Consider the following 121,896-nt stretch of genomic DNA (forward strand, 5'->3'; position numbering starts at 1 on the left):
CCACCAGATCCTCCTTCCTACTGAGCAGTTGTTGAAGCAGACTCAAGAGATTAAAAATTGCCCTCTAGAAATCCAAGCACTGATTTTCTCATCTCCTCAGATCCTCCCAGCTAACACCCCTGCAGGGCAACAACTTTGGGACAGAACAGCTGGGGGATAGTAATTGGTTCAGCCATCTCAGCTTAATCAGCTGCCTATACATATGCATCATCCCTATTCCGCAGTTGGTTGCACTTATCTAGAGCTTCTGAGCACTGAGAGGCTTGAGATGGGTCCTGCTTCACCACTGCCTATACGTGGCTCAGGATACAGAGTAGAACACCTTGCAGGGGACCCAAAAACTCATGGCTGTTACTAAAGAGCAAGATTAGCCTCTACAAATATCCATCCCTCTCTCAGAATTACCCACCACATCATGCAGAAAACACACTGATTCACTCTAGAGCTGGAGTCCCTATGAAAGAGTCTCTTTAAATACAAATTAAAAGCGTGCCATCTGTAAATAAAGCAACCTGCCCTGCGAAGCCAGGCATCTATCTACTCTAGGAAGAAAGAGCCTCAAGTAGAAGGCCATAAAATATCTCAGTAGGACTGATGAGGTTTAAATTCCCCCTTTGAAGTACCACACAGGGCTGTTATGTGTGCTAATGAAAGGCTCAGCATTCTGAGCCGAGTTAAGCGCTACGAGGAATTAGAGATGCCGTGTGCCAGCCGCTATTTTCTGTGCAGTCGCTGGTGATGCTTTCGCTGCAGTTTGACTCTCTGAGGCCTTAAAAGTGGCGTTGCTGAGACATTCCACGGAAGGAGGGAAGGAATAAAGAAGAAGCAGGTGTATTGTACAAAAACAAACAAAAGGGGCTTATTTCTGAGGAGTGCCGAGCACCAATACCTTGCCACAGTGTCAGCAGGAAGCGTCAGTGTTCAGCAGCACTCCAGATAAGCATGTGCAAATAAGGGTCAGAGACACAAACGTGTGGAAATAAAAGTCACCTACTCGCTAATTCCTCATACTCCTTTTGGTTATTTTCATTTGCAATAGACGAAGGTCAGAGAAAGCATTTACTGTGTACTGTAACCAACAATGAAATCAACTGCTTTTGAACAAAAATCCCCATCTCTCTCTGCTGTCTAAAAAAGCCTGCACAGGACATCTCTCACAGTAGATGTACAGTATTACCAGGTGGACCAAAGCCAGGAGTCAAAGCCAAGATAACAGCAGAGAGAAAATGACTGTGATAAGCTATTAACAGCAGCTCAGTGGCTTCTAAGCTTAGCCTCCCTTTTCCCAGCAGGCAAGGTTCTGGATGCTGCTCCATTGAACACACTGCCTTAAGCAACGTGGCCTCATTCATTTGAGCATCTGTTTCACCTGCTAAAGAGCAGCATATTTGGTCTTGCACGGGCTTGAAGTGACGTTAAACTGCACAGCAGCCTTGAGAACACTTCCAGGGAAATTTATGGTGAAGGGAGAACAGATGCTTTAAAAAAAATAAAATAAGTAAAGCCTCTCTGCTTTTGTTTGAGCTGTAGAAGTACTTCTATTTGTCCCTTAAACAAACCCTGACTTTCTATTCCTTGAGCTGAAATGTTGGTGCAGAGGCTCCAGGACATCTTGTGAAGCATCCTAACAAGCGTGGCAGCCTCAGTCAACACATGGTCCCTTGGACGTCAGTGGTGGAAGCATCCTGCTCAGCTTCTCGCTGAGGGAACCAAACTCAGCAGCAGATCCAGAGAAGCAGTCCTGCCCCAGTGCTCCTCCATTCCCCATTGCAGAGGATCATTAACCCTGCAGTAATATTGCACCGTGAAGTCTCGTTTTTACCCTGGAATCACTTAACACTAGGCAGGTCTCGGTAACAGCAGAGAAAGAATATTAACAGACAGCACTCTTTGGAAAAATAAATAAATAACCTCCACACACTTGTTTCTGCTTACACTTTGATCAGTTCCAAGAAGTCTGTTTTTCACCCAGCATGCTGCTGTCAGGATACACACAGTCTCACAGTTGACTCCTGTTTGCCATGGTTATTGTTTCCACCAAAAGAGCTCCTGCCTCAGGAATACACGTTATCTTTACATAGCCAAACTGTCAGCAGCCTGAGATACGGTGAACTAAACAGCTCACCATCACCCAAAGATGAAATTTGTTCCCCCTTTTCCCACTTCGTCTCTCCCTACACTTTCCTCATTATCTCTGTTGCCCAGTGGTACTGTCCATAAGCCAGAGGAAATGAAATCCAGCTCAGAATCCAGAGATTTCTGCCTCAGGCTTCCCCCAACCCCCTCCCAACAAGGCTTCTGGGCAAGACCCAACATAATGAGGGGTCACCTATTGAACAGAATGGCTAAACGCTCCCATCTCTTTTTAGAAAGCATCCAGTTTCTCTAGATGTAGGAAATGGCTGAGCCATTCTCTTCCTAGAAAATAAACACATCATAAGTATCTTAGCACCTAAAAGGTTAGCCTATAACGCTGCAGTGGTATTACACTAGGAGAACAGTCCTAGACCTTCTCTGAAAAATATGAGGAACATGTTTTTTTGTTTGTTTTTCCTGTGACTAGTTTTCACAGTTTCAGAAGTTACAAAAGATGGTTGTTATGTGAACTAGCATTTGGACTGCAATGTGTATAACAAGCCCCAGCAGCAGATGAAGTTTTTCCTTTGGCCACAGCCTCCACAGTTTTCCTCTCATTTGGATTCCCTAATACCTGAAACTTTGAGCACATGGCATGGGTGTTACCTATGGAGCCACAAATAAGATCCGTTACTCATCAACTACTTTCAGGGATCTTACAAGAACTGAGCACCTTTACAACAAGATCTGTGTCAAATAAAATTACGCTTGGTAAATAGATTTGGAAATTTCAGAGAGAAAACACAGACACTAAAAATAAAAAAGAAAAGATACAACAAATGTGCATGAGCTCAAATGCCCAGGCCTTGTTTCCTTAGAAACCAGGCTAAGGACAAGAAAATCTGCAGTGTCTGTAGCAGAGCATCAAGACTGAATTGTAAAGCCTTGTGCATATTTCTTACTGGATAAACTCAAACACAGAAATACTCCCTTTCCCCCCACATTATACAGCTGCAACACACAGGAGTAGATAGTAATTGCCTTGTGAGGCTCACACACTAGAATAAATAGCCACAAGTGCATGGCAGCACGCAGTACAGATGAGACTGTGATAAACATCATTGTTCCAGAGAATTTGCTGATGTACTATCAGTGCCCAGGGTAGAAAGAAAGGATGCCTGGGGAGATTATCTGCATTTATGATTCAGTGGAATCAAGTCCAAATTTCAAATAACTCCATCGAGATCTTGAACCATGAAAGGGATTTCATAAAGTAAAAGGGTTGGATAAAAAATTGTCCTCTGTCCATTTATTCCTGCTGGGGAATAAATGGAGAATGGCACAGCATTAGCATCTACTTTCCAAATTCTTTAACTCAAATCCTACACCAAAATTCACAGTGAACAGCATAAAGATTAGATGATTTTGGGGAGTGAGTGTACATGGCTTGTTTCATATACAGAGAATTACTAATGGAAGCAGTCCAAATGCATGTAGTTTTCAGACAAACAGCAGAAATTCATAGCTCAGATTTTGTGTGGCATAGAAAACTAGTGAGTTACAAGACAGATGACTCCAATAATACTGCTCCAGAGTACATCAGAGGAGACTTCTTCCTACAAGAACTCCAGAATAGTTTAGATGTAGACTTGTAAGTGGCAATGATGTGGCTGTATCAATGTGCAAAGCTGTAGAGTTGTGTTGAAGAACCTCAAAACATACAGAAGCAGAAAGCAATTTTTTTGATTGGGCACTGGACAGAGCAAACATGAAGTTGGTCTGGGTCAGAGATCTTCCCTAGCTTGTGGGGAAATCTATAAAAAAAAAAAAAAGAACAGAATGAAAAGTATTTCTGACCACATCAGTTGATAAGAGGTCTTGATCACAGGAGGACTGACTGTCCATTTCTAGCACTCTGTGTACAATCTCAGTCTCTTTGGGTAAAACCTCAATCTGTCTGTTGTGGAGAGCACACATATATATCTTTACAAATATTCGGTGTGGTTGGGCAGAAACAAGTTCTTCCATTACTATTTCTTTAACTGAAGAGAAGGTGCTTGGTTGTCCGGCACTGCGATCTTTGAGCCAGTGGAAACAGAAAAAAAAAAACATGAAACCTGTTCACAAGCTGATTATTATGCAGATCAGCAATCGTTATCCTTTCTCTCATTACCTCAAATGCTTTCTGCCATCTGTTGGTAACAAACCTGCATCTGGCAGATTACCAGAGGCGCCCTAATCAATGGGTAATTGGGGTAGAGGATTGTGGGGACAATCCTGGCAATGAAAGCACAGAAAAACTTAGAGCACAAGAAGAAAGTTTGCCTGTCACGAGCATGAGGTCTCACACCCAGCATTTCTCTACCATTCAGACAGAATTCCTTCTTCCTGGAAGAACATGGAGGGATAGACACAGATTTGTCACAGGCAATGGAACAAATTATACCAGCCCCTGTAATGATACCTTAAGCAAAAGTTTAATTTCCAACAAATTATGTCAGTGAGCGCTGCCAGGAGAGGCACGGAGCAGAGCAAGCACAAACACGCATGAGTTTGCATTGCCACGCTTACACCTTGGAACCATCTGTTAATGAGAAGTGGAGGATGCTGTGGGCTTCCAAGTAATGCCTCCTAGCCTAGTATCTTAGTGCCTTCTGATAAGAATTGCCCAAAATATGGCCCCTGCAGGTTTTCCTCCCCCAGCTGTGCATTCAGGGTCCTTCCCAGTCTTGATCAGAGCAGCTCAGATATAATATTCTTATTATCCCCCAAGAAAGCAAGCTTTTTTAAAATCATACTTACTGGTACTGAGCTCCCAATAGAGACATGTTGACAGATTTAATCTGAGTTTCAGAATAAGACAAAATTACCGGACTCCTGCAAGTTTTGAGGGAAAGAAGAGCTGAGTGGAGCACAGCAGCCCAGCCAGCACCTCCACCAAGGGAAAGCCCAAGGGAACTTGCTGCTTGCCTTCCCTTCATCAGCTGGCTGGTCAGTCAGCAAAATGCGTTGGGCTAGTCTGTACACATGGAGCTGTCAAGTAACTGACACAGCTGCTGTCCCTCCTCCACCTTAAGCACCTAGAGAGTAAGAGATGAAAGCTTAAGAAGTAAGTGTAAAGGCCTCTGGAAGAATCAGACCATCAGTTCATATTTCAAAGAACAAATCAATATAAAAACAGTACTGTACTGTTTGAAAGACCCAATCCATGCTATCTGCCCTTCCACCACTGTGTATAGATACAGAGAACAATTTCAACTGGAAAAATGTTTGGAGTGTTTGGCTATCTCTCATCACATTATAACAGTGCTCAAGATTTTAAGATATCCAGCAGTAATAAACCAGAAAGCCTATGTAATCTGCCAAACTAGACGGAAAGAGGCAGAAGAAGCAGCGATTCCTTTTTTACTGTGCTTTGCACGCCACTGCTGTGATACCCCCTGCTTGCAGTGCCCCCAGCCCCTGGGAGGGCACGCACATAACCTCTATTGCCCAGACACCACCCGGGGCGTGCCACATTCATTGCAGCGTGGAAGGAACAACAAATTCTTGTAGTAAGAAAGCAGCCCAAAGAAAAGAAGGAAGTAGAAATCCCTATAAATATCCAAATGCTGCCAGTGCCCACGCACACTGGGCTGGGATCCAAAGTAACTGTTTTGGGGTGATAAGAGTGCTTATTAAGCACCTGAGCATGGGAGAGGAGCACCAACACCCAAGCTATGATGTTACTGAGACTGAAAGAAACAACATCCTCCAGTGACCTAATACCCAGGCTGCTGTGACTAAAAAGTAAGAACATGAATCTTTCAAAGAGACCAAAATAAGAGAGGTTGCAACTGAAAGTTCATTTTAGAAGCATATTGCCAAGAGATACAGATCTTATCTCCTTCATGCTATTAAAAGGGGTGCCTTTGATATATATATATTGGATTTCACATTATGGTAGAACAACATCCCCACTTGTCCAAATCCGATTTTATTTAAATTCAGCATTCCAAGGAAGTTAGTGCAACCTCCATCTAACAGCTAGAGCCTGCAACATGCCGGTTCAGTTGCATTTATATCCCCACAGAGAGTGGGGATTCAGACACAGTAACTTTTTCTAGGCTACCAACTTGAACTGCTATCAAAAAACAAGGGTTCTGTATAGATTACAACCTGACTTCTAGGACTTTTAGGAAGATTTCTGAGAGGTAACAGAAAAAGGGCTGCAAAAGAGAGAGACTTGGCATGCTGCTTTTTGTTTGTTTGTATTTGTTTGAAGTAGGGATATTGTGTAGTCCAATCTTCAAATGTGGAAGGAGAACTCAGTCCCCCCTGTGCAAGATCAAATAGCTGTTTGTCAACAGAAGGATTACTTTCTCCTACCATCTTGAGCCTCCCATATTCATTAATTGGTATTAATCAGAAAGAAGGGGTAACAGTGAAAAGCCAAATCCTCTTTGGATGTCATTTGTGGCAATGGAAAAATCAGTGAGGAAATACAAAAATCCAAACTCAGCTTCTCAACATAACCATGCTACTGTGGGCAATCTCTTTAGATTTTCATCTCAAACTTTAAGATGACTATTGCTTCACTGCTTAGCTCTGAAAAGCCACGATGGGCAACAGAGAGGTGCCACTAATTCAAAGACACAATGCTTAATTGTCCTGATGACTCCTTAGTAGTTAGGTAGTAACTAGTGCCCTGGCACAGTTTTGGTCTGTCTTACATTTCATCCTTGTGAAACCTGGAAGCCAGCAGTCCTCGTTACCCTCTCATTTCAACTCCCTTCCTTTATTTGTCAAGATGTGTGCCAGGCTGCTGAGCTGCTGTCTGTCCCAGTGACAGAAGAATGAATAGAAAAGGCACAACATAGCAGACACCATGAAGAAAAGGCTTCATCATCACTGCTCATTCAAGGCCTCATAAGAAGGCAGTCAGCTCCAAAAGCATTCTGACTTGTGAAGAATAGGATAAGAAGAGAGTGCTTTGAACTTCTGCTCCTACCTACAGATTTTGTTTGACTTATGGAGAGCATCCAGAAAGCTTGCTCCAGCTTAGCATTACACAGATGTGCTGAAGAAAGATTGACAATAATACCTATGTTGTGTGAAGAATTTTTTCCTTGTTTCACCCTAAGTTCAGCCTGAACTTCCCAAGTGGTTGATTTTCTTCAGAGCATAACCCAGGGTGGGACAAGATGCCTGGCAGGCAAATAACCCACACCTTTACTTTTGGCTCAGGCGCCGCAGTGTCAGGTGAGCTGCTCCCTGTTAAGTCAAAGCTGCTGAAATGCAATAATGAATTCACTCAATCCATGAAGTTACCATCTTGCAGGTACCTCCTCCCTAAGAATACCCAGAATCCGTAAGAATACTCAAGATTCTTCTGAGAACTCCCCACTGCTTCTGAAGCACTTTTTAACTGTGCTGCAAAGATGACCAATTTTCAGGCCGCAGACTCTGACTTTAAACTAGCAAACTATTGCCAGAGTCCACCCTTGCCAACTGCTTACTACTGCTAATACACTGGCTTGCTTCACTAAGACTTGCTGTGTATAGAAATTAGGTAGCCCAAGGATCACATAACATTTCCAATCAACAGCCAACAAAATTAAAATAGATGCTACTTGTAAACAGCAAGCTGACATTAACCAATTTGCACCCACTTAAGCTCACAGAAGACATTTCTGTCTGTTCTCAGAGAAGGCTGAGCTGAAAAATAAAGTTACTTTGCAGTTTATTCTTACTTTCTTGCTAAGAATTTTCAACACAATGAAACTTTGGCTTGTTATGGAATGGGTTTCTGTATTTTCCACTTTCATTAGACATTTCCTGTGCATTTTTTTTCCTCTCTTTGGAAACTCTGCCACTGCAAGAGTTTGAAGCACATTCACATGATTATCATACGCAACCTTTCAGAGGAACATAGCAGAAGGATGACACAGTCCTAGTTATTCCAGACTCACTAACTGGGCAAGCAGGCAAGCATTGGAAACAGAACGTAGAACATAAGGAAGTGCTTTTCTCCCCAGAAAAAGGCTGCTCAGCAGAACATACCACTGCCGCACAAATGTAGATGTCACTCAGACGGTCATGCTGTGTAACAGATGCAAGTATTCGACAAAGAATTGGGACATCAAGGAGAGTAAGCCTTGACCCTCAGTTTCCTCCTCACCCAGTGACATTCTGTTCAGTTCTCCTAAACAGCACAAGCTGCTCTCAGTTAATGGCCCTGTTACCAGGGATGGCAACGGACTGTTCAGCTATACATGGAGGATCATTTTATTTTACCAACAGATCAGCTGTACATATTGAAGTTGTTTTGATGGCCACTACAAGAGAAATTGAACAAGTATTGCTAGACTCATGTTAGTTAGCCAAAGACCAAAAAATACTGACTACCCATACCTTCACAGGCCTTCACTGGCTCTTACCAGAACAACTTGTTCGCATGGCTGAAAAACAGCAACCATCAAGAACAGACAGAGCAGCTGCTAATAGTTGTCACAACCCTGTCTGAATGCAGAGAGAAGTCCTAAAAAAAAAAAAAAACAACAACCAAAACTAATACAGGAGCCTTCATATTCTTCTTCATCTGTAACACTCCTAATTCATCCAAAGGCACTGGCCCAATACCCACACATTTCCGTGTGAACAGAAGGAATGGAGCTGAAACACTAGAGAACAAAAAACACTAGATCTACTCCCAAAGAAAACCACATTGTGCACCTTGTCTTTCATAAAAGAAAAAAAACCTAGAGATATGAAAAACTTTCTTATGAGCCCAGCTCCATAGCAAACATTTATTTATTAGAAAATCTACTCGATATGTACAAGCAAAGAGATGAAAAAAGACAGTTGAACAGCTAACTGCAAAACACAGATGTCTGCTTAAGTGGAGTCCAACAGCCTTCAGGTTTGGGGTGTGATCCACAGAACTCGTCCCATGTCAAGTGACCAGCGCTTGGATTTCAACTGCACAAAGTGGAGGATACCTGCTTTTGGATACCAAACCAGTTATTTAATCCTTTTTGTATGAGCTGCCACCTACAGAGAACAATTCAATATGAAACATGAAACGAGAAGGCGGTGGATCATTTTCTCCCAAAAATAACTAAGAGAATTGCAGCCTTCAGGTGCAATGCTCTGTGCTACAGCAACCCTTGAAGTTGATCCTGAGTTTAGAACAGGGTGTGGATGATGCAGAGGCTGAGGCTGTATCATAAACAAATAAGGAACTTAGAGGAACCACAAGCAGTGTTCATCCTGCTCATTACAGGAACTATTCTCTTTTGTTTCCCTCTCACCCCACACTGGGGAAAGGAGGGTAGGATTCAAGGGACAGGTTGCAGAAAATCAGTAAGTGTATACAGCCACATCACTAAATATTCAAATCTGAAAGTATTGATGCTTCTTTGGTTTGCATTCACACTCCAATACCTGATAAAGTGAGGACCTGGCCCAGAACAAGAACTCCAAAATGCTATCTGAACACAAATAACATGCAAAAAGACTGGGATAAAAATCGTACATGCATTTGTCATTCTCAATACAGCACTTTACATATGTAATGAAGTTAGGTGCACTTGTAACCTTAGAGTGCTCCTGTAGCTCCCTTGCTCCTAGGTAACCAGTCTTCTTCAAACAAGCTGCCTCCAACACTTCTAGCCATTACAGGGAAGAAACACTCAGAGCCCCCTTTTCTCTCCATCCCAACCACTTTCAACAGGTAGATCTAAGATTTGTTTAATCTTTTTGCCCTTACTCCACCTGAAAGCAGTTGCATGGCAGGTTGCTTTCAAGCTCATACCCCACGGAAGCAGCCTGATGCCTTTCCATGAGATCTTGGGATGAGAAGAACCATACACTGAGTTGAGGCGGAAGCATCCAGAGTCTCCAAAATCACAGTAAGGGCATGAAGCTCAACTCCTAGAGAGCTCATGTGGTGTAAAGTCTGCACTGGGCACAATCAGAGACCTGAATCCAAACAAAACCCACTGCAAATTTAAGGTATTCCTGTAATGTTTCAATTAAATGTGCAAAGTAAATGTTCCAAGCTCTTCAATTTTACCAAAATGTTAATGCTCCTATTTCAAAGGAAATGAGCTTTTTCTTCAGCACCTCAGTATGAAAAGTACAGATCCATCAATACCACAGTTCCAATAGTAACGCTCCTCTGAAGTCAGACAGATATATGAAGTTATATTAGAGAAAAGACCATTCCCTCTCCTTACCAGGGCACCCCTTCCTGCCTTGTGTACAAGAGGCAGAACAGGAGATGCTGGCCAGCATCTCTGTGCTTTGAGGATGCCCTAAGATTCTCTCACAAACACTGGACATACTGCAGTGAATTGCATGGTACACCATCTATTCTGAAGAAAAAGATTTAGTCCATCTGAATAAAAATAAATAAATAAAATCCCCAAACACACAAACTCTGGATATTTCAAACCTCAAATTTCAGCTCACCACCCTTGTTGGAAGGAAGAAGCCCATTTCCAGTCTATCTTTCCACAGAGCAGTACAGGATTGTTGGATTACGTGATACAAGGACCTAATGGAAATACTTCCCATTAACTCCCACTAGAATCTAAGCATTTGCACTTGTAAACAGAGTCTATACACTGACAGTGTGCTTAACAGGAACTAGCCTTTTCAGGAACTAAATGCTAATGTTTGACTAAAGTCTGAGTCAAACGACATCATCTAATTTTAATGGAGTACTGGATGTTCCTACTACTACCTGCCCCACTGTTGGGATTATGACCCCGCAACTCAGAGGCAAAGACAAATGCACCAGCTTCTCTGGTCATGCAGGTCAGTGTCCAATATTATTATACACACCTGGCTTTAATGACACTTTTAACAAATATACCAGATGTAAAATCTGGCAACGAATGAGCTGGCTCACATTCATTCCACCGTCTCTGGGACAGGGTGAAAAGGAAGCAACAAAAATGGCCAGATCCAAGGCCACCAGGTGTTGTCACTTCGAGCCCAGAGATGGTCTCTCCACAGCTTACTGAATTTGTTAGGTCTGTAGAAGCTTACATTGGAATTCAGTTAAACAAGAGAGGACTTGTTTTTGTTGTTTTTAAAACAGTAAATCCAACTTTCGACACTCAAACCTGAAAAAACAGTGATTTGTGAAATAAAGTTTCCTTTTATTTAGAGACAATTCTCTTTAGCATCTCTACATCCAAAAAACTACCTTACAGGTCTGCCTCCACATCCTCACCACAAAAGAGGCTAGGAACCTGCTTCAGTTCCTGTTTTGTAGTATTTTCTGCTACAGAGCAGTTTCAGCTTCTCCACCGGAAACCTCAGTATTTAAGTGGACAGCAATGACACCTAGTGGCTTGTTAAGAATTTGCCTTACTTAATTTCCAGCACAGTCATTTATTTTTAGTAATGAGACAAAGTGCTCAGCTCCCAGCGTTTCAGTTACATGTTTCCAACTAAGTAGGCCAACAGCAAGAGCATCTGAAATTCTCTAGGAACACTTCCATAGTGCACACTCGCTGTTGTCTCCTCCATCTTGCAGCATTTCTCCAGTCGCTTGCTTGAAGCGGAGGTGAGGTAGCAGGTACAAGTTTACTTTAGGTCTTGCCCACAAAACTAAATTTCTTGAGCATAAACCTAGTTATAGCTATTTATTCTGGTTAAATAGGGCTTGGGCTTCCACCCACCTTTTTGGTTTTGTTCTCTACCTGCACTAAACCAAATGGTAGAGGTTATTTCCAGAAAGAAGTCCCAAGGCCACATCATTTCTAACAACTGGTACATAGCTCATTCACAACTTAAAATAAATACCAAGGACTTGAAAAAACAAAACAAAACATAACTGCACTGAAATTAAAGAGAAAAGAAAAATGCTGTTCTGAAAGTACAGAGGAAGAGATCTTGCAGACTGGACTTATGGGAGAACATTAAACACTTCACTTCTGTTCACTTGCCCAGAACCTACCCACTCTTACCTTTTTCAGTGAGTGATACTGCAAAATTGTCAAGAAGCACAGGTGATTAGTTATTGAAACTTCTGAAACACAGGACAATGTAAGGTAAGCTCAGAAGACATCTTCGTGTACCTTCCTGCGCTACCGACACCAGTCATTTAATCACTGCTGGAGTCTTTGCAGGGGGTAACATTCTCCATGGCCTCAGCAGCAAATAACCTAAAGATTTTCTGTCAACAATGGTGAGGAACCATGACATTTGTGGTATATGTACCTATTATACAAGCCCAGAGCCCTCTGATAATTAAAAATAAAAAACTAAAAAACCTAGTTTCAGTTTTGTTAACTGAGACATATTAATACCCAAGACTGAAATCAGTGGATTTTTGAGGTACTTTCCCCCATCAATCTATCTCACGCAAAGACTTACGTGTTTTAATTTACTTGCTATGCCCCAGTTTCCAGACACACACTTCTTCCAATATTGCAGACCAGCAAATCTCTCTGGAATGTTCTGTAAGCAAATATTTCTCCTTGTCAGAGCAAAACAGAAACATTTGTCTAATATTGTGACATTCTGTTGCACTAATAGGAAAATAATGGAGAACTACTAATTCTAACATACCAGGAAAGCACGCTATAAACACTAAAAAGTAAAGAGATGGAACAAGCATTAAGAATGCCCCAAGGAAAATAAACAACTTTACGTTACTCACTGCATCAGGATGAGCTGCTACTCATGTTTCTGTTAAAAGGCAGAAAAACAGCCACTTGCTTGCTTTTGACCAGGAAAAGGTTTGGGCACAGGGCTGCTGTTTCTTTATAATGGTATATCAACATTAAATATCATACTGCTTACATGAAAAGACAATGATTCAGGATTGGCCACTTACAACAGGTTTAATGCTGAACTTCAAAAGACATCACATTTAGTTCCACCACAAATTCTTCTGATAACAGCCATCAACTTATGAAAAGTAAAAGGCTATCCAGAGCCAAAGAAAACTACCGGATGGGGTTTCTGAACCACTGGTTTATGGAACCACTGAAACAGCAGTTTCTGATAAGCCAGCAACAAGCACTACGAGGCAATAATAACGAAACTGCTTATCCCACAGCTCTAGCAGTGAAAAGATTTCAAAACCTCAGATCTTCCTGCCAGCTCTGCTTTTTCTTACTCACTTTACACAAATAAAATTCATTCATTACAGGCTGAAGATCCCCCAAGAAAAGAATGGACGTTCTTCTGGAGTTATGAATGGTTATCAAAATTCTTAGGTCTGTTCCTTGCGGAAGGAAATTAGTATTCCCTTTTAATGATGTGAAGACCAATTTCTACATCCTATGAACAAAGTGACTTGCAGATTGAGACAGGTGCTCAAGACAAGAACAGACAGATATGTGAAATAACAAGAGTTTTTCAGAGGACGATTGTTTTCTCTTGCCTTAATTAAAAGTCATCATCTTCATCCCCTAACAGTAGAACTTGACTAAAATTTTAGTTTCTTTAGTAATAAAACAAGGAACCCAGGCTAAACTGCTAGAGATTTTTGTTGTTGTTTTTCCCTCACCCACAATGTAGTGATCACTGCCTTCTGGGAAGAATTTTCCAAGTCAGAGCACTAGACCTGCACTGACCTGCAGGCATCCCCAAAAAGCATCAGGTATTGTCAAGAAGGCAAAAAACTGCCTGATTACACAGTACTGACTTCAAATTGGAGAGCAAATTTGTCACCAGTTAGAGGTCTCCATAGTCCATCCTTGAGGGAATCTATGACTAAATCCCTATTCAAGTGCAGCTTGAAGAGGAACAGAGTATGGCAATACAAAAGGGTAGTGTTCCTACTTGTCTGGAGTATCAGTTGAAACCTTACTAGTGCATGTATCAATTTTGGTTTGGAGTGGAGATGAAAACAAAACCCACTATACAAAGGCAATTACAGAAGAAATGGGACGGCAGGGTAAACAGGCTAGAAAGCATTGCCAAAAAAAATGAAGAGTCCCTAGAGAAAATCCAAATATACGGACTGGCCCATAAGGCTCGTGGGAAAGAAGAATTATACCGCCTGAATTGCAGGCAAATGACTTACGTGTATTGTGAGACACCTGCTTGAAAATTATACACATTCCTGTATTACATTGTGTAGAAACATGTACTTGTGGGGCATGATGTTTACAAAATATATGTGCAAGAGCACTTCTCCTTTCATGTTCTCTCAGCGTATGTGGTTATAGCACTCATCAAAAAGGAAACCAAAGGCAATTCTAGCACTGGAAGTGATGAATAAGACTACACTGCTGAGTGTTCCTCACTGCCATCCCTTTAAGGTTGTCTTCACCAAAACAGATACCACACGACAGGGAAGAGAAACCACCCGCTGTTCCCAGTTCCCTCTGGGCAACAAGGCACTCCGTTAGCTTCACACTGAGAACCTCAGAACTGCAAGTAGCAAACATCTGCTAAAAAAAATCCAGTAGATTAGCTTTAATTATTTTTCAAGCTCTTAGCCATCACTACATCTCCTCATTTTTCAAGACTAGATCACTGTAATTCCAGTAACAAGACCCCACTACTCTTTCCTTAGAGTTCCACAGAAGCCACCGTGTTCCCACTTCTGGAGGTTATATTTCCACCACAGAAGAGTCCCAAGTTGTGAACACAACCACTCTAGTGTACTGACAGTTGCAGTTTTGGAGGAGAACTACAGCCAGCTTTGCATCTCCTCTTCATACTTTTGGGGATCAATAAAGGGCTTGTCAATGGACCGGATCATCAGTTCTCCACAGTACACACATTCAGCTGCCACAATATCATCAATGTCAGCTTTGATTTGTTCCCGGCTCTGCTGCCCCTTTCCCAAGCTAGCAGTATCTGCATCCTTGGAACGATGGTGGCCCTTGGAAGGCTGACTGGTAGCTGCCAGCTTCTTTTGAAGGTCTTCAAGCTTTGCCTGCTTATAGGCAGGAAGGTTTGGAAAAACTGCTTGAAGGAGACAGTCATAATGAAACATGTGACCACAAAGGAAAAGGTAAAATGGGCGGTTTAAAAGTGGAAAGTCACAAGCAGCACATTTTTCCTGAGGCTCAACAGAGCCGTACTTATTTCTCATTTCCTGGATGTCCTCTCGAATTCTCTTGGCACTCTGCGTGGCTTCCTCCATCTCCCTTTTCAACTCCTCAATGTGCTTGTTGTAGTCCTCCAGAGAGTTACAGATTGCTTCCTTGAAATGGTCAATAGTGACGAAGTCTGGAAAGAATGGCAGGACATCTTCAATCTTCAGCAGGGCGCAGCTGGAGAGGCAAGCCATTGCCTTCTTGACATCCTTCTCTTCTTGAACAACATGGCGAGCAATCTTCAACCAGAGCTTCTTCCGGAGTTCCTCATCATCTTCAGGGAGATCTGCACAGGACTTGGCGAGATCAACATCCACCTAGAAGTTGGATAGATGAGGAAACTGAGTTAAGCTTTCCTCTTTGTTTATCCACCATTCAATGTCAAAGCCTGCTGTCCATTATAGGAGGCATTTATAGAAAACCTCTTGCTATTTCATTGCCTAGGGCTTCACTCATTACTGGCCTGCTGCTTGTTTACATGGCAAACACCTTCTCTCCTCTCCACCACTATTGCTCCAGCTAGAAGATTTGCTTACTACCCAGCAGAGAACAATGCACAGCACTACAGTAAAGGCAAATCTATATTACACTATCTTTGCTGGCTACACGCTTCAGTGAAGACACAGCAGTGCCAGTAGAGAGAACTCAAACATCTTCCTGAAGGTCAGACTAAGCTGACAAAAGCATTACTCTGATAATTACCACAGCTAGGAATAGAAAGCAAGTAGAATCCTGAACACTAGCTTCAAAAGCCTTGCATAAATGCAGAATAAAAGTATTTTATGTTGGAGACTGAGCTTAAGACAGATAGTATTCCCCCTTGTATTCCTCATACACCCACCCTCAATTATGAGTTTTCCAAGTCAGCTGTCCACTTAAAACATCTGTGAAAGCACAGAAGTTAAGAGTCTTTCCTCCTAGACTTAGCTGCACAGTTCGTACACTGATGAGTCTGTCCACTTCCTCTCAGTTCTTGGTTATTCAAGATAACTTGAACTAGCTACATTTCCGTATGTCATAGCATGCATGCACAGACACACGTACCTGTAATGCAAGATCCACAGCTTCTTCATATAATTCCATCACTTTGTAAATATGGACACACGCATGGTGGTGCCCATGCTCTGCACACAGGCGCAGCGCGTACTTCAGGTCGTAGTGGATCCTGTTTGGGTTGGTTCCTGCTTGCTCCAGGTATGATAGCAGTGAATCTGGCCGACACAAAGCATAGAGAGACAACAAGTAGTTGTGAATAGCTTGCTGGGTTTCCTCCAACTGATAGACACAGAACTCCATGTATCTAATGGCTTCATTGATCTGCTGGGTGCTGGCACTCTGGCTATAGTTAACAAGGGCTGGAATGAGGTTCCTGGCATCAAGCCTGGAGCCCATAGAAATCCAAGCATCAACTACCTTCTTGGGAATATGCTGGATGAGGACTGGGGAGAACTTGTAGAACAGCTTCTCATCTCTGTGCCTAGACAGCACGTTTAGAGCTTCATCATACTCATCATGCTGGCAGTGGTGAGCTACTACTCGCTCATAGTCCTGCATGATGACTGCAAAGTAGACCATGTGCTCCGTGTCCCCATGGCTCGCCAACAGTTCATAAATAGACGCCCGATTATTAAACAGACAGTCTTTGTTTTTAGGGCTGCTCAAGAAGGTGCGAAACTTCTCCCGCGTATCCAAATAGAGATTTCGCTGTGAGGGATCTCCTTCCAAAATACCCAGCCAGTTCAGGTACAGCTCTGTTAACCATGTGGTCAGAAGAGTGGTCTGTGTCTTCTCAGAAGGCTTCAAGCTACTTAGCTTCTTAATCAGAAACTCCATCAGGGCCTCTTCTTGCTTGGCTTCAATGAACTTAAGGGCAATTTCCTCAAAGTAGTTCTGGGTCAGCGCGTAACATTTGGCACTGTCTAGATATCTCTTGTTTTGGAAGCAGTGCTCTGCCTCTTTTGCCAACACAATGTCTAGGCACTCCGGACGGTCTTTACAATATTCTTTAGCTAAATCAAATTTGTTCATATTCATATACATCTTCCACACATCTCTAGATTCCCGCTGGACGTGATAGCGGAACACTACTTTCTCCGTGTGAATCCATATCTGCTGGACTGTGGGATCCTTGATCATGCGTGTCAATGTGCCAAACTTCTCCAGGAACAGGTCTTGAAAAACAACCTGCTCATTCAGAGTGCATACAGCCTTCACCCGGTCAGGCAGCAGCAACAGAAAGTGAAACTGGGTAAGTACAATGGATATTGGCTTGTTCACAGTTATGTCAATATCAGAAGGATAAACCCAGACCCGTTCATCACTCAGAATTGAATCAGGACGGCTATAATCCAAATTACCATACAAAACACCATTTCCCATCATCCACGCAAAGGAGCGTGGGTTGGAACGCAGTTTTGGAGTGTAAAAGGCTATCTCGCTGAAACCGAAGCTGGCTGGAAACTCCCGGAAGCTGGGCAAATGGTCAGCATGCATAGCAAATATGGAGCTGAAGCCTTGCTGCTCTGTCCCTTCAGGCACTTTGCCAACAAACTGGAAGAGTCTCTTTCGAGTGGTGGCGATAATAAAAAATTTCCCTTCTATTCCTCGTTCAATCTCCAAACAGCAGACTGGTGCGGGTCCCGATTCCTCCTCCAGAGTGTAGACCTGTCGGAAGTACTGGTCAGGATTAGTGCTGAAGAGACTTCCCTCGCTGACAGATATTTCGGCTTCGTAGATTTGCCCCTGGGCTGTTCCCACCAGGATAGGCCCAGTGTTGGTCTCTGTACCAAGAAATTTGTTCCAGCCCACGCTTTCAATCAAGTGGCCTCTCCAGCGGGAGAGTGTCCGCGCTTTCTGAACACTTCTGTTCAGGTAAAGGCATTCACTGGTGTTCAGAGCAATCAGGAGATGAGAGCCTGCAGGGACACAGAAGGGCAGAAGGATAGAACAAATTTACACTGTTGCCTAAGCAAGTCAAATTCCTGAGGCTTCTCAGCCTCACATTAGATAAGCACTAGTATCAACATACTTAATCAACATACTTTTCCAGGCATTCATAAATATGCGGGGGATTTCCATACTGGATCAGAACAGCAGTTCATGTTGCAAACTAAAATTGCAAATCCCAGAATCTTCAGCAAAAAGGTATTCTTCTATTTTAACAAGCACTCTAAGAACAAACATTTCCCAGAGTTCTCTCCTGTCCCTGGCAGCTAATGAGCATCTCTTTCCAAAAATTTTGTTTGGTTTTAAATTAATCAAGGCTACAGCGAGCTGCAGATGTTTGACAGTTCTTTTTAAAAAATCTTACATATACACAAACAGTACAAGGCAACTGCAAGGATTTTCTTTGGTTTGTTTTAGCAGCCTTGTTCAGAACAGCCTCATTGCATCAGTGCTCATTTCAGACGGTTCAAAAGCAACAACATACACATGAACCAGTAGACAGAACCCCTGGGCAATAGAGTACAGCCCACAAGAACCAGCTGTTTGCTTTATTCACAGAACAGAGAAGAAAGAGGACTCCTTCCCCAGTACTTGCAATGCACATTCAATTGCCTCTGCTGCCAACCACTGTCCGTAAATATACATTGCCCATTGCCTCACCTGTGTGGTCCAAAAACATCTTGTAGACTCTGGCTTCATCTTTGCGTCCCAACTCTACCTGATTAGGTTCATCTGGCTTCCCAAGATCAATCCTGCAAAGAGAAACCATGAAAGCATACTGCCCACAAAAGTTCACATAGGCATAGTTTCTTACTATTTTCCACATATGTAGGCTCTTGGCTTCTTATCCCTTTTTTAATTACAAGTTCTCTATTAACTTAAAAAAAAAAAAGAAAAAGAAAAACACTCAGTAACTTCAGGTGACTGGCAGCATTACCTGAGAAGGGTGTCTTTGCCAAGGCTCATACAGAGCTGGTTAGAGGAGACCACTAAGCTGTTAATTTTCTCTGGAGGAGCAAAATCAATTCTTTGCTTGTTAAATATTGGTGTTTCCTTCTCCAGCCGTGCATTCACATACCCTGGAGAAAAAACATGAACACTTAAAAGACAAAGAAAACACAACAAGAATTACATACTACACCAGAATCTAATCTAGAAAGACAGAGGAACCACTGCCTGCTCTGGGTTTTACCAAAAAGGTACAGTGCTCTGTGAAGCATGAACACTGAGATCAGCACTCCCTTAAACACAAAACAGAAAAGTAGTAATGTGCTTTACTGTCTTGTTACAGAAATGCAAGCTTGTCACAAAGAATTCCAGGGCAAGATACAAAACCGTTACATAAACTGCATATAAAGCTGAAAATGGGAGCAGAATCAAAGACATTTTTTGGGGGGTGTGAGGGGTGGCAGTTTATGTGTTCAAGACAGAAAACAGCTGGTATTATGTAAGACACAAATAGCACTCTGGTTTGACACTCCCATACAAGCTACTCAGGAGACCACTGCAGTGTTAGCCGAAATATATTTCTTACTTTTTCCATATTGGAATTGAATAGGATACAATACTCGACATCCTTAGTTCATAAGGTGAAGTTATTTTTAAAACCATGTTAATGTTAATTTGTTTTTTGATGGTGAGAGTGTTATTTCTGTCTGTGTTTGTTGTTGTTTGGTTGTTGTTTTGTCATATGAAACTAAAACCAAGTCATAATAATCATCAGCAAAATCCTGGAACATCTGTACATCCACAAACAGATCGTATCACAAAGTTGCATCCATATCTGTCCCACGAGACAGGTTTTCCCATTGACTGAGTTTCCCATACGCACAAAGTATTACATAACCTTCTGGCAAAGAAGACAGCAGAGGATCGCAGTCTGACCACACTACCTCCAGCCAGAAAGCCAGACAGACGGGATATGTGGCTAGGTTAACTCATCTGCTTTGCTCCGTGAGCAAGTGAAGGATTTCTAAGGCACGTAGATCCAGGCAGCAGTTAGCCTGGACAGGAAGATTAAAAGCAAAACAGAGCTACTGCAAGTTAAGGCCATTCACCGCCAAAGCAGCTATCCAGCAAGATGTATACAATGAAAAATTTGTATCTTGGAGGAAACAGACTACTTCCATTCTGAAGAGCATTGGCCTAATAATCTCTAGGCTGGGACAAACAGCATCCCTCCAATGCATATTTCATACCTATAACCTCCTCCACATTATCCTGAAAAACTTTAACTGCAGCTCTGTTGTTGTTGAAAAAAATCAGCAGAGTAGTGGAAAGCAGGCTGCTGACACTATGATTCCTTTTATCGCCTGTTCTGCCAATGGCTTCTCCTTGCTTCTGCCTCAACACTAGGCCAGCTGTGGGATCTTTAAAGGATTGCTGTTTTAGAGGAGAGATGCGCACACGGGAACAGACAAAGCAACCACAGTCTGAGTAGGCAGATTTTTCCTCAGCATGAGTATTTTTCCTACGTGTTGATCCACAGCTTAAATTTTACCCACTCATGCAAATGTGCATTCCTTTATTTACACTTAAGCAAAACAGATGTTCTTCAGTTCAGATTGAGCTGCAATGCGAAGGCCTGAACTTGCTGTTATGAATGGTGGTTCAAAACATGCAGACAAAGCTCCCAAGGTAGAGATTCACATGATGTCACAGGTAACCAATATATATTTCCTTCATATACGCTTATATAAAGGAAAGATGACTCTAATGGAGAGAAGGGAAAAAAAAAAAAACAACACCCCAACAAGATCTCCAAGTCACATTCATTCAGAGAGTCTTGAATTTTTTTCAGATTGCCACCAGGCAAAAGGTGGACTGGGACAGCAAGAGGTAGGATGTTTGAGGGATTGTTTGTTTGTTTTTTATACAGTTCAAATCAGCACATTGTAGACTTTTTAAGACTGTATCCATTAGTTATAACAACTGTAGCAGCAGCAGCATTAACATGAGGATTTTAACTAGTGTCCGTAACATGACACGGATGCAGTTCTCCAGCTTACAATTCCCTGTACAAAGGAGATATGTATTTTATAACTCATATTCCTTTCAAACAGCCCCCTTCCTCCATCCTGACCCCAATGTCCTCTTTCTGTTCAGGTGAGATCCTATTTCAGTATTTCCCACCCTGATTTCTGTGCAAAACTATGTTCTTCCTTAGAGCTTTGAATCTGTTCAAGGATTTAGGTTCACCAACATCGATCGAGTCCACCAGGTCAAAGTAGGGCTTTTCAGGCTGGAACTGGAGAACTTGAAGTTTACACTGCAGCTGTACTTGAGCTCTGCAACAGAATCTACAACTCTGACAAACAGTACCTGTTCTGAAACGTTGGGAATGACTCACTGAAACAGAGAAATAAATTTTTAACATCTTCCAATATTTCCAACCTAACCTTAAGGACTGCTTTGAGGAAGTTGACTATTTACTTACACTTCTTTCAAAATCAATTTGCTTAAACTTCATTTTGCCCACAACTTATATCAGGCGAAGTTTTGTTCCAAAATGGCAATGCATTCTGATGTATGAATGACTGAAATCCCGATTAGACTGTGTCTTTGCAATTAAGCAGTTTCCTAAACCTCCTTTGCCAACATCATTTGTCACCAAACAGGTAGATTTCCCAACTGTAAGACAGCCATGACTGAAGACAGTGTTGCAGAAGTCAAGAAGAAAAGCTGAGTCCTTGGAAATGTATTTTCAGCTGGCAGCAGGTCCCAACACTGTTTTGTTCAACACCTATTCAGGACACTTACTCTTACATAAGATCATGCAACAAAATAACAATGTACATTAAAACAAACAGTAGGTATATATCTACTTAAGCATGTAGACATCAGAGTAATTTTGTGTGTTTATTCTTTATAATACATATATGAGTATGACAATACATATATGAGTATGACAATTCATCAGTACCACATATACAAGCATCACAACCTGTTTTCCCCAAAGACTAACAGTGGGCAACACTATATGAGGAAAAGACTTGAAATAACGTGTCCACGCATTTCCAAAAGTGTAACCCTCATATGCCAACTCTGCATAGCAGTGGTTACTACCTTGATGATACCAGGTAGCACAGAATCCTCTCTCAACCAACATTTCCTCCCCCAGTGATCAATATGATGCTGTGAGGCAGCATCCAGTGGGGAACGGTTATTAAACCTAAGGGTTTTGCCTTGTATTTATCAAGGAGCATGCTTGCCATTTGTTTGCTTTCTCGCATATGAAAGAAATGACTGACTGGTCACCACACCATTGCTTTACATTGACTGCACACCCCAAATCACCCCAAACAGTGAAGCTTTTAGAAAGCTGCCCCAGGATAGGAAACCGACCCCATGCTGGTACAACTGCCTTCACAGCCACTGTGGCTGTAGCAGTTGGGTTCCTTGACGAAGTCCAAACATAAAAAAAAAAGGGAAGCTGGCTAGGTGACCTCTGACAGCTCCCCCAGCCCCGACATAAGCCGTGCTGCAGCGCCGTGAGGCACACGCACCACACGCCGCCTCGGGGCACGCGGCCCTTCGGGGACACCCCTTGTCCTGAGGCACCCCGGAGCCCGACGTGCCACACTGCCCAACCCCGGGCACGACACCGGGGCCCGTCCGTTCGCGCAGCGCTGCCCCGGGCAGCAGAGAGGGGCTTATTACCGGAGTGCGGGATGCCCACGGCGGCGCGGCTCTGCTGCACGGCGGCGGAGCGGTGCAGGGAGTCCTCGTACTCGTCCAGGATGGACGCCATGGCGCCCAACGGCCGCACCAACCGCCGCCACCAACGGCCGCTTCCGCCAGCCTTCCCGTGAGCCGCGTCACGTGCCCGCCCGGCGCCGCTCCGCGCCTGCGCCGTGGCCGCCGTCCCCGCCGTCCCCGCCCCTCCTGGAGCGGGGGGTGTGCGCGATCCTCCTCCCTAAGATGGCGGCGGAGGGAGCCTGGCGGTGGGGTGGGTTTGTCCCCGCTGTGGTCGCAGCCGCCTGGCGAGCTTGTGGCCTTGGTGCGCAGGTGCTGCGTGTCAGTGTGGTGCTCACAGCTCCTTGGCAGTCTGTCGTGTGCAGGCTGGCTGCGTACTTTGTAAACCATCACATTAGTGCACCAGTATACTTAGCACAGCCACTGCTTAGTTGTGATGCTGCTGCACGCACATCTAGTGACTGCAAACGGCAGCTGGCTGCTTATGGACACATCCATACAAACCGACACGTCTTTTCTTTAGGACTGTTTGATCCAATCTTGGCTTTGTAGCTAAACAATGATTGCCACAAAGCATGTGGCAATCCAGCGTAAGGCTGACCTTGAATTGAGCTAGATTTACTCTGCATGTTTGTCCCATCTTTCTAGGCAAAGCTTACTAGGCCCAACTTCTGTATCAATAATACTTCAGACCTGGATTTTTGTTGTGTTTGGATTATGCCAACAGTTGTATTTACAGCTTTGCCCTCTAGTTTAAACTAGCCAACTTTGTATCTGGTGTTATAAAGTTAATCTTACGCAACACTTTTGGTCTTCATCTGAGTTATATTATTTTATAATGAGAACATGTATGTGTATGTACTGTATGTATACAAAATATATTATGTGTAAACTTCGTAACACCTTCTGGCAGAAGCAGAGAAATGTTTTCCCACGGAGTACAGGGCACTTTACGACACATTAAAGTCGGTCATCCCCATCTTTGCTTACACGTCAGCTGGCAGTGAGTGGCATCACCAGTAGCAGTGGCACATGTTTAGCTTTGCACAAACTAACACAGTTACATCTCCTTTTCCTCTGCCCTTCTTCTGCAAACCTCACCCCCATAAACATGGGTCCAAACCACAGCCCTGTGCCTCAGGCCTTCTCTCTGGTGCAGAGCCAGACATGCAGGTCCCACGCTGGCTGGGCTGCTGGAGGCTCCTGGAGCATGCCTCTGCAGGGTCACCTGTGTCTGCTTTGCTAAAAACACAAGGTGGCTTTTCCTGACTCAGCCTGTCTGCAAGCACTGGCAGGAGCCTAGACCCAGGTCCAGCCCCAGCTGTTTACCATCTCTGTGTGACAACTCTGAGCCATAACAACAAAACCACATTCCTTTGCTCTCCAATCATCCTTATCATCATAAACAGCAAGTGTTCTCATTTGGCTTCTCAAGAGGTACACACAAATTGCATTAGGTTTAGGAAAATTAGGTAGGGAGGGATTTACTGGACTATCAGATCCATTCTCCCACTCCAGGAGATACCACATCACATAGTCCTTTCTCCAATCCTATCAAGGTCTGTCTGAAAGCGTGGGTATTTTTCCCCAACTGCTCTAGCCCGCACCTGTCTCAGATGCTGATTGCTCTCATGATTTTGAGCTCTGATTTCCACTCTAATGTAAGCCAAGTCTAGTCTGAATCAATTTGTTCTTGTTCAAACACTGTCTTGCAGTGTAAATAGTCCTCCCATTCAGGCATTAACTTCCTTCACAAAAATGAAGTTAGAGCCTTCATTCTGATTTAAAACCCAAGATTTACAAGACCAAGATCTTTTCTTTCTTCTCTTAAAAAAAAAAAAAAGGAGACAGTTTCCTGGAACATACTAACATACTAGTATTTTCTGCAGCAGTTGCAGCTTCAGCTCATCTTCATGTAACATGAATTTAACCCCTCCTTTCAGATGAGGTCTCCCCTTTTGCCTTAAACAATGATGCTTATACTTTTGTATTTTTAGCAGTACGAGACTGAAAGGTTGTTTGGTTTGTGGAAAATAAGCCATCTCAAAATGTAACTGGAAATTAGGCTAAACTGAAATTTGTGCACAAATTTCTCAGTGTTCAGGTCCATGGAGTATTTCCATTCAAAGTCCACATCAGGACATATTTTTATAATCTTTTTCTTCTTGGTCAGGTCCAGAAATGGAAGAGATTTTCTTTCCCATTTTGGCAGATACCAACACCAGTTAGGACTGATACCTCACAAGAAAGCTTTGTCTGAGTTTAGTGTGGTTAAATTGCAAGCCAGATCCTCCCCTTATTTGGGAACGAAACATCAGCCTAAAGCTAACCCAGGCCCACAAGTCTGCTCCGTCCATCTGCACTATCATCTGCTGAGATTATTTAATTTACAAACATGTGCAATAATTATATCCCAGTGCTGCATTCACAGGTTTGATGTTCTGAAAAGAAGAGGGGAACAAGGGTTGCGGGCAAAGGATTTATCAGCTCTTTGATTCACCAAGAGTCCAAGAGTGTGTGGAGAATCAAGATGATTACATTTTGTGTGTAGTAGTAGTGTAAGTCTACAAGAGGGAGAGGTTTCTGTGATTCTCACATGGGAGAGATTTCTGTGAGCAATTTTGGTGATGTGTTTCAATTGGAAGCCTAAATTCTGTTCTTTTTTTTTTTTTTTTAATGGCTGTGCTCACCCTCACAGTAGTTTCAGCTTAAACAGTTAATGTTTTCTCCCAGCTATGGACACAGGTATCAACATCTAGTTGCTTTATAACATCTGATCTACTCAACTTCTGTCAGGAACAGATTGTAGACAACGGTGCGGACGAACACATACTGTATTGGAGGTCTGGATTCCCAGGAGATTGAGCTTGCCTAAATCTGGGCTTCCACAATGCCATCTCTGCCACTCCTGGCTGCCCTGCCCAGCCCGTTCTGTGTGCCAATATTAGCTCATGTGTGATTGAAGAGTGAGCCAGTGCAGCGCCACGCACCAGATGACTGTGATCCATGATCTAAACACAAGTGCTGGTGCAGAAGGGCGGGCGGGAAGATGTGGCTTTCAGAAGAGGTAAGGGCACAACAAAGGCAGTTCATATTTAAATTACATGAACTGCCCTGGAGATAACCTGGTAACCAAATTATAAGGTGAATTAAACCCTGGAATTCCTCACAGATTTTCTCTACAGTTGTGGTACTGGTCATCCCTCTGTCTCCCTGCCTGTAGGGTAGTCTTTCATTGTGATCAATACAAAAGTATCCCTCATTCATAAAAACCATAGGCAAACACATGTACTTCCCCAAAAGCAACAACCTCCGTAAGATACCAAGAAGGGTGTAATATATAGCCAGGTTCTCAGACACCCCTGTACCTGCTTTGAGGAAAATGCTGCAGATGCCTGTATCCCCCACCCAATCAAGAGACTTTCTCCCATTTGTGTCACTTCCCCAGTGAAGCAAATGGTGTTTCTGAGTGACCAGTTGTCTTATATGTACATATTTACTACAGGAAAAAGAAGGTCCCACAGTTGTCTAGACATGGGTATCATGGTTGCCTGTAAGAACCTCAGCTGGAACCTATGTAAGAATCTATAAAGCAATTATAATTAACATTGGAAAAAATCAAAGCTTGAAAGGAGTTTGCCAGAGCCCACCTCTTAAACATTAACCACTCTCCCATGCTTTCCAAGCTGATTGTCAGGAGCAAACATCCTGCAGACCAGTAAGCACTGCATGGAACCATATCACAGACCAACTTACTACAGCTTTTCTGACAAATCAGTAAATTTTCCCACTCCAGAGCATGCTGTCCTTCAGTTAACACACTGAATGCCCTAATGGAAACTATGAGTGTAACTTGTAAGTGCCAAAATGAGCATACAAACACAAGAGAGAAAGGACAGAAACATGTTTTTGCATTGAGAAAACCTTTTTCCCATGGCCAGCACACTCTGGCTAATCCCTCAGTTCTAAAACTATTAACTCTTCCGGAAAGTAAAAACCAGGGATGTGGCAGAGGCAGTGGTCTTACAGCATTTTATGGTTTTCCTAACTATGCATTTTCAGCCCAGCCCCTCACTGTTTAGTGTTAAGTTCCTGCCCTCCCCTGTTTCTCATGGACAATGCAACCTTATCACCTTATTTTGCTAATTCCCTCACCCTTTCCAGTTAAGTGTTAACTCCTCTTTTCACTTGAAGTGTCTAAAAGATTGACATAATTAAATTAGCCCCGGAGCATTGTCTCTCAAGTTACCCGTAGTCTGAGGTTTGCTGTTCCTTTTCAGATTTAAAGAAAGGGCTTCGAGTGCCTTAAACCTTGCCTGCTTTTTCACATTTATCACTTGGTTGAATAAAAGATACACTTTCTCCAGCAGGTGGCAACATACTTCTAAGTGATTTATAGAACATCAAAGAGGTAAAACTCATTCTGTGCAAGTCACATAAAAGATAATTTGTCTTTGAGAAAGGGGCTGAATACAATATAGGTGCTTAATCTTTCCTTGGAACAATTAAGAAAATACTTTTGAAGCTAGTGGCATTGTCATTTCTTATTAATTTATTATTCTACAATCTTAAAATCCATTATAATACTGTTGTTGTTATTTGCCTCCACATTTAACTAGTGTGGCAGTGAACAGATGAACCTGGCCCCGCTTTTAATTCCAAACAGGAAGAAAGATGTTCAGAGGCCAGGACAGAGGGAGCTGTTTTCTCCCACTGTTTCTCCATATTTATTTTTTTTTCCTTAATGGCATTTCAAAATCACATACCTCTGATGCGCAATAGTAACACCCATTAGCTGCTGTAAAATCGTAAGGTATTTTTATTGCTGTGGACTCAGAAACTAAGGAGTTCCTATCAGTCAAGAAATCTATATGGGAAAGCAAATGCTACGATCTTTCTTCCTTTGATTTCAGATGTGGTAATTTTTCTGTGAATAACAGAAGCCTGGTATTCCACTGGCTTGTGCTTTGTGGCTATTTATGCCTCTGCAAGGTTGTAAGAAAATGATATGGAAAAAGCATTTGACATCACTTCCTGCAGGCTGCAGTGACTAGACAAGGTACACCACAAGGGAAACCAGACACAGGCTCTCATCTTTACCTTTTTGTCTGTCACTTCTTTTAAGTGGTAATTACGCTTGATTTTTCCCAGGGAGGATATACACTCAGGTGCATGACAAAATGCCCTGTGACTCAGCATTAGCTGTCTCCCTGCCTGTGATTATGAAAGTGGCTTGCCAGGCAGCGGCTACGTTTGACTTCTTGAGCGTATCCCATGGCATCCTGTGATCCTGTTTGCTCTGGCACCTGTGCTCCACCACAGCCCCTCTCTTAACTGAGATCTCCACCCACCCTGCCCCACTGCATGTTGGCATTGCCTCCTCTTTTCATCACCCCCCTGCTTCTTACTCTTTTATACTTCCTTGCATGCAGCAGGGTGAAAGGATTCAGAAATGTACCCAAGCGCATCGTTTACAAAGGGAGTGTGTTGACATACACAGCCCACTTGTACAAAGGGAGGGGAAGCTGCAGGCCTGGTTTGCTCAGTACCCACAGGCCATGCCAAGAGTGGCCAATGCATCTTTCTCTCTCCCCTGGGAAGAAGAAAGCCCTGCTACTTTTAAAACTGAGGACGGCCATCTCCCACAACCTGCAGTGCTTTTTCTGAGGCAATCTGAATAGGGTGTGCAAAGGTCTGTGATAGCGGCTCCCAGCCTGTGACATCCAGGCAAATTGGTCTGTGGCCACACCTAATTATGAAGTTACAAATGAGATCAACAAAGGTGGAAGAATATGATGTCATCCAGGGTAACTGCTGCTCAGTGAAAGTCAAGAGCAGTAGCTACAAAAAAACTGAACATCGTAATGCTGCACTTCAGAGGGGAAATGTGGAATTGTTTGAGCTGACCCATAGGCTTGCCCCCCCTACAACAGACCAGCCCTAGTTTCCTATTCCCCTCCTCATCCACATCGACTCAGTGTTTTTAACTTAGTCCCTAACTGGGCATTTCCTGCCACAGCTCTAGTGGGAAAGGTGGCTATAATTAATAGAAATATGCAGAGAAGCAAGTGTCTTTCGCTAAATAACTGTTCTGTTGTTGTCGTTGTTGTTTTTAATAATGGGACTTTGTGCAGTTGTATAAAGATTGTTGGTGACAATCACGCACTGCCTAAATACATAAATTGAATTTCCACTTCAATTTGCTGTGCACTCAAACGGAGAAGCTTTTCTGTTTGATTGAAGCAGAAGCTACAGATGGTACTGGATCTCAACTGAACAAAGGTTGAACACTAACAGTACCTGAAATCTTGGTCTGCCTGAAAATAATTTGATCTTGTGCACTTTATTCCCAGTGGACAGGTATCCACATCATGAGGAATACTGCCATAATTGGTAGTAAATATAATTCCCAGGAGAGAGGCCAAATGCAGTCTTGGAGACTGAGTATTTAATACTCAGCCAAGAGCTGATCTGTCACAGCGTACCTGCTATGAGTGTGCAGCCAGTCTCCATGGCTGGCACTTCAACAGCTCTAGGAACGAGACAGACTTTCACTGCAAAACCAAAATTGTTCAAAAGCCTTGCAAAACCAAAATGTGTGACTCCTACCACCTGACTCCTTGCTGCATTGTGAAACCAAACCTGCCTCTTCTGTTAGACGTCAGGAGCAAGGCAGAACCTGAGAAAGGAACCCGTGGGAGCTGCTGTGTTTATTTGCTTAATCACTTAGTTTAAATATAGATTAAAAATCACTTAAGCTCATCCAGAAGTTAAGTGCGTGTCAACCAACAGCTGTCAGAAACTGCAAAGCAAAAAGAACACAGTCACAGAAGCCAGAGCTTTTAGGAAGGGAATGAGAGAAAAAAGGATTCAGTCGCTGGAGTGGGGCAATAAGTACGTCTTCCCAGTGGACGTCCTTTCCTAACAGAAAAGCAAATAGGAATCTAAAGCTGCCAGTTTCTTCTCATCTCTCCCCTCTGCTGCTGCCAACACTTGCTAACAGTGAATAACTTGGTGAATAATCCCTCATTTACATTCATTTCTTCCGATTGAATGGAAATGCCACAGTTCACAGAATGTCACCCTGTGCTTGAAACACACTGAGAAACTGCTGCGGGATGTCCCGTGCCGCGCTGCCTGCCCTGGCTGCGGTGCTGTGCGTCCTGTGCTGGTCCCACATGCGGTGCAGGCACACCTTGGGTGTTACGGAGGGTAAATCGCCTGCCCAGTGCCCTTCTGCAGAAGCTTACATATCCCCTGACTGTACTGACACTGAAGGGCTTGGCACTGGAAAAGGCTCTAATGCAAGCCTGTCACTTGAATTAGCAGCCACTCGCTGCAGCACAGCTATCTGGCATGTGTTTTAGCAGCAGCCTAGCTTGCAATACCGTCCCTGCTAACGTAGCTATAAAAAATCAAGGGTTTGCTGGTAAAAAAAAAAAATGCAGAAGAGGGAGATGAAAGGAAAGTGCTAGAGAAAACTGCAGAGAAAAAGCCTCCTTGCCCCAGGAGCCCTGTGGGCTGTCCCCAAGGAGCGCACACGCTTTGGAGCGTGGAATTAGTCAAAATTCTTGAACCCGAGGAGCTGCGGCGTGTGTGACCCTCAGTCAGCCATGGGAAATCGCATTTCAGACTGTGCCTGGCTTAAAGCTTCTTAAGCTTATACTAACACGGGCGAAGCACACCGGTTGCTCTCCCTGGGAGCACAAACTGCGGCTGGAGGCAGACGCGGGGAGGGCCGGGGCGGGCCGAAGGGAGCGGGGCCGGGCCGGGGCGGGCCTAGGGAACGGGGCCGGGCCGCGGAGCGGAGCCGGCGGCAGGTGCGGAGCTGAGGAGCAGGGCGAGAGGCGACAGACGTGAGGCCAGGGAGAGGCAGGCGGCCCCGCACGGCAGCGCGCAGCCTCCTCCCGGCCGGGCATGGCAGCGGCCCCGCCGCGCCGCTGAGCCCCCGGTGCGCCCGGTGCCCCCGGTGCCATGCCCCCTCAGGAGCTGCTGGACTACCCGCCCGCCCTGCGGAGACACAGCCGGCCCCGGGGCAGCGGCCCGGAGCTGGGCATCAAGTGCGTGCTGGTCGGCGATGGAGCCGTGGGCAAGACCAGCCTGGTGGTCAGCTACACCACCAACGGCTACCCCGACGAGTACCAGCCCACCGCCCTCGACACCTTCTCAGGTGAGGCGCCCACCCGCGCGTCTCCACTCGTGGCTGGGACACAGGGGGACATGGAGCCGGGAAAAACCCATGCTTGGACGTGGTTCCTCTGGGTCAGACCCAGGCCCACGTCGCGTGAAGTTCAGCAGCGGGAGCCCCGCTGTGAGGATGAGGTGTGCATGGTGGTGGCTGGGCACCTTCCTGGTCTGGGGGTGCTTCTGCGGGTAGGTGCAAGGGGCCTTCGTGGCATTTTAGCTTCAGAAACATCACAGCGTTGTGCTGTAGGGTTTCTGCCGTCAACCGGTGTTCAGCAGAAACTTGCTCTTCCCCATACGTCCAGTGAAGTGAGGCTGGAGCAGAGGTTGCCAAAAAATTGAGCAGCTTAATAAGGCTGCCTAAAATGCCTTCCTTCCCTGTCAGCTGAGGGGCTCTCGTTAGTTTCCACTTTTGCAAATGACATCTTTGTTCTTGTTCTCCACTCCTCTTCTTCTGGGCTTCAGCTTCTAGTATAAAACCCGGGACAATTAAAAGCCCTTTGAAAGATTGCTGATCTTCACCTGATCCAAAGAAACGTGCAGTACATGATAGCATAGATAGGTAGATTAGAGATGGGCTCAAGTCAGACAAGGAACTAGACTTGCAATGTGTCATAGTCTCATGGGCTCTCAGAGGGAACACTTTGTTTGTCTGAATGTCCTCCCAGTTGCTCACTCTTGCACCGGGAATTATTGATTGTTCCTTGACCCTCTCTAAGCTCTCCCGCTGTCGCTTAAAGGGAACAAACTGGGATCATGCTGGTGTTCAGGTTCCAGAAGCCTTTTGGGAAGAGATGTAAAGAGCCTTTGAGCCCTTCCGTGGGAAGGTTTCTGCTCTCTCTGCTTCCTTCATGCCCATGGAAGGGCTAAGAGAGGTTTGAAGTTACTGCAGCCATCAGCCTCCGTGTTTTCTGAAGGGCAAATTTATAGTAAAATGATCCAGAAAGGTGGAGGCAGTATGAGTTCAGAGATTTCCCTTCTAGCAGCAGGTGATTCAAGGATAGCTGCACACAGGGTTAGCCCCAATCTGAATGTCTCAGTACTGAGCCTGACTTCCAGAGGTGCATAGCATTTGCAACTGATAGAAATCAAAAACGTCATTAAAAATGGGTCTTCCAAAGTTCACTTTCTTCTTATTGGGAGGAGCAAAAAAATGGGAGAAGAGAGGAATTTTCTTTCCCACTCCTACTCTTAACGGGGATAAACTTGAAAAAAGCCCTTCCCTGGATTCACAAAGCACAGTTCAGGACCCATGTTGGAAATTTCAGCCCAACTCCCTCCTGTCTTGGGGAACACTTGCAATTGAAGCTGCCAGCAGAGGCGAGCTTCCCTGTTTACATCCCAACCCAAATTCTGGTCAATGGGATATAAGGTCAAAGGGCTATAAAGCCAGTACAAGGTAAAGAAGGCAATGAGGTAGGAGAAAGCATTGCGTTATCGGGAGCAGTGCCGGGACTGTGACCCAGCTGCATCCATCTGGGCACTGCCAGCAGGCTGAGTGTCACTGCCAGGCACAGCAGCCTTGAGTGAAACGCATACCTGGTGACCTTTCCCCACCAGGCTATCCTGTTCTGCCGGCCCCTACGCTATTGTACCGAAATCCAGCCTCATCCTCAGGGTGTGTACCTGGTGCGGGCGGTAGTCAGAGGCTTGTCGCAGAGTTGCTAGCGTAGCTTAGGCTAGCAGCAGGTACGAAAAAGCCTTGTGCAAGCACTGGAGCAGCAGGTAATATATGTGGTGCCTTTCTTCTGAAGACTGTAAAATGTTTCAGAGATGCTAATTCGTTCTCTCGGCACACTTGTGAGGCAGAAGAAACCAGATACTAGAAAGGCAAATGCCCAGTGCCTCGAAGATCAAGTCAGGATCTAGCAGGTTCTTTGATCAGGAACAGGTTTCTCTTCCTCCTCTGGGGCAAAGATATGGTAACAACCCAACCGTTTCCCAGTCCCAAGGAAGCAATGACTTTCAGCTACTCGGTGAGGAGTGGCACAGTGGTGTATGCACCCACCCCTTCATTTTTCCTTTGTTTGCTGTCTCCCACCAAATTTCAGTTCGTGCTTTGTCTGTGTCTCCCTCCTTCTCCACAGGCTTCCAGGGAGGAGAGCTCTCCTCCAAGAGTTTGTTTTAAACTCTCCAGGTCAGTTGGTTCTGTCACTTTTGTGACCTGGCTAATTACTTAAAGAATAAAAGATTGATCTAATTCTCTCTCTCTCTTTTTTTTTTTTTTTAAACAACACAAGAAGAAAAGGACAATAAACCTCATTCTGGGCACAGAGAAGCAGTTTAGCTAGCTAGTGTCAAATGCCAGCCATTGTCACCTTAGCACAGGATGTCTGCCTCTATTCAGCAGAGCACAGCCCCATCCACATTGTCAAGACTTTAAAGTGATTTCCAGTTCCCCCGATATCTTTCTCTCTTTTGCCTCAGTTCCTAGCCAGTCTCTGTGGTGTCAGTGCACTTAAACATCTAACAGTTTCATTCCAGATTTCCATCAGAGGTCCTGCCAGCCCTCAGTCTGAGTCAGCTGATACCACATGAAGGCTTACTGTGATTAGGGAGTGAAATGGAAGCAGACCTTACATCTGTAACTCAGCAGTTTTTCAGTGTGCAGATAGTCTCTGAAGGGGATTTCACTAATCACCATTTCCTTAATAGCTTCTTTATTTCAAAGATGGTTTTAGGTATTTGCTTTTCCTTAGCTGGGGCACTTCTGGAATTGCTTTCTTTTTAACAGATGAGAAAAACCTCCAATAACTCATTTAATTAAGACTGATTTGAGCATCTACCCTGGGCCAAAAAGCTAGGAGCAAGTTGCTGAAGTTCTGTTTGTGTTTATCCTTACTTGTTTTCTTGGGGTATGGAAGAACAACAAGTTGTTCTCAGGGCACTGTTCAGCTAAGGGCTTTTCTTCTCTCTAAAGAAACAGTAATACGGAATGATTCTTTGAAAATACTGGAAAACAACCCAAAACACCTGAGGTTTTCTGATAAAATCGGAAAGTCTGTGAGCTGGTCTCATAACATTTTCAGTGCAAACTTCAGCTGTTTCAGTGAGGTTTGTGAGGGAGGACAGACTGAAGTGACTTCAGGGGTCTCTTTAGCAGGATACAAAACGGAGTGCTCTGGGGAAAAATGTATGCGTGTGTGCTGGGCAGCTTCCTTAGACTCATCTGTATTCTCTTTCTGCTACAGTGCAGGTCCTGGTGGATGGAGCTCCAGTCCGGATCCAGCTGTGGGACACCGCTGGCCAGGTGAGTTCTCTCAAAGGAGCTGTCAGCTCTGATCCTGTGGGATGGGGACCGTCTGCAGGCTTTTGAGGAAGGCAGTGTTTAAGTGGGAAGAAAGGAGATGCGCCAGTACAGCATCAGCTGTTCACTGGTATGGCAGGCACAGACCGGTGAATGACAGACTGCCTCAGCTGAAGCATGGCATGGACACAAAGTCCGCATGATGCCTTTTGGGTGTTGCTGTCCTAGCTAATGTGTGAAAAAGTCTCTGCGGTATCACACTGTTAGAGTTCAGCCCAGTGAAGACTTGTTTTTTTCCCCTTTATTCTCTGCAGGAGGACTTTGACTGTTTGCGCTCGCTTTGTTACCCAGACACCGACGTCTTCCTTGTCTGCTTCAGTGTGGTAAATCCAAGCTCCTTCCAAAACATTACTGAGAAATGGATCCCTGAGATACGAACTCACAACCCCCGGGCCCCGGTGCTGCTAGTGGGGACACAGGCAGACTTGCGGGATGACGTCAATGTCCTTATCAGCCTGGATCGCTACCACGTGAAGCCCGTGCCCCGGCCTCAGGCAGAAGGTCTAGCAGATAAAATCCGCGCTGAAGCTTACCTGGAGTGCTCAGCACTGACCCAGAAGAACCTCAAAGAAGTGTTCGACATGGCCATTGTCAGCGGTGTTGAACACAAAGCACGGCAAGAAAAGAAGATGACAGCCAAAGGCATCAAAACTCTCTCCAAGTGCCGCTGGAAGAAGTTCTTCTGCTTTGTCTGAAGCTGCTTTAGGGGGGAAAAAAAGAAACGTGACGCCAGTATTGCTCTGCACCTTCTTGGAGTGACTGCTCCTGTGGTCCCAGCGAGGAGGATATGATAAGCTGCTGGGCTTGGAAACCTGGCTCTTGCTGGGTTGCTCTATGAGATGCCTGGGAGACATGAACTGGATTTCAGATGTACCAGGATGTGGAATTGCCCAGGCAGCTCTAAGTATCTGCTGGACACAGCTGTAGTGTCCCAGGCTAATGGGAGCCTTTAATACACCAAGACTCAGTACTGCAGAACAGGCAGGTACCTTGCATTGTTCAAAATGGCCATTTTTCTGTCTGAAACTAACACACTTTCAGAGTCCTGACAGAGTGAGTAGGGCAGGGGCAGTTATGGGCAACTGCAGTGGGGTCAAACACAGGCTGCTGAGTTTGTAAAGCCGGGTTTCCTCCCTGATTCTGCTTGTCAAAATAGGTAGAAGCCACTTGGCTGTGAAAAAGCAGCATTCTTTCTTAAAGGCCCTATACTGCGAGTGCCCTTGAGGTTTTTCCTAAATAAAGGCCGTTAGCTGGCTGATGAAGAAATGCACTGGGACCTGCATTGCTTCTTTAAGCAAAATGATCTCTGAAGAGGACTCTGGACTCCAGTGAGTGCCAGTGCTGTAGCACCATCTGAAGAGGCAGTCATGAGCTTGGGACCTGTTTTTAAAAATCTGTGTGTGGTGATCCGAGAGAACGAACAGGTGAAGAGCAGTGATGGGTGGCTCTGTCTGCCTAGAGGAGACCAAACTGTGTCAGTGAAGGGTTTGTAACACTGCCAAGAGGTGAAATGTAGATGGGGAGGTACTGCATGTAATGAAAGAGAGAGAGAAAAGGTAGAAAAGGAAGGGAATAAAAAGGAAAAAGAGATGGAAGGAAGAAAGATGGGGAAGGAAAGAAGAACGAACATTGTTGAATGACAGCTGTGATTCTACTTAGTTGAGGGATTCAGGGACTCTTCTAGGGACTGGGAGAATTTGCTAGTGATCTCAGTTTCACAGTAATAGTGTCCATACGTTAACTTTTGAATCAAAAGGAGGTGTTTGTAGGGAGATAATTCCTCTTGGTCAGTAAAATTCTCAGTTGCAGCTCTAGACAGGAGAGCAGAATTTACCTTGTGCTGTCCTTCCTGAAGTTGCAGAACAAGGAATGGAGGGCTCAGGGCTTCTTTCTCTTGAGCTTTCCTTTTGTAAAAATCACTGCTTGATCTGCTGAAACCAAAAGCAAGGGAAACCCATGAAGTTCCTGCCAGAGAAAGACATTTGACGTGTTTGCTCCATTGCCTGCTCCCCTGTTTCTCAGGGGATTCATTTCCCGGTGAGTCTACTCACACTTCATTGCAGAACTTGCATTGATTTCGAAAACTTCTCTCACAGAGACATTTCGTTCTGGCTTATGTAGCAGAGAGTATGACAGGTTTGGCAAGCAATGCTTTTAATACTCAGGGGGTTCTCTGCATCTGGCTATGGCCCATCACTTTGGGAACGCTCTGGAATAATGTGATGTATGGGGATTGTTTGCCGTGCACCAAAGTCATGCATACTTGGGACTGTACAAGAACAAGTACAAGTAATGCAGTGTGGCTCTGGATCCAAACAAAAGCCTGCAAACATCTCTCACAACTGTCTCTTTTTGTGACACAGCTCACGTAGTCCCTAGGATGTGACACAAGCCTGCTGTCTCCCTGGGTGGGCAAGTCTTTTTGCAGAGGGCTGAGGCCCACAGCTGTGGAGCTGCTTGTAGGGTAAGGCTCAGAGACCTGAACAGACCGGTGTGTCAAAATGAGCTGCGAGCTGACAGGACTCCCCCCACCTAAATGCCATCTGGGTCCAGCGAGGGGTCCTAAGATGGAGAGTGCGAAGGCGATAGCTAGAGCACCACAAATTCAGTTTGTCTGTTGGGTCTTTATGCATTTCTTGAACCTGAAGAGAACTTCTTCATTTCTTGAACCAGAGACCATGGGCTCTGGTGTGACCTGCTAAGGACTGTGCAAACCTTGTATGGAGCAAACCCACAGGTGCAAAGAACAGCAGCTTCCCCTCATGCTAGGGGGAGCAAGCGTTGTCCTGCAGTAACTTGGTATAAAACAGGGATTCTTTCATTCTGGAAAAGAAACTGTACTGAGAGCTGCTTTCTTCCTCTGTGATTGTGTCAAATATTTGTTCAAATAAATTTTTTTAACGTCTGCAATTTGCGTTTGTCATTTTGTCAGTGCAAAGTAAGCTGGGCCTACAGATGAAGGAGGAGATACTCCATTTTACTGACAACGGGGTAAGAGGGGAATTGTCCCACTTCTCATTCCTTGTCTAAACCTACACTGGCAAGGATTAAAATTCCCCCCATTGCTGAAACCCTCCGAGATCCTCCTGTCGCCTCACTTACTGTTCGTCTCCAGTAGCAAGTCTGCAAGGCTGTCAGTGCCTCTCCTCAGAAGCCACCATCCAGGGACCTGTCCGGAGGCCCCCAGAGCACTCACTGAGACAAGCCCATATGGGACTTGTATCGGGAGCCTTAATAACAGCACGCTGCTCTGTCATTAGCTGGTGGGTAATTTAGTCACCAGCCTCATTTAGCTTCTTAACTTGGTAGTTAAGCACTACTCAAATGCTGAAAAGTTTTGTTCCTGACACATACGACACAAAGGCTGCATCTAAGAAGCTCACAGGACTCATCCTTTCAGCTTTATCATCAGCTCCATAGGTATGTAAAAGCTAAGGAGGGCTTCTATCTGTCCACATCTAGGGCCCCAAATGGAAAAAAAAAAAACATAGTGGAGCACAGGCGATGAGCACATGAGATTCAGGAACTAGAAGGGAATAGGGAATTACTCCTGGTGAAAGATGATTTTTGATTTATTTTTTTTACCAAAGCCTGAGACTACTCCATCTTTCTGCAGTCTGCTGTGTGCAGGCGTAAAGCAACCTATGAGGATATTTGGAGCCAGCTCCCAGCTTCGCAGCTTCCCAGCATTCAAGCTTGCAGAAAGACCTGTGAATGGAAATAGCAGGAAAGTGTGAATTAACTTCACATGGAGTGAGTCATTCTGCTGAGCCATATCCTGTCATGTGCACAATAAGCACACTAAAACTCCCTGAAACCTGAAAACCCAGCCAGGCTCCTGGGAAGGGTGGGGGTGAAGCTATCTCACTCATTAAATGGAGTGTCCTCACAAAGCCACCCGAGGCTCCCTGAAGAGAGCCTTGCAGTACTGGACCTGTGCTGCTGCTTGGCTCGGGTACAGTTTGGGCTTGTTTCTGCGTTGCAGTGCTGGTTGACCAACCTGCGCTGTGAGATGGTGCTGAGAGCACAGGATTGTTCCTGGGAGACTGTTGCTAATACAAACCACCCCACCAGGCTGGATGAAGCCAGCCAAGCCCAGTGCTAGGCCAGCACGATTCCACCCAAGTGTCACTTACTTTAGACCAGAAGGGATCCTTATTTGATCTGGTTTGTCCAGTAGCACAATGATCAGCATCAGATGCCAAAAAATGTACGTGTAGGGTAGGGACTCTTGTACCTTCTTTTTGCTTAGGACTCTGACTCGGGTCCTGGTCAGCAGACTCCTGCACAATCCTCTATCCAGCAGAGTAACTCATTGGGGGGTTCCCACCAGTGTAAACAACACTGCAAGTCCTTCAGTGCAGGTAAGCACCATGTCGTGCTGTCAGTCAAGTCCTGCCTGAAGCTGGTGTGCTAGCTGCTGCTCTCAGCTGCCAGCTCCAAAGGAGCAATGCTCTGGTGCTCTGCTGTCAGCAATAGCACGGACGTGGTATGGAGGGGGCATTTTGTTTCCTTTCCCTGAACATAGCATATCCTAAATGGGTTTAGCTGTGCCAAGTAAGTTCCTAGCTAACAATGTTTTCCTGAGCTTCCACTAAAGGGAATTAATCCCCAAAATAATACCAAGTTTTGTCTGACTCAACACGTCCTTCTTCCAGAGCCTGAAGGGCAAGTCCTAAAGGTCCCTTCGGGAGAACTCTATGCCCTGCAGGTTATGTACTATTTACTGTGAAGGGACAGGCTGAATTCTTACCAGGTCAGGAGCAGACACGAGCCCAGCAGTGGGGACAAGCAGGGACTCCCTGAGCCCCACTGAAATGCAATTACCACATGCGTGGCACCCTCCCCCATTTCCTGAGAGGGGTAGGACTGATAAGGTTAACAGCCTTATCGCCTTCTTAACGCCCCCAAATTTAATCCTCAGGTGCTAACTAGCTTTTTCTTCAGATTGTCTCATGGATAAATATCATTAAACTTGGAGCAACCACTTCCAGCCTGGAAGCAGGGGGCAGGCTGACTTTTCCCAGCTGCAGTGGCAGCACAAGCAGCCTGCTTCAGCTTTGCTCCTGGTGCCCCTGCCCCATGCAGGATTAATCCCTCTTGTGTGGGCCTGGTGGCCCCATGGAAAGACACATGGGAGCCCCTGAAGCAGGCTCAGCAGCAAGTGGAGGCAATGCTCAGATAGGTGCCGGCGGCAGAAGAAATGTCAGTCCTCTTGTAGCCTACGCATTGGTGTGGCTGCTTCTCTTTCAACCCTGCTGAAGGTCATTTATGCCCAGGAGACACTTGGGCCTGCTTGGGCTGCTTAAAAATCTTGGCCCTCCTTTACATCGTTGCCTCTCTTGGAGCCATGCTAAATCATGTTTTAGTGCATCCAGAAGATAACGTGTTTACATGAAGAAACCACTTTAATTTTACAAGATAGCTCCAAGACTGACCCTCCTGTGCTGGAAGATGCTGGTCAAGACCCAGCTCAGAGCAGGCATCTGCTCCCAGGAGAGGAATCAAAGCGCTGGCCCAGCTGGCACCCGAGCCTCCTGGAAGCTGCTTACTCATGCATCTGCCAGAGTCCAGCCCTGGGCTCTCCGTTCCCACCGTATAAATACAGCATTGTACTTGCAAAGACCTATTGCACAAGACAGCAGGGTATGTTTCAACGTATCCCTGAGACAGGTTCCCTCGGCTGCGGCCCCACGTGATGCCTGTTCCCAGGGTGACACCGTGCCCTTTCCAGCTCGCGGACCCAGCCGCTCGGCACCCAAACTCGCCTGACTCGTTCTGGAGGAGCAGGAGGAGATGTGGGTCCCATCCTCCCCCTCCATCCCCTCACCCCCAGCGCTGCGCCCCGGGGCGGTGTTGTGAACTGAAATACACTGGTTTCTGCTCCTATGGAGGAACGTCAGGTGTGGGAAATTTGGCTCGGGGACAAGTTTCACCACGAGTCACTGAGCCAGGCTTTTCTTTCCCATGAGATAATCTTGGGCGGGGCAGACAATCTCTTAAAATTAAAATACAATGAAAATACACGGGCTTCCCAGGGTTTAGGGTAAATCTCCCTTTCCTTGTTTTCTCAGAAAGCGAGCCAGGCTCTGCTGAAACCTTCCCCAGGCCTGTGGCACAGAGGGCAGCGCTGCACCTAGGAGCCAGGCTGGGGTCTCTGGGCCAGGGTCTTGTGCCTGCTGCTCCCCACAGCCATCGGCTGTGGCAGGAGCCCTTCTGCAACACCATGGCAAGGGTGGCCAGCTTGGCCTCCTTCGGAGGCACCTCCACGGTCCTGCAGAGGAGGATGGATATGGCAAGTCAAGCTGAGCCCCCTTCCTGGAGCATCCCCCACGCAGGAGTTTCCTGCAGGCTGTGCAGCCCACAGCACGGCAGAGCTGCTCCTCCACCATGAGCAGGGCCAGGACAAGCTGAAAGAAGTCGTGGGCCGAGGACTACCTCCTCAGTGCTTCCAATGTGCCGCTGAGCCACTGAGCTCAGTGGCCATCGAGATGGAGGGAGTGCCAGCTGGAGGCTGCACTGCTTTGATAATCCCCCAGCCCTGGAGACTTTCGTTGCTTTCTCATCCGGAGGGGACAGTCAGCACCATGTGCTGCAGCAGGGCCCATCGTGAGAGGACTCGGCTCTCCCAGCAGAGGCTGGGTCCCTGCGGGGCTGTACGGGAGAGGGAGGCTGGGAAAATGCTGCCTGAGCAGCGCAGATGGGCTTGAGGCAGTATTGCCGAGCACGGGCTGTTCTCCTGCCGGGAGCCCCGGGTCCCCGCAGCAGGCTGGGAGGCAGGAGGAGCACCAGGGCATGGGCAGAGCTTCAGAAACTGCGCATTCATCTTCCCTGCCAGTAAGCCAGAAAGCGCCTGGGGTGGGATGATGACGCACCGCACACCTGAGATCATTTTCATGGGAATAGACCCGTGAGAGACAGCGAGAGGAAGAGTCAGGGAAACTCTCCCAGCACTTCAGCCGGTGTCAGCATTCACGGGGCAGATTTCACAAGATAAACAAAAGCCTTTAATAACCACGGTGGAGCGAGGCTTTGAAACACTGTACAATCTCTGCCAGGAAAGCAGAGCAGCAGAGTCCTCGCACGGCATGGGAGCTGCCGGCCAGCGAGAGTCGCAGCAGCTGAAGAGAAAAAAGCCTTGCAAAAACCAAAACGTACGGATCAGTGGGTACCCGAGCTGTACTCCCAGCTGTGGGTAGTAATATGCACAGTGCTATATATAGTGCCGATTAATATTCATGCCTCTGCTAAGGGGGTTTAATAAGACGGAGCAGATGAAAGATGTCAGCCACTCTGGAATATTATCTGGGCAGCAGTGCCTAATCTGAAGGGAGGATAGGTGAGGTTATGCTAGGCTGTGATATCTTCTGTAGGGTGATTGGTTTTGCTTCTTTTAAGCCAAGCAGATTTGTAGAATAACAAGAGTTATTAGCATATAACAGTAAAATCTTACATGTATGAGACTCCCATCAAAAGACTCTAAGCCTGAAATACAGGGATTATGTGCTACACAGGGAAATGCAGCTATACCCTGAGAGGAGTGTGACATCCTGAAACACCTGGTTAGCTGCCTTATGAGTACAAGTAGGAGCAGGGGAACAGCTTCCTGGTCCTGCCTTTCCATGCAGTGGATTTATTCATTGCCTCCAAACATGTCTTTTCCGATGATGAAGGCACTGCAGCAGGTGCTGGGAGAGAGGAAAAGTCTAAATATGGTTTTAGTCACCAGCAGCTTGGAAGTGCTAATTCAGGCTTTAACATCATTCCCCTATGTGGTCCTGGGTGAATGACTTTCCCTTTTCCATTTGAAAAAGGGAGATCCCTTCCCTCCGTGGGATGTAATACAGGTTTATTAAGGGGTCTTCACAGGGTGCCATGGCAGAGGAAGGGTTATTGCCAGGAACATCAGGGCATTTCTCCTCATGTTCCTCAAAATGGGACAAAAGCCATTTTGCCTCATGTTCCTCAAAATGGGACATAAACCCTGACGTGTCCAGACACCAGTCTTCATTACTGTTTAGTAGATCTGGGAGACCAAGCACTGTGATTATAGCTCCAGCTTTTGAGTTCAGATTATGGGAAAAATGCAATATTTATTTACATGGTACCTTCATCAAGTTCTCAGAGAAAAGTGAAGTGATGGACCCAAAACACAGAACATAGGACATCCATGTCAGGATCTGCTGATTCTGTAGCACAGGCAGGCAGGCCTACGTGGGCACAGCCACAGCCCAGATGGATGAAAAGCCACCATGCCAGAGGTCTGGGAGCCCAGCAGCAGCAGGAACTGATCCTGAACAAGATCAGAACTTGTGGGTGGAGAACAGCATCCCATCCTGAGTCTATCATCTTGTAGGATGGGGAGAGGAGAAGGAGATTCTGACTTTTGAGACACCTCTGCGTAGTTTAGGAGAGAAGATCAGCCAGATGAGAGCAGCACAAATTTGGGAGCAGATTTCTGTGTAAGCAGCTGATGGTTGAAGGCTTTGCTGCTGGGCTGCCATGCTATCTGCTGTGGCTAGGTCAAGCTAGCTCACAGCCAGCAAGCTCTGACCAGCGAAGGAGGTAACGGCACGATCTGGAGCCCAGCCTGCCTCGTGGTAAAGGGGCAGTTTGCTTCTGCTGAGTGCTGACTTCACCGATGCTGCCCTTCCATGTTTTGTTGGCACCTGCTGGAAATCTCTGGCCACATCTGTGGTCTAAATAATTACAGAAAGGTTGAGGGGCCAGCATGAATATTTAATTGTTACAAACAGAAGTCTACAGCAAGAATTAGCTGCCCTTCCCTAACCTCCTCTCTATGCTTGAAGGAGTGTAACAGAGTAGGAAGAGACCAAGTCCTGCTCTCCATCCTAGAGCATGGCTTTATTGGTAATTAAAAACTACATCTCAGCTTAATTTTCTTCCCACACTTGGCTGTACTCTATCTTACCCCATCTCAAAGAGGCATATCAGTCCTTTCATATCCTCGCTGGAGTTCACAGAGGTTTGCCAGCATTAATCAGATGCAATTACCTTTGCATCTTTAGGCAGGGATATCAGACCTGAGCCTAGGGTGATTCATTGCAAGATCGCTTCCCCCTGCAAGGTTCTTCCAGACATCTCCTTCGCCTGGAGACCTCAGCACCTTTGGTCATTCCACACTTGGGAAATTCTCCTGGCATGGAGCAAGCCCCAAGTACTTCACATCCCTGTCTTTTCACTTCGCCTGGTGGAACTGAAAACAGGGTTACAGGCTGGTTCTGGCCAGGAATTATCTAACTGGCATTTTCAGATTTCGATAGATTATCTTTTTCCGATGAATTTTCAGGTGAAACCGTCCTGTTTTGGTGAACATCCACTGCAACGCAGACAGGGCTGCTGGACCACAGACCCGTTCTTGGCAGCCAGTCTGGGTGCACCCTGGAGCAACCCAACCACACTGACCGCTCCTGACTTGGACAGCTCCTGGATTCCCATCTTCCCGCTGAGCAGAAATAAGCCGCACCTGCAGCCCTTGCAGCTCTGAACCTAGATGCCCTAAGAGGCCTGGCTGGAAGGAGGGCTTTCAAGATCCCTTGGCTTTGTGGGAAGGGATTCCCTGGCTCCTGACATGAAAACGATCCCTCAGAGGTGAACAGCACATGATGCTTATTTGGGAGAGAAGGGATTTATGGTTTCCTAGAGGGAATATTTTCTGTCTTAGAGAAATCCCAGGGAGCTGTGTGGGTCATAACAAAATTAGAAATATACATGCCAGAAAAGAAATGGAGAAATGCTCTAGCAGTTGAAAATAAAGCAAAATTCATTGTTATTACTATTAATGTTGTCATTACTTACTAGTAAACATTTTTGTTATTAAACTCATCCTGCCAACATGGACTTTGTAAGTGTTGACTGTAGGCATCACTCACTGAAACCTGTGTCAAACTTGTAGAGATGCCAGCTGTGCAAATAAACACTCAGGTGCCCGCAACCCACCTACCTGCACATCTCTCCAGTGCTCTAAGAAAGCTTTTGCAGGAGAGAGAAAGAAATCTGGCACTTCAAAGGGACACAGACTTTCAGCACAACCTCTCCAGCTGCTCAGGGAGAAGCCTGCCATGCTATGAATGAGGCTGGAGAAGTACAAGGGATGGGTGCCCACTGGGATGATGCCACGAGGACCACTCCCCCTCTGTTTCTTCTCTTCCCCTCCAAGCAGTCCACCAGCCAGGACAGATTTCTGTAATTTTGTGATAATTTGAATGTGTTGCGTGTAGATCTGGCATCGGGGTGCTGTTGTACAAATACACTGGGCTAGTATTCTGGGGTTGAGAAGGAAAAATGAATAGGGAGGGAAGCAATTGACTGAAAATAAACCATGTCTCAGCAAACACATGACAGTCATTAAGGGATAATCGAGTTCAAAAATTTTTACAGCCTCTCCAGGCCACCACAGTTGGAGTGATCACTGTCTCATCAGTGCTGACTGAGTGGGGCACAACTGACCTAAGCAAAGCACTTATCTGCAAAATAAATACCGCTCTGGCTCTGCACGGTCATAACGTTGATTGCTGACTGACAGGTTGCACAAGAAGCTGGATCTGAAGTCAGCAAGAGCGGCATGGTGAACACCCTGCCAAGGCCAGGCCTGGCCAGGCGGCAGGTCACGTCCCACAGGGTTGTCCACGTCCTGCTGAGCATAGAGAGGTTGCGAGTCTCAGTAGGGTGAGTAGGGAGGAAAAGCAAACAAATGAGGCAAAAACATCTGCATGCTCACTCAGGACAATGTGCTCAGCTGTTGGCACAGAGGGCAAAGTAAATGAGTTGTCACTTCCATCTCAGGGTCACTGCCAGTGACAGAGAAATCTTCTGATCACAGGGACAGATTTCCAACAAAGCAAACAGCCCTTCCTTTGACTGGCACTTTCCTTTTTGCTAAAACCTGTTTTTCATCTTCTTAGCCAGCTGCTGTTCTTAAAAGGTGGACAATAGCCTCCTTACTGGCAGGAATTACCTCTGTATTATAAAGAGGACAGTCACATGAAAAGTGGGCTTGTCTGACAGGGCAAACCTTTCCATCGCAGCAAAACACTGTGGTGCATAACACGCAGCAACACTGTTTTGGTGCCCATTGTTCCTTTGCATAGAAGTCTTTGAACTGGAGCTAGTAATTATGGGAGCCGCGCTGCAGACAGCTCCTCAGCCGCTGATATGTTTATCAGCGGAGCATCAATCTGACTTGCTTCCAGGAGGTGTAGATGGCACGGGGTCATGCTTGCGTCAGCTCATCAACCCCGCAGAGCTGGGATGATCTCTTTCTTCTGACTCTGTGAAGCAGACAGCATCAGTGGAGTCCCTGTCCCTGATTTAAATAGGTGCCTCAGTTCAGCAGTGACAACATGCAAGGCTTTAAAGCTTGGGGATTGAAGATGCATTGCCAAGGCACAGGAGTGCTTCCTGACACTTTCACGAGGCTGAAAGCAGAGAAGCTTTTAAACTAAATGAAGAAACAGACCTAGCTAGGTTAAAATACAGGTTGTCATGAAAACACAAAGGTTCACTTTCCTCTCACCTTGTCTGAACTTTGGCTGAGTGCTGCTGGCAGACAAGTGACTTAGAAACAGTCACTGGCCACAGCAGGATCCTTCTGGCATCTACGCTCAGGAGGGAGGAACAGGGATGCCCGGGCGGCAGGGCAGGCCTTCTGACTTAGCCTAGGGTGAATCAGCAAGCCTCAGCCTCCTTAGACACCCTAAGGATTTCTGAAATCTCTCTTCTTCTTTGAGATTTATAGCTAATCCTACAGGGCTAGAAGATTCAGTGCTCTAACCATCAGATATGTGAGTTGCTACAGTTTGGGATGATCTGCAAGGAGAGCTCAAGACATAGCTACTGGCTGTTTGTCACTGGATTCTGAACTTTCTCAAGCTGGGGGATAAAATTAACTTTTTAAGCAAAAGAACAATTTTTATGCAAATTAAATGGGTATGGAGTGGACACAATTTAGGGCAGGTTGGAAGCTAGAAGATGGTTTCTTGTTCACAGAGCCTGGAGGTTCTGGAAAGGTTTTCAGCTAGAATACCGTGACGACAAGCCCCTCCCCTTGAAGACCGAGCCAGTCTTGTTTATGAAAACTAATAGATGACAAAAGTTGTCAAAAATAGAAGATAAGTGGGCTTGAGTCAGGAGGCCCTTTCCAGCCCTGCATTCAGAAGCGTTTTCAAAGGATTGACATACCTTACAATTACCACCAGGTTGGGGACGGCTCCTGAGCTTTGCCCAGCTCCACAACACTCATCTCCATGAGAAATTTGGTCCGTACTATGTGCAACATGTATTGCTCCACTCTAATTGCAGCACCAACAAGCATGGACTTGGTCAGGAGCCGAACACGGTTTGTCTCGTTGCTGACTGCCAGTGGCCAGTTCTGAGAAGTACCTGCACATCGGCTCTTCCCTCCTAACTGGGTCTTCAGTAAGGACCTGGCCTCCCAACCATCACTTTTTCCTGGGAAAACTGGGCAGAGAGCTGATTTCCTTACTGCCAGGGCTGGGACAAGGACTCTGCCCACATCAGCCACCCACAGGTGGCTCACAAAAATCGACAGCAGACACTGGGGATTGGAGCACAGCACCACAGCAGACAGCTCCAAAGCCATATCATGGAGGCAGCAGTCATTTCTGGTCACAGGGAGGTGGCCAGTCAAGCTCTGAATGTATCGAGGCCAAGTTGTTTTGTTCTCTGCTCCAAGGAGATGAAAGGCACCTTGGAGGGGAGAGTTTGGTGTTTACGTGTGGCTCTGAGCAGCTGCAGCATGGAGAGGAAGCTGCAACAGCAGGCAGAAAGCAAGAGCCACGTAACGGCTTGGTGGATACCCACACTGCCCTCTTTTAATTCCCACGTTCAGGCTCAAGCTGAATCCCAGCTCAACGTGTAGATACAACAGGGCAACGTTTCGTTATCTTGAATTTTTCTGTAGGACACTTGGCTGAAGTTAGCTTTGCTGGAATTAGAAGGACCATTGTTTTACAGCCGAGGCACATTTTCATCCATTAAGGCTCCCATGGTGCTTTCTGCAGGATTTGCAAGTATCCCACACCGTGCTCTGCACGGTGCCAGAATCTCCTCAGTGGTTCAAAAATTTATTACTACTTCCTTTCCTGACACCGTTATGCCTTGCGCAGAAAGGGTCCCAGGGACATTCAGAGCAACATGCTTCCTGTGTGACCAGAGACAGATGCTATCTGATCACCTGGTGCTGTTATATTCAGATTGTGCCACACGGTCTGAGCGGTTCCAGATATCTTGCAATGCATATGACAAGTTCCACCTGCATCTGGAAAAAAAAAAAAAAAGACACAAAAGAAGGGAGTGCTGAGAGTCAAACAAAGGTAGAGTTTATGGGAAAGTGAAGGGGAGGGGGCAAACAGGAGGAATAGGAAGTCAGGCTTTGAACAAGCCCCGTCATGCCGCAGGGACCTGTTCTACCTGCCCGCTGTGTGACCACAGCTCCGCCTGCCCGGTGGCTGCGGTGGGAATGGGGACGCGCAGCAGCGCTGGAGGAAGGGGTTCGTTTGCTGGGGATGTTCCTGCGGGGTGGAGGGAGCCGATATACCCGGCAATGAGAGCATTAGTCAGCCGCAACCCTTGCCAAAAGCACGTGTATGAGCATCAGAGGTGGCTCTGGAGGGAAAACGGCTGTTTACATGTGACATCTCTCACAAGGCTTGTGAAGCTGGCTGTGGGATGGTGACAGAAGAGGATTCAGTGATCTCTGATTTAGATGTGCATACGGTTGCCAAAAGGAACCGGGCGTATTCACAAGTCATCGCAGCTTAGCCTCCTTTTCCCTCTTCACAGAAGAGAAACAATCCCCCTACCCAGAACATCTGCCTTTCTCCTGCCCTACACTGCACACGGATCTGGCCAAGCTTGGTGACAAGAGGCAACACTCAACTGAAAAAGAAAACACCTGGACACATCAGCCATTCTCCATGTAGAAACAGAAGCAGCAGACTCCAAAGGCAACTGCAAGCTGAGCTTAATTGTTCTGTGTTTCATTAGATATGTATCAATGAGGCCATCCCAGGAGGAATAGTCATTAGGAGCTATAGAGTAGAAAGGGCATTTGTTGGAAGGAGAGAGGTAGGACAGTTATCTCCAGGGAAGGACAAGCACGCTGTGCTCCCTGGCATCCTCTTTTCCCAGGTTACTTCTCTTGATTCAAGGTCCTGAGACAAGGACTGGGCATTTTGCACTTTGTTTCTGCTGAAAACAGTAATCAGGAGGAGGCCAGAGTACCCAACCTGCAGGTGGTCTGAGAGTGGAAAGCACCCCAACCACAAAGCCCTTCTGGAGGAGCTTCTCTGAAGTGCAGAGAGTGCAGCAGGGGACATAGGGCTTGGTTCCCTCCAGCCTAGAAACCCACGTAGCCCTTCAGAGCCACCCCTGCCCACCCCCCAGAAAAAGTGCTGCCACCGTTTTTCCCCCCAGAGAGGACTTCTGACTGAGCGGCCTCCTGTACCTGCTTTACGCATGACACAGTGACTGCGCAAATTAAATGGTGGTTGCCAGGGTGTGGACCCTGAGAGCTGGGGCTTGGCCTTCTCCCCCTGGCTCTGGAAAGGGCTTTTCTCCTGACACATCGACAGTCACATGCACAACCCGGCCGGGCAATCCTCGTCCTTGTTACTTGTGCAAAATAAGCAGCCACTTTTGCCCCAAATGCAGGTTCTGCTTGAGCCTTCACACCAGGCCTCTCACACCCAGCTGCCTTCTGCTGCAGAAGTCCTGGCTTCGAGGGAGAGGCTGCCATCGTTTTACCTCATGGCCTGCTCGGAGCGGGCTGTAAGAAGAGTTTCCAGCCCAAAGCTGGTTAATCATGCACAATTAACATAAACCCGAATGCAGTGGGGAATAAATGAAAGCTGGGAAAGCCCCCATTTCCCAGCAGCTGGATGAGGCAATTTGCAGAAAGCCTGGAGGCATGGGGAAGAAGGAGCCTTTCATGAGGCTGCTGGTCCATGTGAAGGGGTAGGTGAGGGCAGTCTGGGGCAGCGCTCCTCTCAGCCCCAGCGCCTAGGGCCAAGGCAGGACAGCAGGTGAGCTGCCTGCCCTAGACATCAGTGCAAACGGTGCACCGCGGGGAGGGTGTGGAGGCAAGATAGCAATGCCATTCCCGATCTTCAGGTGATGAGACTCACCAAGCAGGCCTGTGGCTTCAAGAACAACCAGCAGAATCTGGACACAGTTTTCTAGAGCCTCAATCCAGTGCTGTAGGCTCAGGGCATACAGGGCCAGGAGAGGCTCTGGGGCTCATGAGGATAGTTGGATGTTTCTAGGTTAGCTACCCCCAAAATCACCACAGTTTCTGTTTCTACAGTAGCCCAAAATGTTTCCTCCTGCTAGCCCTGGTGCTCAGCTGGTGCCCCCAGGGGTTGGAGAGGCATGAGCAGGAAATGCATTCCTTGAAGTTGATAGCTTTTTGCCAGCATGCTTGGGGGGCACTGCTAACATAAAGAAGGCAGATGCAGCCGGGGATTACCCCTTCATTTAGCAGCCTGGGAGAAGCTCAAGTGTATTGTGAAACTTCATGCAAGATTTTAGATCAGCTCCTTTCCTCTGCGGCCTTGCGGAAGAAGAAGAGCCTAGTGGTGAAAAAATACTGATGAAAACAAATAGCTATTTTCTTGGCGCTCGGGCTTCCGTCTGGGCCTCACCCAGCTGCCCCAGGGTTGGCCAACAGTGGAAGTTTCCCTCATACACAACACTTTTAGTATTCAAATGGCAGTACCTGGCTTCGCTGATGATTTGCAAGCAGAATCCTTCAGATGCTTACTCATTTTCCTGATGGCCAGGTAGTTTCATGGGATTTACCGCCTTGCGTGCCTCAGGAGTGTGACTGGAATGCAACAGAAAAGGAAGAAGATAAAGTCTTGCTGTCTGAGAATGTGCATGTATAAGACAACAGGCAGGATGATATTGGGCACACACGTTGTGCCAGCTCTTCCCTTTATCTACAAGCTTGCTTTCTGAGTAGATCCTGTCTCCGATCCATCTCTTAGCAGCTGAACAGGGAGATAAGTGAAAAAAGGGTGGAAATGATATGGCTATGGCTGAGGGGCAGTGGAAGGAGCAGTCAGCAGAAGACATGGCAGGAAAGAGGCAATTCCTGGGTACATTTGTTTTGCATTTAAAACAGATTAGCTCAGGCTTCAGGGAAAGGTAAAAAGACCTCCCCCTCTCCCAGAATACTAGGGCAAGAGGGAAAGGAAGATTTGTTGACATGGTGTAATTCTACAGCATGAGCATGGGTAGTTTCTAAATAAGAGAGAGAACCAGTTCAAACTGGTTTAACAGAAACTTTGTGCACCAAAAACCTCTAGTGAGGGCATTAAAATAAGAGCGTTGCGTCCTCGGCAGCAGCTCCGTCTGCTCGGCTGTGGAGCCACACGGTCCATGCAATGACCCCACTGCTGCCCAGTGTCTGCCCTGGTACTGAAGCCTCCCTGAGTGTGTGAAAAATGCCCCTTCATCCTCTAATATGGATTTATAGCCTCCAAGACAGAGAAAAGGGGTGTATGGTGAGGCTTGGAAGGCACGGCTGCAAACTTCTGAATTTGATGACACTCTACAAAAGGACGGTTTAGGCTTGGTTTGATTTTAATGAAAACTCCACTTCCCTAAAGTCCTGTGATTACATGAAAAAAAATCTCTTATTTCTACCAAAACATACTGTATGTTTTAGGGGGAGGAGTAGAAGTTGGAAAAAAATCTGGGAAATGTACCCAAATAATAGAAAAAAAAAAAAACAAGAGGGAGAAACACCCCCAGACTTTTTTAAAAAATTGCAAGATTTTGTTGCTGGACTCATGAGCCTGGGAGCTGAGGCTGGCTCTGTGTAAGCCACATGAAACCAAAGGGAAGAAGACCCAGTGTATGGAGGACCCACAAGAGGCTTCGGAGACCTGCAGTCAGTTTTCTGCTCTTTGGAAGGTTGCACCATCTCTCCCCTGCCTCCGAGGTGGCTATGAGGCTTGGAGGCTGGCTGGAGTATGATAACATGGACCATAACAGATGGGGAGGAAGGGAACAAGACCTCATAGCTTATGCGGCTCATAGATGGCCATGGCATCTCACACCTTAGAGTAGTGCCCAGTGCCTGCAGCACAAGATGTCTCTGCTGGTTCGACATTGCAATGTCCAAGATAACACCAGGCGGGACATTAAGGTATTGCTGCCCCCTCTTGTGGACACCTCAAAGGGGCTGGCAAACCGCTTCGGAAACCTGCCCTGGCTGAACAATAACCCTCAAATGAATTAAAAACACATCAGTGCAGCCGGCAGCCTGCATTGGAGGAACAGGCAGGAGGCAGGCACCAGCACTCGGACCCTGGGTGCAGCTGGGGAGGGAACGGCTCCCCCCATGCCTACATGAGAGGGACACTATGGCTTAATTTAAAGAAGTTTACGGCTGGGAGAGTCCCAGCAGCTCGAATTCCTGGGCCAGCACAGACAATGCTTTGCTTCGAGAACAGCTGCAAATATTTTTTGACAATCTTGAAGCATGTGGCATGTGGGTCAGGTGTGTCAGAGCAGAGAACAAAGCCACAGACATCTTGTCTATGCTGAGATTTGTGGAAATTTCCCCTCTTCTTTCTGGAGCGCCCAGCTGGCTCCACCAGCCTTGCTAGCCTCTGTAGCTCACATCAACTGCTACCTGTTGTTTTGTGTAACCTCTAATGCAGGCTGGCTCTGGGCAACTTGGAGAACACAGTAATTAAACGCTGGGTCTGGCCTTTGCCAGAAATCTCCTAGAGCTCTTACAGGAACCAATCGTGAATTTCAAAACTCCTGACACGGCTGCAGATGAGGGCATTTTGGGGAGACAATCATTGTTGAAGGGCCACAGAAACTCTGTCACACCTAATATGGCACCTTGCCCAGGAAACAGTCACTTCCCTGTGACACTGGTCAGCCAAGCTTCCTTGCAAAAAAGCTCCTCCATACCTTTCTACAGGCTGTGTTGCAGAAGAGACTGGATCTGCTATAATTTCTTTTAAATAAAGGTTGTCCTAGCTGGCTGTATTTCCCTGTGACTATAGATTATTATAGTAACATGGTTCCGTGCTGAATGGCCATGGGAGAGTGTTTCTAATTTCTCTCTCCATTTCTTCAAGGAGGAAAAAAAAAAAAGTGTCTGGAAAGTTTTCATAGACTGTTTCCCACACAGGCACTCCTTTAGCAAGCAGTGTTTGCTTACTAAAGTCTGGAATAGCCATGACATTTCAAATCTGTATCTGATCTTATTCTGTAAGAATGTCTTCACATAGGACAAGTATTGTAGATACAGGCTCCAATTGATGCTACTGCCTTGTAAAGAAACCCCCAGATCAGTTTTTCACAGCCTTTTATTCAATGTTTGCCAGAAGTTCACTCACTTATTTAAACCCCAGGAGGCTGAGTTACCCACATGTGTAAGGAAAGATAAGGCTCAGAGCAAAGGACACTGCCAATTAACTTGCAATGGAGCCTTGCATCCTTCACCTGAGCAGCCTCTTGCTGTTCACCCCATGTTAGTGTTCTTGAGGCTTTAGATATCATCAGTTGAGGAATCCCAGAACTGGCTGGAAAACATGCAACGCTGTCCCCCTGCTGGCTGCATGCAAAGTGCTCTGCCACGTTGGCCCTCAGCTGCTTTGGCCACCTTAACCCCTGCACTGGGGCCAGAGCACCCTGGAGGAAGGTCCAGGTTGTCATGGGAAGGGGTGGAAGAGGTGGTCCTCTCCAGCACTAGGTTGGTGCCACCTCTGCCAGGGGGGAATCTGGTTGTCTTCCTCAGAGAAAGATGTGGTAGAGATGGGCTGCAGCCCACAGTCCCAAGAAAACCCTGTTAGATGTATAAGAAAGCACACTCCACAGTGTGCATTCAAATTTCTTTTTACATTCTGCAGAGCTCGAAGACAAGCCCATTCCTCCTTCCTCCTTCTTTTAGAGCTCTGTCGATAACCTGAATGAACTGTTTGACCTCAAAGCCAAAATAATTTCTTCCTTAAGCAATAAATTAAGCCAGAAAGCAGAAGCAACTTATCAGAAAGTATCACATCACCGTGGCCTTTGTGCAGGAGACAATATTCTGGCCTGCCACTGTGGAGCCATCCCCTGTCCTGCTGGGGGCAGCTGCTGTGTTTATTTACGGAGCCATTGTGCCACGGGGAGGCCGGAGACACCTGGTATCGAACTGTGAGCTAATGCTTCCTGCCGCCAGCCTGGCAGCCACACAAGGCGTCGGAGGATTCCTTGAGCCCACTGGGATTAAATCACCCACAGTCTCAGGCAAGCCCCCTGGCAGTGGGAGCGAGGTGGGTAAAAAGCTTTGCTGGACATGAGCGGCTCTGTGGTCTTCCTTCTACAAAGGTGGAGGCCACGAACAAATCAGATGGATGCTGTGGAACAGGCAGCGGGTTGCCCTCGGTGGAGCAGCACAGTCCTGGCAGCAGTGCCTTACACAAGTATTCATCTCTGGCTGCTGCCAGGGGAAGAGCTAGGGCTGTCTGACCATCAGGGGTCTGACCCCGCACCATACAAGCTGGGGAGTGCAGGGCTGGGGTGCACGCCCTTACAGCCGGCAGCACTGGGGCCTGCTGAGGCTCCGAGCTTCCCTGGGTTGTGCTGACATCCTGACACCCCTCGTGCCCTCCATCCCAAAGAAGCTTGGAACAGGACGACAAGCTTTAAGTGAACGTGAGTGTAACACACATAGCCCTCTCTCTTTGGGTGTATCAGAGAAGCAGCTTCCGTTTCCAACATCCACACCATGGGTTACCCACTCCATGCCAGGACTGGTGACCCCATCAAGATTTTCTCCTGGGGCAGCCCCTCAGAGGGCACATGGGGGTAGCGTGGGTGTAAGCAGCTGCACAGGACGGCTGGCGTAGGTCGGAGAGATGGCAGTGACAGGGCAAAGCCCGGAGCAGAGCGCAGGTCAGAAAACCTTCCTGATGGGGAGCAGCGCTGGGACGCCCAGCATCACCAGTTTGGTGATGCAGGGGCAGGGCAGCCCAGTTTTAATGCACGTCCGTGGCCCATTAGCTAACCTTACATCGCAGTAAGTTACATCTCACCAGCCTGGAGATGCAGGAGAGCAAGTCCTGTTTGAAGTGCAGTGTCTGCTCTTGGTTTCAGACGGAAACCAGTCTGACCAGCTGGAACCCAGTTTCAGGTTACACCCTGCCTCATCTCTCCCTGACTTAGTGGGCAATGATCTCACCCCCAGCACTCCCCAGGCAGGATTGCTCTCTCCAGTTAACCCTACCTGCTGCATTCACCTGTTCGTGCTGCGCCCCCCGCCCAGCCCTCCCCAAACCGCGGCACTGTGGCTGCAGCAACACCTGCAGATGAAAGGGTGGGAGATAGCAGGCATGGGAACAGCACCTTCCTCCTCTGCAGGTCGTTGCTTCTCAGACACCACTCCCAAGCCAGATAAGACAAACAATTCCCTTTTATTGCAACTTGCATTATCAGAGTGAATGCACAAAAAGTAAATCAAGATGGTAAGTTTATTGCATAGGCTGTGGGAAAATCGGAGCGATGGAAGAAATGATACGAGACAGACCGTGAAAAGCCATGGAGGAATCTGACCTGCCCCAGGGACACTGGGGCAGATGGCTGTGAGCACGAGCCCTGCTGTGACAGGGAGAAGCGTGCAGTCAGATTGTCACCAGTCTGTGGGCAGCAGTTTCTTCCCCTCCAGCCCAGGCACTGGCACAACTCAGCACTTCTCCCAGAGCTGCACATGGGAGATGAGCCATTCCCTGAGCCATCAACAGAGCCTTCCAGAGCCACTCTGCCCTCAGCCCTGAAAGGGTCCAAGCATTTAAACTAAAATCTGTACATAGATTTGTGCTTTGTTACACGCACGCACGCACGCACCCGATTTCCTCTCTCTTCACAGCAGTTTTCCAGGAACAGTAGGCACAGGGGGCTCAGGGACTGGTGCCAACCCCATGCCTGACAGGGTGTACCAGGCACTACAGAAACAGCAGTTTCAGCCCACAGCTGAAGCCCTCAGCAACCAGAGGCACAAGCCTGGATGCTGCAGACGTAGCCGTACAGAGCTGGGGGGCACCCTGCTACATCAGCCTACGGGGAGCACGCAGGACCTCAGCGAGGTGGGGATGTCACGTGCTGCCACGGGGCCAGGGATGAGCTCTGGACCTCCCAGGGCTGGGCTCATCTTGCACCGGGAGGGACAGGACAGCAGGAAAGAGGATGTTAGCTGGCCTGCTCCTGATGACAGGGACTCAGGTCAGCAGCTGTGTGAGGAGAGGGCAGTAAAACCAAAATAGCAGCACAAGCTTCCTGGAGGGCGCAGCAGCCACCGGCACTGCTCGGTGGCACAGCCAGGACCATGCAGATGGCCTCAGTACCTCCAGGGAACCCTCTGGTTCCTTCACTGCACTTCTCCCCAGAATCCTCTCCTTCCCTACCTCCCTCAAGGATGCTTCCCAAACACCAGGCAGTGCTTTCCCACGAGGTTTCTGGGCAGCCCCTTTGGGAGCACAAGGTTTGCCATGGTCACCACTGGCTGGCACCACAGCAGCAACGGGGGGAGCTGGGTCCTTCTGCCCTCCCCTCACCATCAGCAGGAAAGTCAGGACATTCCTTTTCATTTCATGTGAGAATAAATAGATATTGTGTCAATGTGCTCAGGGTCAGGCTGAACACTGGAAAAGCAACCAGGGCAACTCAGGGAGAGAAAATGGTAGACACATACTGTATGCAGGTGGCTGTAACGTGACAGCCAGGCAGAAAAAAAAAATCTAGGTGCACTTTTCTGTTAAAAAGCAAAGCCTAGTGATTAAAACAGGTATTTCTGTTTCCTTCCATCATGAGAACAGGAACCACCGGACAGTGTCGCAGAGCTCTCAGAACAGGTCCAGCCAGTTACCCGAAGCACACAGTCCCCACGAGGCTCACCACGACCAGGAGGACTGCGGGAAGGCAGGGCCACCTTGCAAAGTGGGGAAAGGGCAGAAACTATGAGGCTGGGTGGAAGGAAGCGGCACTGCAAACACAAAATTGCTGGCTCTGGTGAGCTTGCACCATTCACCAATATGAATGCTACACAGATGCAATCTCAGGGTCCTTCAGTAAGTAGAGCTGACTTGTGCTCCAGGTTTGAGAAGGAAGAAAGTTGTCATTCAGAGTTTTCACTGGATTGTTTGAGGTTAGGAAGGGATAGACATCAGAGAGCATCAAAACGCTCCCAGGTCCTCAGTCCAGAGCAGCCATTTAGCCAGGACAATCACAACCACTATTACTGCCAAATCATGGCTAGATCTTGGCCTCATGCTACAAATGTCTTTAAGAAAAAAAAAGCCCTTCAGGCACAGGCCCCTGTCTAAAAACAAAACTCCAGAAGTTCTTGGGAATGTCCCAATGCGTGGCTGGAGAGAGAGAGGCTGTAGGTCAGACTGGTTTGGTGGCACCGTTGTAAAACAGATGCTCAGTGTCCTCTGTGGTGGAGAGGGTGGAGTTGGTAGCGGTGGTCGGCTGACGGCGACGGCTGTTCTTCCTCCTGTTCTTCAGGAAGAAGTAGCCGATGATCACCAGGACCACCATGATGCAGATGCCAAGGAGCACAGCAATCACCACCTCAAAGGCACCTGCCGGGGATACACGAACGCGTTAGGAGGGCTGCTCCATGAGCTTTGGCACAGCATGGGTGGTCAGGAAGGAGCAAGCACAAAAGCTGCTGCAGAAGTTTTTATGGCAAAAAGGAGGAGGGGTGGGCTGGCAGCCGAGTGGTCACTTCAAAACTGGGTGAAGAAGGAAGAGAACCACACGGCATAAGGGTACGGCCAAGGTACAGGCATCATCTCTCTCCCAAGTCACAGCTCCCATCATTTCTCAGATGCACCACGCCCTCTAAAGGCTGTTCGGTGACTTCGGCAGGCTTCTTCATGTATAAACACCAAACACTTCTCTAATGCTGACCTTTCTTCATACATCAGCGGGGTGGTCGCAGAGAAGCACCCCCTGGTTGGAATAAAGCCATGGGAGCAAGCTGTGGTGGGTGGTCTGGGTCTGTGGGGAAAGAGCTTGTAGCAGTGCTGTGAGCACAGCAGTCAGCAGTCTTACAACTGACCAAACTCCTACGTTATTGATGGACATGATGGCAAACATGATGCATTTGAGAGCTGGGGTGAATGTGAGGGTTAAATCACCCTCTAGGTTTGAAGAACAGAAGGGTATAATTCCAGTTTTCTACTAAAGAAAGAGGTCTTACAGCCCTGTGGTGAAAAAGGACACCAAGCTTAATGTGTTGTTATTTTAAGAACTTGTAGTTCAATGGCTTTGGTGTTCTTTACAATTGTAGAGAGGAGGTATAGGGTCATGAGATGTCCCCACAATCAAGCACCAGACATTATTCACATAACCACTTGGGCTTTTTTTTTTTTTTTTTTTCAGAAGCTAGCAGTTCTTCTGTAAATGTGGCCATTAGGAAGAATCTTCCTTGTAATTTTTTGATGTTGAACGTTCATGCATGTTGATAAAAAGGAAATCAGGAGCCTTTGCTATGAGCTACCGAGTCACAGATGAAGGAGAAATTAGCCCAGAGACACACAGTCCACAGAATAATCTCTTTGGCCACTGCTAGTGTCCCACAAGTCCCACATTGCTCCCTCAACCCCTCAGAAGGGGCATGGGGAATAGGAAAGAAGTTTATTATTTCCAAGGAAAGGCACTTTTTTTTTTTTTTTTTTTCAGGACAGGGTGAAAGCAACAAACAAGCTCTGTATGAAGAACTGTTACTCACTTAACATAGCGCTGTGGGGCTCAAATGATTCCCATCTTCGGCCAATGGCATCTGCTTCTGAATTGAGAGCAGAAACAGGAAAAAAGTTTTACAAAGAAAGGTGGGAACAAGGGCTAAGACAGGTTTCTGAGGAGTGCATTCCTGGTACTGTGAAGTGACTACATGCATACACCACCCTTCCTGACAGCCCTGGTGCTGAGCTCTCAGGGCAGACCTGTGAGGCACACTCTAGCTGGGGCTGTCACTTCACAAAAGCAGCAACATTGCCTCCTAGCAGATGCAGTTTGTCAGAATTCCTCCCATGTCTGCTGTTGGTCTCCACAGCAACACCTACGGGGCACTACAGTGTGAAAGTTTTTCCTCTTGTTTGTTTAAAACTTCTGCCTCATATGTGTCATTGAGAATTTTCTTCATTTCTCCCCTCCCTCTTGTGGAGAGCTGGAGCCAAGCTAGAAAATTATATTGTTTTTAGAGAGGCCATACCATATCTCTGTCTGGTTTTGTCATGCTCCTCTGAATCATTTTTAAACATCAGCACCCAAAACGTCTTTTCAGCTCTGAGAAGTGACAGACTGCACTCCAGAAGAGTGCTGTAGACATGCACTGTTCCCCGCAAGTACTCCGTACATTGCGGAACACTGTGGGGCATGGCCAGGGGTTGAGAACAGAACTGCTTTGTCTGAAGGCTCCCAAGGCACTGCCTCTTTATCACCACAGAACTTAATCTTGAGGGATTTTCCAAGACTGATCAGTAAAACTCCAGCCCTCACTATGTCTGCTTACTTGTGATGCCTGAACACGATTTCATGCACTCTCCCTCTTCTTCAAAGTTGTTCTTGTTGCCACCACAGCCCCCATAGGTGAAGCGGTCGCATTTCTCGGAGAATGGGTTATAGTACCAGCGGGGGATGCTCTCTGTGCACAGACCAGTGTCGGGCAAGTCCACACAGTGATCTGGCAAAGCAAGGGAGAGATGCTCTAGCCCAAGAAGCACATTCCCAGAGCTGCAACATCTGCTCATGGCAGAAGAGCACAAGCACTGCGGCAGAGGGCATCCATGGTGAGACCTGTGGCTCTCGGGTGCTCCCTGCCCAGTTGGCAGATGCTCAAATTGGCATTGCCAAGGTGAGCTGCCACTACAGAACTGAAGAGAAAGGCAGAAGCTGGCAGATGTCAGCCTAGGTGCTCTGTACATACCCTGCTTTTGTGTAACGTTGATTTTCTGCAGTCTATTGAACTCACGAGCATCTGCAAGAGAAACATTTTGTGTTAGAACTTCTCTCACCAGTTGAATACAAAAAATAAAAAATAAAGAAAAGCTTCCATCCACATAGACATGGGCAGACAGGGCTTTCCTGAATATTTATTTACTATTACAAGCCAAGGAAAGAGAGATGTAACCTGAGGTCCTTAGATATCTCAGTGCTATGAAAGGAACATGGGAAAATAAAATGTAACAACTAGAAACTGTTCCCAATGTCAGTTCCACAAATACAGAGGAGAAACTAAGAAAAGCAAAGGCTGCTTTCTTAGGTTTTTCCATCATGAAAAATGGGGAAACTTTTCTCACTCCAGATTTTTGAAAAGTATGAAAGAGCATTAGTGCAGGAAATGAGAGGTCAAGAGAAATGAATCATATGCTTGCAGCCTAGAAAGGTAACAATGCACACAGATAGGGAAGAGATTATGGGAATACTGTGAGAAGAAGGAGGGAGGAAGAAGGGATTAGAAATTTCAGCAGCTTGCCACTGTGCATTTATATTAGCTTAATGTGAGGATGTTGAGGGGACTGAGACGCTGGACAAATTGGGAGAAATAACGGTTTATTTTCCCATCTCCAAAGACGAGGAGAGCAGGTAAGGTCATTCAGAGATAAAATATTGGAAGAGGAGGAGAGAACAGGCTCTCAAGTCTCACAGGCAGGCACAGAGAAGAGAGTGGAAGGAACATCCCAGCAGGAAAAGCAGCTGTAGCAGTCAGCAGCAACCAGGGAGGTGGCAGAACCTGCAAATATGACAATACTGCAGAAGAGTTCATGCAGGGTCAGGAGTAAGAATACAGGGCAACGGAAAGCATTGAGTCAACAGATGCAACTTATATTGTGCTCATCCCTGTGCATATACTACGTATTCTAACCCAGAATTTGAAGAACTTACATTGTTCACAATACACCTCGTCTGATCCATCAGCACAGTCTGGAGTTTCGTCACACTCCAGATAGGCATCAATGCAGCAGCCATCCTTGCATCTGAAGGAGGGGGCCTGACAGTTCCCATTGCATACTGCATCAGAAACAGTTCAGATAGTTCATTAAAATTCATTCTTTCTCCCTGCCACATAGATGCTTTATGAAGGACTTAAAAGCTGGTGATAGGGCTGGCAAAGCTCTCTCTTCAGTGCCACTCTACTCAAAAAAAAGAAAAAAAATGCAATTTCTTGTTTATAAGGCAAGCACTCCTCTGGGAACAGCCTTGCTTCCTCTCAAAAAAATAAAAGCTCACGGAAGGTGGAAGCAAGACAGGTTAATGCTCCAGACAGCATGGGGACATGGTGACAAAAGACCCAGAAAAGGCTGAAGTACTCAATGCCTTCTTTGCCTCCGTCTTTACTGGGAGGGTCTGCCCGCAGGCTTCCCAGTCCCTGGCTTAAGGGCAGAGACTGGGGCAGTGAAACCACTGAAAGCTTGTGAGTAATATGGAATGGGGGTAGCAGGAGACACAATGGCATGCAGGGAGAGCAGGGTAGGTGGGAGGAGGCTTTCAGCTTTGCTCATGAAGTGCAAAAGCAAATGCCAAGACAAAGCAGCAAACTAAAAGTCCCACACCTGACACAGAACAACCCCATGCAAGAGCACCAGTCCGACACCAAGAAGAGAGAAAGGAGTCCTGCAGAAGAGGCCCTGGGGGTCAGGATGGACGTGCCGGATGTGTGTCAGCAGAAAGCTCTTGTGGCAAGGATGGCCAACTGCACGCTGGACTGGGAGAGCTGGCGGAGACAAGTGGTCGTTCCCCTCTGCCCCAGAGGTGGTTCCAGCTGGTCAGTGCTGTGCCCAGGTCTGAGCTCCCCAGTCACAAAAAACACTGGCATACCGGAGGGAAGCTGTAGAGACTCAGGAAGAGGTTGGAGCACATGACCTAGCATGAAGTTATGGAAAAGACAGAGACAGACTCTTTTTGGAGGTGCACAGTAATAGGATGAGCGGCAACAGACACAAGTTGCAACAGGGGAAACTGATTCCATAGAAGGGAAAAAAAATATAATGAGGGATGTCCAGAGAGAGCATAAAATCTCCTTCCTCAGAGATACCCAAAACTGGCCTGGACACAGTCCTGAGCAACCTTACATGACTCAGATCTGGCCCTGCTTTGAGTAGTGGGTTGGACCAGGTGACCTCTAGAGGTAATTTCCAACCTGAATTATCCTATGATGTGAAAGTGAAAGGCTTGGTAGAGAAATTAGTCTCCAACACCTCACTTCCACACTGACTGCTAATCAAAAAGCCACAGGAATGGATATGAGACACTAAGCCTGAGCTTAGGGCAGGATTACACAGGGGTGAAGGAGGCTTACCTGGCATTTGTCGCCCACCAACAGAACCTGAAGAGATAAGGGGGAAAATAAAATAAATTTACTACCACATCACTTTGTCAGCTTAGGATCAGCTTTATATTGCCTCCATGTTTCACCTAAGAAATGTACCTTTTCTAGAATAGAGACCTGTAGCAGTGTGGGATGCAAATACTGAATTTAGGCTTAAGATGTGGCACAAGTTTTTGGTGAGGGTTTCTGCAGCCAGAGACACACCAGGTACACCTGGTCCTGAAGAGGTTGAGTCAGAATGAGCCAGCTCTTGCCACTGCCTGTCCTGTCTGGTTATACCAAGCCTGTGGTGACGCTTGATGCTGACTGAGTGGAGCTGACCTGGCACTGAGCAGGGGAGCAGAACTCCAGGAACTCCAGCAGAACTCCTCTTTCTCGTGTGAGAAAGAGGGGGTCGATTTTTGAAGCAGACTCACCCTTAACATTCTTGCAGGCGAGTTCACACTCCTCTTCCTGTAAGTAGTTATTCTTGTTGGCCTTGCATCCACCAAAAATGAACTCCTCGCACTGCTGAAGGGCTGGGTTGTAAAACCAGCGTGGAAAAGAGCCGCGACACCAACCCACCTTCTTTGGAGTCAAGCAATGCTCTATCGAGAAAGTTAGCACAGAAGGCTCTGGTTAGCTTGCTTTACATCCACACCAAGTAGAAAATCTTTCAAAGGAAAGTTTGCTAACGGCGTAGACATTTGTCTGAAAGATTTACATAATAGTGAGTGGTATGCAGAAAGCAAGTAGGGAATCACATTATATGTTTACTTATATGAGAGGCAGGCTTTTATATATACTTACATGAGAGGCCACAAAATTAAATTAGAAGGTGCCACATTCATAAAAGCACATAGCACAGTTTATCTGTGAAACTCCTTGCTTCAGGATGCTACTGCTATGCAAAGGCTCATCCACGGATATTTAACACAAAAACATCCTCTTTTGCTTAAAGAGACTGTAAATTCCTCACATAGCTGTAAATAGCTGTAAATTCCTTGTAGCCAAGCATACTAGGGATTTACTGATAGCATGTCATGTTCTAGCTACTGTCAAGTATCAAACTCTGGATGCTGTTGGATGCGATGTATTGGATTTCTGACAGACTTTTTAGAGTGACCTGATATGCCTGTTCTTATATTTTTATGGTACCTGAGGTAGAAGAAGAAATTCTAGTCAACCATTTGTCCAAGAATGCTTTGCCCCTAATGTAGTTGTCATACTGAACGTTTTGGGGCGACTCTGAATGTCATGCAGACAACTCCACCTAACTTGTGGCTTAAGGGAATTGGGCCCTTCACAACAAAACCGTGGAGTCAACAAGGCCTTTTGGGTTCTCCTCTCTGTCCGTCTCTTGACGGACTCCAGGCTCCAGCCACTCTGGTGTTACCCAGTAGAGGGAGCAATGTTGTACAGAGAAGAACAGATATTGCAGGGCACCTCTTCTGCAGAGGATGAGAAAAACCTAAAATAGACCACTGTGAATGCAGAGACTTTCTACTATTTGTCATGTGCAGGCTTTTACTGGGAAAAGCTGACATGCAAGCCCGGTCTGTTGGCTGTGCTCTTTTACCATCTACCCCCTGAGAAGAGCACTGGTAATGCCAGAACATCACCCAGGCTTGGGGACTCCAGCTGTATGTTTGTGGGCTCAGGCTCACCTTCAGTTTGCTCAGCATCCAGCACCACGATGGTGATGTTGGTGAAGTCTCTCTGCTGGGCGGTGTCTGTGACGGTAAGCTGGAAGACGTAAGTGCCCACCTGTAGGTTGGAGATTTCTACTTGGTCTTCTTCCTGCTTCTGAGAATGCAAAAGAAAGGCTAATGGAGAAGAGGCACACGTAATGAGGGCATGAGTGAAGCCATGCAAGACCCATGCTGCATTAGGAAGAAAGAAGCTTGGCTGGAAACCCTCAAGCAGAATTTTGGCATTAAAAATGTCTCAGTGCTGTATAGTGCCCCTGAAATCCACGGGCTGGATTCTGACTGCTGGTACCCAGCTGGAGTAGCAGAGTGAAAGTGTACCAGAAGCCTAATTAGAATTTTCATATCTGGGGATGTTGTGAAGGCATGTGGGAAAGCAAAAAACTTTGGAGAGGCCTAAAATATCTGCAGCTTTTATTTTACTTCTTTAAAAATGAAAATTGTCATGAATAATTTATATAGCACATAGGAAATATGCTAGGTATATTTAAGAAATATATATCCTTTCATTTTGAATATGGAAAGTATATTTAGTTTCAGAAATGGAATAGAGTGCATATTTCTTTGCCTGCTAACAGGTTTCTAAAGGAGAAGAACTTATTTTGTCAGAAAATAAAGTTTTGTTATTATAGACACAAACTTTTTCTCAAAGTTTGTTGACAATGCTGGGCCTCAATTTCTATGCTGTTTCTGCCTTTTTAGTTACATTTCAAGACAGTGTTGCTATATAACTTCTTAAGGTAGTTTAAACACTGAAAACACATTAGCTTAATACTAAAGGCCAGTGGTAAATTTGTCCTGGACCTTGCAGCCAGTATCACGCAGGAGATCCCATGGCCAAAAAAGCAAAGGCAGACTTGTTGATCAAGAAGAGCATTTTGAAATGTAGCAGTTGTGATACCTTTAGGCATTGCTCTAAAATACTCACATATTTCTTAATTGTCTTCACATATTTCCTACTCTTCCATAGTAGGTAAGAGGAGTAAAGATAAAGATGACTCTTTTTGTTTTGGTTTGGTTAGATAGTTATTGTCTTTTGTTTTGTTTTATTTGGGGAGTGTGGGGGGAAAATTGCTTTGGTTGTGCTAGCGGAAAGAAAGAAGGAGAGCAGCATTTCCAGATTTCCATAGCCCCCTCAGCATCCTAGAGCTAGATATTGCTAGTCTTCAAAACCAGCTGTAGGCCTGGTACACTCCTTTGCTAATTCTCCCAGAAGGTGCCACATGAGCTCCATACAAGCTCCAAGGCTTTCTAGAGTATTTTGCAGAAGTTTAACAGCAACCATTTGCTCTTCTAGAGCCACAAGTCACATTTAACATCTACAAGACAGTGTTCACACTCCAGAGATCTTGGAGCTTGTCAGGAGACATGGTTTCTGCTCCAGCTCAGCTAAACGTGGAGAGCCCAGCCTGGAGCAGACCGCAGGTGACACTGACCAAGCTGCTTCCTTCATGCATCTCCCTACCTTCATCTCCACAGAGGGGTCCCCAAGGATCTGTTTCCATTCATAGCTGACAATCCCACGGTCGTCTGTGCTCTCTGCGCCTCTCAGCATCACTGGCTCCCCCGGCTGTACCCGCATGTCCCTGCCAATGCGGGCTATCGGAGGACGGTCATCTGTGGAAGAAGTGCAGAGCAAGGCTCGGGTAAGAGGCTGAAGGGTCCAGTCCTTGTCTCCATCATGGGAAAGGGGGGACTCTTCCGGGGTAAATCAATACAGACATCATCCACTAAAAGGAAAAACACTTTTAAACAGCTGTGCTTCTTGCAGCCTGAGCAAGCAACTGGCGATCAATACCGTTACTGCTGCCCTCTGTAATTTAACAATTCCACAACCCACTCTGTCAGTGCCTTTGAGCTGTTTCTGCCCACAGGAGTCACTGGAGGAGGGTGTCCCTGTGCCTACAGCCATCGTGCTTCTAACAGCTGGACCACATCCTCGCAAAACAGCACGGAGCAATCTCCACCCTGCCACTTCGGGAGATGACCTGATGTGGGTGTTCAAGAATGTGGGACGGACTCCCATCATTCCTACCACCAGCTGTAAGCACTGTGTTGTGTACTTAACTGTGCAAGGTGGGGTTTGGGTGGAAAACAGCCCTCCTCCACCTCACCTTACACCCTGACACGCGCACCTTGGAAAATGCACACAAATGCCATTCACGCTGTTATTATTTTTGTGCCATCCCACGGATTAGCTTACTAGCAGCCTCCACAGTCCATTAAGCACTTTTCCAGGCTGTGCGCTTAAGAGAGGAAAACTGATCTCTGTCCATACCAGCCAGATCAGACTACGCAGCGACACCGTAAGCCTGACTCATTATCCCCTTTGTCCTGAATGTCTCCTGTGTACATCCATCCATAAAACTCCACCTGGTAGTTCCCGTACCAAGTCCAAGACACAATGTTCAAGTTCACCCTGAGCCTTTTGGAATGGCATCAATTTTCATTTTTAATCTAGCTATGTCACTCTACCATTTTGATACAATTGGGACTGAAGAAAAGTGCCCAAAGCCCTTGGAAAACTATTCCTCCAGCTAATTACTTTCATTGTTACAGACCTGCTCCTAATTTCCCATGTAAATGTTTCAGGATTCATGTCGCAGCTGTTGCCTCTTGCAAGAGCCTACTGAAGGGACCTGGAGTATAAGGCATACATACAAAACTGACATTTGAAACAACCTACATGTAAGTTCTTTCATCTATAATTTAAGAAAATATAGAGGGTTTTGCAACATGTATTCCAGGTCAGACTGGCCACATGTCCACCCAGAACCATCTATTTTCCATATCTTCAGATACCAAAACGAAGTGAAGATGATTAGTCCCATTCTGGTTTTACAAAGGCTGCTGCCACCAGAAAGTCACACATGAAATCAACCTTCCCTTTTTTCACCTCCAAGCACTGTGCTCAGCCTTTTCAAATGCAGAATTGCCGAGGGTATTTACGAGGTATTTACGTACCAGCCCTCCCAAGCTCCATCTGCAGCCTGGTCCCCAGCCACCCTCATCACCAGGCTGGAGGGACTGTGGTTTTGGTGTGTGAGAACAGCTCGGTCACTTATAGCTCGTGCAGCTGCAGGGCTTCTGGTTAACTTTATCACACTGGTCTGCTCTCCGCAGACTGTCACCGGCTTTATCTTTCAGCCCATCTTCTCATGTAAGTATTGGGTGGGATGACCCAATAAGGCTTTGACAAGCAACCACCAAAACAGGCAGAGAGGGCTGAAAGAGGCCGGAAAGATGACATCTGCATCAGAGGTAGAAGTGCCCACCCCGATGTCCTTTGGCCTTTGGGTGAGGCATCGCTGCCTGCTGCTCCCTCCCCAGGGCTGCATGCCAAAGTGATTGATACTGCCTCCACCAGGCACAGAGGCTGCTGGAAGACACCGAGCTGGGCTGGGCAAGCCTGGTGCCTCTTGGTTTGAGCAGGGCTGGTAGAATGAATAAACGGAGTTTCACTTTATTTTCAGGAGATCTTACCAAGGGCCACAGAAGCATCCATAGCCAAAAGCAGACTGCAGCTGGCAATTCTTCCCAAACTAAACAGGGGAAAACAGCCACACACCAGTACGAGCTCTGGGAAGGGGACACGTTCCTGCCATTCCTGCCAGGCAAACACCACGAGCCTGAGCTGGAGAAACGCCGTCTGCTTCTTGCCACCCTCCTGCCAGGGTAAGCCCAAGAGGTGGGGGCAGTAACACAAGCGAAAGACCAGTTCTTCAGCACCACAGAGGCTGGTTGTTAATTTACAACAAGATCTTACTCCGGATCATATATTTCCTTGACATTTTTAAGTATGCACACTGTAATAAATAAATAAATAAATACATACATAGATAAAAGACAAGCCAAACATTTTACCACAGATCAATTTAGTCGCTTTGGCTTGTGGATTGCCGAGTGAAGTAAAAGGTCTGTTCTGAGTAATGGGCCAGCTACCTCTCCAGACTCCATCTCTGACAAGCGAAACTCCCAAGCCTGTTCACCCCCAGAAAACCAGAGGATTTGCTTGTGTGTAGTGACTGCAAAGGAGGACCTTTCACTAGGAACACAAGATTTCTTTTTCAGATGACTCTCTTTTCTCCTTAGGACCTCTGAAAGCTCAGCAACTTTGAAGCATTTTCATTACACTGACTATGTAAAGCCTTCAGCGGGCATTTTCCACCTGAGCTTCATAACCAAGTGCTTACTAACACAGGGTAAATACCAACAAGCTAATCTTGGAAGGGAGATTCTCCATTCAGTTCTTTTTGCTCTGAAAGGTAGTCTGAAAATGAAAGTTGCCTTTGCTATAATGCTCTTTGGTCTCTGGAAAGTTTCCGTAGAAGTCCATAATTAGTAGGGAGATTAAAGCTTTATGATGCTGTTGTGCTCTTTACTGTGGAGCACCAGCTCCTGGGGTCACATCATCAAGCAACAACTTCAGCTTCCAATCAGAAAATAGATAGGAAAAGGATTATTTTTTAATGATCCCGGAGAAAAACTTAATAGGATAAATCCAAAATGCTTAAAAACAAAATCCCAAATTTAAATGACCCATAATACATTCAGGCTTCAAGCCCCATGTTTTGCTTTTTAAAAAATGTTCAGATCTTACACAGTGAATAAGTTTCAAGGCTTATACAGTGAATGGTTTGTCTGCCTTCACCAATGCATAAATCCAAACCGAAGCTGACAGGGGAACATAAATCTAAAAGACACTGAATTCCTACAAGGGCTGTAAAAGTAAGCATGAGGTGGGGAGGGATACCCCAGCAGGGACCCTGCTGCCAGCGGAACCAGGTGCCAGCGAAATCCTGCAGGAGAAAGCAGAGCTCACAGATAGAAGGCTTCTCTTTTGGAGCTTACATATCAGCTGCTGCCCTCAAGACACAAATTCACAGAAAACCAGATTTGCTTCATTCCAGGGCTCAGGGAGATAACACCCTGAGTACTTGAGACTGTAAAGCAATACTTAAAATACTGCAGAATGTGCTGAGATTGCTTGTGTATTGTCACCTACTGCCTGCTTGTGTCCCCAGCAGCAGCTCAGAAGCAAGATGAGCAGTGCTAGTGCTGGGGACACGGAGGCACCTCGCTGAGGACAAAAGCCACCGCTCAAAGCCATGAGGCAAGTCAGCAGCAGAGGCGGGAACAGAAACGAGGCCACCCAAATTCCAGGCTGGTGTCCAGGCATGAGACACAAAACCTCGGAGGTTTTGAGGTGCCAGCTGAGCCTGAGCAAGATGGCAGGGCAGTAGTGCTGCTCCCCTGCCAGCACTGAATCCCTGCTCTGCCCTGTGTGCCAAGGCTGCCATGCGAAAGCAAACAGCTCGGAGCTTGGGGTCATGCAAATCTCACCCACCTGCACTAGGAAACTGCACAATAACAGGCAAGGTAATGAAGGATGTTGTTGTGCTGTTAATTTGCCTGAGGAGGGGGGAAAAGAGAAGGGCAACAGAACAGTTGCTTGGAAAAAGAGAAATGCAGACTCTTTCTGCAGGGATTTGTCCTGGCGGGGCAGTAAATCTGGTCACAATAGAGCCATAAAGTTTTTCTATAACTCACGCAAGGCAAAGCAGCTCTCAGGATTAGTTTCTAGAGGCTTGTGCAATGGTTTACAGGAGAAGCACACAGCAGGTCAGCTTAACCTCTCTGCAGCCATGCAGCAGGGAGCTGGACCAGTCTCCAAGGGCCCATCACTGGTCTCTGCATGGGTGATGTGGTTACCGACCCTGCCGTTCCCCCTCTCCCCTCTGCTGGGCACCTGAGGATGGTGACTGGACCAAACCTTCAAAGGCGGACGTTGGCCTGGGAAGCTCTCCATTCTGAGTGTGTCACCAAAGCTGTAACCTGCAAAGCTCCATCCACGGTTAGGTGGGAGCGGGCACCTCCTGCACCCCCCATTTTCCTCCGCGCTCCCTGTCTCCCCCCCACAAGCCCGTCTCCCACTCAAATTCAAGGAGAGTGTCACCGAGCGTTTCACAACCACTGCAAGGGGTTCAGTTCATGAAACGGACAAAGGTTCAGGGAGGTTATTTTCCAGTTTCACGCCCAGAACTGGTTTGCCCAGACCAGAATAAGCTCATGGTTACCTAAACAAAAATGGGCTCCATTATTACCGACAAAGTGCACGGTGAGCCTGCCCCTCCCGAATGAGCCAGGCAGAAAACTCGCAGCAAAGTTCAGTCTGGGAAGTGATTTAAGGGGACAGTGCCTTTTAATGATGCCAGCAGAGGCTTTGGGCTGTACAGGAGCTGGAGCAGGCAAGAGGCAGAACCAAACTGCCATCGCCATCTTATACTGGACTCAGAAGCTCTTGTTCTCCAGAATACTGAAAACATACTTGGATGTGCAGATGCTAGATTGCAGCTGTGTTCTCTGTTACCAGTACCTTCAGAATTTTTCTGAAGTCATAAAAACCCAGGAGTGGCTGGAGTGGGGTAGATCAGGGGTGCCCCTGTCCCAGTGCTCAGTTTCCAGTGGTCTCTCTGTGCATGCTCAAGGAAGAGCAAGAACAGGGCAAGGATATGCGATGCTTCCCCCATAATACTCTCCCAGCTTTCAGCTGCTTCCATGAGGGTCAGGAAACACTCCAAAATTAAATCTGTCTATTCAGCAGTCCCCAGGTGTGCTCTTTCTTTCAAGAATTATCTAGTCTCCTCTTGAACATATATAAACCTCTTAATTCAACAGGCCTTCTCCCAGTGAGTCTTGGAATACGTGGCTTTTTTCTTTAATGTCACCCAGTGGGGCTTCTAAACTACATAAATATATATTTCACTATTCATTAGGAAAACATGCTTTTAATCCTCATTTTTGCAGAGACTGTCTGGAGCATACCCTGGAGGCTTTGAGGACACCTGACAGCAGGTAAAGGCAAGGGACTATAACGCTGTGCATAAGCCTCCTCCCATCCTTTGGAGCCCAGCCTCGGGGGGGGTGACGACAACCCAGGCTCCAGAAGAGCTTTCCATTTTCACAGAGATGCAGCACAACAGTGGGTTGACAGCTTTGCCTGCAGCGCAAAATCAGGTCCAAGAGTTTTTTTGTTTGTTTGTTTGTTTTGTTTTGTTTTTCCTAAAAACACAGGAGGAAAGTCTGGCGTGCTGAAAACTGCTTCCTTACTCACCAGTTTCACCCTGCTTCTTCAGGCATCCTCAAAAAGTCCAGAAACTGAACCCATGCTGAACTTCCTTACTGCTGCTAGGCGCCCAGCAAGCGCCCAGGGGCATGTTGACTTGGCCTCCTGCACCTGCACCTCTGTGTCCACCCCTCCCAGCAGCCACACTCCTCCACCTCCTCCTGGTCTGACCCCACTCCACTATCCCAGACTTGGGGGGGGTGGGGGAAAGGGGGATTTGGGGTTGTTGTTTTTGTTGATTCTTTCTGGCTCTCAACCAAAATCAAGATCTGCATTCTTAACTGTCTACTCAGCTGCCCTGGGGATGAGGGCTCAGCCAGGATAGCCTGATTTAGCCCCAGAAATGCATTTCCCAACAAAGCACAGCATGAACAGCCTGATGCAAACACACAGCAGCAAGCTCCCTGGTGTCTGTTGCCACAGCTGGAGCCCTGCCTGGCACCCTGCGTGCTCTGAGAGCAAACACGGGGTGTAGAAGGACCGAGCCCTTCCTACACCCGCAGCGGTGTCATGGCGCAAGCCCCACGTGAGCGAGGAGGGGCACGGCAGGCGGTGGTCCTAAAAGAGCCTTTCTAGCATGTTTTCCCCCTCTCCATGCAGCCTTCCTGCTCCACCACAGCCATCCCAACCCCTCGGGAAGCAGCGTCAGGGCTGGCTCACGAGGCAGCACCTGCCTGTCGTTGGCTGGGATGCTCCGGCAGGCAGCTGGGTGCCAAACCTAGCCAGGGGAGCCAGCTCTGCCCAGCCACCCCGTCCTGCCATGGCCAGGGATAAGGCTGGAGCAGCAAACAACATCTCTCGAGGCAGCTCAGTGACCCGGGGAGGCCTCCCAGTGTCCTGCACGTAGGCCATGCTGGGCCCTGCGACCTGCTGCTGCGGGTCTGCAGCCTCCTTGTACAGCACACCGGTCTGCACTGGTGAAGGGCTGCGTTGCTCAACAGCACATTATATTTTAATCTAACCTTGTGAAATCAGGATGCACCGGGGATGATGCATTCCCTTTTCCTCCTACAGCAAAGCATGTAGGAGTTTGGACTCCTGGAGATGTGGCTTAGCTCCTCACTAACTGCAGCTCCCCTGGGAAGGGTTTTGAGCCCAGGACAAAGACATGGGATGACTACTGCAACAGGGAGCTAGAGATTCACCAGAAGGCCCTAAAATGTGACTAGTGGGGACAAAGGACAGGAGAACCACCTCTGCCATGACAAAAGCGGTCAGCCTCACAGGCTGGCACATCCCAGCAGGAGATCTAAGACTGCTCAGCTCACACGATGGGGCCTAAGCCCATGCACCAGCTGCTGCCCTTGGTATCTGCACAACTGCTCTTCCTTGCCCCCAGGGTTGGCTGGGAGGGGCCCAGAGGAGGATGTCCTGCACAGGGATCTCCAGGCAGCCCTGCCCATCCATCAACAGGTAATAAACTGGTTATGGTTGCCAAAACACGCAGTCAAGCCAGAGACTTGTTCGGCTTCCTCCAAAACAAGGGAGAAAGGAGGCAGAAGAAGGAATTGGCATGGTTTTGGTGTTTCTGAACACACTGCATGTTTACGGAGACTGCAGAGCGTGTGGCAAGCGGCCAGCTACAGATTACTTTGTTTTCCACCAGGCCAGGTGCAAACTTTCCAAGCAGGGAAGCAGAGGCTGGAAAAGAGAAACCCACCTCCAGAGGGGGAGCCTTCTAACCAAAATCCACCCAGCAAAACCACACAAACCCCAACAAACCCCGCAGTACCAAGGCACCTTGCCGGCCCGGCAAGTAAGGAAAAGTAAGCGCCTTGCGTCCTGCCTCCAGCCCCTGAGCAATTAGCAGATTAATGTGGCCCTTTAAAAGGCGTCGATGTTTAGATTTTAGGGGATTTCACTTTCCAACATTAAAAGCCTGGGGGAAGGGAGAAGAAAAACAGCACCCTTTTTCTCTGTGTTGTCAAGTATCAAAAACACAGCCTGCATTCAGTAAACACTCACTCCATCTGACTCAAATAGGTTAAAGAATGGCTCCTGCTCCATTTGCTAATAGGTAAACTGAGGCACCGATCAAAGTTAGGGAAAACCTCTGCCATGGACAGGCGTATAGAAACCTAAGCTTAACACCACTCTGTCCCAGCCATTTGGCAGCACAGCTGCACAATTGAGAGCTGGAAGAACCGAGGCCAGCAGCCCTCGGTGCTCACCCAACCCCAGTTTGCACAGATCCATTATGGGCACCTTACCATTAGATCCGTGCTTCTGCATTGCCTCGTAGGCATCGTAGACATCCTTCTTCAAGAAGTTGAGAAAGCCGACCTTCCTCACAAACCTGCAGACGAAAGTATGCTCGTAGAGGCAGTTGAGGAGAAAGCAGCCCTGGATGTCGTCTTCTCCTGAGTTTGGGACCTGCTCCACGAGGGCCAGGTTACAAGCAGGGTCCTTACAGCAAGCCCTCATGCAGTCCCTGCCCCGATGGACCATGGGGGACGACAAGAAGGTGGCTCCATTCTGGACAGAGGCGTCTGTGTCCAGCACCAAACCCGGCATCCCCACCGTAAAGTCCTCCAGGCAGGTTTCTCCAAAGGGTTTTGTCTCCTGCTCCTCACCGAAGACGACTGCCACTGCCACCAGCACCAGGCAGACCCTGAATCTGGACTGCGGACCCAGTCTCCTGCTGGCCATCCTGGCAACCTGGTCCTCACCGCCTTGAGACCCTAGTCCTTTCCTAAAGGGAGAGAAGACAGATGAAGCTAAGAGGGATGGTGCCCAAGTACATGCCACCTTTTGGACATGCTCCACGTCCCCGCTCTCCCCATGGTGGCTGATGTGTCCCCCCACCCTGCAGCTCACCCCCAGGCACACGCTCTCAGCTCCCACCTGTGTGGTCTCAGGTGGGACCGATGCTAGGAGAAGGGTGTCTCCCTGGTCCCCCTGTGCCTTCACCCCTCAGGTGTGCCCTCGGCAGCGTCCAGTGGAGACAAAGGCACGGAAGGGGCAGGAAGTGAAAACCAACTCCCAGAGAGAGGAAAAAAAAATCAAGTCACTCCCCTCCTTGCTGCATTGCGTAAGAGGAAGGGGAGGAGAGCAGGGTGATACCATTTCCCACTCCGCTGGCAAGGGGAGCGAAGGCTCCCATGGGAGCAGCCAGCACAGCCCTATGCATCCGAGAGTGGTACTCTTGCTCGCACAGGTGCAAGGGCACCCACCCCATCCCTATGCTCCAGCCAGCCCAAAAGCCCAAACGGGTTGTGCTGAAAGCCGTGAGCACATGTCCTCTGGTAGTAGCCCTTGCAGCGCAGCATCGCCACCGGTGGGGTGGCAGGGATCCCAGGTCTCACTGACCCAAATGAGTCAGCCCCCTGGCTTGGCCTCGTAACCTGCACCCACTGTCAGGCATTTCATGCTCAAAACCATTCATTCCCTGCTTTTGGGACATAATACTCCTCTTCGGTGAAAACCCTTGGCAGTGTGCCTGGCAGCAGCCCCTGCACCACTGCAGTGAGACTTTTTGGTGCTCAGCCCCCTGGTGAGCCATGTTCCAGTGCTCCTCACTCTCACACAGATCAGCCACAAATAGGGACAGAAACGCTGCCTGCTGTAACTTGGGTACGTGTTTTACCTTCCTGCTTCTATTTGCAGAGCTAGGATCAAATTCCCCTGTTCACCAGCTACATCAGTGTCACCACTCCCTCTGCAAGCACTCCTAAACCCCTGAGTAAAGTCTTCTTAGCCCTCCGTCATAGTGCTTAGGAGGGCAGAGGGTGCTTGTAATTTGCGTGGACATTATTTTTAATGAAATATTGCATCACTTCAAAGGCAGAAGCAAATGTGAGATGGTATTGATTGGCAAATCTTTGAGAAGAGATGGTGAGCAATGGCTGTGCTTTGAGCAGCAGCTACCTTTGCAGTTTTGGGGACCTCGCTGGGGTCCCGCATTTCAATTCCTGCTGCTTGTTTCTGTCTGTGGTACCCCTGATGCTGGGGAAATAATAAATAAATAAATAAACGACAAGGTTGTCTTTTATTCTGCACAGCCTGAGGCACTCAAGCCCTCCCTTGCAGCCCTCCTCCCCCTGTTTTAAATGTTTACAGAAGAGTGAGCCCCTTCATAAACTAATCAAGCCTTACCTTAAGAGTAGGGGATTTAATCCCTTTTGCTCGCATCAGAAGGCTGTGCTAGTGTCATGCTGCAAGCTTTTCTGCTGCTCACCATAAAGGTATTTATACTTACTTTATATACCTTATATTCATTTTTCTTGTGCATTGTTGTCCTTTAATTTCAAAAGCTTCTCTCCTATTATCTTCTTCAGGTGTATTTACTTTAGTGAAATCATATCCTAACTCAGTCTTCATTTTGCTAGTGGAAGCCAGCCATGATCTTTTAATCTCTTCTTTTATGGCAGAGTCTCCATTCCCCCTTTGTTATCTTAGTGTCTTTTTTCTGTGTGTTTTCCAGTTTTTTTTTTTTTGTTATTATTAAATGTGTTACAAAATTATATGCCATAGGCTCAAAATGGATCACCATTATCAAGTATTTAATCTTCAGTCTCTCTGATGGAAATCCATTGCTGAATACATCTTAGGATCATTTTAATATCTTTCATAGGTTCACTGAAGAGCCATCTTATGAACAGAACATCTTTAGTGGATCTTGGACTTGTTCTTTCTGCCATTTTCAGCTGATCAGCCTCCAGCTAAAATTCTTGTGACCATTTCCTAAAAATGTGACCTTACTTTTTATATTCTTTATATTCTTAAATTTGACCCACTTCTTCATCTTGGGAGATGGGTCTGGCTTCTTTATTTGACTTTTAAACATCATGGTTTTTGTCCTCCACTGTAGAAGTGATGCATCCCACCTCTGTGCCAGCAGCATTTCTAAATACGCCAGTTTGTTCTGGAGAGGTTCAGTAATTAATGTTTTAATTGGGGTTAGTCCCAAGATCAAGGATTTCTGTTAGGAACTGCTCTCCATTGCAGCATCTTTCCTTGCATCTCAGTAACCTGCCCCCTGCTCACCTAACCCAGAGCTCCCATCTCAGGCCTCATCTAGCAAACAAATAATTTCCCATGACTCCAGCTGAGCTGTGTGTTACTCATATTAGCGTGAAGAGAAAGCAGGTTGTGTGATTTTATGGCTTGGGAGTGTTTTTAAAGGGGTCCTGAAACAGTGAGTCATGGTTAATGTTTGTCTTTTATGGGCTGAGAAGTGTCTGCTCTCGGTCCTGCAATAATAGCTACTCAGCAGCTTACTGGGGGGGTTAAAATACACAGTGGCTTAATATTTGACTAGAATTGTAGCTCTTAGACATGCACAGCTTGTAAAAAAAATGAGTAGCAGCCTGCGTCACCTACCTTGATGTGACCGCTGTGGGGACCCAGCACCCACCAGCAGGTGGGCGCCCAGCTGCTGGAAGGAAGGGTCCCAAAAAGGCAGAAAAAACAAGGAAGACTTGCTCCAGGTCCCCTTTGCCCAGCCAAGTGGCATCACAGCTTGCAGTGACTTCCTGACAGCCGCTCTGTTCTGCTCGGCTGTATCTGAGAACCGCTCCGTGTGTAACTAGCACTCGGGAGACAGGTTTGCTTGCTTGCTTGTTTTGTTGTATTTGCCTCGGGTTAAACCTCCTGGTGTGGTTTAGGGGCGAGACCCGGATGCAAGTGACGGCACAAAGCTGTGGCAAAGGAAGGAGACGGGGAGGGATCTCAGCAGGCCATGACTAACTGCCCGTCCTGAGGAATCAAGCCAGGGAAAGGATGACAGGCTGCTGAGTCCTCACCAGAGTCTTTCCCACCTTACCAAGGGCAGCTGTGGGGAGGGAGGACTGTTTCTGCGGGGAAGTTCCTGTCTGTTGTCCTGCACGGCGCTGTGCCTCTTATTTTATTGTTGCTAGTCACGGTAAGCTGTTAAGTACAGGAGCGCTAGGAAAGGAAGAAGGGGAAATTGTGCTTAGACTAGTTACGCTGAGGAAGCATCTAAATTTTCGCCATGTCTGCATTAGGCTCCTATAGGGAGATAGTTATGGAAATGGCTCCTTTTGTGAAGCAAAGAGCCTTCAATTTGCAGGAAGCTGATAAAATTTAACATTTCCTATTGAAGTTCCCAGAGGTGACCTGAGCTGTTCTTGATGGGCTGGGGTGTTCCCCAGGCCCCTCCTTCTCCCTCCCTTCCTGCAGACACCACAGCCCCTGGGAAGCTGCAGGTCTTCAATACCTTTGGGCCGGCTGCCAGCACCTCCTCTGCTCTCCCTTGCATTTGGGGATGGAGATCAAAACACATGTTTTTGGAACCAAAACCAACATGGATGGATTTTTCAAAGAACCCCAGTTAGTGGCATTTAATTCACATTGCCTTTAACAAAAGCCTTTAGCCCTTACCCTTCTGACTGCATTACCAAGGCCGAGGGGGCTGAGGGCTGCCTCTCCTAGCCCCTTGCCTTTACTGCTGGGACAGGGCTGCTTCTTGAGCCGGTGCCAAGTCCCCAGTTTGGGGTTCCCCAGTCAAATACAAGCGTTGGGAGCTGTTTGTCCCTCAGTATTCCTGCCTCCTCACTGGCCTTTCACTGCCTCGCAGAAGGCCGCCCTGCCAGGGAGAAGAGTGCTTGGCCGCCGCTGAGGAGCACCAAGGCTCTCCACCTGCAGGCGGGAAGCCAGCACTGCTGCTCGGGTGAGGGCTGTGTGTGCTGGAGCCTCGTGGCTGCTTCCTCAGCTCTCCATGGGCTGGGAATGGACAATGCGGTCTCCATGTCTAGCAAGAGCTCGGGGGCAACGGGGCAGCTTTTTCAGTTTCCATGCTGCAGAGGAAGCACCAGAGGGTGAGGGCAGTGGCTGGCAGAAGCTGGGGCACAGGGGTACCAGGGCTGCCACAGGGCTCAGGGCTCTTCTGACCTCCAGCCCTGGCTGTTTTCTGATCCACAGAGTTACTTCAGTGCCTGCTTCTGCCCACAAGAGCATGAAGAACATCCTTACCTTGTGGTGTCTATGTAGCATTGGTACAGTCACCTCTGCTGCCTTTCCTGGCTTAATTTGTGCTAACTACCATGTTTGTAACCACAGGGAAAGTGATTATTTTCTAAAGCAGGTGGGGAGTGGCTCCTGGCTGTCTTGAAGGAAAAAAATTCCTCTCTGGGTTGAGACACGAGGGTAAGAGGCCATCCAGCTCTCTAGAAAGAGGAGCTGGGGCCCTGCTGAATTATTGAGGGTGTGTAACTGCTGTCGGCTTGGAGTGAAAGAGGAACACCGGCTTTGGTCACAGGTGTGGGGTGGAGAGTGTGAGCTCCAGGAGGAGCGTAACTGGATCCATCTCTTGCACTCATTTGCTCCAGTGCCTCAGCTGTTTGGCACCATGACACAAGCGTTCAGCTTGGTGGCCCTCTTCGGCTGGGGCCGTAGATCGTTGCAAAAGCCCACCTTTTGTGGTACTGAATACCACCCGGCTCCTCTCAGAGGCAAAAGCTCCCTCCTAGGGCAGGCAGCTGGTGCACCCATGGGAGATGCTGCCTTCCTCCCCAGGGACAATGCTGCCCATCCTGCACGAGGCCCACAGGAACCTCTACTGTGCCCTCACGGGGTGATTTTACACATTGCCTTTTTGCTTCTTCCTCCTGCTTTAATGATTGATTAGAACAGCTTGTGGCAGGAGGAGGCCTACTTCATCTGTAAACATTTATTTTTGCATCGCCACCTTCTTGCTACAAAGAATTCATGACTAAGCGCTTATAACCCAGAGCAGGATAATAAACATCCTGTAGTGCAGCTCGCTTTGGCGTGCCGCTCTCCTAAGGGCCTCTGGCATTCCCCTGTGACCAACTTGCTCCCCTGTGTGGTGACACTGCTCGAGCAGCACGAGGACACCAGGGGCTTATCGTAGCTTTGCTGATAAAGCACAGACAGTGGGGTAAGCCTGCCTGTGGACATTCTCAGGTGTGGTATCTCAGTCCATTACTCATGCTCAAGTGGGGTTACCAGTCAAGAGAGGCTCCATCTGCTTGAAGAGCAGGCAGCTGCCATTAGGGCAGGGTGCATGCCCCTCTTCCTCACACCCATCCCATGCTTCATAAAGTCAGCTCAGCTGACAGAGGATTAACAGGGCAAGCTCCATCTTCCATGCAGAGGTCACCTGGCCTAAGGAAGAGCATCAGGGTCAGCATGTGGGATGGAGGAAGGGGACAACTTCCCTGCCAGCTTCAGCCACTGCAAATTTTTGGATGGATTGCTTTCTCTGGTCTTAACGCCAGCCTGCCTGGAGTTCTGCAGGAAAATCTGTCACCGTTTGTGGCAGTGGGACCAAGGAAAATGTAGGTTGTTTTACTCCGTTTGAAAAAAAAAGCCAGACTTTGAACACCAAGATAGAGCACTTCTGTTGGGAGACAATTTAATACCTGGCAAAGTGTGTCCTTTGGTCCAGATTTACTCCATGTTTGGATTGCCTATTAACCTTTGAAAAGTCAACAGTTGTAAACACATTATAAGATATTCATGGGTTTTGCAAGATTTTTAACTGTTAAGAATCTCTCCTCAGGGAGTATGCTCCCACCCTCTCGTAGTATGGATTTTTCTGGGAAATTTTGCTGTAAGACAGCTTTAGGAGTGAGACTAGGGGATGAATACAGTCAAGCAGTGAGGAAAAATGGGGCAAGCTTAGCAAATTAATTAGCTGACAACTGGCTTCTGAATAGAAGCTTCAGTCTGTCTGAAAAGCAGGTGACATGATACCAATTTTAGGTATACTTTAGTACTTTGTCCTTCCCTTTAATGGGGCTGGAGCAAGCTTCAGGATAAACACTTTGTGGAACTATCTGTCAAAAAAGACTTTTTTTTTTTTTAAATTTCCCCCAAACTCAAGTTGAGAAGAAGGGCTTGAACATCTCTGCTTATTTTTCTACCAGCCTGTGTAGGAGTTGCTGCTGGCTGGCTGTGCCACCACCTCTGGGCACAGCGATGTGGCTTTGGCAGGGGGCCTGGATCTGACTTCCAGAGAAAGCCAGTTTCCACCTTACGTACTATTTCCACACAAACCATGGGCCTGAAGCTGCTGATCTGCTTCATGGCAGAAAATCTTGGTGGGTTCATCTGTGTGACAGGGCAGCACCCAGTGCAGGTCATGGGAGGGCTCTGGGGACAGATGGATAAATGGGTGTGATATAGCATCGGAAGCAGGGACGGGTTTCCTGCTGCCATGGCACTCCATAAACACGTCTCATTTGATTTCTGCCCCTCTGATCAGCGCTGCTCACGTGTCCCTCTAACATGGGACAGGGGAATAATGTTGCAGACCTTTAACCCATATTCCAGTAAGAAGGAGACTGTAAACTAATCAATGATAAATATTGTAACAGTTTATGATGTTTCAGCATTATCCTGTTTACCATAAATACCTTCCTGTGAGAAGCAGATAACGCTTTATCCCTCGATAGTTATGCCATCACAGCACATCCTGTACAATTTTTTTTAAGAGCACAGATTTTGTTTTCTCTCTGAAGTGCCTTGCTGAGATGGTCCGGTCACCAAGATTTCTACAAAAAGATTTTTGAGAAAGCTGGACTGAATTTACAGAATTGGGAACAATGTAAAATGGGGCTGCTGAGACAGAGGTTGGCTTGCAACAACATTGACCCACCATTCCCATCATTGTAAAAGAGTAGATGTGGCCACCTGACCCCAGACTGGTTCTCTTTACCTGTGTTAGGTCTAGTCCTATAGCCCTACCATGGCAGCTATGCCATTTCAGTGGGAACTAAACCCTGTAGCTGCAGGTGACATAAGTTCACAGTGGCTAGTGGAGCTCAAACTCCACAGGATTTAATGAATGATGTATGGATCAGCCCTCTGGATTTGCACATGCACATCAGTTACACCTGTAGGAAAAGTAATTTAAAACCTCCTTCTTCCCCACCTCCTGCCACTTCTTGGAGCTGGCTTGCGTTAAATATTAACAAACCTTGTTTATCAGTTCCCTGCTTCACTTGGCTTCTTTTAACAGCAGATGTTATTACAACAACCCCTCTCCCCTCCCTCCCTGCTCGTCAGCAGCGCCGGTTGTGAAACCCAAGAGCCTGCTCCAGTAATTCTGCCTGCAGCGCCCGGCCGCTGCCCCGGCTGCTTGCTGTCCCCCGCTGCGCTCCCTGGTATTGCTGATGCTGCCTGCCTTCGGCGTCAGCGAGGAGCTTGTGCCCTGAGCCACGAGCTGCAGGGAAATACTGGTTAAGAGACAGAGGAGAGTGGCCCACGGGAAGGTGAGTTCCTGCAAGTGGAGAGGAGGAGGAGGAGGAAGAAGCAGTGAGGATGGCCCGCAACTCCAGCAGACTGCCCCGGGTGACTTTTCAGACTCCGGAGAAACCTGGGGAGGAATCATCACACAGGAAACTGGGCAAGCTAACCATAAAGTACAACCGCAAGGACCTACAGCGCTGGCTAGACTTGGAGGAATGGGTTGATGCCCAGCTGCAGGAGCTGTACCAGTACCCGGTGAGTCGCTGGGGCAAATCAGCCCCTCGCTCGTTAGATGAATGGGACAAGGGCTCTGTGTGCTGCGACAGAGCTTCCTCTGCCTTACTGGAAATAGATCCTCATCTTCCATCTTTGTCAGGTATCCTATTGCCACCTGCAACAGTACTCTCTTTGAATGGTGTGTCCACAGTCAGAGAAGCTTGTGCTGATATAATCCAGCTAGCTATAAACTGCCTGGTATTACACCTGCCGGGAGGATAGCTATTGCTCAGCACAAGAAGTGAAATTTGGAGAGGTGTACCAAGCCACATGCTGCTGAGCTCCGCGTGGTCAGTGGCTTTGCTGCAAGCAGTACTAGCTGGATTAGAGGTATTCAGTGTATTTTCGTCCCTTTTGGTCCCAGACTCTGAACATACTACTGGCAGCAGGGGAAGAAAGACAAAACACATGCTCAGATGATGTGTATAGAGACCTTACACCTTCACAGATCCCTAGAGCTGTCTTCCTCCCTGCATTTTCCTTAACTAGAGGAACAGTAAGTCCCAAATCCTTCCTGCATATCTGAGAGTAGTCAAGCTAGGAAAGGTTTAGTAGGAGTGCCTAAGTACAGCACCTGAATGGTACAAGTATTTACTTTGAGCTGCTGTAGGGTACGTGGCATTTTTTTCACAGAAGTGTGATATGTAAGTCAAGTTCAGCACTGACTGGGTACACTGAAATTTTAACCCATTACTATCACTTCTATTCCTATTTTGTGCTTAGATGGATGGCACCTACACTGGGAGCTTTCAGAGGTGATAGTGCTTTTCCACTTTTGAGATGATAATTCCTTTAGAGTGTAGTAAAGAAAAGGTGAAAAGATTTGCTTACATTGCACCTCAGGGACTCAAACCTATTTAAATAGGTTGAGATTTAGTGTTTTTGCTTTAATCTGCAGGGTAACAGCTGATACAGTAAGAGAAAACACCTTTCTTGACTCACAACCCAGTAGATTATAAATGTCTTCAATAGAAAACATAGGTGGGTTTAACAAGTTGTGTAAAATAGGTTATTCATGTTCTGGATGGGAATTAACTATATTAACTGTCAAGCCTTTTCTGTCCTGTTTTCTGTATTCACACCCCAGCGCAGTGTTAAACACATTTTTGAGATAAGAGGACAAAAGAGCCAATGATCGTTTGGAGACTTTTACTCTGAGCATCACCAGTTTTAAACTGCAATCAACAGTGGAAGTGGACATGCTAGAACAGCCCAGGAAAGGCGATTTTTGTGTTATTTGTCATGATGGCACAGAGAAATTTCTGTCTATTTTGAGAGGGCTCCAGGATGATTGTCCATGTCTGAGCACCACGGAACAGTGTCAGCTCCTCACCTGAACAGAGGAACTTCAGGAACTCTCTCTGAGGCTTTTTATTATTGTTGTTGCTGGTTTTGGTATTTTTGTTGTTTATTACCATCATTTTCTGTGTGATTATTTCCTGTTTGATATTTGTGGGAACATACTGGGTTCTCATGCTGAGTTGGGAGACAAAAATAGTTACCTTCTGTTTTAGTTTGTCATATGCAAAGAGCATGCAGGAGAAAACAAGTACGGAGAAAGAGATCCTTCCTTTGGTTGCAAATGCATGGCTCTGAAAATGAATACAATATTGTTCCTGCTCTGTTAAGTAGCATTTTTAGACTTCCTGAACAAGTTTACTTCTTGATTAGTAAAAATGACTAAGGGTAAACTGCTGTAATCTCTTCACAGCTTAATAATTCTGAATTTCCAGTTGTTTTCTTTATTTTATAAAATTATAGTAGTAAGTGCTCAGCTGTATCTGAGGCCTCTTGATTATATGGTGTATGTGCTGTCCACAGCCGTTTTGGAGGCAGGCTAGACCCTAGCAGTCTCTGGAGATTTAGGTATGTAGGCAGCTAGGTCTGGATGCCTGTCTGGCAATGTGCTCTGTCCAGCCTCCTTGTGTCACAAATGTATCTGCTTTTTCCATTTTGGTTTATGTAGCTTTACAAGGACTAGAGCCATTTACTGTATTTCATCCTGTCACTTGAGATGGTGTTAAACACCTAACTGCTTTTATTTTCTTTATTTTTACTGTCTCCATGTAATGCCACTGTAAAGTTAAGGACAAGCAGTTCAAGGCTGCTATGAGGAAACCTGCAGATTGTATTTATCCATGTTCCCCAAGGGGAAATGGTGCCACTGAATTGGTAGCCACACCAAAACACCACTGTGCCCTGAGAAGAGACAAATGTTACTTAAAACATTGCTTCCTGACAGGCAATGCCTGAAGGAGGGGATGGGAGAGGACCCCATTTCCAGCTTAAAATATGTGTATATTTATGATATCTTCATTTATGGAGCCAGCAAAAGGAGAGAATTCAGAGTCCTACTGAGGAGGACTTCAGCAGTGGAGGTTTAAGAGATAGGAGTGGATGCTCACAACTTGAAGGACTAAGCAAGCAAAAGTGGTAAGGTAGCTCTGAAGAGATGAAGGAGAATGGCTGCTGCTTCAAGCAACAGGACCTCTTGCCCTTTGGGGAATTATTGCAGGTTCAAAGTATTGGTTCAGAGAAGCTTTTTTGAGATAGATGAAAAGCACTTCTTGGTACCACCAGTAACATAGCCCAAGATGCGACTCCTTGTGGGATACTCTCACTTGTCTAAGTCTACAGATATATGCATGTAAAGGTGTCAGAAAAACAAGTCAGATTAGCTTATTATGTGTGGTTTTCTGTGAATCGACTAACTGGGAGCTGTTTGCTGTCATCCAAGCAGCTACCCAAAGGAGGTATTTTTTCCTTACAAAATCCCTGCAGGCACAAGTGAGAAATGCAGCCATGCCCTTACGGGAACAGATTGCCAGGAGATTGCCTTTCCTAGCACCTCTCCAGCACAATAGTTTTATTGACTTCCTGATGTACTGGGGCAACTGAAGAGATTCCTGCCAGGAACTGCATGTGATGCTGTTCCACGTCAGAGACTGTTAATAGGGTACCACAGGAATTTGCATGGTATCTTTTCAAATAAATAAATGTGCCACAATATATGACTTGTAAGCATCCAGGTGTAAAACAGATCCTCCTGCCCTGCTTTGTGCACTGTGGCAAGACGATTTGGTTAGCTCTGCTAGCCCTGCTGGGCTTCTCTGGATCCACTGCCTTCCATTACATCACCTTCTTGTCCTCTGCTCCACCTGCCCTTGGCAGTGAGGGCAATATTCCTCAGAGTCTTCCAGAAACCCATGTGACAGAGTTGGAATAAACTGCACTGCAGGTTCAAATGCCAGCAAGGTTCAAACGTCATCTCCCGATACAGATAATCTGAATGCTATGCTATTTGCTGCCACGAGGCTTTTCACAACAAAATTAAGACTCAGGAGACAATTTGGGTTTTCGAGACCACTCCCTGTGCTTGGAAGTAGGCACACAGTCCCCACTTGAACTGGAAAGCGATAGGGAGTCCTTATCCTACATTGCCGTCCTGATCCATTTATTTCTTTAGCCAAAGTCAGGCTGGATCAAGACCTGTTGTCTAAATAGTCACGTGAAAACTATTCTGAGAAGAAATGTTGTTATGGGTCGCAGTACAGCAAGTGCAACTTTTATTACTAGTTGTCAAATCAGCTGTGTAACAAAGCTGAACACCTACTGCTTTTCTACGTCCTCTATGGCATGGTATCAGAGACTGATCAGAAATAGTTTCTTTTTTTCCGTAAGTACTGCCTTTATTGTTTAATGTTTTACATACACATCTGTAAATGCTATCCAGCAATTAGGTGCTGTGCTGTTTACTCATTATCCTTACTCTGCTGATTACTGTTAAAATATCACTGGTATCATGTTGTTAAAGGTTCATCTTGCAAATACATTGGAAAACAAAGCCTGCCATCCTTAACATCTTTTGGAAGCATATGGACCTAAAACATGTCTGTGTCCAAGTATACAAATGTTTCCAACTAACATGAGTCTATTACTTTGATCACCAAAGCTTGTGGGTGGGGTCTCTCTTATATTAAAGGAGACTATGGTATATCCCTCATTCCTATTAGAGAAAGCTGACAAAATAGTTGAGCTTTTCAAAAGCAGAGTGTTTCTTTATGACTGCAGAAATCCTTAGTATAAATACCAACCATGTGAATGTGTGAGACACAATTTGTAGCCGATAACATAGGCTCAGGCGAGGATCTCAGTGAAGCAGCATTCTATTCGCGATTGCAATGGCGGGCGTCCTGCAAGCAGGAGCGGGTGGCAAAAGTTTATCATAACCTTTTATTCCCTATTACCCAATGCTTGATTCCTCCCGTTTCCTCATTGGCTGAGTACTACAGGTTCACAACCTACTCGACGCTTGTTACTATACTATATACGTACAATTTCATTTGACCAACCTTAGAACCATGATTTTTTGTTTTTACTGATTTGACACTGCTTGTCTTGTTTTTCTTAGCTATCCCCCTTATTTTGGGACAGTGGGACCTTCCACGGTCCCCTTATCTGCTTAACGTGCTCCCCACTGTTATGCCACTGTTACTATGCCTGTACAATCACTTTTGAATATGCAAGGTTAGTGGAATTTTCCACTGCAAAAACACAATCTTAATTCTCACAAATGTACGTGGCTAAAAAGCTTAAAGTCTCCTTATGTTAGTAGTGCCTCTTTAACATTAAGCCTGCCAGACTTCTGTTTGGTGAACACCTGTGCATACGCTTCATAGAAGTGGGTTGTCCCAAGCTGGGTTACATCGCATTGCAGTTGGCAATTGATGTTGAATATTCTTGAAGAGGTGGAACACCCCTTGGTTCCCATCATGGCCCATGATCCCTGAGCAGCCATCAAGGGTTGAGATGGGAGCAGATGATGAATCAAGATGTGTGGCTGTAGCAGACACCACAGAGGGGCTGTGGAATACATGCCCTCTTTGCAAGAACCTCCTTATTTTGAGATGATTTATTTCTTGACCTCAACTTTGCAGCATAGTTCTATCATAACTAGCTACTTCTCAGCCGCTCAGTTCTCCCAAAATGGCCTCTAGAGTTCTTAAAAGCTTAAAGGTTTATTAACTGTGTATTTTTTTTCTTTTTAGCTGAGAGAGAAAACGGAGGCACAAGTTCATGGACCTGAAATTGATCTTGAAGATCTCCTGGAGGTCCCTAATGAAGAACAGAAACTAAAACTACAGGTTAGATAGAGGGACTTGGTGGCTTTCAGTTAGGGACTGCTGTCATAATACAATATAGCAGTGGTGTTTGGGCTGCAGAACACATGTATCCTGTGTTACATGCTGCTTCCCTGTGCCTTTTACCCTGTCAAGTACAGTAAGATTGTATGTCCTTTTTGTAGCTTGAGGGAAGGGTCAATTTATAAAACTCTAAAATGACTCCTCCTTGTCTTTTAGGAAATCCTCCATGAATGCTCTAGCCCAACAGAGGTGAGTGAAGCACCATCAATGTATATATTATGCTGTGCTCTAAGAGTATGTTTGTTGCTACTTGGATGAATAGCCAGGATGTTACTTTGCCTAACATGATACTGCATATTTACTTTCCAATGGGAGGTATTAGTACATTTGTTCTGATATGTTATAAAAATATGTTCAGCTCTACATAGCTGAGCTGAAGGTTGAGCAGCGGAGCAGATGAATGATTTTGCTGTGCAGCCAAAGTTCATTCCATATTTTGACATCCTGAGGTGACCAGGCTGAGTTGCTACTTGGTTCTCAGTGTGGAAAAGGTATAGACAGTTCATATAAGCATCTTGCATGCCATTAATTACATTCATTTTTAGCTTAAAACACTCTAGTGTATGAATGACAAGAATGTAGGATGGCCCTGAGATTGGACTGGGCAGATAATTGTTTAGCAGTGGCCCTTTAGGTCAGTTTAACACATGCTTTACCTCCACCTCATGATCTTTACAGGTCCTGGTTTGAGTTAGGGAGTTAAAGAATTCACAGCATTCAAAGGAGCACAGCCTAGTACTCTGCAGAGTAGCGTGTGCATCACATAGCAATTACCTTTGCTGCACACTGCTGTGTGCAAAATAAGGTCCGCTACTCCTGCTTCAGTCATGTGCTTTGTACATGAATACTGTGCTCAGGTGTTACTAAATGTCTTGTCCAGCCTTTATATGTAGCTGTACAGTGATGAACATGCAGAAAATGAGATGGATGCATTACTCCCATCAAAATTAAACTAACGAGCATCGTGGATAGTCTCCTAACATGGGTCTGGCAGACAAGGCTGGCAATAGGGAAATGGTTTTCAGTGTGTCTAAGCTTCAGATCTTGGGCAAGAACTCCACTTTCCCAGAGAGATAACTGAAAATAGTTTGCTCTAATGATTCAGCAACCGTGAAAGTGTCTTGCTGAGAGTATGCTTCTTGATAACTACAACTGGATATTGCTGCCTCAGTGGCAAAAGTATATACTTTCACCCTTGTAATCTTGAATCCAGTCCCCTTGAAAGATCACAGCAGCCTATTCCCAGAAAGTAGACAGAGGAAACAAACTCATTTCTTCTGAAGGGACTGAATACAAAGGTTCAATCCTAGGCATTTACCTCCAGAGCATGCTGTGGCAGACAAACTCTGATCACTAGAGTGAGGAAGCTGGGCTTTCACAGAGTACAAAATATAGCAAGTTGCAATACCTCTGGTGACCTTGCCTAATTACAATGATATGTATCTGTCCTCTTTGGGTGAAGAAAAGCTACACAGTCCTTTACAATGATGTTACTTGCCGTGAAGATGGTAAAGTTTGCACTAGTCACTTTGACTTCTGCTTGGAATAACCAGATGGTCCAGTTTGGTTCATAGTCCTTGGCTGTGTCAGCAAAGCAGTTGGGATTTATCTCCATTAACTGCTCATCTATCTGGTCTTCCAGTCCTCAACTCCTGCTCCAGGTTATCATTAGTCCTACATGTGTTCTGTTCCACCCCCTTCTCTGCCAGCCACTTCCTTCTAGAATTGGCACAGCTTCAGCGTGGTTTGCAGTCCACAACATGGAGCTTTACAGGTTGAACAAGGAAACAACAAGAGGGACGGCTTGCTTTGCCCTACATGGGGAGGGCAGCAGGAGTGGGCAGGAGGTTATGGTGGCAACAGGAAGCAGTAGAGCCTAAAAGAGACAACACCATCTTGAGGTCATTCCAAGGTAAAACAAACAGGCATCAGGGATGAAGACAGCAAGCTAGCTGCTGCATATAAAGTAAACGTGGCTACTCCAGAGGGATCCAGGGGAGGTAAGAGAAAAGAGGGACTTTTAGACCCCTCTTTATTTATCAAAAGGTCTCCCTTTCCTAAGCTGAAAGATGCATTTTCTCCATGCATGGAGAAATCCTAGTTTCTGCTCAACATGAAGAGGAATGTGGGAATAATGCAAAAAGGCATAGTACTCTATGGGTTGGTGAGCAATGGAATTAACACAACATCCTTCTTCCTACAATTCTCATTGTAGGACTTCATTACGGAATTGCTCAGTCGACTGAAAGGTCTACGGAGAATCACGAGTCCTCAGAAGAAATTACCTCACCCATAAGGGACACCCAGCTTTGGTCACAAGGAAACATGCATCTTCCCCACAAAAAAAAACCAACAGGATCAGCAAGATCACTTCAGAATATGCTTAGGACTTACTGTTATTGAGACACATCACCAAGTTTGTGAACTTTGTACCAGTGGTTTGAAGTTTCCACTCCTTCCACATGTACGTGCACAGCAGGGAGCTAAGTTGCATATTCACCTGTTTTTTAAATGGTATTTTAACCTTGGGGACAAGACAAGACATCGTTCTTTTAGTTTCTTCTAGGAATTTCCATGCTGGCTGGGGAGCACTGAATACAATTCTCAGCAGCTCATCAGAACTTCTTCCACCCACTGCAAGGAAAACAAGGCATTGGTTATCACTCATTCATCAACACGGAAAATCAGTTACTGTGAAGCTGCACCCTCTTTCAAGTCCGGCTGGGACCTGACTGTGATCTCCTGTTACTACTACACCTAACTCTACAGCATTGAACATACTTTGTCTTATTAAGCCTCTGTCATTCACAAAGGTTGGACAGAAAATATACAGTAGGATTGAAGGAAAACCACCAAGTGCATCTGGTCAATACTTAAGGGGAAGTTGGTGAAACAGCTGCTAAGGCTAATGGAAGAGATTGTGTTTCCTCTTTGTGGAATTTGGACTTGATGATTTATAAGTGTCTTCTGAAGGCCTGGGAATGATTTTCTCCTCATTTAAAAAGACGATAAAAATGCTTATTTTGTATATTAAAACAGAGAAAATCAGCTATGTGCTGCTTGATTTTGCTCTTTTTTTTTTTAGACACTAAGGAAAAATTGAACTGAAAACATACCTGCTTCTAATTTCCCTGCAGGGAGAATTGCAGAGCGAGTCTTTGGCAGACAGGTAGGTCTCCCAAATGAGAAGTGAAGTAGGACACTGACTTGCTGCACACACTCTTCTGGCTGTAACTAATGTGTGGCTGGAAAAATACAGAGAAAACTACATCCAACTTCTCAGCAAGTCTGTAACTTGACACATATGGCAAGGAAATAAGACAGCAAATGGAGGATGTCTGGCTAGGCAGATCAGTCTCACGTTATGTCCTGCCCCTACACTCTCATGACTGCCACTCAAACGCAAGGGATGAGTTGCTGAGTTGCATCCAGAGGGGCTCCTACATACCAGTATGTTCAAGGCTAGCTTTTGAGTACATATTCTGTCAGACAAAAAGGGACAAAGGGGCCAACTCTGCAAGAAAAGGGACAGGAAGGTTAACTAAAACAAACAACGACTCGGGCTGGACTAATAATATCTTAAATACATTAGCTTCTTAATCATCATCAATAACAGTGATGACTATTACCTTCTGCATCCCTCCTATTTTTCAGCAGAAGTGTCAGTGAACAAGATGTGAGCTGCGTGCATCTCTCAGCAAGGACAAAATCCTTGCTGCTGTAACAATGGTGATGTAAGGGCTTGCTTCTCTTTACATGCTAGTCTTGAGTTGTCAAGCCATGCAGCTCACACTTGTCCTAAGGCTGCTGCTCCCAGAGGCTCTAAGCCTCATCCACCAGGTTTACTGTATCAGGTCCACGGGCAAGTGCCCTCCTTGGCTTAGTAAGGGGCCATGAGGACATGCCTGCCCTCCTGAAATCTCCAATTTGTAAGTAAAATAACAACAGAAAAAATCAGTTCACATCTGTACCTGCTGTAGATCTGGCATTGCTCATGGATTTACACCTGCTAACACTTACATATCACAGCTCTCAAGAAAGGAAAGTAGCATACTGGCAAAGAGCTCTAATCACTCTTAACATCACAAACTAGGTTCGAATAGAAGTTCAGGTGGAAGACCCAGGTGGACAGACCACGAGCTAAGAGTCCTAAACTATAGCTGTAATTAGCCACAGCACAGAAGTTCACAGGTGTCCAGATTAATGACACAGTCTACCAAGATAGCTTTGTTTTTTTCTGCTGATCTGTGACAGCACCAAGACCTGAAGTGCCACTCTGGCCTGAGAGAGACTTTTCTCCATGCTGCACATTTTTCTGTACCCACTCAATTTGGAATGATGCTAAAAGCATTTTTAGCTATAAGTACACAGATATTGTTAGAACCCAGGGAAAAAAAAAAAGCAAAAACAAACAGGCTTTTGAAACACTGCTTGAGAGAAGTTGTCTTTATATGTCCTCTTCAAGTAGCATAAAGAGTAAGCTGTGGCCCCTGTGACATGCAGTTATTTCTGGTACATAAGAACATCACTGCAGCACAAAAGAGCACTCAAGACAAGCACAATGTGATAACAGGGAACAAAGCAAGATGTGGCCAGTGCTAGCTGATTTCTCAGCTCTGGTGCAAAAACTTTTAAAATTGGTTCTCAAAAGTAATAAGTCAAACTTGCTTTTATTTACTTTTTGGCTACTCTCCGCTTAACCCATAAGGACAGACTGAACTACATTTTGCTTACAAACAGCTTCCAGTTATATTTGCTGTTTCTCATCACTAGCATAAGGCTGTAATATTTAGTATATGGATACTGTTTGAGAAGGTTTCTTAAAAGGAAACTTTGCCCTCTTGATTATATCAATATAACTCAGAATGTGTGAAAGTTCATGTGCTTTTCTAATTGAAGGCTTATGAAGGTGTACAATATAACCTTCAAATCAATTTTCTTTTATTATGAGCAACACTTAACATTCCCTTTAAAAATATTCAGCCTGCTACATTTCACACTTGTTACAGCAGTTAAGACAATGTGCATGTTCACGAACTACAGCAATTGCAAGTTAATGAAGCTTAACTGAGACCTCCCTTTGTAAGCTAGTTTGAGTTCAACTTCATTTGTTATCATTACTTTGAGTTCTTGTTGGGGAGGAACCTACTTTTGATAGTTCACATACAAAACATTTTGAGAATAAAAGAAAATCTTCTTGTGCCCTCATGGCATGCTACAAAGATAGAAGGAAAGTACCCAGTACCTTTACTAGGTAACTGTGCCCAGTTAAAGGTCACACAACATTCCTCTTTCATGATGACAGATTCAGCTAGGTTTGCTGCCTGCAGACAGCTGACTGAGACAGCTCGTGTCTCAGTGAGCTCCACGTAAGAGGGACAAGAGGGCTACAGTGGGAATGGCTTTTCAAGGGGAAAGTGATTAGGCTGCCATTAAAATGGCCAATTACATGCAGAAAGCTCAGCAGCCACAAAAGCATCCATTAGTGCAGCGAGAGAGTCAGCATGCATGTGTATGACTGAAGAGAGTCTTCCACATATGACTAAGTTCTATTTCAGGTACTGGGTTGGGTGCATTTCTGGATTTCTTGGGATGAACCCACAGAAATAAATCCAGGAAATTAAATAAGCTGCTTCAGGCTGTAAACTGCTGCTTTACTACTGTTGTGCACAGGGCAGGGTTCACAGGACTGAGGCTGCCTAACTGCACAAGGAGCTCAAAGTTCTGTTGTTGCTGATGAAACAAAAGCTGGGGGACCCACGCTGAAGCCCAAGGGAGTGGATCAGCCTTAGATGGGATATAAGACCAGGTATTTGCATCTTCTTCTATACAGGTTAAATACTTTGTGTTTTGCCTAAATCTAAGACAATTTTTAGACAGACTAATTATCCTGGTTAAATAAAAATGAAGCATCATTCCCACAACAATACAAAGCTAGAACTGCATTTTGTTTTCATTTTTAAGACTGCAAACCCCTCAGGTAAGTAACTATCTACTTAAATCTTGTGTAACACAGGACTCATTGTTAACTCTTGCATCAGAATTCAGTAGTTTTCCTGTCACTTTGGGAGGACAGACAGACAGGCACTTTTGAAGCAAGGACTCTTAGGGGAAAGAACATCCTCCACAAGAGTCAGGTTTTGCTACCCTTTCCTAACAAAGGGTTTTGACAGTGCTGACATACACACCAGCAATTCTTGCTGGGTCAACCTGCAGTATTACTATTCCACATTGTCTGGCATGGGTTACTACTGAAGCACCTGATCCAGCCCAACATAAGCCCACCTTCAGAGGTAGTTTAAGGTATTTACAGTGCTCTGAGCAGGGGTGGCTGAAGTGCAGGCAAATACTGTTTTGTCACCTCACCTACAGAGGCAGTGACCTTCAGCACAGGGCAGGGCAGACAGCTGGGAGTGGCGATGTCAAACCAGACAGGCAAGATTCACTGGAAACTCTGTCAAAGGCAAATCCTTGATTTTTTTTTTTTTAATTTTTTTTGACACTCCTAGAATTTGTCAACCTTAGACAGTTGTCTCAGAAGTCACATTATAGTCCTGGGAAGAGCTCATACCAATTACAGCTGACTTCAGGAAAGTTTAGTCAGGTATTTCAAGCAATTCTGGGTGCTATAGCCACTGGCATGTGTCACGTGCATCTGACCTATCTCCAAGGAGGGATATAAGGAAACTAAACTGAGTTTCTCTCATAGCCAGATAAACAGCATCATACAAGTAGCATCTTTATTCTATCAGGGGACCAATAGAGCCAAGCCCCACCTTAATATTAACACACAACTCTTCCAGACTAACATGCTAACAGATAATGTGGAATTTAGGCACTGCCACTGCAGATCACAATGCAGCGCATTTGTAGCAGATTACCTTTACAAAGCATCCTTCATTTCAAGTACAGGAGCAACACTGCTCATCAAGGCAGAGTAACCATAACTCCTCTGCACCTTCCCAGCAACACCACAGAAACATTTTTTGTGGCTTCATGATCCTTACTATCTTCCCCTGAGCCGCTTGACAGAAGGACTGAGATATCACAGGAGGGTGACACTTTGTGAAGAACTATCAAGCATTCCCAGTTGAGACTTTAAACACAGGCCTCTGTAAGTAGTTTTTATTATGTTTTGGAAGTTCTCATCACACATGACCACGATGTAGACAGTTTCTTAGTGCAAAGTGCTTTGCTGCCTTGTGAACCAATGTGTAAGTTAGCAAAAGCAGGAAGTTACTTAACAGCCAGCACTGCCTTAACCATACATCTTTACTGCTACCCACATCGCCTTACTTTATCTATAAATATATAGATGCATATCCACCTCCTCACATCAAGTCCTTATTTAACCCAAACAGGCATGGCAAACCCAGCACTTTTCTGGTTGTGTTTGTGAGGACAATGATACACGCCCTCCAAGCCTCTCTCAGATTACAGCACATCCTTTTACTGTCCAAAACATCACCCATTTTGGCTGCAAATCCAGTTGGAGTCTTCCCCTCTGGCCGACTCCCTCTCTTCCCGTTCTCTATCTCCTTTTCTGCCCATGAAGAATGTGATCACCTCTACTTGCGAGGAAGATAATAGCGGGAAGTGTGGTGGTCCTTCAGGTCAAACTCATCGTGGCCTTCCCTAAGAAGCAAACACAAACTGCAGTTAGCAGTAAACACCGAGGCAGGAAAACTCACCTTTAGCCGCTGCACAGGACGCCTCCCAGCTGCCCTATAAGAAACCTATTTCAAGGCCTAACTGATAGGACCCCACTGGCAGCCATGTGGACTGGTTACTTGAGATATTTGGAGCAGAAGCCTCTGATGTACTTTATGAACAGAGGTTCATCTTTGCCTGCTGGCATGGGAAATGACAGAAGTCCTCTCTGCCTCCTTCCTTCTTTGAGAGATTCCAGTAATTGGTAGCTTACTTTCAGCACCATGTTTGTGATTCACAGGCATGTTAGCAACTCCTATGACAACAGCCAAAATGACAGTCTGCTCCATACAGCTCTGAAAAATAACTGTCATGGCTAAAATGCAGTGTACTGGCAGCTGTCTTAACCATGTTGAGAAGCAGGCAGCATTGAGTAAGACACAAGCTTGCATCTCCAGCATACAACTGATACGCTCACTCACCTAACACACCGCTGGTTCTGCTTTTATAGATGTTTGGCTGAAATTTGTTCGCTTCTTTGTTTTTAAGTCATCTGATATTGCCAGTTGTATGTTTACTTACCATTTTAGTAAGTTTTCCATTCTCATCTCTCTATAAAACCCCTTTGCAGGAAATGAGAGAATACACATAAAAGCATCCCTTACTTTCCCAACCAAGTCCTTAACATCTTGCTATCTAAATGTCATCCAGAATTAATGAGAACACAGCCAACTACTCAATACTTTTAAGGCATAAAAAAACAGAAGCCAGTCAGGCTGTGATGAATAACTTTGTATTCAAGGGAATTAACCCTCCAAATCTGAGACAGCAACATTTTGTCAAAAATCAAGTTAGGGGTGTTTAGGCCCAACTGAGGAAGAGAAGTTTCTCCATATATTTCAACAACCTGACATTTTAAATATGGTTTAAGACCTCAGGGTCTCAACCTAAGAAAATCCTCAGAAATTTATACTGTCTGATCTCCCCTCTTGTGAGAATCCAGCCTAGATTATTCATCAATGTCGTTAAAAAGTCACAGAAGTCACTAAACAATGGTCTCACTTATCCCATCCCACGCACATCAGCTGCTCCAGAGATCGGCCACACAATGCGCCCAAACATGCGCTGGAGCAGAACAGACAGAGCATTGCTGCCCAGGGCCAGTTTAGTCCCCGAGGCCTGAGGTAACTACTGGTCATTCAGCTCAGACCTGGGTTCTTTGAATCTTCCTTCCTACTTTTTGTTCTTCTGCCCAACAGGAAGAACAAACAAAAGTGGCGAAGCTTACCTGTGACCTGCCCCTCAGATGAAGAGGGATTGCAAGACTTACCGAAAACAGCGCTGGCAGTAGAGATCCCCATCGCAGCCATGGCAACGCAAAGTAGCATCTTCGTTGCAGATACAGCACCAGGGTAATTCATCCTCGTCACTGTCATCTGTCTTGGTAAGAGCTGTGTTGGTTGGAGTCTGGCTCTAATTCACAAAGAAAACAGACCGGGAATTCAAACCGCAGCAGACACAATACAGATACAGTACTTCCATTGTAATGCATGATGGCCACAGTGACAAATCATAGCCCAAGCATGTTCACTCTCAGTTGATCCTAAGTCAAGATGAACTTGCCCAGAGCTCAACGATAGGCTCCATATGCATGTATGTAGGTATCCAGACTGTTAAATAAACACCCAAGATACTACTAGCATTTGCTTATGAATTTGTATTGCCTGGAAGGTAAACACCCTCAATTCAGTGTCTACAGCAACATACACCCACATCGCCTGGACTGTGTTAAAGGTTGAAGCCCAGATCTTCTGGCAGACACAACAGCAATACCAAGTAACAGACAATTCCTGCTGTGGGAAGGTGGGAAAAATGGAGGTTTCAATTTTCTCCATGTTATAGAAAGAAAACTTAGGGACAAAGAAAGTGATTTGCCAAAATACCCCTACCACTGATTTGCACCTGAGGTTGGGCCAAAAAGATCTTTTGAAATCACAATCTGGAACATATCCACGTGGTCATCCATTGTCTCCTTGTGCTTTACAGAGACTTTGTAGAACTGAACAGCCATATGCACACCAAAACACAGCACCTGAACACTGGCAAAGGCAGCTTCCTAACACAATAGCAGTAAGATAGCACTAGCTTTTACAACAGTGATTCCAAAAGTGCAAGGTGGCTGGCATACCTATGAGATGGTTGTTTGCAACAATGCTTACAATTAAATAATTTCTTCCACCAGGGACAGAACCGTCAGGTGTCTGTGACTCACAGGTACATTTAATTCTCATCATATACATTAGAGAAGGTGTACGTATTTCCATAACAGACTGGAATCCATTCTGACTGTAGGGTATCTTGTTGCTAATCCCTTCCCCTGACGTTTCAAGAGAACACAGAAGGTCAATTACTATCTAGAGTCTATTCTGCACATGCTGAAAGCAATGGCAAACCTCCCACTTACCCTGTTCCAGGCTCTATGCTACTAGACCATGGCCTTCTTGGTCTAATTATATGGGTGAGTTAAAAATCCCTTCTCTGATATCCACTCTGGCAGGCTGATTTTGATTGACCTCTCTGGGTTTAGAGGACACTATCCCATTCAGCAGAAAGCCAGCCTGAAAGGAATTGGATTCCAGGGTGTGAGTAATTTCTTTTAGAAGTACAAGGATGAGTCACAGCTGTGCTCAGGGTTGGTCAGCCATGCAGACGCCCCTGAGATGTTTGATTTCTCAGCTTGTCTGCCTTGGAGAAGCTGTTTTTGTTTGTTTTGTTTTTTTTCCTCCCTTCACTGCACTGAGCCTAGGCTACATCAAACTTTTGCTGCAGAGCTGTACTCTCCTGGGACCCCAGAGCACATCATTTCAAGAGATCCTGACCAGTCCACTGACCTTTTGCTTTGTTTTCTTATACAGGGTCTGTTGTGAGGGTCCTGGCTGGGTGGTCTGATCTGGAGGAATGTTGAATCCACTTGCTTCATCCAGGGCCACTTCCTCTGTGAGCTGGTTGTAACAGAAAGAAAGAAGCCTCTTGTTTTGAATACAATCAGGAGTCCCATTCTAGGCTCTAAACCTCCCTCCCTTCTCCTTGCCCCCGTGCAGTAACTGGAGATGACTGAACACATCAGTCTGGTGTTCTCTGGACAGCTGTGAGCTTGCTCTACTTGCACTCTGAATACCGCGTGTACATTGTGAACAGTTAGTGTGACAGCAGGGGCCCTAAACTAATACACTCTGCTTTGCAGTGCAGCTATCAGCAGATGCTCAACATCACGCTAACCATACATGTGGTCTGTGTCATCAGCCAGAGACATGAGCACAGAAAGCTCATGTCTGCCTGCAAAATAATTCACAGACATTTTAGACAAAAATGGAGGCATAAGCTGTGCTAAACAGCCCTCATCTCATCATCCATGTTCTAGCTGGGTGGGGGAAAAAAAACAAAACAAAGTAAGGAAGTACAAGCAGAGTGGGAGCAGGGCTGGAGAGAAGACACACACTGCAAGAGACACTAACAACGAATGAAAAAGAGAACTTTAACAGACTGGTAGAAAAGTCTTCTATCTTCTGTAGCTGAATCGCTGCATGGGAGCTAGCATTGGGAAAGCACTAGGAGGGGAAGGAATGAGACTCTCTCCAGGAACAGAAAAAAACACAATTTGCATGCTCACTAGGTAAAAACAAACAAACAAACAAAAAAAAAAAAACAAAAAAAACACCAGGAATGATTGAAAGGAAGATAAACAAGGCCACAGGTGCCACTTCTGACCTGTTTTAGCACTCTCCGAATGGCTTCCTCCTCATCCAACTCTTCATCACTGTCAGGAAGTTTGTAAGATTCCAATGTAACTGCACAAATGAGAGACAGAGAATGCAAGAGTTATCTCAAAGAAAGGTACAATACAAAGCAGGCCATCCTTACAGTTCCAGCCTCGATGTCTTAGTTGAGGTTAAGATGCTAAGGCTAAGATCTTTAATACTGATTTCATGATGAACGAATCTTTACTACTTTACAGGCAACAAAAACAGTCTGTTTCTTTAAGAACAGATGAATTAAATGGATAAAAGCCTCTCAGAAGAGGAATTACTCTGACACAGGAACCTGGTCCCTCTCTTGGGACTGTATTCTCCTCTGCTACCCACCTTTCTCTGGGTCCTGACCTCTGAGCACTGCCAATCTCTTTGCAATTTGTAAGATCTTTTCCTGCCTAGTGTTTTCATCTCGCAACTCAGCAGCAGCCTCTGCCAGAAGTTTATTCTTCTCTTCCTCTAGCTGTTTTGGGTCCAGACTTGCATGGCAAGCATAATCTTCACTTTCCCGATTGAGGTCATTCAAGTTTTGGCTACCAGCAGCTGCAAACAGACAGGCAGAAAGAATGTGCTGGTGACTCAGCAGCAGTGTTCCCTGGGTACAGCCAACATCACTAAAGCAACAGACAGCACGGGAGAAGCTTGAAGCTCTCCATTAATCCAGGTAATAATGGGAGAAGGCATGACACAACTGGATCCACACTGTACGTGAAGAAAAGAAAGTGAGCTAATCTGCACTTTACAGGGAGATTACAGAGAAAGCACTGCAGCTGGAACGGTAATGGTATCCCAGATTCTGATGTTTTACAACAGAGCACAGACGTATTAGGAGTAGCAACAGCTCCTCCCTAGGAAGTGTGGCCTTACAGAAACAGACAGAAGCAACCTGAGTAACACAACCCTGAGAAAATGGAACCATCTCTCAAGCAAAGATGATGAGACCCAGTATGGAGCTGGATGGCTGTCAATCTGGGAGTCATAAGGGGGAAGATATGAACTGGACACAAGTGAGGTAAACAGGGCAACACATATTCCCCGCTCACTATAGCGCATATATTAATAGAAAGAAATAGATCTTTGGAATCCAAAATAGATACCTTGAGGCTGGGCTCCTGGACTGTAATGCTCATCAATGGCAACTTCCTCAGCCAGCTGAGTTAACAGGTCATCTGTTTGCTGTGTCAGACTTCTGGTATCAGGGGGTCGATGCACCTGAGAAACAAGGAGGGCATGGGAGAAAGCAAATGAGAGGAAAGTAGCATACTCAATCAAAGGAAAAGTCAGATAGCAATATAATCCCACGCAGAATCAGCATAAAAAGATGCATCTACTGATTTTGTGAGCCTCAGCTTATGGGTATCTGATGCAAGACTTTCAAGGCTTCATTCTCAGAGCTGCTGAATGCCCACAACTCTAAATGCAATCACCTAAACAGGGCAAGGAGGTGCTGAATATATAGGAGTAGATGCTGCTGAAACCCAGCCCCAGCTGTGCCACTACCTCCAAAGTAAAAACGGTCCCATTCTCAACAGTGCCAACCACCAGCCCCGCTGAGGTCTAAGAGAACAGCTGCATGTGCAGCACTGCTGAAAAAGGAGCACGAGGAAACAATTTATCAGGGACAAGATCATTCATATAAGCCCTGAAGGCAGAAATCCAACTTCTTCCTCTTCAGTCTCAGGCTAATCACTTTATCTCTCTGGGCTTCAATTTCTGGAATAATAACAGGATTTCGTTCAGAGGGGATACAGTAACAACTGTGAGATACAACTAGAAGGCAGGGTGGAGAAGCCCAAAACCACTAACAAACAGCTTTGAAAAAATATCGGGCCACTTAGGTACACAAATGGGTTGAGAAGAAAAAGGCTAGCATCTATTGTTAAAAACAACACATGAACTAAATTTGACATAAAAACGAAGGAACATATAGCACTGAAATTGATTCAGCATACTGGTAAAAGTTAGCCATTTGCTACTGAAGCAATGATGCAAAATGAGCTACCTGGACACAAAAAAGCTGAAGGGCAAAGAAAGACTAACATGCTGGGACACAAGAATTACTGTGCCAGCTCAGAATACACTGCTGGCCAAACAGATGGGGGAGCTTACTGGTCTGGGAGCCTGGGAAGGAGGACGTCTCCCTTGCAGGACAGCCAACCGGTCCTCCATTTCCTGCATGGATGGAACAGGTCCCCGGTAATCTTCCTTCAGTGCAGCCAACCTAGCTTCGATCTCAGCCTGAGAAGGGATGGACTCTGCAATTCAGAATAACCCAAGGTAGGGGGTTATTCTGTTAAGAAAAAACTTGAAGCCGTTTGCTTTCAGTAAGATTGTATTTTGTTCTGGAATCAGGCTTTGAACACCAGAGCAAAAACCTCCCTCAGCCCCTGATCTGAAGGAGGAATTACACAGCAGCGACTCAGAGACTACCCTAATGCTAACCGCTACCCTTTTCTCCCGAGTCACCGCCTCATCCATGTTTTATCTTCCAGCCAGGAGACCACTGTTACTGTAACCTCATTTGGCAATCAGCTGACTAGGGATACTATGGACAGGCAGAGAAATGTGTGCCATTTAGGCAGTACAGTCCATTGCTCCCACGCTCATTAACATAACCCTAGGCCTATCAGGCTGAAAAAATCCCCTATACAACAAGGTCACCACTTTGCAGTTTTTATTTCCCTTTTAGAGACCATGTAGCATTTTAAAAAGTTTATTCTCCCACAAGCACCTTCCTGAGGCAGCCCCAGATCTGACCATTGTAGACTGGGATCAGAGTCCCTTTTTGTCCTCTGTGAGGCAAGGTTGGCCAAAACATAATCCCACAGAGACTGGTATCACAGTGGTCCAGCACAATGACCCATAGGAAAACTTCTGCAAAATGGTTTGGCCAAAAATAACTCATTTCATTCTGCTGCTACTGTGTTTGACACAGACTTTTACTCCAAACAATGGAAAATGAGAAAGTGATTTCACGGGTAAGATACTGCCCCAAAACTGAGAAGCAGTTTCAAGAGAAACCACAAAGAACAAAATCAAAGTGAAAAATTAAAACCACTGTGGAACCTGGCCACTGTGGCAGCAAGATGTGGCTGCTCTGATCACGTTTAACCCTTCAATTTCCCAAAAAGACAGACACTGAGTATCCAGCACTTCCCTCTCCCTCCTGGTTCCACGCTTCCCAAGTAGCAGCATTCCCACCCAGGGAATCTCCAGTGCTCTTCAAAACTTACTGGGTTTCCTTTCCTCTCTGAGCTTCTGCAGTCTCTCTGCAATAGCTCTATCCTCTTTTGAGAGCCCCTGGTATCTGGAGTCAGCTTGACCTGGGGATTTGGCAGCTGCCTTCTGTTTTCCTTTCATTTGCTTAGCCTCGAAAGCTGCTACACGCCTGTGACAAGGATGGAAAAAAACACAATTGAAAAGAGGGGAGTTTAAATCCTAAGATATGAAAACACCCTCTGTGAGCCCAACAGGCTAGGTGAAGAATGTCAATGTAAAAGAGAATGGAAACTGCTCATTCCTGTACCAGGCTCTCCCATCCTGAGATGGGAGAGCTCATAAATGTAGTAGGCATGGCACCATTTCTGAGGAGACAGGGAACATTTCACCACCAGGCTCCTGTTTCCAAGCCAACCACAACCAGTCACAGATAAATACTGGCAGGCTGCTGTTCTTGAGTCTATTCGAAAGTAAAAAGAGTCCCCTATATCCTCCACAACAAAAGAAACAAACAACAAAGCAAAAGGCCCATCTTTAAACTAATTCTGATCAAGCGAACACCCACGTCACAACACAATCCCCCCCGCTTTTGGTGGTCTCTATGGGGAAATATGAAAGGGCCTGGAACATGATCTAGGTGACCCTGCTTGAGCAGGGGGCTTGGACTAGATGATCTCTGGAGGTCCCTTCCAACCTCAACCATTCTGTGATTACTCTACAGCAGAAACAACTGGGTGACTAGCAAGTGCAACTCACTTTTTGTAGTTTTCTGGTGGCGACCATTTTGCTGAACTGTTCTGAGGTTCCTGTCTGAAAGACAAAATCATTGACATCTCTGAATTCAAGGCTCCAGCATATGCTTCAATCATCTATTCTCTGAACCCAAGAGGAATCAGTATACATGTTTATTGACCTCCTGGTACAGTCCCTTTTATAACCTCATTAACGTGGGGGGTGATTAGCTGGTGAAAGAGATTAAGGTGATATAGCTGCTTTGGACAGTACGGAACTTCACTTCTAGTCCTTTGTTCCTGTTGTTTTGCATCTGAACAAAGAATTGTTTAACACGGACACCAGGCAGGGCTGAAATACCCTCACCTTTCAGAGCACGCACATCCCAGTTCAGCAAACAGAGAGCAAGCAGTTAGGTGAGCCTCCCAGCGTAATTAGCTTCCAAAGCGTACAACTCTCTGAAAGGGGTTGTGGCATGCAACAAACAGAATTATATAATGCATAAGCTAAATAAAATGTTACAAAAATGATTATGTAACCACCAGTATCATGATGACATCTTCTAGGACACCTGAACACTGCACCACACAATCATGTCTTGAGTAACTGTGTTCTCTCTCTCTCTCTGTGTTCACGCTGACCTGCTAAACTACACACTTAAATAAGGCAGCATATTTTATTTATTCTTAGAAGGCACAGCTACAAATACATCTGTGCTAAGGCCTGTATAACAACAAACAAAAGCAATGTCTTTACTGGACCACTTTCCAGCTCTAAGGTGTCAGTTGTGAAAGCTGTTTGCATGAAGAACTTCAGTCCGTGCAGCCTACAGAACTGCAGTCTATGCATATTATCTACCAGATATTCAGTCAGACAAAATTTTTTTCTGTTGCAACTCTATAATACTGACATTAAACAGACAAGGAAAAAATCAACAAGAGAGACATGGGAAAAGGCTGAGCTGTTTTCTAAATGACTTTGGAGTATGAGAAGTCAGAAATTTTAAGAGCTGGAATACTGTGAATACTGTATTTGCACCTGATATCAACAGCTCATGCTATTTTCACAAGCCAGTGCTTTTGCAGTAAAGACCTGTGCAATACGAGGCTCTTGTTTAGACTGCAGAGCAAGAAAATTCCCCGCTTGCTGGTGTAAATTCCTTGCTATAGCAGAAAAGGGAGGTAAAAGAAATGCAAAAGGAAGAGAACATGGAGGAATTGGTAGAGAGAGGGGTTCTCATGTACTTTTGTGGTCTTGCGTTACTTGTTCATATGTGTGATCAACACTGTTACTGAATTAATTTGTTTTCAGCAGACAATCTACGGGTTATATATGCATTTTTGTTTTCTTTTAGAAGCAAACCAATTTTATGTTACAAAACTTAAGTTTTGAGGCTACACATAGCAGAGACCTCTCAAAAATGAGTAGCTGAGATACTGTTTGTTCAGAGGTAATACTTTGACAATATTGTTAGGCTGCTGAACAACGACAGTTCTGAAAAGGCTTCCCTTTTAAAAGGGTGGGCAAACACATGGTGGTGCGTAACCTGGTCTCTTCTAGCTAGGACACCTATAGATATTCAGGGTCCATCCATGAAGATTTAAATGTGGTTCTTTCAGGCTATGCTGACACCACAGAGAACAGCCTCACAAACCGTGGTTCGTGTCTTTGGGCTGAACAGCTCACGTAACAGCAGTTCAGCTATGGTGGGGCTTAGAAATCCACAGCAGAGGCAGCGTGCCCGCGCATGTACAAGGCACGGCTCCCACTCAGAAACCTGCAACGCAACGCCGGAACGCAGAACACCTTTGGGGGAAGACTTTCCCCCGCCTTACCCCGTGAGCTTTCCGTGGCACTGCTTGCACACCTTCTGCTGGCCACCTCCACAGCGGGGCACGGCGGCGCTGAAGCTGAGGCAGCTGGAGCAGAAGGCCCGGCCGCAGCTCGCACAGCCGCACTGCGGGGTCACAAAATACTGTTATTAATTAATTAATTACTCTGTGTTTAACAGGCAGCCCGCGGGGCAGGGCTCCGTCACCTGGCCACGGAGCACCACAAGCAGAGCTGGGTCAGGCTGGTGTTTGCTTGGGACGGTGCCACGAGGTGCCCCCGCTGCCAGGGGAGGCCGGCTGTAACTTTTTCACCTCCTCCCCACCAGACCCTCGCGACAAGGCGGGCCCTCGGGACCGGACGGGTGACACCTGACGGCGGCCTGCTTGTCGCGACACAGCGAGGGACGCGCGGCATGGACTTGCCTCCTTCTTGAAGACGCCGAACTTGCGCGCACACCCGTAGCACCGGCTGTCCATGGCGCACAGACCCGGCCCCGCCGTCCCCCTACGACACCCAAATCGCGACTATCGGCGGCGACCGGCCGCAGGAGCAGCCCTCCTGCCCCGCAGCGGCACACGGCCTGATGGGAGTTGTAGTCCTCCGAGCCGCCAGCCCCGCCTCCAGCTTGCAAGGGGCCTCTCAACGGATAAACTACATTACCCAGGGTAGCGCACGGAGCCTGCCGGGAGCAACCTGCGGCTACCTGCCGCGCGGTGCACTGTGGCACTTGTAGTCCGTGGCGTCCTGCTGTCAGAGACTCCATTTCCCTGCCCCTTCCCCTGCCCGAAGCCGGGGCGGCGCTGCGTATGGCCGCCACCTGAGGGCATTGTAGGCCGCTGCCTTGCTCCCCCAAGCACAGCAGCTGTAGTTGGTACAGCGTTGCGTTTTTGCCCATTAACTACTGTTGATTGTTAATAAGACCCACCGCGTATTTTATAACACTGTCTGGGTTGCACTCAAGTTGTTGTTTTTTCCTTTTTTTTTTTTTTTGGGTCTTAAACCGGTGACAAAGATGCTGGTTCAGGAGAGCGTGAAATCAGCTGAACTGTAAAATTCCAGTTAACCCCAGCCAATATTTCTCCTGGTGTATGTTTGCCTGCCTTCACAACTAAATATCCTACGGTGCTTGACCAAAACAACTACTGAGTGTAGTTCTAGGTGCCACTGGTTCCTGTGAATCATCTTGTTAGTTCTGTGGTTTTGCAATTACAGTTTGCTTTCTTTCTGGTTTAATAGACAAACCCACACTGTAAAGACTTCTACAATTAAATTGGGAAACAGCCTGAGCTATTCAAGGAAGTAAGACTCATTAATATCTGAACAAAGCTAAAAGAAAAAATAAAAGGGGTTTTCCCCTCAAACATTTATTTTTTAAAGCATTGAAGAACATTAGAAAGACAACCATATAAAACTTTGAAACTACAGTTTGCACCTGTCCAACAAATATATTAGAGCATACCTGGAAATTCCAGGTACTGTAGGCATAAAACAGAGATTTGAGATAAATATAAAACAAAATTGAATCAAATAAAAACAATTTGGTCTTGGCTTTGCTGTTGAACCGGTTAATGGGAAAAGAGGAAGAGGAAGTTTCGATCTGAAAGCTATGGAGGAACCTACAGATTGGCAGGTGTAATTTGGAGTGCCGCCCTTCGATATACAGCTGAAGCAACCCAAAGAACTTTACTGCTCAGAGAGCGCCACCAGCAGAGGTGAACGAGAGGGAGCAAGGCACTTAAAGACATTTAACTGACTAGTTTAGAAACGCCTCAGCTGAACTGCCAGATGGCGCTGACAGGAGCGACCACGACAGCAGACAGACCCCGCCGTCCCTTTGCTGCAGGAGGCCAGGACACCTTCACATCCACCCAGTGGTGTCCACCGGGGGGGCCCAGCTCCCGCAGCTCTGCCAGGTACCACAGCAGGAGACTGCTTGGCTGCAGAAGAGCAGCAGCTATTCTTTTATTTTCCTGCCTGCAGATGTTTCTCATGATAAAGGGAATGCAGATTATTAAAAGCCTGCGTGGTGACTTAGCCCATAAAATTTGGTTTCTGTTTGAAATAGAAGAGATTAAACGGTCTTTGGTTAATAGGCCGTCTTGCCAAGCTGACTTGTTGCACAGTAAGTTGTATATTTTCTGTTCCACATAGTTATAGCTGCCAATGCCACGTTTAACTTGCTGTGAAACAGTGCCTCAGTGTATTAGATTTGGCCTGGATTCTCTTGGGACTTGATTACTATAATGCAGCCACATCCAGAAGTTGAACTCTTTGCTCTGAAAAAGTTCAAATTAATTCAAAACGTGGCCGCTGGCCAACTCAGTCTCCCAGGCTGGAATGTTTCTCCTTGCAGTTGTGTGATAAAAAGGGCAAATCATCACCACACTGAAACTGAAAACTGAGTTTGAGTACTCTTGCTGTTACAGCAGGCTTGTTTACTTCTTCCAGATGAGGAACCAATTGTACTATCAGCATGCTGAAAGTTACCCTTATTTTTTGTCAGGCCTTGGGGTTCTAGTCATGCAAATGAATGTTTTCTCAACCACAGTTATTTACTTACGTAAGGGAAATGTGTTTGAAATTAAACCAAAACACACAAAAAAATAATCTTATGAATAGTAATTTTTGTCTGTAGTGCTTTATTCCAGGCTGTTTTTGTCTTACTACAGTAACTGGCAAATCTCTGTTCTGGTTCTTGCAGAGTAAGAAAGCATACCACTTGAAGGCCCTGACTTGCTTCCCAGATAGGCCCTTGGACAGCCCCAAAGCAGGTAAAATTGAACTACATGGACATAAACAGTCTTCTTGCCTCCTCCAAATGTACAGGCTCATGGATGCAGCTCTGTTTTAGTACAGATCTGCCTTTGTGCACAATTAAGGTAACATCTGTGTCATGAGTCACGTACATACATGAGAATAGACACATTTGTTACTGCTAGCTACCTCAGTTTTTTAAGGTTAAATGCTTACATATAGGTTTTCAAAGATATATTAATTGAATGATGAACTTTCATTAGAACCTCTCAAAATCCTTTGGTGCTGGTACTTGAATCTTAAACCTTTGGCCATGATGTACCTGGTGTCTATTGGCTGGTGACTCTTAATTCACATATCTCAGAATTTGAATGTTAATAGCAAGCTTCTAAATCATTATTGTATATGGGCAATGCACATTGTGAGGGGATTATTGTCTGTTAGATGAAAGTCCTCTTAAACTGTGCAATTGGGTGCACCTAATCTCTTAACAGGGCCTGTGAATTTTATAACTCCTCCATTTAAGATCCTCAGTTAACCGTGTAATGAACAGTAGTCATTATGACAGGGATGTTTTGTATCTTATATTTTCCTGTTTGCTGGTCCACAAATTTATAGATGAAAAACATATATATATATATATATATATATATATATATAACTGAAATGGAGACTGTTAGCAGGAAAGCAGAAAGTTTAGCAACAGAGGAAAACTGAAGCTTTTGATACCTGCAAAGGGGGTTGGGAGGTATTTTGGAGCATGTGTTCCAGTTAATATGCATATCCATTAAGGAAAGCATTAACAAAGACCCCTAACATAACTGATGAAACATGGAACTTTCAGACTTCAATACTGAAAAGCCTTTGCTATGAAAGAGGGAACTTATATTTCAGGCTGTATTCAGGAATGCATTTCTACATCAGTACCATTGAATTCATGTTTTCAAAATAAATGAGCGCGGAGTTTTTAGCCAGGCTGCATGCCCTTTGGGCTTACAGCTTGCCTGCAGGAAGGACTTGATTACAAATAAAGCACCCCAGCCCTGTCACATTCCCACATCTGAGAGTCCTAATTAATACTATATTTCTAGGGACAAGTTGCAAAACTGATATTCCTATACATGGTACGTTGCTGCTTCACGTGTTGTTCATACTCCTTTTCTGAATGCATGAACATCAAAAACATTGAACCTGGATGGCGTGATGTAGAACCCCACATCAGGCAATGGGAAGGGAATCTGAAATAGTACTCAAGTTACAGTGAAAGCTGTCAGCATTGAATATTTAAAATAAGGACCCATTCAAGTTTGTATACAGTAACAATTGACATGGGGGTTGTACCTCCTCAAGAGTCAGATGCAGGGGGAAGAATTAGCTTTTGTGTCCAAAGCTGAGGTTAAGATCCCAGAACTTTATTCTCCCCTCTTCCATGAGCATAAAAAAATCTCCATTCCAGGTTTGTAGAGAGAACATATATCTAGAAGGAAATGAACTGTGTTGAACTGCAAGGCATACATTCTATGCTGACATACAAAAAGTTACTATCTTTGAGGTTGGGTTCTAGTTCTTATGGGCTCTTCATGAGCAACAGTTGGCCCCCTTGCACAGCATTTCTCACTTTTGATAACAATAGAGGGAAGACTGTGGAGTTTGCATGCTGAGATCCAATGTACTTAGGCAACCAAAGCCATATCTGACGGCTTTCACATGCTGAAGCTTGTTAAAAATAAACTAACTTGCCTTCTGGCTACAATACAGGTATAGCCCTGAGACACCGCTTCCAAATGACTTGCCACCCAGCAAAAGGAGCATCTACCACATTGTACCATATCAACATTCTCTGTGTAAAAGCACGTAAGAGGAAGGCATTTTATTAGCAATGTAAGGAGACAGCAGTAATGACTATTCCCAGGTTCATCCCACAGCCATCCAAGCATCTTCCCCTTATTTCCTGAAGCCAACTTGCATATTAACTGTTCTGAGGTAAATCAATTAAAAGAGCAGGGAAGAAAAACACCTTCCTTTTAATAGTGATGGTCAAGCCAGAAATAGAGTTCAATTTTCTCTCATGCTGCTGTTGTTACATCCTCCAAAAAAGGTGCCAGTCTAAATAGGAAGCCAAATAAAATGAAGTAAGAGTTTACATAGTCAGATGGGAGCTCATAGGAGCTACGGGTGTTTGTTGCCTGGTTTGCATGATGCAGGCCAGCTCTAGATCCTTCAGTCCACAACTTATCAAATATTCTTCTGAGGGTAAAAAAGAAAAAGAGCATAAAAAGCAAAGCATTACAGATCCTAGAAAAAAAAAGTCAGTGTCATTCAAGATATTCTTGGCTGCCTTCCTGGCCCTAGAAAAGCAAATTACCATTTTATATGTGCTCTTCACAAAGGCATAATTGCAGTAAGAACATTTATTATATTTTAGCATCTTCCAGTTTGGGAAGCCAAATTCTGTAGCCATATTCTTTTTTTTTTTTTTTTTTTTAAGGCAGTTTCTAACATTATAAGTTATTGAGAATTGGCTTACATAGTTTGTTTTACTATTCCATTTGGTCATGTAACAACAGCAATGGGATTACAATAACAAAAAGCTTAGAGACTCAGAAACAGTGGCTAGTTGGTCTCTTTCATTCTGCATTTTACATCTCCTGTTATGTACAGTACTACCTATGAAATGTATAACTCATCTTGAATCCAGGCAACTCCCAAACTGTATCACTGTGAAATTCAACCAGCACAAAATTCCCAGTGGAAGTGAAGTCTGCAACTTTCTCTGTCCCACAGTAAGGGCCAACTGCAGGTGATGTAGGTTGGCTTCCATCATGTATGAGCAAATAGTCGTAAACACATCTGTCGTTATCTTCCAACTCAAAGAATAACATTTTAAGAGATATCTGGAGAAAATACAATGAAACCACTGTTTTCAGCTTATACCATTTTCCCTTACCCTTTGTATGTAACAAGCACAAATAGTCTAAATTCCTTATGTACAAGGCACTGTTTTCATTCTGTGTCTGCCACATCCTGATCTCATATTGTAATACAAATCAACAGCAACTAGTTTGCTTAGTTCATTAGCATTTGGACTGAAAGGAGAAACAAGAGACAAGATTGATCTTCTGTGCTTTAAATTCTTTTCTCAAGAAATACAAAAAACAGAACCTGTGCAATATTCTGGTTTCCTAGTGGGCACTCTTATCTAGAGATTATTCTTAGCAAAGCCAATAAAGTACAAACTAAATTCATAAAAGTCTCACATGCATGTGTAAAGATTTTTCCTTGATGATTACCTCAAATACCAAGACCCAGCATAAGTTCTTAAACTGAATTTGTGTTTTCAGATTTTCACTCTGAAAATGTCTCCTCATTAAAAACAAAAATCCAGCAAAACACAGCACACCATTACAGCTGTTGTTCTCCAAGGCAAAAAGAGATTCCATTAGAGAACACTACTGAAACCAGCAAAAGAATCTGTGCCTTACCTTGTATCCTACTGGAGAACTGATGACCCAGAAACATGCTCGGTTTTTGGGGTATTTATTGGGATAGTTTGGAGAGGTGATGACTCCATTTGAGTCTCTGAAAGTATCTCCACAATTCACTTAGTAGTAAAGGGGGAGAAACAAAGAAAGGCATATTAACAAGTATTTTGACAGTAGAAAGTAGTAAGCTTGCTTGTACTCTTTTGTATTTTCTTCAAGCCAAGAGTGTGGTATTATGAAAATCTACTGCTGAAATAGTTTATTTCTCTGTGTTTGTATCAGCAAATATATTTGTATCAGCTGTACTAAAACAACAAAAAACTTTCCTGCTAAAATAACTTTGCAGGACAGGGAACAGCAGAATCTAAAGCTATACTAGTCTTATAATGAAATGTTACCACATTAGCATAGCATCCTAATGGGACTACCTTACTGCACTTCCAGAAAAGAATTAGGTTAAGTATTTGAGATTGCATTATTGAGCTAGTTCTAATGCAACCTAGAAATTACTCCATCAAGCCAAATGCAAAAAAAAAAAAGTAAAAAATGATACTGGAAATGTACATCTTCAATTTATGTTTTAAAAAGTTTGCATTTTAAGTTGAAATAAGACAATAACAATAACCAGTTATTTGGTTCAATGCCTGTGACCTAAAATCATGTTGCAACACAACAGGATTTTATCCAGCAGTTCATAATGCATTCCTATTCTTGTAAAACAGGCACCCCTGAAGTGAATATGATAAGCACTGAGTGTCATGTGACATAAAAGCCTTTCATTTGGAAAGTGCAAGTTACTCAAAGTTAGTCTCTCTGGTTGCTTAAAACACCACAAAACCTTGAATAACATATGGCCCAGATCTTGGCTTTACTTCTCATTGTTGCTATTTCTCATGAAGTTCTGCAATCTTTTTGCTATTTGCTTGCACTGCTCCTATTAGTTAGTCATTGCATAGTTTTTATTTAAATAAATCGTTACAAAGATGCAAGAAAGCCTAGCTCTGAGAAGAATGCAAGTGGGTACTCAGGATTCCTAACATGACAACCATGCAATATCCTGTTTTGTCTCCTGCTAACCTTCAGCCCCATCATTGCCTAATCCTTTGTGTTAGTAATACCCACTGGGGATGTAAGGAATAACATGGAAAAACCTGCTCTGGTGTACATGCTTAAAGTTTCAGTTCTTCCATGCAAATACTATTAGTCCTGTTCTCCAAGCTCTGTAAAGGAGTGTTCATACCCCTGCTGTAGGAGGCTCTGAATCCTGTAGCTGTAATGGTCTCATCAGTTGCAAACTCTACCAGCATTGTAGATCCAGAAGAAACCATGGAAGGCAGCGGCCCCTTCCCACAGTATTTGTCCAGCAAGACAGGAGAATTCTTGCTGTTTCCATTGTAAACTTTTATATAGTCAGAAGAACAATCTGAGGAGGTTTGGAGATCAAAAGCCTCAAACTGCAGGAAAATCTCAAGAAACAAGAAAACAGATGTTGGGTTTACTGCTATACACAGGGAAAGATTCAAACCATCTAACTTACGAAGTGAACTAGGAATTTCTGTTAATTTCACTATCCACATATCACAGAAATTTGACTTTCTGTATAACAAGAGCTATACACCAAGAATTTCACCTAGCGTCCCTGCTACTGAGCCTCATAACAGATGTTTGACTATACCTTATTTTTAAAAAAATCGCTTAATGCTAACTGGATAAAAATCAAGTTAAATAGTACATCTGATGGTCTTACAAAAAGTCTTCTGAAAATTGTTGAGACTTTCTTTTCATTTACTATGTTACAGAATAAATGTCTCGGTACCTGAAAAGAACTCCTAGATGCTAGTCATAATAATAAAATAATGCTGTGTAGTCCTGACACTGTGATTCAAAGCTTTCTCCTATTAAAAATTACCTTACTCCGACGGATGCGGATCAACCACAGGCAGTTGCTATTGTTTGGGTATGGGGATGGGTAATTGATAGAGGAGAAAGAGCCTTTGGGTTTTGGCAACACGGAGCTACAGCAATCTGAAGGGAAGAACCAAACAATGCTGAAGAGAATGAAAACTGAACAACAGTCTTCCAAAAACATCAGACAACTCTCTTCAATGATTATCATCAGTCAAGCTTGTAAAAAAAAAAAAAAGATACCTACAATTGTGTTGATGTTCCTAGTTTAAAAACTATTCAAAACCTGTGAGCAAACTAAAGCTACTTAAAAGGGTAATTAGCTGCTTCAGCTACTTTCTTTTTGAACAGGAGGGCTTCACTCACATATTTCAGTTTACTAAGAAAAGGCCTGGATTTTTCATGAACTTGCTTAACCTCAACCAATAGCAGTTTCAATTACATCAGTGCATAAATTCCCGTCAGCAAATGTTCGTGTATTCTTACATGTATGCAAATTCAAGCTTAAAACCAGATTCTGCCAAAGCAGAGATAGGAATGAGCACTGGAGGAATACAGTAAAAGAGCACTGAAGTCAGGCTAGAGAGTTAGTGATTGGTATACAAAGTCTGATCTCATTGGCCTGTTGTCTTTCTATACATAGTCTTCATTAATTCATTATTTAACTCTCCAAACTATGAAATGTGAATAGATGACATGCAAACATAGGAACTTATGACATCTTTCCCTTGCTCTGTACTTTCCCTGAGACAACTGGACTTTTGTCATTTTCCACTTATGATAGTTTTTATTCATTTGTGTTTTTCGTTGTTTTTGGTTTAATCTATCTTTTCTTCCCAAATACACTGATCTAATTATGTAATTACATAATAATGGTATTGACGTGTGATTCACTCCCAGCCTCACTGTCAAGAATACATTATGAAGAATACAATTAAGTACTTGTTATAGCTATCTTTGAGACCATGAGAGACACAATTAAGTTGAAAACTTGTCTTTCTTACAGTTAAACTGAGAAATCATCTCTGAGAGGGTTTAATCTATACCTAAATACTCAACTGAAGGAATGCTGGTTCCTTCAGTTGATTATTCAGTTGATTCTATTGATTATTTAACTGAGCTCTAACACAATTCAGAGCAGAATTTGGTATGCTAATATTCAGACAGTAATGTTTCCTACCGTTCTGGTGAAACCTAATTGAATAACATCTCAAAAATGTCAAATACTATATAATTCAATTAGCTTAAGTACTGGGAGTCAGTGCAAAAACTGTGCATTGCAGGGGCATGTTCGGTGGTTTACTTAAATTGGTTTGTGCATCTCTGCTGAGGATTTTCTGCTCTAAAGGAATGTTAAGTATTTCTAGGCCTTATGGTACCACAGTGATGAGTAAGAAATTGATGGAGGCAAGGAAGTAGAAAACTACACAAAAAGCCAAGGGAATTCCCCTCAAGCATGTTTTAATGAGCCGTACTTTTAGCCCTGCAGTCAGATTTTAATTGAAAGAAATCATAAACCCACTGGCACTACTGATGAATATGACTGAACTTTAATCATGGCTGTTGATCACTCATATGCTTTGCAACCTTCAGTTTTCCTGAAGCAAGAATCTGACAGAGTTGGCTACCATGATCTCTCATGGATTTTGCTTTTGTCAAAGGGCAGGGACTAGGTCAGCATAGCTCAATGATAGTGAATTACTGAAAGCAAATTGCCTTTTACAAGAAGGCTGTATCTTGACCACAGAGACAATTCTGTTCCACATACATACCAGCACTCTTATAGGGCTAGGGGGAGATGTACTGTGGGCTGATTTCCTTTGGGGGATGTCTGATGGTGCCTACAGGCATCAGCTGGGTAAGGATTCACATGCCTGTCTTCCTGCACTTACTGCACTTGTAGAGCTTGTTGATTTTAGCCACATCCAAGTTACTCAGCCCTTCTCTCTGCCCAATGGGTACTGAAGGGTTAGGGATGGGTACAATAGTTGGTTTCCCAGGAGTGCTGGAGAAATCATACCTGTAGAAATAAGGCACATTTCTAAATCACTTCTATTAAACAGTGACTAACTGCATGATCATGTTGATGAACCACATAGAATTTCAACGGGAAGGGGCAAGAACCTTCTCTAAAATCAGTTAACCTTCTGTGAAGAAAAACTGTGGCAACCATTTGGGCACAGCAATTGAAAGCAAGGAACAAAAAATGCATTGTCCTGAGAAGAGCTTTATCCAGTGCCCTGACAAAATGAACTACATCCCACCTTCATGGTTCAAGAGGCAGAAGTTCAACGATAGTTCTGTCACAGTTGCTAATTACCTGCTATCTGTGAGTTCCTGCCTCCTGATAAACAAGTTTTATTTCACTGTCTTGTTCAGAAGTTGTTTCTTGTTAGTGCAAAATACAGAAGATACATGCTACAGGCTTGTGCATTACGGAATAAATGCAGCCTTGGTGTTCCTGGATAAATAATTTTCAAAAGGCTGCCTACATCTTAATGATGTAATTTTTTTTTTCCTCTCTGCACCCAAATATTGTTGACAAAATGATTACATTTAGAAGTAACTAGTTACAGCCCATCATAGACTTTGGAACTGCTTTAGCTCAGTGACTCAGACTTTGTAACATAGCCACATCAAAAACCTCTAGCAAGAGACACTAGTACAGTGACAAAAAACATTGTTCTTTCATCTATCAATATCAACTTTGTTTTCCAGGAATACTGCTGCCAAAGTATACTCTCATAAAATTGAGTTAACAGATATAATTAAGTGAACAGCAAAAATCATTCCCTGCACAGAGTAATTCCTTCTCCCTACATCTGAGCGCATCCTTTGAACGGACACATCAAAAAACTTACGCGCCGTAGTGCATCACAGAAGAGTAGTCATAGGGAAGGCCCAGATTTTTGGACTTTACTTTTCCAAAGTTCCCTTGTTCCCCTGCAAGGTAAGAGAGCAACGTTTCAATCAGAACACTATTACTGCTGTCAGACACTGCCTGCTGTTATAATCAATATGACTGCTGTCAGACACTACTTGCTTTCATAAGACTAACTTAGGATAAAATCATGAAGTCCTTACACACTTATTCTCGTTGGATCTTGGATCTTCCAAAACAACCGGAACTGTCTGAAGCCCATGGTAGCCTATTTCCACTGAATCTGGTGGGTTTCAGAATATAAACTGAGGCAAATAAGAAGTCAAAGTTTCAATATAATCCACAAATCCAATTCCATTCTCCAAGGAAATGTATTAATCTCTCCACCTAATACATCTCTCCAACTTCTGATACAGAATGAGTGTAAGACCACAAAAGAAAGGAACCAGGTTTGCCTGTTACACCAAAGTTATCAGCTATGTTCTGGCTTTGTCTCTGGTCAAACCCATCAGCAGTGACTACAGCCAAGTGACACGACTTACATGAAGCAAGGGCACTCAGTAAGATCAGTTAGAAGCATTCTATCCAAATACAGCTGCTGAGCACCTCATCACTTCATCTGCTTAGCCTTAAAAACCACCTGTAAGAAAGCATTACATTGGTACAGGACTGGGGCCCAGAAGCAGACTAGAATTCATTTCCCCTTGCATTAATTCTCTAGGTTAGACACTGAAGCTAGTTATCAAGGCTCCCGGGACAGTCATGGGAGAGAGAAAGAAGCACGGTCAGAGGGAGCTTCATCCCATTTTAATACAAAGGCACCTATTTTCTCTGCATTGACTAGAGAGCATTTGAATTTCACCCTGGGTCTCTTGTCCATAAGACAGGTAAGCAATATCAGAGCAGAGAGCTGAATGCAGTCAACCTAGCCTTGAGGTTAAATGCCCTAACCACTAAGCACTCCCTCCCAGTTCAACATCTGTACCTTCATTATTATAACTAGTGGTTTGTAAACAAACCATCTGGACAAGAGTTCAGCATTGGAAACTTATCAGAAGATCATCCTATCTGACTCTTGAGTTTGCACAACTTGGCTGGCAAACTTGCAATCAGAGCCAGTCTCTTCCAGTAATATCCATCAGTGCTGGTCCCAGTGAGGGCTAGGAAATGCAAAAAGAAACTTCAAAATCCTAAATTATACAAGATTTGGGAATAAACATGACTTTGGAGCTTTTCATAGCCCAAATACTCAGTGAAAGCTCAAACTGGTTCTCATCAGCACAGGCTTTCCCTACTATTAGGTTTTTATCTCTGTTCCTCTTATCTACAATACTGATTCCACAAGAGCATAGTTCAAATGCAGTGAAACATTTAAACATATGGCTGCTGTTTAGTATGTATGTGCTTTGCTGAACTGTTTTATTAAAAAAGGAGTTAACACCAGCCTGGCTGGACAGAGGTGCTGCCAGCAAACCAGTATGTGCCTCATCACATGCTAGAGAGATCTAGATGTCCAGACCTGCACAAATGTAGGAATTTAACCGATTTTCTCCACTAAAAAAATCTACCTCTGCCAGAATCTAAGTGTGATGATTCAGAAGACTGAAAAGGAAGCTCTGGCTGAAGGCTATGAGTACAGTTTTGTTCCCAAGAAGTTTGTGAAAAAACAAGCTGAGTTTCAAGTAGCTCAGTGGACAGTATTTTGTCAAAACAGAGAATTAGGATGGCTTCCAAGGTGAATTGAGGGGTAAAAACGTATAACGTAGTAATGCAGTCTTTGCAAGAGAAAAGCAGATTATGTGGAAGAACCGAGAACCTACAGAATGTCTTGGGGTCTAGTTCTGCACCACTGAGGTCAGGGGAATCTCTGCCATCAGCACTGTTAGCAGCGTATTTTTATGGAAGATGTAGACTAGCAGCATTTATGAACATGAATGTCTTTTGATTTCCCCTGCATATCTTTGCCTTTTTTTTTCCTCCCAACAGGGCTTCTGTTGCACACACTGCCTTCTGCCTCCCTTGTCACATCAGTCTTCTCAGCCCCCACTCCCGGTGAATGCTGTTAAAACACTGAAGATATCCCCCTTTTAGCATAGTCTTGTCTTCCTCTCCTTTTCTCCCCTTTCATCCTTTCAACGATACTGTGCCGGAATCAGAGCTTGGTTACATCTTTATACTTTAGGGATGATGACATCTGAACCTGTAGACTTCCTCCTGCAAAACTGGTGTAAGATTTTACTTATATCTTGTATCTTTGGTACAACTTTGTTTTTAACTCCTCTTTCCTAGCACATCCTCTACTTTTCAAAATGACGCACCCTTCTTATACAACAACAGCATAGAATTTATATCAAAATTATATTGTAACACTCACGCTGAAACCTAAATAAAGAACAGTACAAATGGAATTCACTTAGGATATCATGGGAATAGCTGAAAAAAATTTGGAGAACAGTGTGTTAGGAATTTGCAATAAAAACAATCAAGTTCCTTCTGGAGAAAATAGATATATTCAATTTTCCAATGCCAGCTGAAAATATCTTATTTGCTGAAAAGGCATTTTAGAATGTGTTATTCAATTATCCAGTCTCATTTATTATTCTTTATTTTCTATAATTTATTAAATACGCTATTATTTTATTACAAATGCAAGTTGTCCAGCTCATATAGCTGTCAGAAAAATGGTTCTTTCAATCCTTTCTTCCCCTGCTTTCATCCTCTGTATCACTTTCTCACTTTCCTTTCCCTAGGACGTCCTACCATTCTCTTCCCTCCTTTCCTTCGAGCCAGGAGCTCTATATATACCCCAGTTTCTCAGTACATAGATCATGGGCACACACCCAAACTATTTCTTTTGCATTCCTTTCCCTAAATAACATTTCACGTGTTTCCCCTGCTACAAATTTACCAGTCCTGATTGTTCCTCATTGCTCCTTCTCATGGCAGAGAGAAGGATTATTTGCTCTTCAAGGATAAAATTTCGGTCCTTCCTCTTGTGTCACGCTGATCCCAGAATTTCCCACATGCTGGTGACTGCATGGGCTTTCATTCTCTCTACATCAAGTCCTGTGTTCTTATCCACATTTTAGACTACACGCCTTCCTCTTACTGCTAATGCCAAAACTTCTGCTGCAATTCAGCCAGCTGCTAATGATTATTTGCATTGCTATTCTCAGAAGAAACATTCACGTATATCTCAAAGTGTTTTTCTCATAAGATTTAGTGGACCTACCTGCCATAATGTGTTCCCACACAATCTTGACAAACTTGTCCCGATCGCTCCGTGCCTGTTCATGGATGAAACCCAATGCATGGTTCATTTCATGCTGAATTGCTCCTTTATCCATACAGCCATTTTTCATCAGGCCAACTGCTTGACGTCCTCCAATTTTTCCAAAGTAAGACCAGCAGCTAAAAATAGGCAATCGATGGTTGCATTCAGCAAATACAAAGAAATACATATACTGATTAAACCACCAAGGGCCTGCAGATGTGCAGTCACAGAAAGGGACCCAAATAGTCACTGGTGTGAGATACCTTGCCTACTGAAAGCTGCCAAACTGAAACCGCAGAGGGAGAAATAGTCTTTGTGATAAGTTTTAAAACAGTAAAATGACTTTATCAAACTTAGATGAAGCAATTCAAGTAGTTAAGCAAAGAACCTGAAAGAATTATACTTCTTTCTAAATTTTCTCAACAATTATATCCCATTATATTTAATTAAGTACATGCACTTATTTCTGCAGCCTGTTAAGTTATATAACTGCCAGTATATCTAAAGAAAAATGAAAAATTGCACCTGCTCTCTCAGTCTTGACTCTTAGGATAAAAAGGGCAATTACTTAAATTCAGACCAAAACAAAAAAGAAGCTGAAAGACCTTTTGGGTGCTTCCAGACCCCGGAGACAGGGAGCTTACCTCTGCCCATGTTCAACATACACATAGTCTGTTTCAGTAGTACGATTTACAAACTTGACACAGGTCAATGTGGAGACCTCTTGTAGAGCATCAGCAATCCAAGACCTCTCTGTCAATGCTAGAACAAGAAAGGGCCCAGGAAAGGTTTTATGTTGTTAGTTAATCAAAAATAAGGTGTGTTAACAGGGTGCATTCTCCAAAATCTCTACAGCACTCTCTACATTTTTATCATGCAAGTATAATCAGAAAAGGCACACAGCCTTCAGAGATCTTCAAGCTGATTAGACTTTGAAGTTGATAGAATAGTTAAGGTTGTTACAGCCAGCCCTCATGCCTTCCACTGCAGGTAGCTATGGGGTGATGGAAAGCAGAAGACTGACATCGTTTTCTCCGTTTAGACAGAGCAGAAGAAAATAAAGTTTCAGATATAAATAATTGGATTAGAATATCCCAGATGAGCCATCTGACCTTAATTAAGTGTGGAAAAAACAGCTTGTTTATCAGAGGTAGTGAATGTCTGCCACACACCCCTTGAAACCATTTGAGACAGCGTTCGGAAGCTCAGAAGCTCACTGTTTCTATTCAGGTACCAAATATAGATGGGAGTGTTTATCTGCTTTTGAACGTTTTGGCTTCCTCAATCATGAATCATCTATGACTATCTTTTATCTTAATTTCCTCATCTTTAAAGCGTGGAGAGATTGAGGCAGAGAGAATGACTCTTCCCTAACCACAAGACCATGTGCTGCAGCTCTGGATGCAAACGGAGAGAAGCAGCCTAGACAGGACTGGGCTTTCCTTATCCAAAATGAAAACACAAAGATTCCCTTTCACCAGGAATGGGAATCAGGCCCAGACTGTATTTTGTTTCCATACCAGTTTCCCTCAGAGATCTTTTTAAAAGGGTCTCTGTGAAATCTTCACATGAGGAAGGCCTCAACAGGGGAGAGATGGAGGACACACACAGCCAATGTGAAAACTTCTGGAAAAAAAATTTCTAGATTAAGGCATCCTGCAGCATTTTGTATTCAGACAGATCTATTGACTGACCCCAGGGGAAAAAATGAAGAAAAATATCTAAGGAGTTTTCCTTCATTTTTGCCTCCACAGCATTTCCAGTGTAGGAATGTTTATTTCTATGAGATATTTGAAAGAAAAATTGTAGTGTTCAATAAAGTGCTTCTAGTGGTAATTTAGAGAAACACACTCATAATGTGAACAAATTATATTTTTTCGTCTATACTTGCTAAATACCAAAGTGCATTGTAGCTAGCATTTGTAGCATTGAAACTAGTATTTGGAATTAAAATAAACTAACTGGTATTTATATAACAAGTACTGCCCAAGTAACCACATTTTAGTGTTTATGCCTAAAATATTTGGAGTCTTTGCCACAATCATAGGGCCAAGAGAATCGCAGAAGAGACATGTTGCTAATTTCACATTTGGACTAAGATTCCATTCAGTGCATGACACAAAACTATAAAATAACAGAACATACAGACCAGAAGATCAATGCTAACTTTACAGCATCCATATGCATACACTTACAGAAATCAGAAGAGATGTTAACCGGAACCTTGACTAGTCCATCTTGTGACTTGGGCCATAAACAACTCTCACAGTTAATTGCACTGCGTTGTCCTCTTCTCAAGAGGATGTCTCCTTCATGCACAACTATTTCACTGTCTGCCAGATGAAGAAAATGAACATGCAAGGCACTTAGAAGGCAAATAGAAGTACAAAAGGGAGGTAAAAGGTATGCACTAACCAAGTTTTTGTATGTTTGAAAATTTTTTCCACTGAAGTTTATTTTTCAGTAATTTGAAAAAGGATTAGTGAATTAAGACTGAGTCTAGCATACATAGTGTGCTAAGACTGGTTAGGCCTCCATTTTTTTCTGGATAAGAAAGACTGATATTAGTATAGGTGTCATAGTGCAGCTGTAATCAGAGCAGTGACTACATATATTTTAACTTAAGGAGCTTTGGGAGCCCTTCAGAGTGGAAGGCTGAGTACCATAAGTTATGTATATTGTATATAATGTTCTCTTCATTAGAGCTTGTGGAATTTAAGAAATCATAAGTGATCTCTGAAAAAAATGGGATGAATCATACAAAATAATAGACTATTTCTATCATGCATATGGAATGCACGCTAGCTATTAATTTCCAGGTTAACTGTTAATTTGACATAAGATATTGCAATGTGCTCATCAGTTCTGACGCTGAAATACCTGGCATATGTTTCTCACAGACAAGAGCTGTTGGTTATTATGCCAAAAACGTACAACGTCTTGGGAACAGAAGAGAGGGAAGTGACTTATGTCACACAGCAAAGAAATCAAAGTCAAAAGTATTCTGATTTGTTGAGGCTACATGCGGAAAAGAACATTCCATATAATAATTACTCAATAATTCTTCTTAATTTCTTTATTGTGACAGTATAAAATAATCAAACTGACTGCAACTTTAACAGACATCTGAAATCTGTGAATTATTTTCCACTGATGCTGGAAAACATTTTCAAAGAGAAAAATATACAAAATCATGAGAATAAGGTATAGAGAAGCAACCCACCACCAAAAACTGCTGTTATTTATAGAGTAATTACAGTTGAACTCACCTAAGTCATTGTTTCTTGTAGCTATCTGCAAAAGAAAAAGTATATCCTTTTACACATGCTTATCTCCATAGCAGAAAAATTCTATAATGCAGAATCACAGCAGTAAAAATGTATAACTAATTTCAAGATAGCAACTGAGCAGCAATAAGATCTTAGCATCTCAGAGCAGGGACACACCTGGACAGGTTTACTTAGTACAAAGTTACAGAGAAATGCTAATTGACTTGGCAGAAGAAAATACTTCATCTTCAAGTTTCTGAGATGATCTTCTCTGCTCTGCAGCTCAGTGCTCAAAGCTGTGGTTAGCTTACTTGGGACAAGTTTTATGGGAAAGCTGCTGTTAACAAGTGTAACAAAGTTAGACAACAAGTAGTAGTTCCACAAAATAAACAAGCTGCAGGACCTCAAGAGAATTGCCAGGCTCTCATTTCTTATTTATCTTCGGAGAAAACAGAGGAAGTGGAGCAATAGGAAAGAAAATCCAGCAACCTTGAAGTGACTCATCTTTAAGAAGAACCCATGAGCCGCTGCAAACTCCCTCGCTGCTGACCTAGGGACAGGATATCTGGCAGCAGTCTGTTTACAGCAAAACTGAATGTCAAGGAACTCTTTGATCCATCCATACTGACTACCTGTCCTAGAAACTCCTTTGCTTGCTGCCAGGAGCCACCTCGCTCTGTAGAGAGCAGCTGTCAGCTTGGTGCCTGCATGCACAGCTCTCAGCCAGACATTGCTGGCCAGGAGCACTGAAAATGTGTTGGGGCTAGAGCAGAACTAAGTGTTAGTTGGCTTCCCCCACCCAGTACCTCATCATGCGATATAGTCATCACTGGCAGTGACTGTCTTTTGTAAAACCACTAGCTCCCTGAGTTTTGCCTTCCCACCTCTGTGACACCCTCATTCTTTTGATGTCCAGGATTGAAAGAGGCCTAGAAAGATGGGCAACACTAAATACTAGAAAAGGAGCACC

At 45.3% G+C, this 121,896-nt stretch overlaps 6 protein-coding genes across 14 annotated transcripts; 2 read left to right on the forward strand and 4 right to left on the reverse strand.

The window, feature by feature from the left end:
• Positions 1 to 14,489: 14,489 nt before the first annotated feature.
• On the reverse strand, positions 14,490 to 22,916 carry VPS18 (VPS18 core subunit of CORVET and HOPS complexes). Its single transcript, XM_035539662.2, has 5 exons — positions 22,737 to 22,916; positions 19,015 to 19,156; positions 18,738 to 18,829; positions 16,176 to 18,046; positions 14,490 to 15,448 (listed from the first exon to the last, which is right to left on the reverse strand). Exons 1-5 carry the CDS (start codon positions 22,825 to 22,827, stop codon positions 14,720 to 14,722), a joined length of 2,925 nt encoding a protein of 974 aa, XP_035395555.1. The 5' UTR covers positions 22,828 to 22,916; the 3' UTR covers positions 14,490 to 14,719.
• Positions 22,917 to 30,746: 7,830 nt separating this feature from the next.
• RHOV (ras homolog family member V) lies at positions 30,747 to 34,958 on the forward strand. Its single transcript, XM_035539617.1, has 3 exons — positions 30,747 to 30,942; positions 34,148 to 34,206; positions 34,518 to 34,958. The coding sequence occupies exons 1-3, from the start codon at positions 30,747 to 30,749 to the stop codon at positions 34,956 to 34,958; spliced, it is 696 nt and encodes a 231-aa protein (XP_035395510.1).
• A 19,811-nt stretch (positions 34,959 to 54,769) lies between these two features.
• On the reverse strand, positions 54,770 to 73,471 carry SPINT1 (serine peptidase inhibitor, Kunitz type 1). 4 transcript variants are annotated; one of them, XM_035539878.1, is made up of 11 exons: positions 73,307 to 73,471; positions 72,673 to 73,154; positions 64,802 to 64,953; positions 63,295 to 63,433; positions 62,065 to 62,235; positions 61,619 to 61,645; positions 60,205 to 60,330; positions 59,246 to 59,296; positions 58,832 to 59,002; positions 58,049 to 58,105; positions 54,770 to 56,894 (listed from the first exon to the last, which is right to left on the reverse strand). In XM_035539878.1, exons 2-11 carry the CDS (start codon positions 73,109 to 73,111, stop codon positions 56,698 to 56,700), a joined length of 1,530 nt encoding a protein of 509 aa, XP_035395771.1. In that variant the 5' UTR covers positions 73,112 to 73,154; positions 73,307 to 73,471; the 3' UTR covers positions 54,770 to 56,697. The 4 variants fall into 4 exon arrangements, with proteins under 4 accessions (XP_035395771.1, XP_035395772.1, XP_035395773.1 ...); XM_035539879.2 differs by lacking the exon at positions 61,619 to 61,645 and having other exon boundaries at positions 73,307 to 73,460; XM_035539880.2 differs by lacking the exon at positions 60,205 to 60,330 and having other exon boundaries at positions 73,307 to 73,460.
• Positions 73,472 to 80,710: 7,239 nt separating this feature from the next.
• On the forward strand, positions 80,711 to 88,414 carry PPP1R14D (protein phosphatase 1 regulatory inhibitor subunit 14D). Its single transcript, XM_035539902.2, has 4 exons — positions 80,711 to 80,893; positions 85,963 to 86,058; positions 86,275 to 86,307; positions 88,334 to 88,414. Exons 1-4 carry the CDS (start codon positions 80,711 to 80,713, stop codon positions 88,412 to 88,414), a joined length of 393 nt encoding a protein of 130 aa, XP_035395795.2.
• On the reverse strand, positions 87,358 to 103,940 carry ZFYVE19 (zinc finger FYVE-type containing 19). Of its 6 annotated transcripts, none has more exons than XR_007708363.1 (14): positions 103,784 to 103,940; positions 103,364 to 103,485; positions 101,553 to 101,606; positions 100,811 to 100,965; positions 99,687 to 99,832; positions 98,675 to 98,789; positions 97,911 to 98,120; positions 97,537 to 97,616; positions 96,660 to 96,770; positions 95,099 to 95,241; positions 93,587 to 93,753; positions 89,235 to 89,363; positions 88,619 to 88,752; positions 87,358 to 87,994 (listed from the first exon to the last, which is right to left on the reverse strand). XR_007708363.1 is itself a non-coding variant. In XM_035539904.2 (11 exons), the coding sequence occupies exons 1-11, from the start codon at positions 103,835 to 103,837 to the stop codon at positions 93,687 to 93,689; spliced, it is 1,257 nt and encodes a 418-aa protein (XP_035395797.1). In that variant the 5' UTR covers positions 103,838 to 103,940; the 3' UTR covers positions 92,607 to 93,686. The 6 variants fall into 6 exon arrangements, 1 of the variants encoding a protein (XP_035395797.1); XR_007708359.1 differs by having other exon boundaries at positions 88,513 to 88,752; XR_007708362.1 differs by lacking the exon at positions 89,235 to 89,363 and having other exon boundaries at positions 93,685 to 93,753.
• A 4,463-nt stretch (positions 103,941 to 108,403) lies between these two features.
• On the reverse strand, positions 108,404 to 121,218 carry LOC118244271 (astacin-like metalloendopeptidase). Its single transcript, XM_050711014.1, has 11 exons — positions 121,104 to 121,218; positions 120,927 to 120,951; positions 119,853 to 119,990; positions 118,302 to 118,419; positions 117,616 to 117,794; positions 114,364 to 114,445; positions 113,395 to 113,522; positions 111,507 to 111,622; positions 110,838 to 111,063; positions 109,598 to 109,716; positions 108,404 to 109,009 (listed from the first exon to the last, which is right to left on the reverse strand). The coding sequence occupies exons 1-11, from the start codon at positions 121,170 to 121,172 to the stop codon at positions 108,779 to 108,781; spliced, it is 1,431 nt and encodes a 476-aa protein (XP_050566971.1). The 5' UTR covers positions 121,173 to 121,218; the 3' UTR covers positions 108,404 to 108,778.
• Between the last annotated feature and the right edge of the window lie 678 nt (positions 121,219 to 121,896).

This window comes from Cygnus atratus, chromosome 5 (assembly GCF_013377495.2).
Source record: "Cygnus atratus isolate AKBS03 ecotype Queensland, Australia chromosome 5, CAtr_DNAZoo_HiC_assembly, whole genome shotgun sequence".
NCBI lineage: Eukaryota > Metazoa > Chordata > Aves > Anseriformes > Anatidae > Cygnus > Cygnus atratus.

Coding starts and splice junctions, on each gene's coding strand:
- PPP1R14D (XM_035539902.2), top strand. CDS start 80,711: ATGGCCCGCAACTCCAGCAGACTGCCCCGGGTGACTTTTCAGACTCCG. Junction 80,894..85,962: donor AGGAGCTGTACCAGTACCCG/GTGAGTCGCTGG, acceptor TTTTCTTTTTAG/CTGAGAGAGAAAACGGAGGC. Junction 86,059..86,274: donor AACAGAAACTAAAACTACAG/GTTAGATAGAGG, acceptor CTTGTCTTTTAG/GAAATCCTCCATGAATGCTC.
- RHOV (XM_035539617.1), top strand. CDS start 30,747: ATGCCCCCTCAGGAGCTGCTGGACTACCCGCCCGCCCTGCGGAGACAC. Junction 30,943..34,147: donor CGCCCTCGACACCTTCTCAG/GTGAGGCGCCCA, acceptor TTTCTGCTACAG/TGCAGGTCCTGGTGGATGGA. Junction 34,207..34,517: donor TGTGGGACACCGCTGGCCAG/GTGAGTTCTCTC, acceptor TATTCTCTGCAG/GAGGACTTTGACTGTTTGCG.
- LOC118244271 (XM_050711014.1), bottom strand. CDS start 121,172: ATGAAGTATTTTCTTCTGCCAAGTCAATTAGCATTTCTCTGTAACTTT. Junction 119,991..120,926: donor TACAAGAAACAATGACTTAG/GTGAGTTCAACT, acceptor TTCATCTGGCAG/ACAGTGAAATAGTTGTGCAT. Junction 117,795..118,301: donor TATGTTGAACATGGGCAGAG/GTAAGCTCCCTG, acceptor GCCTATTTTTAG/CTGCTGGTCTTACTTTGGAA.
- SPINT1 (XM_035539878.1), bottom strand. CDS start 73,111: ATGGCCAGCAGGAGACTGGGTCCGCAGTCCAGATTCAGGGTCTGCCTG. Junction 61,646..62,064: donor CGCCTGCAAGAATGTTAAGG/GTGAGTCTGCTT, acceptor TTATCTCTTCAG/GTTCTGTTGGTGGGCGACAA. Junction 60,331..61,618: donor TGGTGGGCGACAAATGCCAG/GTAAGCCTCCTT, acceptor TTTCTGATGCAG/TATGCAATGGGAACTGTCAG.
- ZFYVE19 (XM_035539904.2), bottom strand. CDS start 103,837: ATGGACAGCCGGTGCTACGGGTGTGCGCGCAAGTTCGGCGTCTTCAAG. Junction 98,121..98,674: donor TCCAGGAGCCCAGCCTCAAG/GTATCTATTTTG, acceptor GTCTGTTTGCAG/CTGCTGGTAGCCAAAACTTG. Junction 93,754..95,098: donor TACTGCCAGCGCTGTTTTCG/GTAAGTCTTGCA, acceptor TTTGCTTCTTAG/GGAAGGCCACGATGAGTTTG.
- VPS18 (XM_035539662.2), bottom strand. CDS start 22,827: ATGGCGTCCATCCTGGACGAGTACGAGGACTCCCTGCACCGCTCCGCC. Junction 19,157..22,736: donor CGTGGGCATCCCGCACTCCG/GTAATAAGCCCC, acceptor TTTTTTCTCCAG/GGTATGTGAATGCACGGCTG. Junction 15,449..16,175: donor CTGTGGATCTTGCATTACAG/GTACGTGTGTCT, acceptor TCCAACTTCTAG/GTGGATGTTGATCTCGCCAA.